The 125,653-nt window shown below is 32.3% G+C and overlaps 12 protein-coding genes, 1 long non-coding RNA gene, 1 other non-coding gene and 2 pseudogenes across 29 annotated transcripts; 9 read left to right on the plus strand and 7 right to left on the minus strand.

Moving 5' to 3' along the window:
- Positions 1-349: 349 nt before the first annotated feature.
- On the minus strand, positions 350-9,526 carry LOC124842079 (uncharacterized). Of its 5 annotated transcripts, none has more exons than XR_015786300.1 (8): positions 9,351-9,526; positions 8,910-9,013; positions 8,309-8,405; positions 8,085-8,193; positions 6,340-6,437; positions 6,203-6,251; positions 2,357-2,434; positions 350-1,396 (listed from the first exon to the last, which is right to left on the minus strand). It is a non-coding gene; the product is annotated as an uncharacterized LOC124842079 (long non-coding RNA). The 5 variants fall into 5 exon arrangements; XR_015786298.1 differs by having other exon boundaries at positions 1,521-2,434; XR_015786299.1 differs by having other exon boundaries at positions 350-2,434; positions 8,330-8,405.
- Positions 9,527-10,160: 634 nt separating this feature from the next.
- Positions 10,161-18,731, plus strand: LOC124842071 (COP9 signalosome complex subunit 7-like). 2 transcript variants are annotated; one of them, XM_047318480.2, is made up of 9 exons: positions 10,162-10,430; positions 10,933-11,008; positions 12,352-12,440; positions 14,507-14,596; positions 15,368-15,412; positions 15,527-15,597; positions 16,044-16,179; positions 17,730-17,788; positions 18,377-18,731. In XM_047318480.2, the coding sequence occupies exons 1-9, from the start codon at positions 10,275-10,277 to the stop codon at positions 18,396-18,398; spliced, it is 744 nt and encodes a 247-aa protein (XP_047174436.1). In that variant the 5' UTR covers positions 10,162-10,274; the 3' UTR covers positions 18,399-18,731. The 2 variants fall into 2 exon arrangements, with proteins under 2 accessions (XP_087969956.1, XP_047174436.1); XM_088113830.1 differs by lacking the exons at positions 17,730-17,788; positions 18,377-18,731 and adding an exon at positions 16,301-17,535 and having other exon boundaries at positions 10,161-10,430.
- Positions 18,732-24,809: 6,078 nt separating this feature from the next.
- Positions 24,810-26,747, minus strand: LOC148199202 (uncharacterized). The gene is made up of 5 exons (XM_088113814.1): positions 26,311-26,747; positions 26,111-26,237; positions 25,737-26,015; positions 25,546-25,650; positions 24,810-25,468 (listed from the first exon to the last, which is right to left on the minus strand). The coding sequence occupies exons 1-5, from the start codon at positions 26,745-26,747 to the stop codon at positions 24,953-24,955; spliced, it is 1,464 nt and encodes a 487-aa protein (XP_087969940.1). The 3' UTR covers positions 24,810-24,952.
- Positions 26,748-30,431: 3,684 nt separating this feature from the next.
- On the minus strand, positions 30,432-33,156 carry LOC148199203 (uncharacterized). The gene is made up of 2 exons (XM_088113813.1): positions 30,816-33,156; positions 30,432-30,738 (listed from the first exon to the last, which is right to left on the minus strand). Exons 1-2 carry the CDS (start codon positions 33,116-33,118, stop codon positions 30,432-30,434), a joined length of 2,610 nt encoding a protein of 869 aa, XP_087969939.1. The 5' UTR covers positions 33,119-33,156.
- Positions 33,157-50,341: 17,185 nt separating this feature from the next.
- On the plus strand, positions 50,342-50,839 carry LOC124848753 (ethylene-responsive transcription factor 1-like). Its single transcript, XM_047326523.2, has one exon. The coding sequence runs from the start codon at positions 50,342-50,344 to the stop codon at positions 50,837-50,839; it is 498 nt and encodes a 165-aa protein (XP_047182479.1).
- Positions 50,840-63,948: 13,109 nt separating this feature from the next.
- Positions 63,949-64,791, plus strand: LOC124822399 (ethylene-responsive transcription factor 1B-like). Its single transcript, XM_047294396.2, has one exon. The coding sequence runs from the start codon at positions 63,996-63,998 to the stop codon at positions 64,611-64,613; it is 618 nt and encodes a 205-aa protein (XP_047150352.2). The 5' UTR covers positions 63,949-63,995; the 3' UTR covers positions 64,614-64,791.
- Positions 64,792-71,479: 6,688 nt separating this feature from the next.
- Positions 71,480-73,464, minus strand: LOC148199204 (uncharacterized). The gene is made up of 4 exons (XM_088112596.1): positions 73,450-73,464; positions 71,902-72,140; positions 71,666-71,827; positions 71,480-71,588 (listed from the first exon to the last, which is right to left on the minus strand). Exons 1-4 carry the CDS (start codon positions 73,462-73,464, stop codon positions 71,480-71,482), a joined length of 525 nt encoding a protein of 174 aa, XP_087968722.1.
- A 4,158-nt stretch (positions 73,465-77,622) lies between these two features.
- On the plus strand, positions 77,623-78,524 carry LOC124839613 (uncharacterized). Its single transcript, XM_047315494.2, has one exon. It carries the CDS (start codon positions 77,796-77,798, stop codon positions 78,441-78,443), a length of 648 nt encoding a protein of 215 aa, XP_047171450.1. The 5' UTR covers positions 77,623-77,795; the 3' UTR covers positions 78,444-78,524.
- A 1,636-nt stretch (positions 78,525-80,160) lies between these two features.
- On the minus strand, positions 80,161-84,923 carry LOC124839610 (Pentatricopeptide repeat (PPR-like) superfamily protein). 4 transcript variants are annotated; one of them, XM_088114576.1, is made up of 3 exons: positions 82,540-84,923; positions 82,052-82,191; positions 80,161-81,893 (listed from the first exon to the last, which is right to left on the minus strand). In XM_088114576.1, the coding sequence occupies exon 1, from the start codon at positions 84,831-84,833 to the stop codon at positions 82,740-82,742; it is 2,094 nt and encodes a 697-aa protein (XP_087970702.1). In that variant the 5' UTR covers positions 84,834-84,923; the 3' UTR covers positions 80,161-81,893; positions 82,052-82,191; positions 82,540-82,739. The 4 variants fall into 4 exon arrangements, with proteins under 4 accessions (XP_087970702.1, XP_087970701.1, XP_087970700.1 ...); XM_088114575.1 differs by having other exon boundaries at positions 80,161-81,942; XM_088114574.1 differs by having other exon boundaries at positions 80,161-82,191.
- A 1,968-nt stretch (positions 84,924-86,891) lies between these two features.
- Positions 86,892-91,037, plus strand: LOC124839606 (ranBP2-type zinc finger protein At1g67325-like). 3 transcript variants are annotated; one of them, XM_088112097.1, is made up of 7 exons: positions 86,892-87,003; positions 87,139-87,184; positions 88,131-88,264; positions 88,547-88,748; positions 89,768-89,857; positions 90,299-90,405; positions 90,744-91,037. In XM_088112097.1, exons 1-7 carry the CDS (start codon positions 86,989-86,991, stop codon positions 90,876-90,878), a joined length of 729 nt encoding a protein of 242 aa, XP_087968223.1. In that variant the 5' UTR covers positions 86,892-86,988; the 3' UTR covers positions 90,879-91,037. The 3 variants fall into 3 exon arrangements, with proteins under 3 accessions (XP_087968223.1, XP_087968224.1, XP_047171438.1); XM_047315482.2 differs by having other exon boundaries at positions 86,893-87,003; positions 88,131-88,243; XM_088112098.1 differs by lacking the exon at positions 89,768-89,857.
- Positions 91,038-92,254: 1,217 nt separating this feature from the next.
- LOC124839611 (pentatricopeptide repeat-containing protein At2g44880 pseudogene) lies at positions 92,255-94,650 on the plus strand (annotated as a pseudogene).
- Positions 94,651-94,934: 284 nt separating this feature from the next.
- Positions 94,935-97,323, plus strand: LOC124839604 (uncharacterized). Of its 4 annotated transcripts, XM_047315478.2 has the most exons (5): positions 94,935-95,033; positions 95,143-95,323; positions 96,075-96,210; positions 96,307-96,357; positions 96,475-97,323. In XM_047315478.2, the coding sequence occupies exons 3-5, from the start codon at positions 96,173-96,175 to the stop codon at positions 97,124-97,126; spliced, it is 741 nt and encodes a 246-aa protein (XP_047171434.1). In that variant the 5' UTR covers positions 94,935-95,033; positions 95,143-95,323; positions 96,075-96,172; the 3' UTR covers positions 97,127-97,323. The 4 variants fall into 4 exon arrangements, with proteins under 4 accessions (XP_047171434.1, XP_047171435.1, XP_047171436.1 ...); XM_047315479.2 differs by lacking the exon at positions 96,307-96,357; XM_047315480.2 differs by lacking the exons at positions 96,075-96,210; positions 96,307-96,357.
- Positions 97,324-98,655: 1,332 nt separating this feature from the next.
- Positions 98,656-104,609, plus strand: LOC124839608 (uncharacterized; annotated as a pseudogene). Its single transcript, XR_015785897.1, has 5 exons — positions 98,656-98,683; positions 98,777-98,891; positions 99,390-99,450; positions 102,968-103,820; positions 104,217-104,609. The product of XR_015785897.1 is annotated as an uncharacterized LOC124839608 (transcript).
- On the minus strand, positions 102,436-102,517 carry TRNAS-UGA (transfer RNA serine (anticodon UGA)). The gene has a single exon. It is a non-coding gene; the product is annotated as a tRNA-Ser (tRNA).
- A 3,317-nt stretch (positions 104,610-107,926) lies between the features above and the next one.
- Positions 107,927-111,563, minus strand: LOC124839612 (uncharacterized). 2 transcript variants are annotated; one of them, XM_047315492.2, is made up of 6 exons: positions 111,322-111,563; positions 110,682-111,086; positions 109,932-110,242; positions 109,795-109,845; positions 109,153-109,568; positions 107,927-108,461 (listed from the first exon to the last, which is right to left on the minus strand). In XM_047315492.2, the coding sequence occupies exons 2-6, from the start codon at positions 111,065-111,067 to the stop codon at positions 108,225-108,227; spliced, it is 1,401 nt and encodes a 466-aa protein (XP_047171448.2). In that variant the 5' UTR covers positions 111,068-111,086; positions 111,322-111,563; the 3' UTR covers positions 107,927-108,224. The 2 variants fall into 2 exon arrangements, with proteins under 2 accessions (XP_047171448.2, XP_047171447.2); XM_047315491.2 differs by having other exon boundaries at positions 110,682-111,091; positions 111,322-111,562.
- Positions 111,564-122,432: 10,869 nt separating this feature from the next.
- On the plus strand, positions 122,433-123,245 carry LOC124839615 (V-type proton ATPase subunit G 1-like). The gene is made up of 4 exons (XM_047315497.2): positions 122,433-122,554; positions 122,692-122,792; positions 122,897-123,049; positions 123,129-123,245. Exons 1-3 carry the CDS (start codon positions 122,467-122,469, stop codon positions 123,038-123,040), a joined length of 333 nt encoding a protein of 110 aa, XP_047171453.1. The 5' UTR covers positions 122,433-122,466; the 3' UTR covers positions 123,041-123,049; positions 123,129-123,245.
- Positions 123,246-125,653: the final 2,408 nt, after the last annotated feature.

Here is a 125,653-nt window from a genome sequence, read left to right on the forward strand (position 1 = left end):
ATTATGATTCTCGATGGGTTGAATGTTAAGTAATAATTAATTTAGCTTCTGATAATATTGAAAAAAATAAAATAATATAAAATTATAACAATCAAGATATAAACAAGTTAATATAAATAACTAAATTATATTTCATAAAAAAATAGTAGTTATCAAAACAATTTATAACTGTATACACTTTTTATCTTTATTAAAAAAAATTTAAGAAACTTCAAAGGTTAAAAAAATATACTCCTTCAGAACCAGCTTTTCATTCTGGTTTTGGACTACCCCTTCTTTACTGAGAGTTTTGGAGTTAACATACTGATGATCAAAGTAGTTTAAGATTTTAAAAGCAATACAAAGCATAGAAAAAAATTGCTCAAAAGCAAAAACATTACACACTATTTTCGTATTTGTTCCACATGGACATCCCCACACAGGCCTAGAGTATGACTTTAACAGTTGGTGCTGTGTGGGCACCACCACGTTTTCTTTACTATACAGTTATCAGAAAATATAAAGTATATGTGTTTTGCATCAAATAAACAATATCTGAAGGGATCTATACAAAAATACTAATTACTCAAATAGTTGAATTCTGATACAATAACTAACAAGTTGATCAGAAAACCTTTTTGCCAGACAACATACCAGTGAGCTGGCACCTGCCACCGTGATACCTGGACTGTATTAAGAGTTACAGTCACCACAAGAGAAATATAATATAAATATATGTGTTGTATCCTCGTTTTTCATGAGGAAGGAAACCTACTTTTGTTGTCATTAACAAAACCAAAATTCCCAAATAGACCCTGCATCATGGATGAAAGGTGAAAGTCAGTCAATGCTTGTCCAGTGTAGCTCTAAAAAACTTAGAGTACCATATTATATTTTTAGTTTGGAATCATCTTCAGAAACAGAATTCAATTCCCACCCCAGCACATCCTTTTTTTCCAAATTAAAATTTTCTATTCACTCATCATCATCATCATCATAATCATCTTAATCTAAGACTGCTAGAAATGGTTCAGTAAAAGTGATTTGGTCTCTAATTTCAATCCAGGAGGGAAAGATATTACCCATGGTCCATTTGTTTCGGTATTGATTTAAATGACATGCTGCCCTATTACGTTTCCATACTAATATGCTCTATTATAAATTTACTATTTACTTTTCCTCTCTGATCAATGAATCTTAAAAAGAAGAAATAAAAACAAACAGTTCACTTTCCACTTAAAATGAGAGATGATTAACTCTGGCCTAGATTCCCCACTCAGGGCCCCAGTAATTGTGTGCAACAGAATTCATACATTTTTTATAGCAAACAATTATCAACAGAACATTTATAAAAAGCTGACTTTCCTGCATCATATACCACTCTTCAAATTCATCAAGCAATTCCATCCGTTCAATCCTAAACAGTAAAGTTCTAACACTTAGTATCTTTTTACAAAATTTACAAGAAAGAAACAGGCTACCAACCATAAAGTAGATAGAAAGAGGAGAGGTGATAGAAGATCAGGGAAAAACTGCCTTACATATGAAGATATGAACTTTAGTATCCTGCCGTTCCATCATATGGCAATCATAAGATATAGATAGAACATAGTACCTTGAACAGATTAAAATGCTGATAGGAATATAAAACCAGGCAAAAGAGAAGCCAAGAGATAGAAGAAAAATCAAATATTACTGAAGCTTATTTAGGCAGAGTTGATGAGGGACCACCACCCTCCCAACCAAAGAAATTTGGTTATTTTCATCATTATGTTTGTTCACCATGACTTTAAAAAAGATATTGCCCAATCCAAAGAATATTTTTGTTCTGAACAGTTTATCATTGTACTCTTAGTCTAGTCAGACACAACAGAAAGGACCATGATGACTACACAAGAATACCATAAATTTGTTTTACGAATGTTATTCTTTAACTTTTGAAGGCCGCAAGGCTATTATTGCTAAGATAACTCTACTGTTATTAATCAGTAATCTTTATCATTAAAACACCAGAAAACACTAACAATTGTAAATTTTATAGACAAACTTCCAGATCTAATTCATCCCAGGCAACAGACATCTGATACCGAGAAAAAATAAAATAGTATTACTTACGAAGTAGAATAAATACACACTAAGACTACATGATGAACCATTTCTGATATTGATAATCGTTATGATAGCAAGAGTTGCAAAAGTCTCAACCATTTCTAGTTTAGTCTAGTAAGTTCTAAGACTATTCATGCCTAGATGACCCATTTATCATCATTTAGACGTTTTTTCCAGAATTGTAAATTGAATAACCAATCAGATGCACTGTAATAAGTTTAAAAAATTAAAAAAAAGGACCCTTTCTAGAAAAATTTACATTGTATACCTGCCCCATCCTTGGTCTAGAAATTATTTTTCCTTTGCAAGTAACCTTGGTGTAGAATGCCCAAGCACAACCTCAACTCTGGTGCAAAACAAGAAAGTCAAGTCATATTACAGTATCATATGCATTGACGATCATACTATCTATGGAAATATCAACCAACGCATGAATGTATTTAGAACACACTTTTATGCACTTGAGATAGATATATATAATTCAAATAAACGGTTCATTTATCCACTCAGAAACCAACTTTTTTCCACAAATGCATGTATGTCTGTCCATTATAGGATAAGTAAGAGCAAAAGATTAAATCAAATTTAAACCAATAAAATATACAACGGCAGCAGTTATCATTTTACAGTCTGTTCTTACAGTAAAACGAGACATTTTTGTTGAAGCAATTCTTCTAGTCACATTGAAAAATTATGTCAAACATTTGTAGAAAGTATGCATAAATAATGTATTACATTCTTTCTTATCCATGAAAAGTACAATGTTTATTGACCAAAATATGCATAAATAATGTATTATCAACCCTCAACCTAAAACTCAAGGTATAGTGATGGTTATAAGCAAATAAATTCTCCACTCAAAAAGTTTATGAGCCTCACTTCGCATAATACAACACAACACATGTTGTATTCCCTTGTAGATGATTTTGTAACCAAGATTATCAAACTTGAGAGTCTATGTAGAGGAGTAAGAGTCTACATAACATGAAAAATAAGTATGATGCCATCCTAATTCAACATTTCAAAACGAGTTGAAAAATGCAGCAGCTTGAGCATCAACTTTTTCTTTATCCCCTTTTGTACAATTGATTTAAAGTAGGTTGAATGCCATCAGTAGATTTTCCTTTCCTTATTTTTGAACCTCTTACTACTAGTTTGAGTTCTTGAACAATGTTTATAGGCCAAAATATTCATAAATAATGTATTATCAACCCTCAACCTAAAACTCAAGGTATAGTGATGGTTATAAGCAAATAAATTCTCCACTCAAAAAGTTTATGAGGCTCACTTCACATGATGCGACACGGCACATGTTGTATTCCCTTGTAGATGATTTCGTAACCAAGATTATCAAACTTGAGAGTCTATGTAGACTCATGGGAGCGATATAGACTAGTAAGAGTCTGCATAACATGAAAAATAAGTATGATGCACATTGGAAGTCCCACATCGACTAGAGATAAGGCCAATTTAGAGTATATAAGTGGGTGCAAACCTCACCTTACAAGCCGGTTTTGTGGGGTTGAGTTAGGCTTAAAGTCCACTTCTTAAAATGGTATCAGAACTATGGTTAGAGTCTATCCTAGCGATACTTGTTGTTTGTTAAACATATTGTTCCACTTGCTATCAGGCCGCTATCGGACCACCCATTAATGTCTAGTCTCACGCTCGAGATGTATATACCTCGACGTGAGGGGGTATGTTGGAAGTCTTACATCGACTAGAGATAAGGCCAATTTAGAGTATATAAGTGGGTGCAAACCTCACCTTACAAGCCGGTTTTGTGGGGTTGAGTTAGGTTTAAAGTCCACTTCTTAACAATGCCATCCTAATTCAACATTTCAAAACATGTGTTGAAAAATGAAGCAGCTTCAGCATCAACTTTTTCTTTATCCCCTTTTGTACAATTGATTTAAAGTAGATTGAATGCCATCAGTAGATTTTCCTTTCCTTAATTTTTAACATCTTACTACTACTTTGAGTGGTATCCCTTTCAACTTACTCATCATCAAACCCTTCAATGTTATTCAACCTACTTTCTTCATTGATTTAGCTTTTGCCACAACTTTCATCATTACAATTTCAAGCTCTCGTGACACCAAGGCACAAGGTTCAAACTCATAATCAATACTGACAAGATGATGCTTGAATTTGAAAATTCCCCCACTGAATGTCTTTAAACAATAATTACATTAACATTTTTTCCATTGCCCAAAACATCTATTCCATGTTTTCTCTCATCCTATTTCCTACAACATATTTACTTCTAGGTCAAGGTGAGGTTGCATCAACATTGACATCAGAAGAATATAAACAAGTCCTACTTTCAGTCATTTTGAAATTTTTGCAACTAAGCACGAAATAAATAAAAAAACTTTAAGAACAAAACAGATCCAACATAAAGAAAAATAAGTAAAAACAGAGGAAAAAACAGTTAACTTAGTTGAATGTTAGTGTAACAAATTTCAAGGTAGCTGAATAATTATTGATGCAAAATCGAGAGAATTATTCAATGCAGCTGCATATTACCTTAACCCCCTATTTGCACTATGAACATAATTTCAGAAATGGTGCTCTAAGGGTAAAAGAAGGGCTGTATATATGCAGATGAGAAGATTGATCAAGGATGTTGCATAAAGGAAAAAAGTTAATTTGCAACTTATTGACTTTCATTATGCTAGAGGACTTCTTCTATGGAAAATACAAAATGATTGTAAGAAAGTTATGCTTCCTAGAGGATGGTGGGAGATCTTTGGAGATGAAACTCCAGAGTTGAAGAGATTTGTTGTTCTAGTTTTGTACTTGACTTGCAATTCTTTTGGGCTGATGGTGAGACATAGGGAGGACCGTTATTTAGTTTGGAGAAAGATATTGAAGCTACACTCAAGAAATATGAGAAAATGAGTGATAATTGAAGATGATGATAATGTTGAGGTTGAAGAAGTTGACGGTCAAGGTGATGGAGGAAATGTTGACAGCTGGATCAAGTTCGAGTGATCCAACTCCACATGCATTTGATCTTGATATCATTGTTTTTTAAGCCAATGCCGATGATGCACACTTATCATCAAAGGAAGAGCTTGATGGTGATGAAGATTATGATGATCTTGGAGATGATGTCATTAGAGGATTGGAGACAAAATCTTGAAGATGCTTTTTAACTTAGTTATTTAATAGTATGGTCGTGAGAATTTATGTTTTGCAACTATACAAACATATCTATTTGGTGTAGATTAAACTTATATAATAGTCATGTCTACTAAATTTTGTTACTAGAGTTATGGAACTATTTTTACTGCTTTGATTAATTATGGAGTTCAAATTTTGATTAATTATTGTAGTGAATTTATTTTTTGATATGATGTAGTGACTTACGAGGCTCCGAGTTGGGCCTCATATGACAACCGGGTGAGGTGGGAACAAGTTTCATCAATTAAGGATATAATAAGACAAAAAGTATCTTGGGGATATGAGAAAACTTTTCATATATTGAATTAGTCGAACCATTGAGATATGAGAAAACTTTACAGATACATTCACCCGCCCATACACACACAAATCGGATATTACTCATATCCAGTACCCAATAATTCAGGGATTTCCGTCAAAACGGAGATGGATTCGAAAAATACTCACGAGGACGGGTCTATTTGCCGTCCCTAGCTCTACGAGTCAAGTCTATAAAGCTCTCATGAGCCTATCTATTTAGATTTTCACGTCTGATAACCATGGTATAGATCATAAAACCCAAAACATTACATAAGTGCCATTGTTCGAATGGAAAGAATCCTGGGGATTAAAAGAAACACGTTCTAGAGAAACTAAAATCAAAATATTCAAATGAAAAGAAGATTCACTTAACATAGCATTATGGGCAAAAAATAGTATAATGAACAAAATAGGGACAGCAATTAGAAAAATAGACACGTCCAATTCATGGGTAATCAATCTGACATAAAATGCAAAGCACATATGGCTGTCTGTATGTGCGTATTTAAGTGAGACAAGAAATTCCACTTTTGAGATCAGACATTTCCAATGTATGGGTAATCTCAAACGAGCCAAATGAAATCTAAAAATCAGACATTATAAAACAATTCTTTTACAGACATACCTCTAAATTCCGTATCATTTGTTCTCCAAAAGCATCATCTGGGTGGGATCTGTTAGCAAAACGAATCATATAATGCCAAGAAGATCGTACTTCATTCATCTAAAAGAAGTAGGAACAGAAATTTTGAAGGCTCTAACCTACTCATACAAAAAAAATATTGCTGCAGAAAAAGTTTAGGAAGCCCAACCAACAATTGCACGAGTTGAATCAGGATCCAAGTTGATCAGAACACATTCTACAATTATAAAAGTTGGCAGACAGATAACAATATCAGAATGAATCAATTTATCATGCTTTGGTCAAGAAAGATACGAAGTTAATTTAAATTAAACCAAATATACATCCACCCTTATATACAGGGAGATGGGATCATCATTCTCAAAGAGTAACGATAATAGAGTTACTACTCATATTCACCTTCATTTTTTTGTGTGTGAGCACACATAAATATACAAAGACAAGGAAAATTAAGAATTCTTACGCTCAAACTTGGTTTATTCTGCTCATTTCCATTTGTTAAATGTCAAAACATGTGAAAGGGAATAAGTTATCACTTTCCAATAATAAAATTGAGATGTATTGTTTTCAAAGTGATTTTAAAACGTCAGTTCCATACTCTATTGTAAGCTGTGTAAATAAACACATATTGCTGTTGCTGTCCAATTATTAAATTCAGAATTATTGCCATTAATGAAAATTACAACACATGAAATTAACAAGAGAAGAACAGAAGAAGCACATGATAAAATATCACTAATGCCTTTAAAACCTTTTTTTGAATTAGAACTTCCAAAGGTGGCTGATACCTCCAAATAAATAAATTATTTATGAATGGTAATAGAATTTCAGAATTGTACAGAAGAGAATGAGAGATAGAAGGAGAGGTGACAGAATTGTAAACATCTTAACAAGAGGATAAAGCAAAGGAAAAAATGGCCTAAGGCTCTAATCAAGCCCCGAATCAAATTATTTTGCATTGATAGTACGCATGGGTAAAGAAGGAAACATTTTTCCTCACCAACAGGCAACGATAAACCTACAACAGTGTGAATAAAAATAATAAGAAAAATTTTGCAGAGAAGTTTCAGACAGTGCAACGGATTCACCTTAGGTGAAAAAGTATGAGTTTGTTCTACAATTAGTACAGTACCTATACAAGGACACAACAGAAAATATGTCCAAACTACCTTCGGTGCCATTAGAACAAACAGGAAAAACAAAGAGAATAACATCAGAGCCAGGAGAGAATACCAAAATCTTAGTCATAAAAGCTGGAATGGATGCTGGATATAATCTTACATAACTACATACCTAACAACAATACCCTTATGTCACTAATTCAAATTTTCCAGCACTAACTAGTCACAAATAAGAAGAGACAGGTCCAAAAGCCATAAATTTGTAAACAAGCAATTAGTAGCTCAGCAATACTAATCAACCACAATTCCACATTCATGCACTGATGCACCTAATCCATTGTCCACGTTCCTTAAAATTAAGTAATTAATGCACACAGTGTAGAGAGGAAGTTATATTCCACCTCCAAAAGAAAAAAAAAACTCAGCTAAAAACACATTCGTTGCTTGAGAACTTTCAAATTAGTCCTTGCTCCTAATCTCCTTGTCCCGTGTTGCACAAGGTATGATATTCTGTCTCTTAAAGATTAAGATTAGAAAGGCAGCAGGCCTTTAGCACAGGAGAACAAACAGGTACAAAAAGGAAAAGTGCACTCATAGCATGTTAGAACATAAAATAATTTTAACAAGACTTAAATGCAATTCACTCAATCCACATGTCTCCAAAACATAGCAAACCTATAATTTTAAAGGTACAAGCAAATTAGCTCTTAAACATAACTTGTGAAGTACTTAAAAGAACTCACAAGATGGCACGTGCAACTGAAAATATGTTGCATAAAAGCCTGCTCCGATTGATAATATCTGCTTCTTTACAGGGGCATCTTCATCTGATTTCTTCTCTACATCAAGAAACTGAAACAGAAGTTTCCAAATAACAGCCCAACGAGCAAAGTAATATAGTCACAAACAATACAAAAGCACCAACAAACTACTAAGTTGAAGAGCAGGAACTTAAACAATTCAATACCTTCAAGAACATAAGTCCCACCTCAATTAATAATTGGAGTTTCTCACAAATAAATGAATGTAGTCATCTTTCATGTATCCCTTTTTGCACACATAACCTACAGCCAGTTTATACAGATGAAATAGTTATCATACAATACTAATGGTTAACAACATTGCAATTCATTTAAAATCTGAATTCAATAGTGACCAAAAATGAGAAAAAAAAAAATTCAAGTATTAAAGTTATCTGAACCAATGTCACATGTCCATAGTACATGACTTTTACCATTAACGAACAGGAGGGTAAACATAATCAGATTGCTATTTGGGATCAACATTCATTTAGAATTGGATCAGTATGCATGAGCTCCAATCAATATTCGTATGAGGTGAAAAACAATTGGATAGTCAACCAAGAAAATAAATTTATCCAATCAATGTTTTTTCAAAAACATGTTTTAATTTCTGAGCATGGCATCATGGCATGTCGTGCATGAATAATCAACATTCTCTTTTACATACAATACAGAGTTACATTTCATCAGAAACCAAAAACATTTTATGCCTCTAAAGAACCATTCAGTAATAATGAGACAAGATTCAGCCAGATTAGTGCTTACGCTTATTCACATTAGAATCCTCCAAAGGAACCATCTAGATTAACCTTCTATAACATCCATCTTGCCAGGTCTGAATGCAACCTTAACACCTCTGACAAGCCAATCTAGAGAAAGCAAACAATGCCAAAAACCAAGAAGTAGAAGAAAATATTTACACACAACGAATTAAAATTTCAGAGAGAATAGATGATGGAAAACTCATTAGTTTTAGAATCTAACCACCGGCAAAAAAAAAAAAAAAGTGGGAAGGGTGGAGCAATTCTAATAAACCGACAAAAACGTAATAAAATATCATATTCGTATGTCATTTTTTCGCGGGAAAAACACGCTTAGAAAAACAAAACAGCTTCTAGATAAACCCGTTCCTAATTCACCAATTAAAAAGCCTGCATATGCATTGGTCTTAGGCAAAAAAAGAAAGAGAAAAGGAGATGGGCGAACAATGTGCTGCCGGAGGCGTCATCGTTGGTGGCTTGCACCGCTTCACTGTTGCTTTGTGAATCGTGCATCAAAGTTGATCGATCCTGTTAGGTTTCGGAATGCAAAGGGAATCACAACAACCCAACCGGATTCGGGCGCCGGGAGAAAAAAACCACGTTGGTTATGCAATTACAAAATAAATCAATAAAGCGCATTTTCCTTCTAAATCAATAAATATATAAATATTTATATGTATATAATTATGATAAATAGATATTTTAAATTTAAAATATATGTTCTAATTAAGATTATGTTGTGTTCAAATTATTAAAATTAAAATTCATAACATTACTCGACACAACGATAGATTAACAAGAGACGTTTTAAGATTATTTTAAATTTATAAAAATTAGTATAGATCGCATCTGTTTATTTTTAAATCGAGATGAATAAACTGTAACAATTTGGGATTGAATTTACTCTCGATGTAAATTCCAAGGACATTGTCAAACAAATTTATAGATCAATTTATTTTGACAGTCGTGTACAAATTTTGCTTTAATAAATAAGTAAAAGTTTGGTTTTAATTTTTCTAAATATATATATATATATCAGTATTCAGATAATACTATTATACTAGATTTTTTTTTTCTGATACGATTATACTAGACGGCTTTACATAAATAATTTTGACATAAAAAATACTTTATTTTAAAAAAATATTTATAGAAAAGTTTATCTTATCATACTCTTAAAACATTCAGTTATTTTAAAATACACATTTTAAGCAATTTTATACATTTTGAATATAAAAGTATTTTGAACTTCATTAAATACGTTTTGTTTTCACTTCCAGAGTTAAGAACGAGCAAACTCCTCGTTCTGCCATTACTCTTCGAAATTCAAATTCGAAACGGAAGCAAATCGAATTGATTTTGTAGGAAGATGGAGCAGATGCAATCGCAAGCTATGGAACACTTCGTGATTAAAACCATTTCTTCCTTCAGCGCTAACGTCCTAGCTTCCGTTCTTGTAGAAGCCACTTCTCACCGCAACCTCTTCATTTTCTCAGATTTTTTCTCCCTCTCATCTCTTCAGCAGGTTCTTCACTATTTTTCTCCGCACTGTTTGCTTCTAAAAGTGATAGTTTTCGATTTGTGAAGGGAACTGGAAAAGCAGGACTGACTTCATAATTCTCTGGTGTTTTTTATTGATTTAAGGCGATCGCGTTCACTGTGATTATGTTGCATTTTATGGCTAGTACTTTAAATAATAATAATACGAATAATTATTCTTGTTGTTATTATTATAAAGGCAGTATTTAGTTTAGGCGATTGCCATTTTTTGTGGTAATATGAAAATTTGTGAGATTAGCTCCAAATTGATCGTGTATTCCTGTTTTATGGCGAACATTTTTAATTACTATTATTATTATATAAATAAATGCATAATTTATTTTAGGGAATTTCTGTTGTCCATATTTTTTAGGTAATATGAAAATTGTGAGTAATATGAGAATGCTGTTTTCGCCATTTTTTTTCCCTGTGAAATAGTTCCTAGCTATATGTCCTGCTGTAATTTTTTCACTCGTGATTTCTTGCAGCTTAAAGCAACTGAGAACTGTGTTTATCTTGATATGCTTCAGTTGTTTGCATATGGAACATGGAGTGATTACAAGAGTAAGCCTATGGATTTACTCTTATATTATTTTTTTCCCTCCCTACATTTATGATGGGTATTTGCCTTCCTTCGTTGTTTGTTTTTCTTTTCCAACAGTAGTATGTTGTTGAGGTGTCAGATCAAATTGTAGCATCCATCCTTTACTATTTGATGAATCTTCATGGAGAATAATGAATTTTGGATTTATAATTCTTAATGTAAACACTGGACGTTGGCGACTTGAGATGGAAAGTTGGAACTTCTATGAGACTATATGAAAGGGTGATTGAAAAATAAAGAAAACAAACGACGACTCATATGTTGACAACCAATATTAGTGATATTACCACTTATTTAATTACTTGTCATTATTTTTAGACGTTTATTTCATTGTTTTAGAATTTCTCCTTTTTGTATTTTTACTTATAGTGTATTTGAAATTGTCCTACTTTCGGTTAGTTAATGTTTATACCCTTGCTATATTGGTAGTTCTTTTTGCCGTAAACAAATCTGCAGGACAATTTAGTTGTTAGTATACATTGCAGTTTTTTAAAGTCATTGCCATGTTTCTGGAATTGGCGTAGCACCATCAAATATGATGAGGTGGATTTTTTATTTTTTACGTATTGCCTTGAACTCCTATTCGTTAAAATCACTAGTTTCTTAAGTAATGCGTTCTAATAGGCTTAGTTAAGTTTTAAGTTCTAATTTTTTGGTAAATTTAGATATTTTTAATTGAGTCCCTTTTATTTATTGTATATTCAAAAGTTTTATATTTTTTAATTGAGTCCCTTTTATCTTGTCCCATTATCGTGCTATCTATTTCCTATAAGAAATGTGAGATTTTGTGATTAATAAAGCAAACAATATTGTGATTAGTGTAGACCGACAAAAGACTTTTATTGTTTTAATATTGTTTTATATTAATCACAAAAACCTCACATCTTTTAAAACATGGAAATAAGGAAATAAGATGACTTGACAAAATAACTAATTAATGAAAAAATTAAACAACAAAAACTCGATTAAAAAGCATAAAAATTTTGAGTACTCATTTGAAAAAATTTAATAAGTCATCTAAATAATATAATGTATGTGTGCTGCAACAGAAGCATATTTTTCATTTTGTGATTTGTCAGTCATAGCTCATTATTACTGTGCTAAGCTTGATGTACCCTGCATATAAGAAGCCTTTATACACGTCGTATTAGTTTCTACTTTGTGGTTTGCAAGGAAAACTCGTACATTTATCCTCATGTAATGATTTTTGTTATTTTGTTTTAGCATCTCTGTTTCCTTATTAACTTATAAGTAAATAAAAATAAAATAATAGTGTTTATTAAAATGTTTAAGTGGCTCGTAGATAATGCTGGTCGTCTTCCGCAATTGATGCCTGATCAGATCCTCAAGCTTAAGCAACTCACTGTTCTTACACTGGCTAGCACGTACGAGGTATTCTTTCTTTTGTTTCTGGATCTGTGGGATATACGAGGTATTACCTATTAAACCCACTGTTATTGGCTATCTTGTGTTACTATTTTTCTTTACATTGTTATTGGAGGTGATCACTTAACCATTATAATGTGAGAATGAGTGGTACGTGACCTACTCTACTCCAGATGACTTGCCTTATTGTTGTAAGTAATGTTATCAATGGAAGGTCACATATATATTTAGGTTAAGAAATGAATTATTTCTACTGTGTCTGCCTTGTGATTCTCCAGCCCCCACGCCTTCCCAGTAGTGACCTACTCTACTCCAGATGACTTGCCTTATTGTTGTAAGTAATGTTATCAATGGAAGGTCACATATATATTTAGGTTAAGAAATGAATTATTTCTACTGTGTCTGCCTTGTGATTCTCCAGCCCCCACGCCTTCCCAGTAGTGTGCTAGGTCCTGAATTTAGGTGCTTATGCACTGATGGTTATAATGGTTGTTTAGTTCCCATATCAATGTGGGGGACTTGATAATGCTGTCATGCTTTAATTTCTGTATTCTATTTGTTACGTTCTGGCAGACCTTTTTAATCTTCGTCATTCATTTTGATATATTGGATTTGCTAGACAATTGACCAATGTGCGTACAACACAGTTACTTGTAGTTCTTACATCTTGTGCTCTTTGCAATACTCGCCTATTTTAATGGTGCTCTCCAGTTACCCTTAGATCGTTATGTGGTTAGGTTTTGTGATAGATAAAGTAGGTCAAACTATGGTAAACAAGTTTAAAAAAAAGAAACGGGCTAAAATTCATATTCATTCTTGATGCTCCTATATTTAACAGGTGTTCAAATGGAGAATTTTACAATTTTAAAAGGTTAAAAAAGTTCTAACACATTATTTTTCAATTGGTTTCATTTCAAATTTATTGAGTTTTAATTTTATTTTTTGAATTAAGTATTTCAGTTTCTATCAAAAACAAAATTATCAAATTAAAAACCAAATAATACTAGTGACAAAAAATAATCATTATAAACTCCAACAGCAAAAATTTGGCTGACATCCAACAAAAAATAGCTTCACCAACACTGGTCAAGAAGATTCTATTAACAAATATCCTTTGCCTACATTATTGGAAGATAAATAATCTCAAGGTCAACAGCAAAAATAACCCCTAATAACGTTGACTAAAAACTTTGACTTGCATTAGCCAAAGGTGCTAAAAAAAGCCTTGGCTGACATCGACAGAAAAAATAATGCAGCCATTGTGGGTCAAGAAAACCCTGATGATGTTGGTCAAAAAATAATCAAGACCTACTTTTTAGTAAAGTTGATAAAATCCCAGTTAACTTTGATAAACTTTGATTGAAAATAATCCCAGTTAACATCAACCAAGACAATTATTTGGCCACACGAAAAATACTCTTGATGTTGACAAAGAAAACACTCACTAATGTTAGCTAGTAAATAATACTGAGCAAAAGAGTAACCTCGGCAATGGTGGCTGAAGAATATCCATGATCATGTTCAACATGAAATAAACACCCACCAAAAAAATATTTAAAAAATAGATGTCGAGGAATTAACCTTGACTAAGCTAACAGCATCTTGACTGAACTTAAGCTGACATGTACTAAGCTTCTTATAGCAAGGAAGACCCAACGGTCCTATAATATGTGCTACACTTGTACCATGCAGATTACTACTCAATTATCCCTTTAGCAAAGAGGGCTTTTGGGCATGTCTGTGTCCTTTGAGGGCTTGCTATCATTTTGTTCATGATTCGTCCATGGTGTTTTGCTGTAGGACTATTTGAGAAATCAGCTTTCTCTTCTTTGGAGGATATATTCTTTTTAGTTACACTTGGAGAATATCTTATCCTCCCTTTAGTCCTCTGTAAACTTATAAAAAATGGATCCAACTCTTGGAATCTATTTCTTGATTGTGTAGGATTGTTTAATCGAAGTCATCATTTTAAATTGTCATCTCTTTCTCATAGAACATGAGTAACTTTCTGACAACTTTTGCTTTTTTGACATTTGTAATCAAATTCTGTAAGTGTGTTTATTTTTCTTTAGGTACTACCGTATGACCAACTGATGCAGGAGTTAGATGTGACAAATGTTAGTGAACTTCAAGATTTTCTGATTGATGAATGCATGTACTCGGTAGGCATCATTCTCTTCAAGATAATATATTTCTGCTCAAACTCAAATGTGGTAATATTAAGGGGATGTGAATTTCCGCAATTAATATTAATATTTTTATGATTATTTATTCATTGCTATTATAATAAAATAATTCATTAGAAGAGGGAGAGGATTTCGGGGGTATAATAACATCAAATCTTTCTACTGGAAAAAGGAGAGAGTATAATACATCCACTACACTGTTATTTAATTCTTGTGCAAGAAAACATCAGCAAAAACCGTAGTAAGTTTCATAAATCACATACAATCTGTTAAAGGAACTAATGGAGACGTTTTGGTATTATTCTTTGCAAGATCTTTTTTGGTACATTTGTATAAGATCTTTGCATATAAAGGGAATAATTTATTTTAATATAAATCAGTGTTACAATCCAAGCAACAGCTACTAGGGGATCTGAGAACATTGTTGCAATGGTTATGTGATTGATCTATTTTATACTGTTAATGCATAGAGATACATTGCATCGAAATGGTCTTCCTTCCCCCCTTTTTTTTGTTTTATAATGTTCATTCAGTCCTCTGCTAATCCTTTAATTCTCTTCTGCTACAATGATAAATTGCATTATAAATGTGAAATAAATATATTCATCATTAATTATGTTACCTTTTTTTCTGCTAATTTTTAATATTATCTGTTGGCTTGTGCTATTTTCTTTTATAACATTTTCTGACTAGTCATTCAGCAGAAGATGTAAGATAGTCATTAATAAGCTTTATGGATTTCATCAGGGACTAGTAAGAGGAAAGCTGGATCATCTGCGACAATGCTTTGTGGTCCTAGCCAATCGTTATCTATTATTTTCTAAAAATTTCACTTTTGCTCCCTTGTGCCTTTTAATTTAACAAGTTCCCTATAGGAATTTAGTTGACTTTTTAGGACCATTTCAGGTCCAGTTTGCAGCATGTAGAGACTTGAGTCCTGCTAACCTTGGGAGTATGATACAGACACTCTCCAACTGGTGATGCATTTTTCTTAGAGTAGGAGATTGAATTTGATCATATGCCTGATTATTAGTAATTGAATTGCCTCATCTGATGGTAACCATGGTTAGTAAGACTTGATAGTGGTAATATCAATGCAAAGCTGTAATTTCACTGCCTTGTTATTTCGGAATATTGAATTTTTGGAGTCTGGCCTCTTTTGAAAATAGGCCGTATTATAGTTTTCTCAGCATTCAAGATATGTTGAAGTTAGTTTGAACTTCCAGTTATCAACATATCTCAAATTTTGTATTTTATAGAAAGCTTTTTGATTCTTAGGTTTTTACTTACCATTTTTGTTTGTCTTGTTCATGGTTCAGAACTTTTCAAAACGGTAATTATGTACGTTCTGCTAATGTTTAGAATGTGATAGACTTCCTCTCCTGAATACTACTGAAATATAATTTATGACTGGGAAACATAGGTTGTCTGCATCAGAAATTCTTCTTGTTGTACTTCAAGAGGAAATAATATTGACTGATGCTAGGGATGAAATTGAGAAACTGAAAAAGAAGTGTGTGGAACAGAATCTACAAGAAGTAAAGAATAATCTTGTAAAGGTCAGTTGAGTTTATTTTCATCCTTTCTTTTCTCAGCATCCTCCCCCTCCCTGATACAGATGAGAAAATGTCCAATAAATTATTCCTTACATGTAATTTTGATCTTGTATATAACTTGTAGGCCGTTCCCATAACTGATTATGTATCCTGTGGGAAGCAGGATAAGTTGTGTAAAGGATTTGTTCTGGATAACGTCCTTGCTTTAATTTAAAACTCAATTAGCAAACTTAGGGTCAAACCTAATACCCACAATTGCATTCTATAATTTTCTCCCATTTTTATTCTGGTGATTGCCTAGAAGTTTCATGTGAGATCATGATACATCTTTTTCTCATTATGGCTGATTGTAAGTACCTATTTTGGGCATTCATTGGTGGAATTCTGACAGAACTGGATCAGAATTAGTAAGAAAAACGGAAATCTAATTCAAATCAATCCTCACACTGTAGCTCAATAGTAGGTGGATTCATAAACGGAAATGGTTATGACAAATTGCTGAAAACAAATATATATAACTCAAGTATTTTCCTACTCTCATCTTCTATTACCAGTCTTTCTCTTTTTGATATAAACCTTCTGAATGGCTGATTTACTAACACGGTCTTTATGTTTGAATGGAACCAGTAAGTATCTGTTAAATATTACAAAAAATTTGTACAGAATTTTTTATCTAAGGAGAAAAACTCAATTTCTTTATTAACTGATAAAAAACAACTAATTGGTTTTGTTTATTGGATTTGATACTACTATTTCTCACTTTGGACAGGACTCTGTAAAAAATAATTTAGTAATCAAAATTGAACGCCCGGATTTGAGAAAAACGATATCGCTCTGCTGATTTAATTTAGTTTTATTAGGTTGGTCAGTCAGTTCCTTGAATCCCTCCACTGTATATTTTTTCTTTGCTGGATTAACCCCTCTAATGTATGCAGTTAGTTATATGGGATGGGGTAGTTTGGCTACTGGAAGATGTTTAAGAGGAAAAGCGTTTATTATTACGAGGGAGGGAAAAAAAATAGTCCCAGAAATATATTGCACTCTATATTTAAGATGATAACTGTCTGCATAAATATCATATCCAACCTGCCCTTCTATCTCTATATTGACTTTAAATTTTGAGGGCAATTGTGTTGGGCAAGGATTTTGCGTTATACTTGTAATGAATAGAAAAAAACATTAAGGATTTGGAATTTCATTTGATAATAATATAAAACCTTGTCTGCTAGACACACTGATAAGTTGCTGTCATAATTTATTGTGGGGATATATTGGTCGACATGTCTTTGTTACACTAAATGTATGAACCACAACTGCTTATCTGTTATAGCAGTTCAGTTTCCCTCTTGTGTATATATATATATAATATAATTATATATATAAATATATATATAATATATAATATATAATATATATATATATATATATATATATTATATATATATATATATAATATATATATATATGGGCTCTTGTAGCTCCCATTAAAAGTGCGTTTACAATATACAGATATTTTCTTTCTCGTATTTTCTTTCATTGTACACTGTAAACAGGCCGGTGTTGATATTTGGAACCAAGAGGATAATGAAGGTCGCTGCCGACAGCCGAAGAGGTATTCTTAGACAACTTTGCGTATACCAGAGTCAGAGTATTTAATAAATGGATAAAATATGTTTTGAGTTAAATTTGGTCTAAGTTTCCGAATTTTAAAAACAGCGATTTTGGTCCTCGTATATTTGATAATCTGTGAATTTCCTACCGTCCATATTTTAATGAACATAATGGATGAAGAACAAAATTCCCCTAAAAGGACCAAAATTATTACTTTTAACGTATAGAAACTTGGGTAAATTTGGATAAAAAATTGTACGACTCAAAAGTTGCACTTTGATTAAATGTATTAATTAAAAATTTGTTGTCTATAATCTAACTAGTCATGACATCACCCGACTGCAATACTAAAATATCATCGGTTTTCACTGGCATATCATCTTTAATCTCCACATACAATATTTTATTAGAAGTTACAGACCCTTTCTCCCCCTTCCCTTTGCTTTTGACCTGCAAAGGAAAGCTGGATATGAATGTTTTCTGTAGCATATATTTAAAGCTTGAATGTAATTGACCTGAGCATTTTTTTTTCTTAGATAAATAATTTTTTTCTCATATTGTATTACTATAAAGCTTGGGAAATTTGCAGGAAGCGGCATATAACGTTTTGAACATTGCAATGGTTGAAGACGTTAATTGGATTGGTGTTTTAGTAGCTTGCCTGACTTTTATTCTTGGCAAGGCTCAACTCACAGTATATCTTTTAGAGACAAGTATATCTCATCGATATTGAACTTGTCTATCACACCACAATAAGAGGCAAGAACAACGGAAAACCTGTTATTTCTGCAGTTTTTTTTTTTAAAACTTATTGAGCCATTATAGTTGTCATACAGATGTATGGTGGTGTGGCCTTTTATTTGTGTTTGTAAATGATACGTTGGTTTTGTTTGTACTGTGCCTCGTATGAACTAACTCGTTGTGTATGTGCATCATTTTCTTTAGTTTTTGTTCAAATACTAATTTTAGAGGATGGAAATGGGGGAAAATATGGAAAAATATGACCAATAAAAAAATGAAAAATAAAAGACCAAAACAAGAGAAATTTATTTTATTTTCCTTTTAAAAACTAACAAAGAGTATTGAGAATAGATTTAAAAAATATTTTTATCGAACACATTCTTTTTTGTTTTAGAAAATATAAACAATCAAACTAACAATCCCCGTGTTAAATTATCTTTTTACAATGATAAGGAAGGTTGATTTTCCAAAATTCATAGAAAAATGTATTTTGAATGGTACCAAAATACATAGGAACATTACAAAAAATGACAATATTTTCTTAAAAAATTAATGATTGATATATAATTTTGAGTTTTAAAAAAGACGTACTTAGTTTGTCTATTATTTAACCACATAACCTTTTATCCTTTTAAACCTATAATTATGAATATTTTGAATAAAATATATGGTATATATTTATTAAATAAAGTTGAATTGTTTAAATTGAGCCGAGTCTTGGCTCTCTCACGATAGAGTAATGCTTTTAAAACTTCTTAAATAGTCAACATATCTTAATTCATATTGAATAAGTAGTTTCATTTTCAATATTTTCATAAATATGTTTCTTATTAATAGTACTGTAATTTGGTCAACATGCGTGTTTCTTCTTTCTCACGTTTTCAGTCCACCGTCACCATGTTCCTTTAGTATTTTGTGGCAAGATTGTGCTGTGAGAACTTTGTTCCATGTTTCTCGGAGGGTCAACGACTGCCATGTGAATGAGAATGGAAATGGCAACCAGTAATTGTCACACACCAGTTTATTTCATTGAAAGACATTTTCATTTATCAATCCTTAAGAATATATAATTATATAATTTAGCAATTTCACTCCCTAAGTATCTGTTTAGACATAATCAAGACACTACTGAACTCATTTGCTTTTCACAAAGTCAGATTTATCTTTCATCAAAACAATAATAGTTATTGAAGATGACCAATATTACTATTAAATGATTTTAATTACATTCTATACATTTCAATTAATTAAGTTTTTCTTTAAAACAAATGTAAAATCAGTGTTTGAACTAAACTGTAAAAGAGAAAGAGAGAAACGATATCATGGATTAAGGATTAAAAGTGAAGAAAAAACATAAACTAATATATGTTTTTCTTTTCTGTTTTTGAAATATGGAGTAAATATTTTTTTTCCAATCCGTCAAATTTAAAGAAAAAACCGTTTTATTAGTAAAATCTGGTTTTAGTTCTTAAATTATAAATTTGAGGAACTAAAATAAGTTTTAATTCTTGACTTTAAAATAATTATTTCAATATCTATCAGAAGGACTACATCTTTTTTTAATTTTAAGAGATTAAAATTGAGTTTTTCTAAATTTGAACATCAAAAACATCAAAACTATAATCACTCTAAATTTCAAGAAATATATATATATATATATATATATATATATATATATATATATATACACACACACACACACATTTAAACCTTTAATATATAATAAAAACAACACCCAATGGTTTAATTAATGATAGGAGATCAAAAGAGTATAAATGAAGTAAATTATGCATAGTTTTTCCCTTGATTTTAGTTTTCTCGTGCAGAATGCAGAAACGTATCTAAAATAATTTGGTAGGAAGTTTAACTACTTTAAAAAACGTTGACCTTATTCAACTAATAAGGTACATACAAAGATATTTTTGACACTAAATTCAATAATAGAATAGTCAAAGATAAATGTGAACATGAATAATAATACAACCTTCATTTCATTTCATATAAGGTTTGAATGATTTCTGCTTAAGCGAGAATCGAGGAAGCATGAAACCATTTCTTTACAAATTCAAAAATACTGAAATCGTGTACGAAATTGACAATGTTAATATAATTTTTATTAAATTAAAATTGTGTTTACATTTCACGATTTTAATGTAAATCCTGCTTATATTATATTATTATTTATTATTTAGGTAGAAGTCGTGTAGTAAAAATACTACTTCTCTTTTCTCATCCCGCCTTTTTTTTCTTAACTTTTTTACCTTTTCCAAAATTTCCATATGTTTTTTATTTTAAATTATTTTAATAATTCAGCTCTTTTCGTAATTATTTTAAAACTTTGACAAACAATAATGTTTGTAATAACAGCAAATATAGTGTAGTTTAGATTTTTTTTTTTATTGCAATCAATGCTGATTCTCTATTAAAGGGTTTAATTATAATTATAAAATATAGAGATATTTCTTTCTATAATAATTGAAAATTGTCGATTCTCTATGTGAAGTTTTTTATTACTTTTTCTTTCGCCTTTGATTGGTTTCCCAACATAGGCTTTTCTAAGAAGCAATGGAGAATACTCAATTATTTATTATTTTCTAAAGTTAACTATAAATTACATTGGATAGAACTTAAGTATCCTGATGTATGGTGGGGCCATAACGTCTTGATCAAGAGTGCCTAAAAACGTGATTAAGTTTATCAAGCATGCATGTCTAATCATTTACCATATATATATATATATATTAAAAAATATAAATGTAAAATGTAAAATCTAAAAAATAGTTACAAATAAAAGTGTCTTTTACAAGTAAAACTTGAATATTTTATTATAAAAATACAAAATATATAAATAAAAAAAGTTCACTATTCAAATTTTATTTTATAATGAATATAATTTTTCTAAAATTATTTTTTTAAACTATATTTTTCTTTTTGTTTGACTTAAGATTTTTAAGAACTTAATCATCTTCCAATATCAAAGTTTGTCATAAAAAGTCTAGAAAAGAGGAGTCACTACTACAAAAATTGTGTATAACAGCACGCGTCCAACATCTCATAGTTGAATAATCAACGTTAACAATGATCGGTGTTATTATTGTAAATAAATTCTTTCACGTGTTTAGTGTAACAAGCAGACAGATTCCTGGGCATGTGGCTACTACATCATGTCATGGATGAAGACAATCCTCCGAACACGAATCACAACAGAATGGACTGAGGTAAAAATTTACATTTGAAATCTTACAAATACCAATAAACTTTTCACATTTGAATGAATTTAATAATAAAGTTTCCTTGATTTTGCAGTGGTTCAACAATACCACTTTATTGCCAGAGGCCGTAATAAGGAAGATAAGAGGGGAATAGACAAAATATTTGAATCAACATTTTAAATAGCTCTAGCTTTAGGTGTTTTTTGTTTTGATGATATCATATGTTTAGCTTTTAGTTTTACTTATAAATTGATAACAGCATGGTTTAAATAAACATTGATTGATGAATTTTGTGAATATATATGAATTTGAAAACTGGGTTCTTTTTGTTTTGATGATAGCATTTGCTTTAATCTTTTAGTTTTACTTTTGAATTGGTTATGATGAATTGACAATAGCATGATTTAAACCGTGAATTGATGAATTTTGTGAATATATAAATTGAAAAACTGGTTTCTATATTTCAAGTCTGATTAAATAAACAAAAACGAACCAAATTTTAAAAAAACACTAGCGTTGACGTCGAACTATACACTGCTCGACGTAAATATACATATATTAACGTCACATGTACACTGATTGACGTTAAAACATTTACAGTGGATTACCATATGCAATGCAACGCTGGTCGAGTTCTCTCTAGCTCAGCAACGGTAACATTGATGCCCATACAATTCGACGTCAACTTTACGTTAAGTACCCAAACAAAGGATGCCAAATATTTCTTTAAATATAACTATTTATTCACATATTAGACGTCGAACTCTTTATCACTTGACGTGTCCATAAACAACAAGTAATGTCGTTCTACATAATTCGACGTCAACTTTATGTCCAACCTTTTTCTATTAGACGTCAACTTTATGTCTCGTCCCCTTATAGTGGACGCCAAATCTTCCTTTAAATATAACTATTTATTTACATATTAGATGTGGTGCGCTTTACTACTCGACGTGTATATAAACAAGTAACGTCGGCCTATAATATTTGACGTCAAAGTTACGTCTACCGATATTACGTCGGTCACGAATTCGCCGTTAAAAGCCCAAAATATTTGACGTTGTATGTTAGTTTTGTACTAGTGAGCATAATTTTGTCTAATCATAATTATTATAATAATAAGTTTATGTTTTATTTTCTTGAGTCAAATTTAGAAGTTGAACATGCATAGAAGGGTGATGTACGCATGTGGTTCAATAAGACTAAAAGTGAATTTTTGTTTGTCTAGTAGGATTGTTATGATAGACCATTAATCTAAGTATTTTGTGTACATGTATAACATTTTTGTAAGAATGGAAGTTTTTTGAGCTCTGATAAAAAAAAAACCTCAGTCTATATATAAGAGAAATAAGTTTTCTCATACGCCTTTTAAGTTAGATGATTTATGTTGTAAGGATGATCTGGATATCATTTCTAATTTGAGAAATTGGTTATGTTAATGAATTTTAGAATCGTTAATTTTTGAGAATAAATAATTAGTTTGGTGCATGCTATGTGTCTTCATGAATTTTGTGTGAGAATTGATAAACTAAGATACATGATATTAGCCAAATTAGTTCAATTTACAGGTAAATGTATTATTTTTTACACGAGAATGAAGTAGAATTATACTAACAAGACAAATTGGTTTGATTGATATATTTCTTGAAATTTTGAATCATACAAATTTGTTTGACGAGTCATTCTCACACAAAATTTAAATTTTAAAAGTTCAATAAATTTAAAGAATATTGTTTGTTGGGATAAGCCTTTAAATAAGATTTTGGTGTTCTAATTTGTTATGTGAACCTGTCACTAGTAAAAAAAGGAGATTCTCGCACATTACGCTTCGGTTTCATCAAAATCGAAACGTATCAAAATGCGGTGGCATTCCTGTAATTCTAAACACACTATATGCCTCGGTTCTCAATCACTCGAGGCCTAAAAGCCATACTGCTTCGGTTCGTAGAACCACCCGAAGCATATAAGTTTTCAAAAATAACCAAACTCTGACCTTTCAGCTGACAACTTTTTGGAGAGAGAGATACTGCCTCGGTTATCACTCAGAACCGAGGCATATATGCTTGCTCTTCCTGCACTTCCTGCCACGTTGCCCTGATGCCACTGACAACTTTTTGGAGACAGAGATACTGCCTCGGTTAACACTCAGAATCGAGGCATATATGCCTGCTCTTCCTGCACTTCCTGTCACGTTGCCCTGCTGTCACTGACAACTTCAAAGATACTACCTCGGTTAGCACTCAAAACCAAGGCAGTATAGTCTGCTAAAAACTACTCCCTCTGAACATTCTACATTCTAGTACAATAAGATACTGCCTCGGGTGCTTGAAACCGAGACCATAGAGGCTTTTCCGCTTCGGATGGGCGGCTAACCGAGGCATATAGCTCAATTTAATTTGAAAAATTGAATTTACTAAAATTAATTTTGTGAAAAACTCATTATCTCATAGAAGATTGGTTGGACAGGCATAAGTCATATTCTTATATCACTACAAGAAAAATGGCATTTATATACGGCCGAAATCCGTATATAACACCGAAAATCCGTATAAAAAGTGGTGTTATATACGGATTATATACGGTCAAAAATCCGTATATAAAAAGGTCGTAGGTAAGATTACATACGGATAATCCGTATATAAATTATATACGGATAATCCGTATATAAATTATATACGGATAATCCGTATATAAATTATATACGGATAATCCGTATATAAATTATATACGGATAATCCGTATATAAATTATATACGGATAATCCGTATATAAATTATATACGGATTATCCGTATATAAATTATATACGGATAATCCGTATATAAATTATATACGGATATTCCGTATATAAATTATATACGGATATTCCGTATATAAATTATATACGGATATTCCGTATATAACTTATATACGGATAATCCGTATATAATTTACATACCGCTGACTTGAAAGCAGACCTGGTCATCCAACATCCAAAAAGAGACAATTTACAAGACCTGCCCATACCACACAGACAATTCACAAGACCTGGACATTATATCCATTCACAAATTTGATAAATAAATTAAGTGTTTAAAACCTACAAACATGCATTTCACATTAATAATAAGAAAGTTTACATAATTGTTAATCATAATAAGTTCAAATAACATGTTCAAAGTCATTGAGAGAATAAGTGTGAGTCATACACATGTCCTACTTCTAAAAACATAACTAGTAATCTCCATAAATAGTATCATCTTGTGGTTGATCTGTTGGTTGCTGTGGTTGATCTGTTGGTTGCTGTGGTTGCTGTGGTTGTTGTGGTTGTTGTGGTTGAACATTAGCTTGTGGCTGATTCTGGGATTGAAGAAATTGTTGTGCAATTACGGCTGCAGGAGGTGGAAGATACTGCATCATGACACCAATAAAGCCTTGCAATTGAGAGTTCATCTGTCGAAGTTGGTCATCATGGGTTGATACTCGTGTGTGGAGGTTAAGAATGTCCTCTGCAATCGGTTGCTGAGAAGAAGATGCCTGTGTCTGTTGTATGTAACTATCGACACAGTCATCTTGAGCACTGACATTTCCAATGCCGTATACGCGTCCCTTGTACCTTCCACCAGCAACATCCAACCAACATTGGTTCCTCAATCTTTCCTCATCTGCAGGGTCTAGGGGAGCACATGTTGAAGCCCCAACGGATGCTGTCTCAGATCTTATTTGAGAAAATCTGGCTTCAAACTCTTCCTGTTAAATGAATATCGTTAAATAGATAGACCTAAGAATTATATAACCTAATAAAGAATAAGTTAGTAGAAACTAACATGTGTCCGCCTAGACCTTTCATCGACAAATTCTCCTGTTGATGCTCGAATATGTGTCTGCTGAAATATTTCATCAACATGCACTGACCGACCAAGCTCCTGTGACTGCAAGCAAAGAAGATGTTAGTTGTTAACATCAAATATTTTTAAAGTTTATCCGTATAGAAATGTAAAAATAAATTTATATGTACCAGACGAATTGCATGCTCATGCACGCTAATGGATCCCCCAGTGTGCAAACAACCACCCTTGTCAGATGTCCTGTTCTTTTTGGCCGTTTCACATTTTTGTCTATAAAGTGGCATGTTCCACTTCTCCAAAAGACCATTCCAAACATTATCCCCCATCCAATCAGGTTTTTTTCCTTCTGTTCGAGCTTTTTTAAACATCTCAGATAATCTATGAGATGCTTTTGTGTGGAAATTTTTTTTCACCTTTTCTTCATGGTTAGACCTCCATGAAACCTTTCTCTGTTGACAAAAAAGATGAATATTGGATAAGATAATTGAGGACCTTAACATTTAAAATTAACTGTAGTACATAATGTAAATGAACACAAGTGTACCTTAAAACGCTCAAAGAAAACATCTCTTCGACTCTGAGGTATTTGTCCCCATGTCACCCATGGCTCGTCAAACTGTGCCTTGATGGTGGCTGTGATTGCTTTGGATGCTGTTTTTGTTGGATAAAACCTATACCAAAATAAAAGTCAAATATTAGAATAATACAGTATATGCTTGGAACATTAAATTGATGTTTTCTTACCCTCCTCCAATAGGTGTAATGATTGGACGATTGTTGGAAACATCTTCAAAGTCATTGGCTGCTGAACTTGAACGTGGAGGGTTATCCCCTATAGGAGATGGTGATGGCATATTTGTGGGAGTTGTTGGGTTAGAACCAACATGGGGGGAGGGTGATCTCCATTGATCAGCAGCAAATTGTTGTGAACTAGGTGTGACAGGAGGAACTTCCAACGAAGGTGGAATTGATGGTGGAGTAGGTGTCAAACCAGGAACTTGTAATGGTGGTGGAACAAATCTAGCAGTGGAGGTAGAGGTAGGTGTAGATGGCTGACTACTTGAAGCATTTACGTTATTGAAACGGTTTAACAACTTGACCATATAAGATTTCTTCTTGCCCTTCTCCTTATCTGATTTTGATGAAGGTGGAATAGGAGGGTCACAACCATCTGATGCCATATTCTTCAACAAAAAACAAAATTATGGGGTCAATTTATTTTTACAATTGAATGGAAAGGAAAAGTAAGAAAAGAACATTTTGTGTTATTATCATATTACCTATTAAATGTGCAGGGAAAATGTATTGAAATTGCAAAACCTATTATTGAAGCCTTGAAAAGGAAAGGTGCTTCTGCTATGGGATTTGTTGGTTTCTGTTGGGGTGGTAAGTGGCATATATGGGTTCTAATTATCTCAAGGTTGCTAATTCCTCATATACGGGTTCTCAAACCTTCTTCCTCCAAACATAGCAATTAGAATCCTTAATTTCCACCAAGTGACAACATCTGTTTCTCTCAAAATATTTAAGCAACTAATAGTTAATCCCTTCATAATCAATTTGATCTGCACTTCTTGTAATTAACTCAGTTTGTTCTTCAAATATTCCACTTTTTTGACTATTAAAGTTTGTTCTTTGAAGAATGATGCAGATAAACTGTACAAAAAGCTCACCAATCTTAAACAAAAGAATGATGCTCCTAAAAGGCATCAGCGAGATGGCTGTTTGGGAATTTGTGGCCGGAAAGTCCATATTGTAGATCACTATGAGAGGAGATTGGGTGATATAGAAGATAATGTGAGACTGGAACAGTCCTCTGTAGAAGCAAAGGTAAACTATCTTGTTCAGCCACTAAGAACCTACATTACTGGAATTCTGAGAAAATAATTATGTTTCCTCTTAAGTGTAAAGTTGTTTAATATCTGGTTTGGATTGTAAGGTGCCTGATAGCGAACTGAAATGCTTGGATTATCATTTGCATAAACTAGATTACTGTATTCCTATAGCTGCTTCACAGTCTCTTCCTGTTTACTGATATGGAAACTTGAGAGCAGAGGGAATATGTCTTTTCGCAATCTTCATTTATTGAAAAAATGTTCTATTTGGGTTATGGCTTTTCACCCACAACTTTTTCCCTTGCAGCAAAGTCAATTACTTAACTGTTGCAGATGGATGAAGCTTCTTTTCAAGCCTAGCTAGTTAGGGTAATGTGTTGAAGGACAGACATCATATGCAGAAGCTAATGTGTTGGTAATTTTGGCAGAGACTGATTGGGTTAAGAAGAAGATAAAAAATAATGAATTGTCTAGAATTGGTTCTGGGGAATGGGTATTTGGTTCAAATCCGAATACCAGTTTTCTATTGGAGTGTTGAAAGCAGAGTAATTATTAGAAACTTGCTGTCCCAGAAACTTATCTGTATAAAGAGTATTCTCTGCTGAAAAACTACAAATAACATCACACTTGCTTAATTACATTCTACTAATCATCACATGGATCTCAGTTCCAACTAATGTATAAACATACGAGACCTTCTCAAACACAGCCAAACACAAGTATTCATCTTTATCTGCAAGCATTATGCAGTTTTCTGGTTCATATATACAGGATATCATAATTTATGATTAATACATTATGAAAAACAAGTTTTTAAAAGAGTCATTCATACACAACTTACAAGTTTGGTACACAATGTTCAGCTGTTAAAGGGAATCTTAATCTTTTTAAAGTTAGATACCCTAGGAATTCATGCACCAGGTTCGTCTCACTAATTGGTTCTAAGATTGATCATTGGCTTAAAAGTCTGGTGAGATCATTTGATCATTTGGTTTTTAAAAGGGTCATTCAGCTGCAACTTACAAGCTTGCTATATAATCATAATGTTTGAGAATAAAAGATAGGGTATCTTTTTTAAAGTTAGTTCTGATAGAAATTCATGTACCAGGTTCATCTCAACAAAGTATTCTTTTCGTTGAGTTTGGTACAATTAATAATTAAGAGATGTATAGAAACTCATCTCAACCACAAAATTCACATTGTAACCCGTAATTAGTAGAGTTAACCCACATAGGCACAAAGCAATTTTGCTACTGATTCAGTGAAAGACCACATAAAGGTCTATATAAGCACTAGGTGTCTGATAGATAGCTTAAAGCAAAGCATATATTTTTTATTATTCTAACTTTTATGTCTTAAAACTAAAAATTTTAGTCAGCATAATAATGATGAGAAAGACAAATATAAAAAGAGAAAATATATATGGCCTAAAGACATTACAAAACCAAATAGTTCTTTTAAGCCCTTTGAAATCACCCACTGGATAGAGGTGCACAAATAAGTGAGCTCCACTGGATAAGTTCATTGAAAAGGTTGTTTTATATATTACATTCATTCCAAGTATTTATGTTCTTGAATACGTATTTACTGTTCTTGATAAAATTTAAGTGGATTAGAAGATGGATAGATAGATCTACAGTTTGGAAGCAGGAGGTGAATAATCCAATCTTTTATATTCTTGAAGATTAAAATATAAAAGATTTATTTGTAAAAATCATGTGATGTTTAAACCAGTAAAGATATTAGATTTTCATGAATAAAACAGTTAACTGAATTGTACTGAACTAAAAAATAGTTCAGACAGTTACTTTGAGATGTTTTTAAGTACATTACAGTTTTACAGTTTTCCTAAACTAGTTTATAGTTAACTATAAAATTTGACAATACAATGTAGTACAGTGTGCTTTGCCCACCCCTAATCAAAATAACACGGAAATTGAAATTACATAAATTAATTCATCACTTGTTCTTTCTCCCCTCTACAAGTATGGGTTTATGATCACCCATGGGTACACCAACACATCGTAACTCTATTCACTGCTAGAACTGTGAAATGAATCTTCATCCTCATCTTCACTTTGTCCCTCTTCACTGCATTCTTCTTCCGATTCACTTGTTTCTTCATCCATATAGCGTTGAACTGATTGTACATTGTTGGGGTCCACTTCTTCAAGACCGGCTTCTATATCTTGCAATCGGATAACTTCTTCAACTTGAATGATGTCATTAACATGTGACATTTCCTCCACTTGGTATGGCTCAATGGCATCTACCTCATTAGAGTCTATACGACCTCTAGGTTTGGTCTTTATTGCAACACACCAACCCCGTTTGTCGGTGCGCGATGCAGGATATGGTACATAATACACTTGTTCTACATTATGTGCAATTATAAAAGGATCAAACAAGATATATCTTTTATCCATTCGAATATCCACAGTGCCATACTTTGAATCCACTCTTGTCCCTATTCTTGATGGATCAAACCAATCACAATAAAATAATACAACCTTCTTTTCAATGGTTGAGGTATTATACTCGAGCTCATATATGTGCTTAATGACACCATAGAAATCATCTTCACCCCCTTCTGTAAGGCCTTTAACATGAACCCCACTATTTATAGTCTTCTTGCCCTGGCTCCATGCATGGGTATGAAATTTATATCCATTGACAAAGTAGGTATGCCATTCCTTCACACATCTTAAAGGACCAAGTGATAAATCTCTAAGATGTTGGTTTCTGACACTTAAAGGATCGTTATGAACCTACAAAAATATATGAACCTATTCAATATAATTAAAAATGAGGAGATATGTGAATAACAAATTTATGTCGAAGAATTTGATAAGTTGTACTTGATCCCTGAACCACAATGGGAAATTTGCATGTATATGTGTCGAACTGTTTGACTCTGAAAGTTGATAGGTATGTAAGAATGATCTGTCCATAGGTATGAGAATATTCAGTCAATATCAATTTAATATGATGAAAACAAAATCCATAGACAAATGCAATTTATTTGGAGCCTTACTGAAGATAAGGTTGAACTTCATCGCAATTGATCAAGAGATGAACATGAGCTGATCTCAATTCTTCGTCACTTAGCCAATGAGTTGATTCCCTCCCGGAATGACGACCACCTTCGTCAAACACTGATAATGTTGTCCTTTCAACTTCAGTGTCTACTTCATTTCTCATGCTTTGTGGTGTTAACATAAAGTTCTTGAAGTAGTGTGAACAAAAATGAGTTGTTTCTTTGTGCAAATATGATGCCACTATTGATCCTTCAACCCTAGCTTTATTCTTAACTGAACGTTTAGCATATCCCATAAACCTACAATTTAAGAAAGTGGTATGTTAGTTTCAATATGTGTTGCATCTAAATTCAACTGTTGAATGAGATATTGTCACCTTTCAAATGGGTACATCCACCTATATTGGACCGGTCCACCAAGTCTTGCCTCATATGGAAGATGTACAGGGAGATGTTCCATACAATCAAAGAATGAGGGGGGGAATATTCTCTCCATCTTGCAAATAATCATTGGAATGTTTTCTTCCATCTTCCGAAGGTCGACCTCATTCAATGTTGTACAACATAAATCTCTAAAGAAATGACTTACTTCTGTAATGGGATTGAGAACATGAGTCGGTAAAGAACTAAACGCTATAGGAAGTAAGCATTCCATAAACACATGGCAGTCATGACTTTTCATCCCAATGACCTTTCCCCTATTCACATCAACACACCTTGACAAGTTAGAAGAATATCCGTCAGGCATCCTAAGATCTTTCAACCACTGACAGACCTGTTTTGATTGGTCTACTGAAAGTGTATAATTAGCTTTTGGCTTGTACATCTTTCCATTTGTATGAGTTTTGAGCTCCAAGTCTTTTCGTTTACAATACAAGCCTAAATCCATTCGAGCCTTTTCATTGTCTTTTGACTTTCCACTGACATTCATCACAGTATTAAAAATGTTGTCAAAAAAATTCTTCTCAATATGCATGAAATCAAGATTATGCCTTAACAAATTATCCTTCCAATATGGTAGATCCCAAAAGATGTTTTTTTTCGTCCAATTATGCCACTCACCGTATCCATCTATTCTTGGCGCACCATTTTCAGTTACTTTAGGATAACCATTAACTCTATTCCAAACTTCTGTTCCCGTCAAATATGGTGGCGCGTCTTCCATGTCCACTTCCCCCTTTTTGAAAGCATTCTTATTTCTCCTAAAGGCATGGTCATTTGGTAAAAACCTCCGATGGGAGTCAAACCACGAATTTTTTCGCCCATTATATAATCTAAAAGCCTTTGAATGCTCCATGCAATGTGGACAAGCCAATTTACCATGGGTGCTCCATCCAGACAGCATACCATAAGCAGGAAAATCATTAATTGTCCACATTAGCATCGCCCTCATGATAAAGTTTTGTCGCCTTGAAATATCGTATGTGATGACACCACTCCACAACTTTTTCAAGTCATCTATCAAGGGCTCTAGGTATACATCAATGCGTACTTTTGGATTGAATGGCCCCGGAATAAGACAAGTCAAAAACATGTAGGGTTTAGACATGCACATTTCTGGAGGTAGGTTGTACGGCGTGACAATTACTGGCCAACACGAATATGGTATAGATGACGCCTGCACATATGGATTAAAACCATCGGAGCATAAACCAAGTCGAACGTTGCGTGGCTCAATGGAAAAATCACGATGTACTCTATCAAAGTGCCTCCACGCCTCTCCATCACACGGATGACGCAAAACACCATTTGACGACCTGTTGTGATGGTGCCATGTCATTTCTGTTGCAGTTTCTTTTGAGGCATACATTCTTTGAAGTCTTGGAATTATTGGCAAATAGAACATGGATTTAACGGGAACTTTTTTTTTTGAACTTGCTCCTGTCTTGTGTTGTTGATACCTTGGCTTCCCACAAAATTTGCATTCAACTAACGCTCCATCCATCTTACCATATTCATTATCATAGAATAGCATGCAACCATCCACACAACAATCAATCCTCTGCGATTGTAATCCCAGCTTCGACACTATCTTTTTTGCATCGTAGTAAGTTTTTGGTAAACCACATTTGTGTGGTGTTACATCCAAAAGCATTTTTGCAAAAAAATCTATGCATTGGTTAGGAATATTCCAATTGGACTTGCAAGCTAAAAGCCTCACACACATTGATAATTTGGAGTCTGATGCTCCTTCATACAAAGGCGTATTTGCCTCCAACAAAAGGTTATAAAACCTTTGAGTTTCTTCATTTGGAGCCTCTTCTATGTTAGAAGAATTTGATGCTTGCAAGGGTTGTCTTTGTATGAGAGCATCATGGACCATGTCTTCCATCGTCATAACTTGTTCATTTGGTTCACCTTCTGTCTCCACACCCCTGAAAGTCACATCATTATCTAAATCAGCTTCTTGCATGGTTTCCCCGTGATCCTCCCAAATGAAATAATTAGGCTTGAAACCGTTTTTATACAGGTGAACCTTCACAACTCTTTCGTTCAAAATCTTTGTACAATCGCACTTTGAACATGGACATCGAAGCCCCCCATCTCTTTGATAACGGTCTTGTTCACAAGCTTTAATTATAAACTCTTCAACACCCAATACAAATGACTCTTTCAACGCACCTCTTCCTCTATAACACCTATCGTACATCCATGAACGATTTGGTGGAACTTGATCCATGTTCTGTATACATATCAATTAACGACAAATTAGCCATTACTTAATACAAGGCTAAATTAATTATGTATTACAAGTTTTCCTTCAAGGAAAAGTAATAAGAAAGTTCAACACTAAAAAATCAGTAATTGAATTTCCATCACTGCTCCTTGGAAGGTAATGTTAGGTAAGTACTTAGTCATGTTAGTTTAAAAGGTTTGGCATATTACATGGGGTATAGATGTTCATGCTTTATGAAAAGTGATGTTGTTATAATGAGTACACATGATTTGATAATTTGGGGTGTTGTTTGTGTATGAAAAAGTGTCATGGATACACTTTAAAACCATGTATATTGTGGATATCTTGTTTTTAGCCTCTTGCATTAAGTATACAATGGTGGGGCACTTATCTATACTCTTTGACCAAGAGTGCGGGTAAGAGAGTATTGAGTATTCTCTTCCATTGTTTAAAGAGAAAAGAACGAGTTTTAAGTATGAGAGGAGTGGAAGTGAGGTTTGAGTGAGTTGGGGTACATGGGTTGATACAAATAATGATGAAAGTAGACCTTTTTGGTGTCAATGCTGTGGAAAAAGATCATGAAAGAATAATGATCTCTGGCATCCTTGCACATACATTTCTGAAATTCAGAAATCAATAAAATGCGTTCGATATTTATCAGAAAATAACCATAGCTGAATAACATCCTATTCAATATATGGGAAAGGAGGAGAACGTATTCCAATTTAAAAGGAGAAAATTTATTCGGGAAAACACAATAACAAGTGACTTTTTGCTAACAAAACATGCCTAAATCTTTAGAAACACCTAGCATCAGTGACTGTTGACTAGAGGGGGAATGGACAGAATTGGGTGGCTGCTGTAGTGATGCAGAAGAAATACCACTGAGACTAGTGGACTGGACCCCAAGTCCAATACCAGATTGAGAAGAAACAGATGAGCCATGAGAGTTAAACTGCATACATTACACTACGTCATATAAAATACATTTTTCTGATGTAAGAAACTATGTCATACAAGGAGTTATAGGTTATATATTATCATTTAACAGAAAAATAAGTTTTAGTCACATTAAATTATTCATAAATAAAAGTACATATGGAAGGAAAATTGAAAATGAAAACATAAAGCTTCAAGAAAAACACCATTAACAACACTTTAAAATGAGAACTAACAGTATGCCATATTTACTTACTGATACTTATAACACATATTAAGAAAACAGAAAAAAAAAAGAACTTTGTATTGAATATCCGAGTTTACAAGTGATGAGCTTCTGTTGACAGCAAATGCATATAGACTACAGAGGCTCATTTAAATGATGAAATCAATTATAACAGCTGACTAACAAGCATCCAGTGACGCTGTACAACTTTCTCCATCACTTTGTACTGAAACAGATTTAAAAATAAGTGTCCAATTTAGCTTGGAATATTAAGAGGACCAATGCTTATGTAGTAAAGAACCACATTAAAAATCAAGAAAAAAGTAACACTAGAAGAACATGCATGTTTAGGCTGGATAGCTCAATTTTTGTGGACCGTAATGAATCTTCTAGAAAAAAAAAACAAGCAAAGAAAAGACAAATTTGATAAACAACTACCTGTTGCAAAAGGGGGTTTTGCTGCTGGGCAGAAAACTGCTTATGGTTTCCCCCAACAAGAGAAGGCATATTACTTTTGCAGATTTAATAAAACAGTACATTCAAAGCTGGCTGGTTCAAATAAAGACTCAAAGAATGCCTAAACACTAGATCTAACTACAGGATATCAGCTAGAAGATTTAAAGTGACCTAAAACCACACAAAGACAGCAAGCACGGTGCAAACACTTTATTTAAAACTGTGACAGTTTTGAAATCCAGAATTTAATCAACTCAACCATTCATTTTTCAATTCTGTGATTGATTGGAGTTGCTATCCCTTGAGACATGCTTAAAATCATAAAAGAAACTTGTCTCAAGCTTTATACACAACAAAACTGAGCAGAAACAGTATTGACCAAAGCAGACCAGAAATTGAATTGGAGAATTGTGAAACAAAGACAAGACAAGCTACTGAAAGTAGGGAACTCAGGTATGCATTTTGCATTTTAGTGATTAACAAGAGTTGCTACTACTTGAAACATGTATAACAATAGTAAACACACTTGTACCAAGATTCAAAACTACAAAATCTGACCAACAACAGTGAGCACAACTTGAAACCAGTGAAGAATATTGATGCAGATTTTTGAAATCATAGTGTGAGGAATTCAACCAGTCATTTTGGTTTTCTGAGATTAATATGAGTTTGCAATCAGTTTAAACACATTTAGACTCATAAAGCAGATTTGGTCAAAGCTTGAAACACCAGAAAACTGGACCAAAGCAGATTATAACAACTCAATGCAGAAAGTACAGTTTATGGACAGTTTGCTACTGGAACCAAAATGTGCAATGCTACTTGACTCAACTGATCAAAGCTGGACATGATGCCGTTTCTTTATATGATCAATCAGAGACCTAGCAACTGCTTAAGGCACAACCAAACCGAAAAAGAAAAAAAAATACAGCTGAACAGAATCAAAATATTAATGACAGAATAACACTGCAACACTTTTGCACATGACTGGACAAAACTGAAATTGATTTATAAAGCTGAATTTGAACTCAAACAAACAAAGTGCACCGATTAAAATGATGAAGAAACATTAAGGAACAACTGAATGAACACAAACTGCAAGCTCAAGTACGAATTAAGCCAAACAGAATTGAAAAAAAATATTTGAATTGGTTAAGATGTAGGTTACCATTTTAGGTTACAGATGAATACAACACAAAACAACTATTCTATCAAGGATACAAAAGGAAAATGTGATAGGTTTGGAATTGGTTATAAGAGGAGGGATAAGAGGTATAACTGAATATGTCTGACGATAATTCTAGCATTAGCAAAACCAATGGTGGGAGAAGAGAGCGTGATCAGGGGGAAACAGCGTCTTCCTCAAGATGGAGGAAATTAGACATTTCTGTTTTTGCCGGAGAGGAGGCTTATGGATTCGATTAAAGGTGTGATTGAGGAAGAGAGGATGCAGGCTGTCTTGATTGCTTTGGAAGGTAAAGATTTGAATTGCTTTCTAACACCATAGGTAGCTAAACTACAAGAAAAAATATGGCAGAAGGCATGATAGCCAACAACAGACAAAAAGAATAATAAAGATATCTATAAAAGCTAAATATAGATAATAGAATAAAAGTATTATATGTAAATACATGTAATCCATGTCTTTGTTAGACATATGATACACTATAGGTAATTTATTATGTGTTCAATTCTTCCAATACAGATATGCTGCACCAGACCAATACATCATGACCACACAAACTCTTTCACTACCTTCAGTTCCAGTTGCAACTGCACTTTCCCCAGTCTTATGGCAACTTAAATATTTCTTGTCAACTATTACCACATATAGCTCCCTTTATCATGTAATGATGTTGGCTTTTTGGTTCGTAATATGGTTTCATGATTTAAACACTTGAATTCGTCACACAAATTCGACATCTATAGTGCTGGTTTAATCTTTCTATAATTGGTAATTATCTAATGGTGACAAATTCTTCTCCTATAATTGGAACTAATCAGTGTATGTATAGGATATTTGATAGGTCCTCTTTAACTGTGTAATTTCTAAAGGGTTGTAAATATAATTGGGATAAGAATCAAGGTTAAAATGTAAGGTCTGGGGCAATCAACAAACAAGAGCTAACATTTTTTTATAAACACCAGAACAACACATAAATTTATTACTGAAAAATGAACATAATATTACAAGATCTTACAACATAATATATCTTAAATTATAAAAACATGCAATACAGTCCTTTTCTGTATTCAGAAAGATGATTATGAGAGATAAGTTACTAAAACACAACCGTCATTGACATACAAGATTGAGTAATACCTGTAGGAGTATCGAATACAGCTAACAATCTCCTGCCAAGATCTTCAGCTAAGTTTAGTACTTAAAACTTGGTTTGAAGAGGCTGGACAAACATGAATTTCAGAAAATATGTCAATAAAAATCTTCCACAGGTGCACACATCCTAACAGTAAGAAAGAAGTTTATGTTTGTATCCAAACTAGTAGAAAACAAATACTTCTACATGTAATCATAAATAAAAAGATCAATCATTTCAAACATTAATCAAATTATCCGAAAAATCATTCTTAATTCACATTACAAGACTTTTATCTTCATGTATTATCCGAAAAATCATTCTTAGTTCACATTGTTAACCTCCTTCACCACCAAACATACTAAATTTCAACATTTGTCTTACTTTCATAATTTATCTCTACAATTAGACAGATTTGTTCTTTCACTGTTGGTTAGTAAACATTCTTCATGCTCTATTCTATCTCACTTGTATGTATATATATAACTTTATAAAATTATAATTTCACTTAATATTAGTAAGAAAAGGAACCCTGACAGCAAATATCAGTTCCTTATGATATGGAGGTCTGGACAACCTCAAAGACTTCCAAAGGGAAAACATGAAAACTATCACAAATATGGGTCACCTTTCTCATTTCTAATGTGACCCCTAGCTCTCATGTACCTACCTAAAACCATTGCTTAAGCCCAATTCATATACTACATCAAAAGAGGATACTTGTTGGACATAGCAGATGTCATAACTGAGGAGATTTAAAAGTTTCATGTTCTGAACCTAATGGCTTGGCCTGGAGACACACCCTTTCAAATGGGGGAATCTAGTGTAGTTATAGTGGACGACTCTTGTTTACAAATATAAACTATTTTGATTAATAGCTTGTGGTACATGCATGGATGTTGTTTTTTACAACTCATAATAACTTTGTTGTGTTGTTCTAACTTCTAATTCAGAAACAACAGCCTATTCACAGTACAGAGAAGAGCATATGGAGAATTATATGGTATTTGGTGAGTCATGGAACCTGATGAATATCCAATATTCGGTCCCAGCTCAACATTCAATAGGAACACCTGTTCCCATTCTTTCCCTCTACACCAAATGTAATGACAATGTACTTCCCATCTCCTTTGCTGTTACATACACCTTACTTACAGAGATCTCTCAAGCTTGAGAGCAATTTATCTTCAATTGGATTAAAAGGTTTTCCCAAAAACAAGGACGATACTATTCTATAGCAGAATCCTATATATATGCTGATATTTTGGATCTGCAGTTAGAACTTAGACCAAAACTTGGATACTTAATGGGAAATCACCATAATTGATATGGAAACAATTGTATTCGCCATGGCCAGTTTTCAGAAAGGCTCTCTTACAGCTATGCAGTAATGTGCTTGCCATCATTATGCTATCAGATAAAGGAGGAGAATATCTGCTCAAACTTCTCTTCATCATATCTATTTCCCCTTCAAATAAAATATTTTCTCTAATTTAAACAAAATATGACATAATGCAGAATACTTGGCTTGGTCATGGATTTCATTTCTTGGCCAGGAGAAACATTCTGCTAGTAGTACTAGTTGATCATTAGATTCATTATGGTCCTGGCTAGTTTTCTTTTATTTATTATTCAAATAAATAAATGAATAAAGGGACATCAGCCAAGTTGTATTCCATTCAGAAATTAGAAGTTAACTGATAGAACTGATATTAGAACAGAACAGAAAGATATTCTTTTATTGCTATCTGTACTCTAATCCCGTACCACCGTAGTAGGGAATAGAAACAAGGAACAAGATGAGTTTTGCACAACAATCAACTGAGGTTATTTGAGAAAACCCCACTCTCCACAATCCTTCTCGCTAAACCCATAAAACTGTCCACTCTCCTCATTAATAAGACTATTTATAATAGTTTGTTACACCTATTTAATTACAACTGTACCAACTACCTTGTCTTTTCCTTCTATTGTAAACTATATTGAACCTATCATTAACTAATCCCGACTTATAGCTTACTTCAAACAAGCATGTGTGAGTGGCAACATAAAGAAATGTTTCTCAAGATTATAAATAAAGTGCCAAATCAATACACCTGAACAATATAGGGTCAAAGAACAAAATTGTATGCTTGGTGTACGTTTGTATGCATATAACAAGCAAAGAAACAGAATCTCACATAAATTGTGAATATAATAGCAATGGCCATTATGGTCATCCCCAAGTGATCAGAAAAATCATTTATTAGTTTTCTGGCAACATAGACACAGAAAACTGCAACAGGAGCAGCAATAAGAAAAATTGTCAGGGTCAACGATCTTGCATAGTCTTCTGAACCAGAGGACTTCTTTGACTTTAAGATGGATGCATTATCTTGAGGAATCATTACTCAGGCTCTTTTCTTTGCTTTCAGATATCATATAATACATTGTATTAATTTTTATTTATTTATTTTTTATAGTTTGATGGGATGAGAGAAAAAGAAGATAAAGATGGGAACTAAACACACCAACGTATCTTTATCTTAACACTACTTTAACTGTAATAACTATCTCCATTATACCTAACTCATCATTTTCAATCCAAATCCATATCACTTCCTGTTTACCTCTTTTCTACCAATATTTTCCTTCCCACTACTTCTCATTCTAAACCTAACCAATAAATCAATTCAACTCCTCTTTTGTAACATCTTTACTCTCACTCTATATATATATATATATATATATCTCTCTCTCTCTCTCTATATATATATATATATATATATATATATATACATTGATATGTTTATTTAATTTGTTTACTTTCTTTAGGAAGTATAAAGGGAAAATGTAGAGGGATGAGTTTTTATACAGAGGTGCTCTCTCGTTTTCTCTTGGTAGAAATAGGTTTCAATGTGACTATGGGAAATGAGGGAAGTTGAAATAGTAAACTGGGTGAAATCTCTATAGAAAGTTATGATTTCTACTGTCATAAGCCACAAGTTAGAGAGTTGTTACCTTCTGAAAAGTGGTTCTTCAGTATGAAAGTTGAGTGCTCCAAGTTTTAGCTAGTTGTGCATTTCTTTACCAGTCAGTTTATATATTTTAGTAGTTTTTAATATTCATGCCTTCTAGTTTCTTAACACTACTATGAGAATACCTTTTGGAATATCAGAGGAGCAGTTGGAGCGGTCTTCTAATATTTCCTATATGGGTGTTGGATTTAAAAAAGAGGTTATGTCATATTTCTTAACAAACCTGCACTTAAAAAACCTATATATTAAACTTGCAACCAGAGGTAACACCGCAATATCTCCTATCACGTTAAACAAACCTGCACTTAACCAATTCCAAGCGCATTGAACTACTTACCTTGGTTACTAAATATCATTTCTTAACCAAAATGTCAGTTAATGGTGTGGTTTTCTGGATTATAAACTATATCAGGTGAAATTCTCCAGCAATCATACTACATTGCACCTTAATCAATCAATTAATTGAATGTTCCTAGAGAACCTATCAAACTCTTCCTATTCTGCTTGAAACCCCTATTAGGACCAATTTCACAACGTCACATACAAATATTGCTAAACATAACTAAAACCTTATTCTAATCAAAGTACATGTTAATTTGCATTCATCATATTAGAAAGAATCATTCACCCATTATATAATCATAACACCATATTTCACAGAATCAAAGATAATGTTTAGCGTCACTTACTTTGGCTCTTGTGGGTATCTTTTATCTACACCACCAGAATTCTCCTAACCTTGAGATTGATCCAGCAGCTTCCTCTATTGTTCTATTAAAATGCTCCCAGGAAGTTCAAATGAACTTTATACAATTTAATGCTAAACTGCATAAGAAGTAAAGTAAGGACCTTAAACATAAAACAGGGGGAAACAACACAACAAAACTCAGGAGTAAACATACCTTGCTTCAGTACCTAGCTCTTTTGCTTCACTGTACAACACTTTAAGCCTTCCCAATGAGGTACCCCACACTTCTCAACCACTTCAGCTCCTGTATCAAAGTCAAAATAAAATTTTCAATAACGAAGCAAACCATTTTCAGTGACTAGTTTTCGTCAAGACCCATTTTCAATAACAACCAATAAAACGAAACCAAAATATAAGCAATTCAAACTTACTAAATGAAGAAGGCAATAGCAGCTCGATCTTATCTCTTCCACTTCGAAGACCCCATCACCTAGGGTTTCTAAATTCGCGATTTCAAACCTCGAAACAACAACGACCAAAAATAGGACAATGTAACAACACCGAGAGAAAAGATAACTCAAATAAACCTCAAATCTAAACGATTCAAACTTACCAGGACCAAAACGCAACTACAACTCCAGCTTATCTCTACCACTTCGAAGAAACCAACCTAGGGTTTCCAAAGTCGCAATTTCAAACCTCCAAAGAACAAAAAGAGAAAACGAAAACAAAAATAATCCTCAAAGCTTCGATTACTCACCGTGTTCGACAAATGCAATCCGAATCTACGAGCAGTGACGTCGAGTGCGGGTTTCACTGAACAACAGCCTCCCTGCAGGCGAGGTGGACTCACAGCGGAGAAGAGAGTGCAGTGAAGAAGTGGACTGCAGCTTCGACAAGAGGGAGAAGAGGCAGAACTGGACTGAAGCTTCGAGGATAGAAGAGGGAGAAGAAATGTTTTTTTCAGAGTGTGGGAAATTTTGGAGCTTTCACTTTCATTTTTACTTCGTTTACTATTACGTACGCCAATTACATACGGATCTTCCGTATAAAATTTTTTTTTTAATTATATACGGATGTGTCCGTATATAATGCATTTCCCCATATCCGTATGTAAAATCCGTATATAATACGTTTTTTACATACGGATTTAATCCGTATATAATGATCCGCGGGTAACTAGCTATTTTCTTGTAGTGTATAATGAAATTGATTTTATGAAATATTTTTGTAACTATTTGTTGAGCAATCCAAAATTGACTTATTATTTGGTTAGGTGAATTTTAAGTGTTTAATTCGTTGAATGAACTAGATGCTCACAAAGTCAACTAAATATTTTAAATGAACGGAAATTATTTTATAAACTTTAAATATATAGACTTTTAAATATTAAAATTGATTTATCTTTATATTGTTTTGTTATATTTAATTAATATATTGTATTTGAATATTATAATAATATAGACGAAACTTTTATTGTGATTCATTAATATGATATATGTGAGACCAAATGGAATAAGTACCTATAATCTATTCTGAATATCAATTAAGATGAGTAAACTTAGGAGTAACATCCATGCTTCTTAGTGTAATACTGAATCGAAATCAGGAAGTGACACTCATAAATGTGATTATTTTTAGACATAAATAGATGAATTTGGTTGACCTGTTTTTTTTTTTAATAATGAATAAAATTAAATGTGAATGAATGGATAGATGATGGATAAACATAAAAATCATAATTCGTCAGCTTGTTTTATTTTATAAATATAATTAATATTAATTACATTGGAACATTTAATTAAGAATAAATACTCTAAGTATAATTGTTAGATTTATAGGAGAAAAAAATATAGTATTACCGGCTACCAATAATTTTGAAATGTCGGTTACTAAATCATGAGAAAAGTTCAACTAATGATTAGAAATTTTGAATAAGAAAATATGTAAAGATAAAAATACAAAAAATAAATTAAATTGCAAAATATAAAATTAATATTTTTAAAATATTGAAGTAAATTAAATTTATAAAAAAGAAATGCAAGGAATTCCTTACAGATTTATCCTAAATTTAATATATCCAATAAAAACGAGTTTAAACAGATTTTATTGTATGTATAAGTGAATATTTTCATTGGTTATCAAGAACAAATTTTAATGCATGCGATACCCCGCTAGTCAAAATGCATGCGTGTTTATTTTATGTTTTATATGTTGAATATGTTGTCATCATGTAATCACAATGCATGCGTGTTTATTTTATGTTCTATATGTTCACCCTGTTGTCATGTAATCATGTTTAAAATATGATGTAAGATAAATTTATTGTATTATTTAAATTATTTTAATTTTAAAGAAATTTTTTCTATTGATTAAATATGATATGGATAGTATTTTCTTAAAAATTAGATGTATGATGAACAAGAGTTAGAATGTATATATATTCATCATGTTCTCATCTCATTACTTATTCTTAAAAGCATTTATTTATTTTTTCTTAAATTACTAAAACAATTATAATTCTCTCAACTCTTTCAAACTTAATTATACATTTTTTTTTAATAATTATGTTTAAATGATGTATAGCGTTTGATGAAACACTAAATTTCAAGTTTATTAAATAAATAAGAAATTATAACACATATTTGATTTAATTATTCAAATTTCTTCATATATTTTTTTTATATACAAAATCTTAAATATTTTTATTTTTAAGATGATTTTAATGTAAATGTTAATAAATAAATTTATGTTTAATAAATAAATAAAGTCTGTAGTTAGACTTTTCTGTAAACGGTGTGATATGAAGTGACTTAAAAGTTGTTATCTTATGTCATTTTATTAAGTTGTTACAATATTTTATTTTATTATTTTAAAATGTAATTATTTATAATATTATAATTTATGATTTTATAATTTTATAATTTTAAAATTTATAATTTTATAAAAAATTATAAAATTAACAAACAAATTTAACAGTAAAGATTCAATTAAAAAAATATATTTATTTATTTAATATACGACATTAAAAACTTAATTGAAAGTTCTCCAATTCTTTAAGAATTTAAAACAAGATTAAGCCTAAAATTTTCAACCTCCCTTTGTTAAAGAATTTAAGGTTAAGGATATTTTAACAATTTTCATTCTCAAAACTCACTGATCGCCTCCCCATTTCTCTCAACCCTTTCTCTTCTCTCTTTCTCACTCCAACATTTTGTCTGTCATCCTATGGCAGCCCCAACTGAAAAAAAATCAGAAACACTGACGGTTAAACAATCTTACAAAAAATGATTTTATGAGTTTTCATTTTATAATTGTTGTCTTATCTAATTTTATCCAATCTTCACAAGCACAAAGAAATTGGTAATTTACCTGGAAAAAATCAGAAATACTCGGTTGTTAAACAATTTCTTACAAAAAAAATGATTTTATAATGAGTTTTCATTTTATAATTTTTGTCTTATCTAATTTTATCTAATTTTCACAATAACATCAAAGGAATTTGTAATTGGCCTGGAAAAAATCAGAAACAATCGTTGTTAAACAATTTCTTACAAAAAATAATTTTATAATGAGTTTTTATTTTATAATTTTTGTCGTATATAATTTTCACCAGACATCCCAAAGAATTGGTAATTGGCCTGGAAGGTTTGTTTAGAGATGATTATTCAACATATGCAGATGAGGAAATTAGAGAGGTTAGTGAAGATGGTGAAATTGAAAAGATGTTGAATGAACCTTTGTCTAAAGGCAAATTGTTTAACTGCAATTGTTTCTGATTTTTTCAATTGGAGCTACAGTAGGGATGACAGAGAAAATGTTAGAGTGAAAGAAATGAAAAAAAAAAAGGTTGAGAGGAATGAGAATGAAAGAAAAAAGGTGAGCAAGGATTTCTGGACTTTTTTTTATAACGAAAATTATTAAAATACCCTTAACCTTAATACTTATAATCCATGATATATAAGTGTATTTTTATCTACTAAACCCGATAAACATTTCTAAAATGTACCAACTGAAAGAAACACAAGCGTACGCATATTAACAAACCCATAAATATATATACACATACACATACTGTACACATACGTACGTACATATACGTACATATATATATATATATATTATAAAAGAAGTTTATCAATACTTTGACAATAAGTATAATAACTTTAAAAAAACTTAATTAAAATAAATTCTAAATAGTTATAATAGGTTTTCATATAATATCAATAATAAAGTTTTAACATTTAACATTTTGAAAAGTGAATTCAGATATATAATACTTTAAATTAAATAACAAGGTAATTTAATTTCACACTCCAAAATTTTGAATTCACTCTTAGCATACTCAACCTGAATCGAGGTATATATTTACTTTAACTTTAAAAACAAATAAATTTGGTATAAATCTAATTTTGATTTAAATAGAAAACTTATTTTTTTATCAAGTACACTTGAATATATTTTTAATCACTGTAAAAAAATTAATTTCGATTTGTATATAAAAATTCTTTTTCTTTCTGTCTTTTTAAAATAAAAAATTACTCAAGTTAATCTTTGGTATTACATTACACTCATTATGTGTTGAATAAAAAGGTCAAAATGATGATATTAATTTAGTGTTATAATATTATAACATCTCAAGTTTTAAAATAGTTATCAAGATTCATAAAATAATTATTCATATTTACTTATTTTAAAATAAATATTAGAGTTTTAGAATTTGGGATGGATGAAAATAAAATATTAAAGAAGTTAAATATATGGTTGTCGATTGGAGAAAACTTACAGTTTTCCTTTAATTAATAGAGAAAACTTTGAAGATTTGATGTGTTGGTCTTCTGTCAACATTTCCTCTTGTTATGATTGCAGATGGAAAATACATGTATTAATGGTGGAAAGTCTAAGAAAATTGATTTTTTAATGATATTTCAATTTATGTTCTTCAGTTTTCTGAGTTTCTTCTTTAAACTTCAAAATTTTTAAAATATTATTTTAATTCTTTTACCTAATATTTAATTTGATAGATCACGTTGATACGTTGGATTCTCCTCAAATTTTTTTTCAAATGTATTCCAGATTTAATCAATTTGGATTGAAATTTAGAAAAACGAATTGTCAAAACTTTCGGCTTAACAAGGACATACTTCACATGCTACAAACAAACTCTATCACTAGCTTATTAGTTATTAGAATATTATTAACAGATTGATTGGATAAAAAATCTTTAGATATAACTTAGTTTTATAAAAATGTGAAGTTTTATCATAAAACATGGTACTGGAATAGATTTCTTTTTTTTTAAATAAATTTTATAAATTTGTGAACGTAATTCAAAATAGGAAATTTCACATTTTATTTTAAAAAACTTAAAATTGAAAATTCTCCTTATTATCTTTCTTTCATATTTAAGTTTTATTTTGTTATATTGTCTCTCTTGTTTAATTCCAACATTACAAAATTAATATTAGTTAAAATATCATTGATTGGTCTTAGTTGAAGTATATAGTCAATTTTATGATAATTTGATATTTTGTTGATTTGATTTTAATTTTTATATTATTAAATCAATCTCAATTTTAAGTAGGAATATGATGATAAAATAGATTATGATATGTGAGTCTAATAATATTTGGTGATGGATCGAATTAGAGTTTTTAATTTGCTTGTCTTGATCTGTTTCACATTAGTTGATAGATAAAACAAGTTGATCCACAAGTGTGCTTCTTTTTAAAATAAAAAATTAAAATAAAAAATAATGCGAGAGATTGATTTTTCTATAATATATTTTGGTCCAAAGAATGAAAATATGTAATAATATTATAATTTGAATTATTAACACTTATAAATAAAATTTTAATTATTAATTATAATAGAATAATTTAAATTATAAATGTAATAATTATTTTAAATTATAATACATTAATTAATTAAAAAATTACAATATTTATATGATTTTAATAATATATATATATATATATATATATATATATATATATATTAATTTTAAAATAATAGTTGTTACGTATGTCTCGTCAAGAATAATTCTAACATATTTTAATATAACGAGCCAAATTGATCTATTTTGTAATCCCTAATTAGATATTAATAACTCAAATTAGTGTTTTTACAACTTAGAACTCCAAAAAGTTCCCCCAAATAGAAACTCAAACTTCTATAAAAACAAATAAATCATTTTTTATACGTAAAATGATATCAAGTTCTAAATTCTACATGAATTCTCATTATCTAGTCTTTAGTGTCTACTTTATTACCTTTAGTTCCTACTAAATGGATCGTTGTTTTCACCATGAGAACATGAATTATTTCCCTTCTTGTAGTTTTTGTCTTCCCATGTGACTAATCAACATTAGCATAAAAAAATATAAAGAATAAAAATTATATTAACCCCTCAATACACACTAAAAAAATAAAATAAGAGTAGACAATCATTTTATGCAATCATTCACCCAATATTATAGTTAATAATTATTTGACTCACTTAACAAATTAAGCATATGTTGGAATTTGCTTAGACAAAGTTCTACTCATTTAGCCAAAGGTATCAACACAATAAGTGAATGTGAATTTGTCCAATGAAAATTCTACTCGAATGATCATTAAGTGATGTTATAGAGTTTTTTCTATATGAGCATAAAACTCATCTAACGACTCCAAACATTAGGATAGACTCACCCAATGAGACTTGACTTGTTTAGTGACCAATCCTTTTTTAGCTATCAAATTTTTCACAAAAAAACTAATTTCATATAAGAGATTGGTTCGCCTAATAAACCAAAACACTGAGAGTCTTATTTAAAGACCTACCCTACCAAGTTTTAGCTCGCTAAACGAGTTTTGGCTCACATAATAAGTCTGCATAGATCAAAATCCAACAACAATTATCAATTCATTAATTTAGTTTAGATTGAGTTTTCTACTATTTTTTAATACTTAGCATATCATTTTTAGTTTTAAAATAACATTGGATTGAACCAATTTGACTAAATTGATATGTTATAATAATTCAATAGGGCACTAACACAACCTTCAAATAATATTTTTCATTCAATTTTCAAAATCTTATTCATTTCTCATTCAAAACAATATCACCTAGTACCAAAAAATAACAAAATACGTTCAACATATACATAAGTTCAATAATATAAAGAACTTGTACAAAAATCAAACTCATTTTCAACAATTTCATCAAAATCAACTACTCAAAACATACACATAATACTCTCATCAAAATATCAAGTATAGTGACCACATAATCCTAAATCATCTAATTTGAAATGCTTATCACAAAAATTTTTAGTTTTTCTTAAGCTAAGTTTATTGACTTTATCCTAGGATGCAATACTTGTACACAAAAAAATTCATATCAACGTATGAATATACCTTAAGAGTGATTCATCTTAAACCGTATTAAGTCACATGCATGCAACCTAGTATTTATGTATATATGTACAACTTTTGGAAACTTACCCAAATAAAAAAAGGTAAAGATAAAGTTATTATGATGAAAATTATGTTATATTAGAATTACATATCTTAAGATTTTTATGATATATTTTTAATTTTAAAAGAGATGAAAAACTTCGTTAATATCTTAAAAAGAATCTGGAGACCAAAAAATAGTTTTAAAAAAATAATGATTTTCATACTTAAATAATTAATTGTTTTTTATTTATATACTCAATATTCTAATAATAAAATATTAAACTTTATTTATGAAAAAAAATTATTCTTATTTATTTTCTAAATCTTTGCACAAAATATACATGTAAGTGAGTAAAATATATTTAAATATTAAGTTATATGACAAACTTATTTGATTTTGTAATAATTATTTTAAAATTATTTTCTAATATATATTTTTAATTATTTGATAATATAAAAATATTATAATTGATAACGTATCAGATTAAAGTCAAAAGGTTATCTTCGACATCGTATTAGACACAATTGTCAAAAGATGAATAGTATGGATAAATAACACCGAAATAATTCACCGCATTAGTCAACGTTTTGCTTCCTAACCACTATTTTACCGATTAACAGTTTGTTTTATTTTTGTATAGTTTGGTGGTCATCTCACCGAGATTTTAACTTTAATTATATATAGTTTTAGTTCCTTTTTACTCTATTAATCGATTTACAACCGGTTTATTTTACTCAATATGAAATTTATAACATTAGCCCATTTAAATTATTATTTTAACGCAACTTATTTAATCACAAAACTAATTAAGTAAAGACTATTAATTAGCATAGTGTAAAAATTTAGAAAATAATATTTTATAAGTGATGATAGTTTAAAAATAATGAGACTATCCCAACTGTGTTATAAACGAATTTCATTATTTTAAAAGGTATTATCCCTATAGAAAAATAATTTTGTTATAATAATCAAGTTTCACTATTTTTAAACTATCACCACATCTAAAAATCATTTTATGAGGTTTTATATTTAAAACATTACACAGTCAGATTATATTAAAAATAATTAAATCCAACTTTTAATAAGATTAATCAATAATGAAATTATTTTGTCATGATCATTAAACTACAAAAGGTATGAAAATAAAATGATATAATTATCTTAATTAGTTTTGGAATTATTTACATTATTATATCTTCAACTAAAATCAATATATAACATCATTTTTTTATGTCGTTTGATTAAAATAATTATATTTATTTATTTCAAAATTTTAGATCAAAATATCAAAATTTGAATTAAAATGGAAAGAAAGAATCTTATAGTTGATAAACTTTGAGATTATTTTTTATTGTAAAAACCTCTAGTAATATACATAGACATTACGGTAATCTTAGTTTTTTTTCTCAAGGTTATTGATTACTATATTCTAAAAGCTGTACTGTCTCTTCCCTTTGTCAAAAAAAGTGGGTAAACTTTCTCGTTAACGGAAGAAGAAAAAAAAACACGAAAAATGAAATAAATAAATATTAAACTATTTTTATCAATAAAATATGTCTTAAATATTGTATCGACATTTCTATATATTTACGTTATATCGATAACATTAAATAAATAACTAATTCTAACTTAAAGTTATGCGTCAATGTTTACCTTTTTATTATAATAAATAAATAGTTAAATAATAAATTAAAACAAAAGTAAAATATTGATAATTAATAAATATATTTTACTTTTTTTTTATATTTTAGTATAACTTTTACCTTCTTTTATTTTCTTATTCATTGTGCAGATCTTTCTTTACCCTCTTACGTAGATGAATTCAATTCATCTACAACTAATTCAAATCCAAAGAAACTTTCAAGTGATAAAGTTATTAAAAGACGTAAACATTAAGGAAATGCAGTGAACATGTCCCATTATTTGAAACTCGTTTTTTTGTCTAATAAACATGAATTCACACACAGACATGTTTTTTTTTTCTTTTGTTTCAGATTGATCACTTCCATCACGGGTCAACAGATGATAAAATAATTAAAAATGGTCGGAAACAGCACCATAGCTGGTACATATATATACACAATACATGCACGAATATGTAGTAATAACATCAACAGCAATCTATCTCCAAATCTAAGATGGATACTTACAACGGCATAAATGCTACTTCAGAATTTGACATGACATTTTCGGACACTATTGAACATTACATGGTTCACGATGGTTTGAACGACAACAACAATGTGTTTGTCTCGAATGAGGATTGGTTCTCGGAGAAAGTTGATAAAGCAGAAGAGGTAGTTCGGAGAGGGACGAGGTACAAAGGAGTGCGGCGTAGGGCACATGGAAAGTTTGCTGCAGAGATAAAAGATCCAAACAAAAGTAATAGGGTTTGGCTTGGGACTTATGACACTGAAGAAGAAGCTGCTTTGGCTTATGACAATGCAGCTTTCAAGATTAGAGGCTCCAAAGCCAAGCTGAACTTTCCTCACCTCATTCCACCGTTGGATGAACCAACCACCACCATCGATCAATCTCCTTCTTCTTCATCATCCACGTCTCAGGATCCTTCCAAGAAAAGGAAGGGTCTGGCTGGTTTGCTCAATAAATTAGCACATGAAAAAAACAGAATTTGATCGTGTTTCATTTTCGTCTATGAAAAAATAAATCTCATTTTATCTTGTTTGATAGATTGATAGTGTAATGAGCATGATATTTTAATATAACTTTTTGACGTTATTATTTTATTATTTTATTGATTCGTATATTTGAAATTTATCACGAGAATATAATTTGTTATAAAAAAGTTATAAAAAAAACTGTTAAAAATATTTTTTTTTATAGTGTAATATGATACATTGTGGTAGTATGTAGAATGTTTAGTATCCGGCAGCTAGCATAGTGGATCTGAGTGAAAATGTTGCAGAGTGAGACATGTCACTGTGTGGTTAAAGTTCTGATTGCCTTTTCTTGAAAATTAATCACCTTTTCACATTATCTAATTAATAATTTAAAGAGATGTTGCTTTTTCTTACACAATTAATCCCAAACTAAAACTCTAGACATAATTTTTAATTCATTTTTTTTAATTTATGAGTTTCCAAATATATAACTAACAATTATATATAATAAGAAATATAAAATATAGACACGGTAAGAAAAAATATTATTACCTATTGCAAAAATCTGTAAATAAGTTACAAATTTTGTAAGTAAAGTAGTTTTAACTTATATAGATTGCTGTAGCAAAAAATTCTTAGGTAAATCAATCATAGTTAACATTGTCTATGGATTTGTCCGTAGGTAGTTTGTTACTTTTGATAATAGTAATTTTTTCTGCAATGTTTATGCAATTTTGGACATCGAAATTTATAATGAAAATTCATAATATATAGACTTTATATAATATCTAATAATCAATCATTAAAGTAAATAATTTAAACATATAAGATTCATAAATAGTTGTTGATAAATAAGATTTGTATAATAATATTACATCATATGTTGCATGTTGGATTGTTTATACTACTAACTAAGCTCCCATGTTGCCTGTCGAGCTTCTATATTGTCGGTTGAGCTTCCATGTTGTGTGTCGGTTGGTTATATTATCAACCAAACTTTTATACTACTTGTCGAGCTTTCATGCTACTTGTTGGAGTGGTTATAATGCTACTCAAACTTCTTTGCTAATTGTCGAATTATCATATTGTTATTTGTGATGCTTGTCGAACTATATGCTAAGATGTCAAGCTTCTGTAACTACTATAATATCAAGCTTCTAACTTGGAACAAGTTCAATTTTTCAGAGTTCTAACTTAGAACAAGTTCGACCTCTCTCCCAAACACAAAAACACTCGTCTTATTGTATTGACAAACCAATGATTGAAAGCTAATTAAAGGATTATTATTTACAAATTACAAAAATTAGATGGAAGAATATTGCTACCAGCCAATGCCAACAAAACCGTTATTCATATACTATGGTATGCTTTAACTATATCAATGATTGAACAACTAACTTAGTTTTTCATTCAATAAAGAAGTATAAAATAATCATCCAAGTTTTTTTAGGTGTTGTGTTTATATGCATCCACATTGAAGCAAAGTAAATTTGAGTAAGATGGCTCAAACCATTGCCTCTGTTTATGGGTATGGAGAATAGACTAAAAACAGTAACTCGAACATTACAACCAAAATTTTTTTTCTTGTTCACCTACTAAAATATGAACTAAAATTTAATATCTGAAAACATATATATGGTACCTAATTGAAAGATCCGATTTTTGTGCATTATATTCCAACTGCATTACAATTAAGAGGTAGGCAAAAACATCATACTAAGTAGGCAAAACAATCCTACTCCCATAATATGCAAATACAAAGCAAGGCACAAGGTAAAATTAATCGATCACTTAGTTGTAATATATATCTATCCATTTTTGGTCCTTTGTTCACTACCTCTTGAAGAACCTTATAAACACTACTTTTGAATGCATATGTTATTCTCCACATAAAAAATGCCATAAATGACCTCACCGTTTCAAGTGTTACCCTTCCCGTGACATCAAGCCACCCAACATCTTGAGGCCCCCAAATTTACGCCTCTAGCAAAGTGGTAAAACAAACAAAAAATCACTTCTCTTCACATAGTTTTGTTTCCTAACCCATTTCAACCTCCTCCCCTCATTCTTATCAAGATTTTTAAACAAAATGAATAACTTTTCCTTGTAGCTAAGCAGAGACAAATAAAAAACATTGAAATAACAAAACACACCTCTGTAGTAAGAAAAAAGATTTACAATTGTAGAAATTTTGGGATTTAGGAATGAACAAAGAAGATTGCTTACCAGTGGAATGAAGAACGAACAAACTCTAAAAGAACGAATAGTGAGTGAACATGAGAAAAACAAACTTCTTCTTCTTTGTGAGTCAGCACACGACAACAATGGTGGACAGGAAAGAGAGAGTAAGGTTGAACAAAGAAAATTAGAAAACTTACGAAGAACGAAAATGAACCGCGAGCGAGAGTGACTAAGGACGAAAAATGAATGAGTGTAATAGTGAACAAAAATGTTCTTCTCTAAAATTGCAAGAGTGGATAAATATATTTTGAGTTTTAATTTTTAATAATTAATTATTTCTAAATATATAAAATCAGGTAAATTTATTTACTTATTAAAGATCATATATCATTACCCACGAATAATATCTTTCAGAAAAATATTTATTTTAACACGTCAAAACTACATATAAATTTTATATACGAAAAATTGATAATTCTTTTTTTCACATTACCTACAAAAACAAATTGTGTGTAACTCAATTTTTTATAACCATAGATAAAATCTATATGTAATAACTAATTTATCTACGAATCTAAATTTGTTTATAACTATATATATATATATATATATATATATATATATATATATATATATGAAAAATCACAAGACATATAATTATATACTTCTCTTTTATCTTATAATTGCATATTACATGGATTACAATTATACGTTAGTATATTTATTCTAATTTTAACATAAAATACATCATAATATTAACAATTTTATAAATACGTACAAACCCAACATTCTATATGCTACCCAAAATACAGCATACTTGTTATTAATAAAACACATAGAATTAATCTAGTATTAATTCTAAACATTTTTCATCTATTATATATATATAATTTATTTATTACCTCAAAAATATATGAATTTCATAGTAGAAAATTACTTAAGCAACACTGTCAGTTTCCACTAAAACACACCAAAAACCTCAAGTAGTGGGATCCATGTGCCAAGAAGAGAGTGAGCGTCTCAGTTAGTGGAAAACATGTGGCTGCAGGAGAGTGACCGTTCGCTTTGGGTGATGGCAATATTTAAGGCCAAATTTCAAATGCCGAGTCACTTCTCTGCATGCCTTTCTTCTTCTCCAAACTGCTGAAAACATTTTCTCCTCCTTCTCTCTAAAATCTCCACCTTCTCTCTAAGAAAACCTCAGCTTTTTCTTCTTCCGATCACCTCTCAAGCACCGTGTGAACGCTCCCGGCGACAAGAGCTTTCGTTTAAACCGATCAGTTTATGATTCTGAGCCGGTGAGTTTCTTTCTCTCTAGTACGTTCGTTTAGTCTCGCATGCAACCCTCTATTTCTGGTCACCTGAGTAATAGTATAATTCTGAGTGTTTCTGATTTCTGTTTGGTTCAGTACTCCTAAAACGTGACTGTCGAACGTTAAGTCTTTGGTAGTGGAGAGCTCTATTCTGCCTCGTTGAGCGTTCGGTTACGTATAGAGGTAAGGGAAGCTTATATAATTTGATTAAATTCTTGTTTGAACGTTGGTATGTTTGCATGAAACGTTGTTTGATTTTTTGATGAGTATGAGATATGCGTGTACTGCTTGTTTGGACGTGTGGATGGATTAATGATACATGTGGTGAATTGAGTTGAGATAGGGCTTGATCGTCAACTGTAGTATTCTGAGTAAATGTGATAATTTGGTCGAGCGTCCGTCGATAGTAGGTTCTTCTTATACAAGGAATTTCGTTAATAAAGATAGTGTTATAATATTAGATACGTATGAATGAGCGTTCGGCCTAAGTGTAGTCCTTCTTTAGGTTTCATAAACAGTTTAGTTAATGTATTATATATTACTTAAGGTCGTAGACGTTATCGTTCTCTTTCATTAAGAATAAGTGGTGGCTCAATTGTGTGTGTGTGTGTGTGTGTATATATATATATATATATATATATATATATATATATATATATATATATATATATATATATATATATTCTTGGACCAAGCGTTCAGTCTCAGTAGCGCTCGTTCCTGATAACCACTTCGTCTTGGACCAGCGCTCGTTCAATAGTGTTCGGTTCTACAAGGCTCGGTCTTAAACCAAATGCTGGTTCTCGTTTTCTATAATATATCATTACCGTTTTTAGAATAAGAGTCTTCATTCAAACTCGATAGCGTTCGTTATTTGCATGCATTGATGTATGAATGATGATTTGGGTGTTGTTGGTTAAATTATGAATGTTGTATGTTGTTATTGAACAAATTAAATTACATAAGCTTACCCTGTTTATCATTTTTGTCTATGTGTTGTGCGTCTTGTCGTTGTCTTGTTGCAATGATCATCCGTGTGGATGTGAGCAGAAGGAGAAGAGTTGCTGGAAGAAGTATTGGAAGATGCATTTGAAGTGAAGACCGAACCTTAGGAACGTTCGGTCTGTTATTAGCTTTACCTTTTGTAAGACCGTTCGATATAAGTTATTTTATACACCGTTCGGTCTAATAGTAGCTAGCGAGTGGTTTTTTTTAAATCGCCTGTTATTATGTAAGGCCGTTCGGCCATAATAGTATCTCGTTCTGTGTAGAACTGATCTGTAGTATTATTAATATGTGGTGATTCTCGTATATGGTTTTACACTGTATTTTTTGGATGTTACATTTAAACATAATCTCAATTTGAACAAAATTTAATAACGAAAAGGAAACTAATTTCTGTTAGAACTTTTAGCCAAACAAAAAAAAATTTATCTTTAAGTTGAGAATATATATAAAAGAGAAAAGGTTGTTCTGTAGTTAAAAAGAAATGTAAGTTGAGATTTTTTAGATATTGTAAAGAAATAGCTTGCATGAAGAAGTTTGCTAAATAGTTGGCTCTGTTGGGCCATGAGTGCATAGCTATTTCGGCCTATTGGATTCTCTCTACGTAGAACTACTTTTTGTTTTTTTTTTTTTTGTAAGACAATTGCTTCTTCTACTACCATGAATTCTTTCCACACTCTTCATTACAATTGAAGGGCCATGACTTGTTAAAGTATTTATAGTTTTTTTAAACCTTTAAACTGAAATATATTTCAAAATTTTGAAATACAAGTTCCAAAAAAATATTATAAAAGCATTCTGAAATAAGGATTCTGAAATGAATTTCTACATAGGCAATTCAAATTAATTCTCAACTATTATTTTGAAATATTTTATAATAAAACTCATCATTAATTATATCCAGAAACTTTTTAGTGAATGAACTTTCACAGAAAAGAAATGGAAATAAAAAATGGCGTGGCATGGGAAGGCACAGATAATACCGACACAGTGCATTGCAATTTTCATAGTACGGTGTGGTTCTCCTTGTTCAATACAATGGTTGTAGTATAAAGTTTTTTCAAAATTCTTATGAAGCCAAAACCACCAATTGTTTGGAAGAACATTCCCAAAACTAAAATAAAAATTTCCATAAAAATTTTGGTTTACTATTTTAGAATCATTATAAGAAAAATATTTCGCAAATATTCCTGAAAATAAAAATCATGTAAAGAGAAATCGTATTATTGGAGTGTTTTGGAAAGAATAATCTATATTTCACAATCTTCCTTTCCAAAAGTATTTTTTTCGAAATATTTTTAGAATGTGTTATCAAAGATATTTTCAATACATTTTAGACTATATGTTTTGAAAAATGTAAAAATTTTAAAATATCATTTTCAAGAATGTAGTGGTATAAAAATTATGGAGGTACAATAATCAAAATTTTACTTGAATCATTTCGAAATTCAAACGAATAGTATGAAATGATTCAACAATTTGACGTTAAATTTGTGCTGCATTTCATGTATAAAGAAAAAATACTAGACGTATTTAGCGTTGTGAAATTGGTTCATTGCAGAACTTATTATCGGAATTTTACACTTTATTAACATTTGGGCTTTGCTATTGACACCACAATTTACTATTTAATTCTCTTGAATCACTCTAGCTCAAATTCATCCTTAAAAGTGAACAAAACATAATAGAAAAGAACAAATAATAAGCAAATGTGGGAGACAATAGTAGATGAAAATGAAATGTCCTGGAGAATAGATTGGCTTAAATGGAAGAAATCTCAAATTGAAACGTTCTCAGAAAACATTTCTAGGATTGTAAGGGGAATGAATGATTTTTGGATGGAATAATGATGAATATAAGGTTTAAACAGTTAAATTAGCATATAAAAAGTTATAGGGTGAATGCATTGCAGACCAACAACACTTGTTTTTTTATTTCCTCTAGAGAGTAAAGGTCATCTTTATGTGAAGTTTTGTATATGAAAGATTATTTCAAAAGGAATATCCAGAAACGTAAACTTAAGACATAAAATATCATGTTCAACAACGACAATTGTGTTACGTGCAGTGAGCATGCAAAAAGCATAAGTCATCTATTTCTACAAAGTTGCTACATAGTATGGAATATGTGTAAAATATGGACAAGGATTTTGGGAGTAAGTCATAATTAGGTTCCAACACATTGTGAACATTTCCACCTTTTGACCCTCAAACACAGAGGAAATATGCTATTAAATGGATTGTTGTAGTGTGGAGTCTTTGGAATCATGGAATTATATTATATTTAGGAATGCATTACCAAATCCAATTATTTTTTAGTATGGTCCAAGTGACACTAGTACAGATTAATGAATAGGCACCAGTTATTTTCAATCATCAACATCGGTTTTCAAACCGAGGCGTACTTAGGCGGGATAAAAAGTATACGCCTCGGTTCTCTTTACTCGAAACGGTATCTAGGATTCAACTCGGTTAAATGAACCGAGGCAATATCAGTATCAGTTCTTTCAGTGGTCATACGGTATCCTCATCGTTTCGCTCAGGTAGGGTTCTCTTTCGGGGGAGACTCATTGATCTTGCAAGAAGCAGAAATGGTTGGAGACATGAAATTCTTTGAGTCCTTTGAACAAACAGCTGGTGATCGAACCTTCATAGGTTTCAAAATTTGATCTTTTCCATTTTTTTTATCATCCAAGTAGTCTAGAAAAATCTGCAGAACACCAACAAAGCCTCTTCCAGAAAAATCTGCAAAATAAGTAGAGATTGGAAATGGGAAGACCATGGCGACGGGATGTGAGCCTCCATGTGCGAACACTGAACGGGAAGCCCTAAATCAAAATCGCGCCTCCACCTGCAACCACAATCAGATCTGCAGAAACCAGATTTAACACCATATAACCATCATGCAGGGATCCAATTTAGAAATCGCGCCTCCGGAAGCAACGCGAACTGCATCAACCCTAATCGCACACGGGGGCGGCATGCTTTAGGGATTCTGGTGACGGTGGCGTGATTAAGGGTTTTTGTTGCAGAGTTGCAGGTCCGATGATGGTGATGGAAGAAGGTTGAAACGCGGTGGCTGGCGCCACGGTGGAGAAGAGGGGTTTCTGTTTCTGGATCTGTTTGAGTTTCCCTCTTTGCAGGTGATGGTTGCGCGTGACTTGGAATGGTTGCGCGTTCTCCGGTTGACGGCCATGGATGTGCTCATGGCGGAAAAGATGAAGATGGTGGTCGCGGCGTCCATGGAGTTTGGACGAGAACGAAGGCGCTGTGGTGGCGGCTTGCGGGTTTGCGCGTGGTGGCAGCTTGCGGGTTTGCGCATGGTGGCCAACGGCATGGTTGAACGGCGGTGCTTGCGGCGATGGCTGGTGGTGGCGGCGGCCTGGTGCTGGAGTTTGGGGGAGAGTGGAGTTTGGGGGAAAGGAGAAATCGTGAGGTGGAGGGTGAGAATCGCGAGAGTGCGAGGTGCGAGAGGCGAAGTTTGGTTTTTAACCTAAGGATACTACCTCAGTTATATTTAAAACCGGTGCCTAAACCCCAAATCGGGGTGTGAATATGCCTCGGTTGGCCTTCTACTCGAGGCAGTAGCATCTATATGCCTCGGTTATATATGAACCGATGCCTATAACCACTCAATAATTACTGAAATGCCACTGCACTTTTATACGCTTCGGTTTCAGAAGAACCGAGGCATATATAGCGCGTTAAAAAAGCTTTTTTTTACTAGTGTGAGAGTATAGGCATGGTTGAAACATAAAAATACAAATGTAAGTTTTTTGTATTTTGATTGATGTTTTTGTCCCATACACGGTTTAAAATTCATAATGTAAATCTTCCTTGTATTAAATATATACATATGATATTGTATTTATAATAGAAGAAATATGGGCTAATCCCAAAATATTAATAAGGAATAATAATAAACTAATTAAAGATAAAAGATCAATATAAGATATCTAATAATCTAATGTATCTGACACTCCCCCTCAAGTTGGTATGTACAAATCTTATGTATCAAGCTTGTTACAAATATAATAAATTCTTAGTCTCCGTAAAGACTTAGTGAAAATATTTACTAACTAGTCACTTGAATTTATGAACTCAGTCTTGATGTCTTTAGATACAATCTTCTCTCGAATAAAATGACAATCAATCTCAATGTGTTTGGTCCTCTCATAAAAAACAAGATTATAACTAATATTAAGAGCAACCTCATTGTCACATATAAGAGGACATGCAATTAATGAGATAACGTGTACTAAGAATAACATCACCCCAAAAATATTGAAGAATGTTACCATGAATTAAAAGATTGTGAGTTGTTTCAATAAGATGTCTATTTTCGTGTTCAACCACCTCATTTTGTTGAGGTGTATAAACACATGAAGTTTGATGGAGAATATCATCAGAAACCATAAATTGTTTAAAAGAATGGGAATAATATTCACATGTATTATCACTTCTCAAAGTTTGAAAAAAACACCAAATTGAGTTTTAATTTCATTATAAAAGCTTTGAAAAATATAAAATAAATCAGAATGATTTTTCATTAAAAATAGCCAAATGCATATGGAATAAACATCAATGAAAGTAACAAAATATTCAAAACCTAAATTAGATTTAACACGATTAGGTCCTCAAATGTCATAATGAACTAAGACGAAAGGAGACGAAGTACGTTCTGAGACACTACAAAAAAAAGGAACTATGAAAACGTTTTCCTAATTGACTAGACTCACAAATCAAATTGGACAACTTAGATAAGTTAGAAACAAGCTGCTACAATTTGGTAAGACTAAGATTACCTAACTGAGAATGAAGAAGAGATGAAGACTCCATAATTATGCCAACACATGTAAAAGGACGAAGATGATAAAAACTATAAGACTCATATCGGGTTTCAATCATCTGTTTCAAATTCCAGTCCTCTAAATAAATAGAATCTTTGTGAAAAAGGAACATAATAAAAAAAAACAAGTTAGATTAATAAATAATAAGTTAAAAGAAAGCCAAGATCATTTGATATCATGTTCAGTATAGCAAAAATTAAGTATAAGATTAATCTTCCTTTTATTAAATATACATATATTATATTTATGATAGAAGAAATATAGATTAAACTCACACTATAAATAAAAAATATAACAAACAAACTAAAAGTAAAATATATTTAACACATATGATAGTTAAGCATCACATACTTAATAAGGATGGGATAGTAAAAAAAAGAATGGAGTTTATCCAATTGTAAGGAATTTATTACCACAGGAGGTTTAACATCAGAGAGTATATTGGAGAGGAACAGGACACTTGTCAGAGAATAATGGTATTTGTAAAGGGTTATTAATATATATTTTATGAAAAAAAAAACTAAATTACGGTAGCTTATTAATATTATAGAACTTTCAAAACTGAATAAATATAATTATTCGAGTGGTTGTAATATCTCCAAAACCAACACTTGAAAATACATAATATGTATATCGTTTGTATATATATGAATAAAATTTTATGAAATATTTTTATATTTTCGCTTTCCGTGTGTGTATATATATATAACGAATATATTAAAAAGAGATCAACCGATAGAAAATTTAAAAGAAAAAAAATAATTTAAAAGAAAAAGGTAACAGAATATTGTTGATTATCTTTTAACAATTATTCAGACAAAATTTAAGTAGTATTCATCCAGAAAAAAGGACAAACTTTAGGTAGTTCTAGGATAGTGATTGCCATGTGGGTTGGCATAAGTTTGTGTCATCACTTGCTTGAAGTTGTTATTCCCTTAATTTCTTATATAATCATGATTACATTTTTTAATTTATTTATCAATATGATTACGTTTTTGTGTTTGTCATATTCGTAACATTTTTAAACAAATCTAATAATATATATTTCTAATGTGTATTTGGTTACGCGCGTGACGTATGGAGCCTGATAAGGGCAACGTTTCATCACTCAACCCCATGCCTGTTTAATATTTTAACTTTTTTTAAAATATAATTAACAGCTTAATCCTCCGCATAAAATTTTCATTATATAAGAGAGAATCTTGCAGAGTGGAATACAGGCTAACCTTTCCAACGTTAATATTTTTAAAAGTTGACACGTATGTCATTGTCATTTTAAATAAATAGATAACTTTTTTTTTAATTCCAACATAGACGATAAAACAAACTAAAAGTAAAATAAGTCTATTAAGCAATATCTATTACTTAAAAAAACACAAAATTCCATTTGAAGCATACTTTAGTAGCAGTTAAAAGTGTTTAATAGATGACATTTTAAAATGTGTCTATGAATACACACATTATAGAAAAACCATATGTACCAGGATCATTTTTAATGGAAAGCGTAAAATATATAAATTTATTGAATTTATTCTACTTTTGTAATAATTTATTTTCTCAGCACTTAGTTACTCATATTTTAATGATATTTATTGCCATACATTTTTACAAAATAACTAATAATATTTTTAATTATTAAATTTTAGAAAAAAAAAGATACATAAAATTCTAGATTTAACTGAAATCACAAATTTAGAACACACGAAGACCAAAAAAGTGAAAATGAAAATGAGAAGTAAAAGTTAAAAAGGACTGAATTTATAATTTATTTAAATGGTATATGATTACAGTAGTTTATGCGTTTAATGATTAAAAGTAATAATACGCACATTAATGACTTAAAGAATTTTTTAAAAAAGCCAATTAAACAAAAATAAACGTTTGTTAACTCTTACAATAAAGAAATAGTGTCAGAAAGAAACCCTGTCGTTCCCTTCCATTTTATCATTGTCGTTGGTTCTCCTAACATTTTCATTTTCATTGCCTATATAACTTCTTAGGCCTCTGGCCAATCATGATCTCCACCACACACACCTGTTAGAAAACTCTATGGATAAGTATGGTCACTAATAATAGAGAAGAGGCATATTATTAAATAATGACTTATTAAGCTAACGAATCTTAATATGGAAAAAGGGTAATTTTATCGAATATTGTAAAAAAAAAAATTGAAATCATTTAGTAAGCTTCCCTGTCAAAGAAAAACAAAATCTTTCAAACTATAATGATATTTTTGAAATTTGTTGCATAACTATAGATTTTGATTTTAAAATAACTGAATTTATATTAGTATAGATTTTGGTTTTTTAAGAATAGAAAGAACCAAAGTTTATAATCATCTCAAAATTTTAAAAATGTCATTAGATTTTAAGTTTACAAAGAATCAAAAGTTTATTTGTTTTCCAGACTTAATTTTTCAAATATTTAAAATTCCAATAAAAACATTTGTTTCATTATTTTTCTCATAAATCTTTTTTTTTTTATAACTGGAGACCTGAATGTCGCTGCCATTTCTTCATTGCCATTGCAAACGTCAACGTTGTTTAATTTCTCTGTTGCCATTGCACTAAAGAGGTTCCATTTTTACCACCTTGTAGTTCTTTCGATTCTTCCTTACTTTGTTCCATTTCTACCGTTAGCTCATTCGTTCTTTCTTTCTTTTCCTGCTTTTTTTTTTTCGTATTTCATTAAAGCTAGTTATGTCCTAACACATACATTTTTGTGTTGTTATTTGTGTCCACGTTTTGTATTAAGGTGGCATTATTGTAGTATATTTTTCCTTGCTTCCAATACTGTGTTTTGCATTGTTGCAATATTTAGTTTCTGTACTTTTAGGTTCTTAAATTTTTTTATATATTGTTAATATATTTTTTATATGTTTAATATATTTGGTTTGTCTTTGGATGTTTGTGGTTATTTTATTTTTTGTCTAAGTCCATAACTTAACTAAATGAAAAACAAAATAAAATTATTTTAAAAAAAAAAATTCTAGAATAGATTTTAGTTATATCAAAAGAACAAAATATATAGTAAAGAATAGATTTCGATTGACTAAGAAACCGAAATATATAATCGAATAAATTTCGGTTGTTTCATAATCGAAATCTATTTTTCGTTTCAAGTTTTATTTTTTTATTTCCAATACTTTTTTAATTGTTTTTTATTTTCTTCGGATTGATGCTAAAACTCTTTGCTTTGCTGCACTAGAGTGTATACAATTGTGATGTTATAAAATGAAATAAAATATATTCATTGTTTTTGCTTTTACAAAAAGTGGAGAAGAGAAAAGTAAGCATAGATATAATTTTAACAGGCTTGAGGCTCTTACACTGATTAAGACAAATAAAATTGAAGATATAGTTAAAGAAAAGCCACTTTGATGTATAAAATTGCCATTCAAATATTTGTGTATAACTTATACATAGTATTATAAGGTGGTGCTTGGTTAGTTAGATTAGATGAGATGTGACTCATAATATACAAATTAATTAAATAATTCAATATTTAACCAAAAACTTATTGCCAAAGGTTACAACAAGAATTCAAATAGAGTTTGCTGTGAGAGTAGCATTATTTAAAGTGAAGAAAAAGGTGACGACAAAAATTGCCACTTCAAAGTTCAAAGTTCAACAAGTGCCATGCCAAAATCCATGGAAGCTTCAAAGAAGCAACCATTCCAACAATATTTTAAAAATACCTGCACGTTGTGCCACAGTAGTTAGCAGAAAAATACAATTGTTTAAACAAATTCGATGCTATAAATGATGCTCTGAACCATACAGTTGAAGCCACACAAAGCGCAAATTTAGCTGAGAATCGAAACATGACTTCAGCCACCGCAGATTCGGACTTTGAGTTCTTGGAATCCGTTCGACAATACCTACTGGGACACGATTCCATCAATCTCATGCCTGCAACCCACCAAGTTGCTTCTCATGATCCACTTTCAAACCCTAAACGTGATGGTGATTTGGAGAACATTGTTTTCCGCAGTGAGGATGCAACTGCTGTGGTGGCGCGTCATGTCCACGCCCCACAGGCGTGGAAGCATTACCGAGGCGTGAGGCGCAGGCCGTGGGGGAAGTTTGCGGCGGAGATAAGGGATCCAAAGAAGAACGGAACTAGGGTTTGGCTTGGAACTTTTGACACTGAGGAGAAAGCAGCTCTGGCTTACGACAAAGCTGCTTTCAAGATGCGTGGGCAAAAAGCTAAGCTGAATTTTCCTCATCTTATAGATTCTGATAATTTTGAAACATTGTCGGAACCTGTGATGGAAACAACTTGTAAGAGGAAGTTGTCGCAAAGTTTTGAACCATCTTCACCGTCATCCTCGTGTTCAGAAGATAGCTCAGAGTCACAAGGGACGAAGAGGAGGAAGAACCTCACTCATCTATTGAATAAGTTAGCCAAGAACAGAAGCCAAGCCAAGCTGGCATGTTGATCTGTTGTACAATTTCATTCAAAGATTGTATTGTAATGCAATCTGGTGTTCATACGATTTAATTTTGTTTACCATTTCACAATTGCCGATTTGATTATTTTCATATAGTTAGTGATACTCAAAATCGGATGTTTGACAATATAAACAAGAATTATTGATCATAAAACCAATAAAAGGAGTTGACATACTTTTCACTTTTAACATGCACTGTAGGCGATCATTAGTAGTAAAATAGAAAAGTAAATATTATATTATATATGTATTGAAACTAAAATTTATATGGGAAGTAAGGAAAATTTTAATTCGACTTTATAATATATAAAAAGAGTATAAATTTTATCTTATAAATTAATTTTATGCTTAATTAATTGTTTTTGTAAGCTTAGAAGCTTGATTTGAGTTTGAAAGGGAATCGGGGGAAGAGGTAAGCGGAAAATACAGGTCCAGTATTGTGGTTCTACAATAAGATGAAAGATTCTTAATCTATTCTGGAAGTTGATAATTATGAATCCATTAGAATGTTTGAACTATATGTGAGTGTTCAATTTGTGTAAGAGGAAAACGATTTTTTATGTACGAATGAGATATTGATTGGGATGAAGTAGCTTGTTTAGTATATGTAGATGTGTTTTGTGAGAATTGAGATATTTATCGATCTCATGTTTAAAATAAAAACATTTTGTTTTTGGTAACAATATTAACGAGAAAGAAAAGGAAAGTAGAGGGGTAGAAGAAGATGACTAGCGAGAAAATAAAGGGAAAATGTCCAACGGAAATATCTTTGAATTTTTTTTATCATGAATTAATGGTATGTGGATTATTTAGAAAAACTTCTCGTAAACTTTTTCCTTTAAAAGTAAATATATTAAATAAAAATAATTGGATTGTCTTAACTTATACATAAAAATATAATTTACATAACAAAATTAAAAACTTAACATTTTGACATTAATGTTTGACATTAATGTGAGGTTGAGTAGAAACTTTTAAGTTTATATGGTTACTACAAAGAATATGGTGAACAATCAAGTACAAAAAAAAACGTTAACAACCCGATAAAACCAATGGTGATGATGAGAGGATACAAAGACAAATGGACAAAATGAAAAGAAAGTACAAGGAAAAAAATAAGAACGTTGAGAGTCGAGAATGAGATCATTCGGCAAGAGAAGGATGACAAAGGGTCTTGTGTCGTCCACCTCAACCCTCCTAGGACCAACTAAGCAACCTTGGAGAAATTAGACTGGACAGTCTAAGCTAGCAGCTTCGTTGCAAGCAAGGACCATGCGAGAATCGTAGAAACCCTTCTGTCCATTAATTGGACGATGCTAATGTTTGAGAAGTATGATGGATATAAAACCCTAGACAAGAACATCTAGACCTTCATGAACCAGATGACGTTGTACACCACGAGTGACACAATATGGTGGCAGGTTTTCTCCACCTCATTGAAGGGGGAAGCCTTGGCCTGGTTTTCTACATTTCTAGCCAACCCTATAGGCTGCTTTGAAACCATCAGAACGAAATTTAAAGCTCAGTTCACATCGATTTGACCACACCAATGATGTTGATTGCTCTCGTCAATGTCATATAGGAGAAAGAACAATCGCTTTAGGCCTCTAAGGAGAGGTTTGGGAAGGTGTCTCTACACATCCAAAACCTTATCCTAGATATGGCCATGCACCACATTTATAATAGTGCTACAACAAAGGATGTTTGCCAATATCCTGTGCATGAGTTCTGTTGAGAGCATGGATGAGCTCAGGCAGAGAGTCTCCTAGTTCATGCAAGTAGAAGACATGAGGGAATTCTATAAATAGATGGGTGCGGAGAAGAATGTGACAAACAAGAAATCATCTTATACGGGAAGGAAAGATCGAAAGGCCCAATTTTGGTAACTACTTAATGTATGGAACATACATGATGCTACCAGTTGAAGTGGGAGATCCTTCTCTAAGGAGGCAAATTCAAGAATTGGATGTCAACGTCAAACATCTCATAATTGAACTTGACACTACAACCAAGCAAAGGGAGAATGCAACCGTCTAAAATAATGCTTGTAAAAGGATGGTCACACAAAGGTTCAAAACTAAAGTTAGGCCGAAGAGCTTCGTTGAAGGAGACTTGGTATGGAAAATGACAAATGACGCAAGGAAGAAGTCTATGCATGGGAAGCTCGCGTCAAACTGGGATGAAATGTTCAAGATAGTAGAAGACATGAAGAAAACCACTTACCGACTTTAAAACTTGAGCAAAAAAGTTGTGCCAAACACTTAGAACGCCACACAAGTTTTACATTAGCTTATTCAAATGTATTCACCGAACAACATGTGAATAAGTAAGACAAGGAATTCCAAGCCATAATTGTTCATTTTCTTCTTCTTGCTTGACGATAATTCTATTGGTTTGTTGAGGAAGAGTTCATCCAACCAACCCTTACTGAACCAATTACATGGTCGATTAAGGAAGAGTTCACTTGTTGAACCCCTATCACACATTTTAGCCCATCAGTTAAGGAAGAGTTATACTTGAACCCCTTCAATAGAGAACTCATAAACGGTTAAGGAAGAGTTCCACCCGAATCCCTACCGTTTAACAAATAATCGGTTAAGAAAATTGAGCGTTCACCATTAAAAATGGTTTAAATTAATCTAATCAATGACATTAACAGTTAAGAACGAGCTCATCAAAGTGAACCCTTATCAAACGATCATCCATAAATGGCCTAAAAATCACTTAGAAAATTTGCAAATCGATATTAATTCGAAATGGTCGATTAAGAACGAGTTCCAAAAGAACCATTATCGAGCATTTATGGAAAAACATGTTAAGATACAATGTTAAGTTACAATAGACCGATCAAAAGGAAAACCAACACACAAAAATAAACACAAGTGTGGAAGAAAAGACTCTTTCTATTAATTCAATTAAAAAAGGGGGAAAATATAATATAAAAAGGTCGATCCGGTAGCTATCGGTTTACAAAAAACTATGTTTATACATATCACATCAGATTGATCCTAAAAAAAATAACAAATAATACAAATTTGGCACTGTAGAGGATAGAGGATGTCTACTGTGGTTTTCTTCCAATCAATTGGGTGAAGAAGGACTTGATCTTCGACAGCGTCCTCCTTAACATCTTAGTGACTTTGTCGTCTAGGATATCCTAGACATCCATCAGTTGGCCATTGCAGAGGGTCTTCTGAATGTTTAATCGACCCTTATGAATGGTGATGCATAAAAGAAGGTCTCTTGGTCCAGGACCTTCTGGAATCTAGCTTCATGTTGGGTCATGACTTGCTCCTCAATCTTTCATCACACATTTTCCAAATGTTTTTTGTAACCCCACAATTAAAAAAATTAAGTGATTTACTATTTCATCATTAATTTCATACATACACATGTTTTACACCCCACATCCACACCTCTCTTTATTGAATTATCTTTTGTGGTCACCTTATTTAAAATTACTCTCTAGTTAATAAGACCTTGGTTTTTGAGAAAGTACTTAACAAGGATCCTTCCTCATTTTCAATTCCATTATAACAATCTATATTCTTATTTTACCATATACACTTTTAAACTCTCATGACCATTGATCCTCTCAATCCCTATATAATGTGTTTTTCTATAACTGACTCATAAACGTATTCACCAACACTTTCTATCATTCTAACCACTTATCTTCCTAAAACTTGATTTTCTTTCCATTTTCTCTACCCACTTTATTTTATATTAAATCTAAAATTCTATTTTTATATCCTAATTCTTATACAAAATTCAATTAGATCTCTAATTTTTACTTGGTTCAATTTAATCCTTTAGTTTTTAAAAATATCTAATTAAATTCTTTTCATTAGATTGACACTGTATTTACGTTAAAATTTATATATCAAATAAATAACTCCATCTAAATAGCCTAAATATTCAAATTAATTTTATTTTTCAGATTGTGTGGTTTGATATATAAATTCTAACATAAAATTAACATCAATCTAACATAAAGAACTTAATTGAATAATTTTTAAAATTTAAAATACTAAATTGAATTAAATAAAAATTATAAATCTAATTGGTTTTTTTATGAGAATAGAAGAATAAAAATATAATTTTAACATATATATTAGTTACATTCATGTCCTCGTCACATATTTTGAAAGTAATATATCTCTTTCCATAGACTTAATTCCTCCTTATCAAATCTTCACTTCAATTTTTCTAATAGAGCTTTGTTATAAGATTTCAAGTCCTTAACCCCGAACTCGCTCTCCATTTTTTGTTTTACAAATAGATTGCCACCTAACCGACCTTCATAATCTCCTTCTCACAAAAAATCCCTTTGTTTTTTTTTCTAATCATTCTTCCCAAAATCATATGCTTTTTAAATATTGATAAATAGTATAAAAGAATGACTGGGAGTATAGATTTGAGTAGGGTGACTTTACCTCAAAAGATATGTCTCCCTTTCCATACAATTAACCTTTGTTATGACACGAAACTAAAATTCCTTTTTTCTATGATTTCCTCTTACTAGATCGCTTAAGTATTTAAGTGTGATATCTTCGTGATTCCACAATTTAACACCATAAAAACCTTTCTAGCATTGTCTAAACTCTTACCTTTTTGAAAATTCACCTTGAACATCGATGCATATTATATAAGTATTCTAAATTTGAATAAATGTGTTTTTAGATTGGTATTGGGATGTACTTTTGTTGTTAAACCTAAACCATTTTAATTGGAGCTTCCCAACCACTCCCACGTAGCTTTGCATAACCACAAAAGAGCAACCTTTATCTCCCATTTCCTACTTTCAACTTACTAGGTTTTCTTTATTCATTAAAGATTCAATGTTTTCTAGGTTTGGTTCATGTGGGAGTAGGTGTTGGGATTTCTTAATAGAGCTACCAATTGCTCCAACTTATAATATTAAGGTGCGAATATTTTTTAAAGTTTCTTATTCAAAATAAAAGCTGAAGAACTAAAGAAGTGTTTTGGGTATTTGAAATCTTTTACATTCAAGTAATATATACATATTATAATAATATAAATTACGTTTTTTTACTCTAGACCTCATTATGGATGTGATTTTTTTTAAAAAAAATATCATTTACTGAGTATCCTAACATGCTACAAGTTTAATTTGTTATAGAATACTTGAAATGTTTCGTTTGTTATATATTTTTCTAAACATGATTAACGAGGATAATCAAATTAAAATGGTTGATGAATCAATTTGGGTGGAGTAAAAACGCAACCTCTGGAATGTTTATCATATATGATTCATATATCTTATAATCAAATGCCAAATGCTAACCAATTATATTTAGGTAAATTTAAATTTGGACTGAAATCTTTATATGTATATCTAGAAGATATTACTTATCCTAATAAATGAAATCAATTAACAGTACAATGAAAAGAAAATCCATAAAATTACAGTCCTTTCTCTAAAAATATGAAAACCCAATACCCATTAAGTTTAGTCTATCCGAGGCTATTCTTTATTTTAAGATAGCTACAATACAAACAATATTCATCTTAAGTTTTAAGTAGTTTTAAAACCCAATTCAAATTCCGTAAAATTTGTATTCAATTATAAATTATAAAGTTATCTTATTTTCAATTAATATGAAATTTTTAATATATTTTTCTTATGCTAAGACATATATACACTAGTACAAGCAGGAGAAAAGACAGCGGTTGTTTTTCATTATAGGCACCGGTTCTCGAACAGAGGCATATGCAGACGAGGCAAAAAGTGTACCACTTTTGGCCTCGGTTTGAACCGAGGCATAAAGAGAGGTGATTTGGCATCGGTTCATCTACAACCGAGGCCGTATGTTCACCTACTGCTTCGGTTGTGGTCTGAACCGAGGCAGTAGAGGTCTTTTTCTTCACTCTACTGCCTCGGTTGTACTCTGAACCGAGGCAGTAGAGTTCTTTTTTTTTTTTTTTACGCAGTACTTTCGGCCTCGGTTGTGGTTATAACCGAGGCATAAATGGCTTTTCTACCTCGGTTGTGACACCAACCGAGGCATATATCACTGTTTTTTTTTTTAAAATGAGGTCTGTTTCTGCGACATTCCCAACAACAGAAACAGACCTGCATATATATTTACAGCCAGAACAGTCGAGAATAATCCAGAAACGTATATTTTGAATGAAAATTATAATAAAACATAAATACATTCAATTGAATCATAAATCAACTTCTTATAAGCATAAATCAATCAAATTATAATCCTAAATCAAGTTTGAAGCATAAATAAAACTGAATGTACAATGTTAAACTAATAATAATGTAGAAAAACATCAAACAACTTAGAAACATAAACTTAGAACTTAGTATATCTTAATATCTAGTATATACTATTATATAAATGAATTACATATTTAGCCAGTGCTTTCCTCACAAGTTGAAGTGACTTCTCCGGAATTGGAGCAGTCCTATTGAATTTCTGCATAAAATACAATGATTTAACTTAGTGTATTTGAAATCTAAACTATAGGGAAAATAAAATTGAAACCTAAATAATACCGTTTCCCATCCACTGGTGTAATGTGCACGAATAATGGTCATCATCCAAAACATGACGTAGTAACCACATTCATATGACCCCGTTTGTATATTACACTACAATATATCATCATAATTATAAAATGTTAAGTAACATCAATTGAATGGAACCAAATGTAAATGAGTATGGACTAAAATACCAAACCTTAAGGGCAACCCATGCAAGCTTTTTAGCTGTAGCAGTAGATCTCCCAGATAACATCATATGTGTTGCAAGGGAACTATTAAAAGCAATTCCTTTAGCATACATTTATATATAAAAAAAGTAGAAACATTGAGATTCTTACCAATCTACTACATGTCTAAGAGAGCTGGGAGGAGACTTCTGCAATGAACAAAACCAGACAGCAGTGTTCTCCGGTATGGAGATCACAAGTAGCTGCCAATGACACCTGAAATTGGTAATAACTTATGAATCATATACCAAAATTAATAAATGAATGTGTTGAAGTTAACAAACTTCACTTACCCATGTATATAAGGGAGAAAATATATCTCCTTCCCCATTCCAAAACAGGTGCTGATGTATGTCTGGATATCATCAAATTTATTTCTTTCATGAGTCATAGAGGGGTCAATGAACCCATATACATCGTTGAACCCCTTCTTGTTACTAACATCAGACATATACCTAAAATGAAGAAATAATATGATATAAGTAAGTTGATAAAATAGAATTGTATAAAAAAGTTTTCATAAACTTACATCATCCACAGCTGAATGAGTGTAATATTAATTTCTTCTCTACCCGACGCAAGCTCCCTAACATCTTGATGATGCAAGTACAATGGGATCTGAGTTTCTCTTCCAAATGTAGTAGAATCCCAGTGTACATTCATCGGCACATTTGAAATGATTTTAGCGAGCTCGTCTAACGCACCAAGAGGGTCATCCTCAGATAAATGAGTCTTCTTCGGTGGAGGACTTCCCTCTTTACCTATCTGCTGTTAAATGCAAAAATGGTTATGTTATAACGTCAATTAGAAGTAAATATTAAAATTGAGAAGTATATAGTACAAGTGTTTACCGGGGGATTAGATACATCACCAACCAAATGTCTAGGCCAGGCGACAAAGGACTTAAATGCTTCTTCCACAGTGAAGAACTCATCTGTAGGCACAGGAAGAACGGCATCCGCTATGACAACTTCATCCACCGTGACCTTGACCTCATCTTCTGAAAGTTGTACACCATGCACTAAAGTGGCTGTCTCATAAATATCTTCTACAATTTTAATTTATGGAAAAGCTAATTTTAATTTATGGAAAAACTAATTTGATTTTTCTTTCTTTTTTTTTCTGTCCTAAAAATCTTTATATTGAAGATTTTCCAAGCAAACCCAATATCTTAGTTATTTGCAGACCACACTTCAGTTTACTTTATGCTATCATTGCTCTGTCAAACGTTGGGTTCTAAGAATTCTCCCTTCCTTTCTAACAATTACAGTTAAGGTTGTGATTTTGATATATTTTGTGTTATGATACTGTGCTGTCTTTGGATTTCCATAACCAGTGGCTGGAACCACGGATGTTAGTGCAGCTACCTTTCTATTTTTATGATTATTTGATAACGAAAGACTTAACTTGCAAAGTTCATTCTTTGAACGTGACCAAGTGGTGGAGAATATAATAAAATATTTTAATTTACATATTATTATCTCATAGACTTAGTAGACATAATGCATATAATTTAATCTGATATAAATGATAATACTAGACTACTGCGTGTATAAATAGTATGTATTATTGAACATGCATTCCTAATATGATTATGAGATTCAGTAATATAGCAAGAGAATGCTCTTCTCTTTGTAATCTGTATTTTTTAATTTTCTTTTGTTGCGTCTTTTCTTATGTGTTATTCCAGACAGCTATAGTCGACTCCTTCCTAGATAGGTCCTAATGGTTGATGGGTTATACCCAGTGACCTGGTGACTTTTTTACTTCTTGTCAAAAGATCAAAACAAGTTCATTTTCTATTTTCTTTATTATGGGGATTTAAATTTTAAATTTTATATGGTGTCTTTATGTCTGAATAAGGATTTAGTGTGTGACTTTTTTATCTGACGTATACTCAACATAGAAGAATCAAAGGATTACCCAGATGGTGAGGCACTCATTTTTGGATGTCCACAGAATTAGAAGAATTATTATGCATTTAGTGTTATTAATTCCTTCCTCGAGTCTCCTTCAATATCGTAAACAAAGAGGTTGTTCTACTGCCATTGATAAGACTACCCACATCCCATGATACCTTCTTGTATCTCATTTCCCTCCTTTTTATGCTTTTAATCTTAATGATTTTCAGGTTCTAAGTGCCACCTAATGATGTTCTGCAATCACCTCCAACCTCAAATGTACGCATATATTACTGTAATTGGTTGAAACTTCTATTTAACACATTAACCAACTAATAGCACTCAATAGTTCACTTCATAATATTGATCCAGGTCCCAATTATACTATCTAGTGTGTCTGGTACGATGCTGATCCAATAACATTATAGCATACTAAGACCTAAGATAATATGGAGAAAGTCATGCCATCTAACACTACCTTAAGTAGTAAAACCAGAAGCAGAAAACATAGACAGGGTCTTCTTGCAGCTGTTATGGGAAGAAGATTGTAAAAGGGAAAATATTTGATGAGAAAGGCATGATGGCATACAAGAAAGAGTTTCAGATGTGGGGGAAATCTATTCTGCTCAATGGAAGGGAGGAAAGGTCATGATGGAAAGTGAATGCTTTGCTCGCACCATGTTGAAACTATATCTTCCAATGATTATTAATTGATCAGATTGGTACAATGCTAATAATAATATAGGCCATCCACCAATATGATCCAACCAATACAAGCTTAGACCAATAACACTACCAAGCTTTGTAAATATAAGTAAAAATAAAGGTAATGTTTTTGGTGAACTTAAATATAAGTAAATTTCAACGACCTCAATCCTATTTGATGCTAATTTTTCAAAAACACCCTCAGTTATAAACCTAAGCACTATCCCCACTAAATATTAGAAGGTCATTTAGTAAAAGTACCTTTTTATTGTATAGATACAAGAATAATAAATGAACCTAACTATTATTCTTAATTAGTGTGAAAGTAATTAATTTTTCTTATGTTCGAGTCCAAAGGTAGTACTCATAGTATAACATAAAGTTATGTAACTTGCACACATTATTATTCCCCAGCTAAGTTTTTTGTAAGTTATTTTATATATTGTCATTCATATAAGAACTTACACCGATTAAGTTCTGCAACAGAATCCTAGCAGTGATCATATTGAACAGGCCACCCACCCAAAAACAAGCTCTACCAATGAAGACAGAAATTCGTGTCAGATCACATTTGGTAGTTATTGCCTATGGCAACAAGAACATAGACAAGAAATGAAAGAGACTCTGATTAAGAAATTGAAAGACCAACTATTTGTGACTAGAGCTTATTATCCTAGCATTGCAAAACTCCCAGCAAAAGATAAATTGTCTCGCCAACTGAAACAGAATATACAAGAGATGGAGCACATGCTTAGTGAATCTACCTCAGATGCTGATCTTCCACCAGTGTAAGCTGATATATTCGTATTATTTATCCTTTGGCCAAAAGTTTACTTGTCTGAGTTGCGTTCTGTTTGAACTGTTATTGGAATTTCATAGTTGCAATTAGGAAAAATCTCATCCTCAATCAAGTAGTCTTATAAAAAATAATTAATTTCTGTTTTGATATCTGCTTGCTGATCAGGTTTTCGGTAGTTTTTTAATCCAGATTTTCACATTTCTAGACAATCCTTAAAGTAGTTCTACATGAGCTTGATCCAACAAAATTAAAAAAATCAATTCAACCAATACATACAATTTGATTCTCCTCCAGAAACAACAATTATTATCAGAGCAAGAAACAACAATTATTATCAGTAAAAACACAATCAACTAACCTCAATGTAGACAGGAAGAATGAAACAGCGTTGGAGGCAGTACCGGCGGAGGCAGCAGTGGCGGAGGAAGCACCGGCAGGCGAGAGCACTGGCAGCAGCAGTGGCGGAGACCGGCGCCGTACCAATGGAAGCAGCAGTGGCGGAGGAAACACCGGCAGGTCAACGGTGGCGCGTAGGTGAAGGGCAGAGGCGCGGCCAACGAGGACGAGCAGCACTGAATGCACGAGCACTGGCAGCAGTAGTGGCGGAGGTACACCGGCGAGGCACCAAGGCGAAGGGAGGCGAGTCAAGGAGAGCCAATGGAAGTTCTGCGGCGAGGAAAGTGAAGAAAAAACAGGTACGAGAAAGAAGAAGAAGCTGTCGGGATTGGAAAATATGAATTTGGGATACTACCTCGGTTCCCTCTAGACCCGAAGTCATCTACCCATATTGCCTCGGTTAAAAGTATCTACGGTGTAGAATATGTGAGGCATCGACCTCGGTTCTGTTCTTAACCGAAGCCCTACACGTTCCAGCAGTTAGGCGCGAAGCTGCAGTTGGACAGGAGCAGGTGGTTATGGCCTCGGTTTCAAAGCCAACCGAGGCAATAAGGTACACGTTCCAGCGGTTGAACAGGCGCGTGCAGGAGCAGGTGGTTATGGCCTCGGCTTGCAAGCCAACCGAAGCAGTAAGGTACCCTTTAGGCACCGGTTTCAAATTAACCGATGCAATAGGTGCTGTTTAGGCTTCGGGTTCTTGGCGAACCGAAGCAGTAGCTAGTGGTCAGACTTTTTTGTCAGTGTGCAGTCTAATCAGACTAGGCTTATAGGCTTCGGTTGTGAATTGGACCGAGGCAGTAGCTTGTATAGGCCACGGGTTTCGGGGAACCGATGCAATAAGTGTGTTCTAAAACGGTTTGGATAAGGACTGACGTATATAACGTTATACGCTTCGGTTTTCGTATAACCGAGGCGTATAATGGGCGTCAAAATCCAAACTTTTTACTAGTGATAGAACCTACAATTATAAATAAAGTAAGTGATTTGATCGTAGACTAATAATAGGTAATACCATAATTTAACAAATAACAATTTTTTTTAAAATAGATTTTAAATAACTGCAATATCATTTTAAAAAAAATAAATTTTAAATCTAACTCAATCTTATAATTCTCAGTTATTATATGTTTGTACTAAATATACCTTATCTCCGATCCTAAAAAGATTTATTTAAATATGATATGTCCACGTTTCTTGGTTTATGATGGATATAAAAAATTAATAAAATATAAACTAATAATAAAGTACAAACAATATAGATTTGATTGAAATGAGACTGAGAACTGGACCCAGCTTTTTGCTAGTTTCCCCCAAAATACGAGAAGAGGGCCCAATTTCGCACGCTCATTTTTTAATTATAACTACTTTAAGTTAATTTTAAAGGTTGTTGGAGGGCATGAAATATGTTGACCTATAATGTAAATTTCATACTTATCTGTCCATTTTTCTATTAGGTGTTGCAGTCATCATTGGCTTGTGTGTGTCTATATATATATATATATATATATATATATATATATATATATATATATATATATATATATATATATATATATATATATATATATATATATATATATATATATATTATTTGATTATTTCTATTTCAAGTTTTATCAAATTAAAATATAATAATGGGATTTGAGATTAAATCTTGATATCAAGGTTTTAAAATAATATAACTTACATTTATATAATTTGAATTCAGTGCATAATTAAAAGCAGTAACTCTTGAAAAAAAAATGAAATGCACTTATATTTCTTGCAGTACTATTAACATATGCGAAATTGATTCATTCCGTAAACTCTTATATATCTTTACCTTAATTTTCATATTTTTTAATATTTGAAGACTTCAAAAATATACAAAAAGTTAATTAAATTACCTGCGTACAATAATGTATACTAACTATTACTTCAATAAATAACTTTTAATTACACAACTTCTCATTGCCAGTTGGGCCGAATTTTTTAAAAAATAAATTATTGGCCACAAACTTTTATGTATTTATTTTATCTAATTTGCAGTAATAATTTAATTATTAATCAATAAACTCACATTGTACATGAAGTTATTATCATGGTTAATACCTGAGCTAGGTTACAAAAATAATATAATTTTATCATTTCTTAGTACAAGAATTAAAGTACCATTGTTCATATAAAAAATAGATTAAATTATAGGAGTGATATTCTTTCGCATAGTTCACACTACACTTTTTTTTACTAAACTAAAATCATTTATAAGGTATCTTTATCTATATATAATAACGACACATGCCAAAAGAAACTAAAGGTTTATTGTTTTTTTTTTAAGTATAGATTAAAATTTCCTCTCACCACATATATATGAAAAAAAAAAGAGTAATAATAACAAGAATCACATGGTGGCCTTGAGATTAATTTATTGAAGAAAATAAAAAAATGGCACGTGAGCAAAACCTAATGAAGTTTCATAGAAAGAATCTCCAAAAGAAGGTTGGAGGAAATAACCCTTCATTCTCACTGTTCCATAAACAGAAAAAAATTGCTATATATATCAGATACAGTGCCACAGTTGAGTGTTCAGTGCTCAAGTTCTTTCTCTACCACCAAACTTCATTTCCTTTTCGATAACAAATCATGTCATCCACCACAACGGATTCAGACTCTGCATTTTTGGAACAAATTCAGCACTATCTCCTTCACAATGATTCAACCATTGTAACACCATCTCAAGCTTTTCCTTACCCTAGCCATGCCACTTGTTCGGATGCAAGTGTCGATTTTTCGCACCCCACTGAAGCGCGTGATGAGAACGCGCCACCCAAGTGGAGGCGTTACAGGGGTGTGAGGCGACGGCCGTGGGGAAAGTTCGCAGCCGAGATAAGGGACCCAAAGAAAAACGGTGCTAGGGTTTGGCTGGGAACTTACGTGACTGAAGAGGAAGCTGCTTTGGCTTATGACAAAGCTGCCTTCAAAATGCGAGGCCGAAAAGCTAAACTGAATTTTCCTCATCTCATTGACTCTGATGTGTCATCGGAGCCACCAAGTTCGGCGGCTTTGAAGCGGAGCTTGCCAGAATCTTGTCCACCGCCTCCACCATCATCATCATCAATGGATGATAGTAGTTGTAAGTCACAAGGGTCAAAGAGGAGAAAGAACTTACTAAATAACTTAGCCAAGAATGGAAGAAGCCAAGCCAAGGTGGTGGAAATGGCTTTAGAGGCAAATGTGGTTCAACAATGGGTGAATGATTTCAGTGATTGCACTCAAATCTGGTGTTCCTAGTGTTACTCTTGTTCTCTCTTTTTCTTCTTTTTCTAGTTTCAAATTCTTGATGTTTGTAAACAATTATGAAATAGTCATATATATGAGCATATAAATTAAACGTTGAGAATGTTGAAAATTTTCCATTATTATAGAACTTTTGGACTGATTTATTGGTTGAAAAATTTACTTTGTTTGACTTGTGATTATTTCAAACTTATCTGTTTTAAGATTTTGCCAAAGTATAAAATACACTCAACATATGAAATTAAAAACAAGAGATAAACGAAAATTATCATAAAAGGAAGTATATATTTACTTAAAGAATAACCTCGAAATTTATGCATCCGCGTGTAACCATCGTGTCATATATATAAGTGTAGATTAGTGAGCAAATTAATAATTAATTTAGTGTAAAGAAACTGTGATTTGAATGGATTCCCTCTTAGAAAAGTGTGGGAAAGGGTATGGGTATGTGGTGTTGGTGGGTTTAAAATTATGTCATTGCCCTGTGTTATCAATGATTATTATACTATTATATTAATAACACGTGAACATATTTTTCTAATCAAGTTTAAAGCTCCATTAATTTATTATTGCTTATGCGCATCATAATCTGCATTATAAGATTTGATTCCTTAAGTTATCGAGGAAACTAGTGCAACGTGGTAATAATAGAATCTATGAGGTTCTCAGCCAAGAAAAAACTGTTGTCAGGATAATGTTTCTTAATATTCATAAACATAAATGAGAGCTAAAGTTATCATTTATGAAGAAGTGAAATTAAAATATATTTTGTAAATGAAATTTTTTAAGATAAAGTGAGGAAAGCTATGCCATAATGATAGGATATAATAATTCCCACAACAATAAAGATGCTCTTGATTAGTAATTTTTAAGTCTATAATTATGAGAGGTTACATAATAGATTGGATGAAATTAATATAAACTTACTTTTAAATTGGAAGAGGGAATGTTATACCAAATACAATTCCAACTATTTTTAATAAGATTAAATATCAGTATACCATTTTTAAAAATAAAGAAATCAATATCATGTGCATGAGCTTATTCTCGAGCCCAAGAATGCATTTCTTGTTTCATATCATGTGCAATGTTTCATCAAGGTTTTATATCAATTGTTTTATCGTCAATTGAATAATAAAATATGACAGTTTTTAGTTGACAAAAATTAATAACAATTATTTTGATTAATATGCAAGTCAAGTAATTTCAATTTCAAAACAAGGGATTGTGGGATATTGATGAAACTATCTTTGGTAAGTATGCAAGAGGAAGGAATTTCTACATTCAATTCTGATTTTGGCCTTTGATAAAAAAAATTAAAAAATAAAAAAAAAACACTTCCAACATGAGACATTTCAAGAGCTGTCTGTCACCTCTATTCTCATAATTCCCTTCATAGTATTTGATATTCTACATTAAACGAAACGACCAACTCCAAAAGTGTAAGATAAGTATAAAATATTGACAACTGATAAGGTATTCATATGATAAACTTTATTACTCTTTCTTTCTTTATGAACTGATTTTTTTTGACAGAATTATATACATACTCACCCTAACAAAATAAAATTTAAACACAACCCTTATTTACGTGGTGCATATTTATTTTTTCATCATCAATAAAAAATAGCTATAATATAGGGAGCATTTGCATACTCCAACGCTTTTACAAACCTAATTATATATAGAACTAAGACTACTAAAATGAATATGGAAGCAAAGATAGTGTGTAATCTCATTCGAGAAAAATAAAACAAAAAGCTTATAGCAATTTTATCATTAGTACACACTTCCCGTGTCATAACATGTTTGAATACAATCCATGCTAACCTCCTCGTGTCGTCCTTGAAGCCACTTGAAGTCATGTAAATGTTTGACTAGGTACTGTGATCTTCAGTTGTAGCATACCAAACCACCTGCATGGTCCTACACACCTGTTTTTGAGCTCGCCAGTGTATGTTGGTCCATATTGGGTTAGGCAAAGCTCTTGGATTATCACTGCATGAGCTATCTCTGAGTCTTTCTTATGTGCCCTTTCTCAAGCTACTATACCTTATAAAATAGCCCTAAGGACCCCCCAAAAGCCGATTGAGTGCAGAATAGTGTAACACGATAAATAAGATCTTTTGGAGATTGCAGCTCAGTGTAACTTTAGGTTTGAGAACAATTATTTCGTAATAATTAATTATTTTGTTGTAAGGTTACTTCTACAACAATTTCAAAGAGTAATTCTTCCTTTACAGTATGGTTAACTAAACATGGATAATTTGGAAAGGGACTAGTGAATATGCTTAAATTTTATAAGTTAACATATAGAATATGTATGTACAATGTGAGTGCTTTTATCAAATTGAGCGTTGAACTTGGATGTTAAGAAAAGTAATTATGCTAAACTTGCACCTTTTTTTTTATTTAGCGATTGTGTTAACCTCAATCACTCACGGGCTTTTGGAATCAAAGAACTTTTTCTAATATAGAAACAAGAGAGCATAAAGATTGCTATTTAGCAAGAAATAAGAAGAAATATTAAAGAAGTAATGAAAAAATTAGGGGTGAGGACCCTATTAAAGGGTTCTAGTTTTAAGCATCATTGACTTATACAAAGTAATGCAGAAACTAATGATTTCACGCATAGAATAAAAGTTGGGCACTTAGAATACAGACATTAAGTATTATTTGTGACCTTACCAAGCTCACAAGAAAGTTTTATGGCATTATTATATTAAACTAGATGTATGACAATGTAAAAAAGATATGGAAGGGTTGCAAAGGATATGGTGCTAAATCTATTGAGAAGAGAAAACAGATAAGTTAGTTTGAGTTTTGAACATGTGCTAAAAAAGATATACTTTTTACTTTACAAAAAAAGGGGTTAAGAAGCATGAATACTAAAAGAAATTATTAAAAAGACATCCGATAAATAATAGCACTAACAATTTGGTTTTAGATTCTTTGAAAAAAAAAATTGGTTTTAAATAAAGTTCAATGGCATCCTTGTAATCAACCCTACCTTGTAGCAGTAGAACGGAGCTATTGTTGTTTGCTAAAATCAGTAAGCATGACAAAATAACTTTATATTTTCTTTCTTCATCACTCTCGCCCATATTTGTGTATCCTGGATTCGTCGCAAGAATGGACACAACTCCAACTTAAAGAAAATGTGGGTTTTTTTTCCTCTTCTTTGTTGAATAAAATTTAATTCATCAAAACATAAAGATACAATGTTTTGTATGCTAGCACAAACAAAAGCAGAAAAGTAAAAAAAATAAAATAAAAGAACAACAATCCTGAATGAAGGTTGTAAACACTGTAAAGGCAATGCTGCAAATAATAGAGAGAAAAATACATGGAACGAGGGTGCATGAAAATAGATATGATAGAGTACAACCATATGCTTACTCTTCACATTTGACGTCACGGGAGATCAGCAACATCATCCTTTACCTGAACAAATCAGATAGCACTTTGTTTAACATCTTTGCATGTTGAACACCTGTCAGCAGCAAATACTGTGTTGTCTTGAGACTCTTGACAACAATGGCATAACACCAGCATGCAAGTTCTAATGAGCTATCATCAATTGTGGTGTAGTATCAGATTACCTTTCAATTTAGCTGGCAAAGATTATCAGAACAATCATGGCATGATAACTCTCCATCTTTTAGCTGCTGTATATGCTACAGTAGAATTTTTTCTATCATTTAATCAATTTTAGCAGAGAATTGTCTCTGAATTGGAAAACCTGCAGTGAAGTTGAACGAAATATGATCTTATATAGATAGAAAGTGAGAAGTCTTTGGTGCCATGCAAGCAAGCTGTGAAAGAGATAGCCATTTCCCGATAATCCAATTGAGATATCCATTTCCCTAAAATAAAGAACGGATGCACAGTTGACCAGCCAAAAGAAAAACATGTATAACGTTATTTTGCTAGAGTATCTGTTATTCTTGCTCCACTTATGCAAAAACAAGAAAAGGAATGGAAAACCGAATGACAGACTACAAGGGAATGATAAAATAAATAAACCTTAATTTTTGAAATGAAGGTCTGCAGATTTGAAACTTTCTATAGGTAAATGTAAGGTGGTTACCTGCCGAATCACATAATCGATGCCCTTCATGACTCCATATGTTCATAAAACACGGTAACCCAATGCAGAAGTCAGCACCTAGATGACACAAATCTCACTTCTCCAACAAGTATACTTCCCAAATACTTCATCAAAACCCAACTAGTTATTGGTCCAGATGTAAGCAGGCTTACAAAGCGTCAAAGCACGTCCTAAATGTGTTATTTAGTCACTTTGATTGCTAAATGGTTTTCCTTGTATAATCTCGAAGACAAATCAGAAACAAGAGCATAATTACTGCTTTCATAGCATGCAGTCATGAATGCTGCTAATGTTACACGATTGGCATGAGGATCCATGTCTAGTAACTTGTGAAAGAACAGGGCTGCCATTCCCACTTTTTTCTCACTACATAGCTTCCTGACCAGAGTGTTAACTGTCCGGATCCAGGGTTTCTTTTCTAGCCTTTCAAGAACAAGCATAGCAGAGCAACTGTCCTCTATTTTGCAATATTCATGAGCCAAAGTTACTCGAGTAACTTCACATGGAGTAAGTCCCTTCTCTATCATGGCATCATACAATCCACGAGCCTCATCCAACTTTGACTGTTTGTACAGCCCACTTATAAGGGCACCATAAGTAATAGAATCCGGAGCACAACCATGGTTACTCATCCTGTGGAAAAACTTAAAAGCCAAACTCAAATCGCCTACTTTAGAGTAACCACATATCATTGACGTATAGGTTTGGTTTGTAGGAACAAGTCCAAATCTCAAAACTTCTTCAAAAAACATCTCACTTTCTTTCATTCTTTTTTCCCTACAAAATACTGCAATCAACGTAGTGTATGAATGAATGTCAGGTTGAATACCGCTCTTGAGCATCTTATTGAACAACACTAACGCTTGCTTAATTTCCCCCTGTTTGCAATGTTCAGACATGAGAATAGTATAAGTAAATTTATCAGCTTCCAACCCATTACGAAACCCACTCTTAAGCACATTGTAAGCGTCTTGCACCCTTCCCTTTTTACAAAGTCCATCAATAACGGCATTGTACGTACACACATTGGAACTAAAACCTTCCTCATTCATCACATTCATCAACTCATACGCCCTTTCAAAATTCCCCGCTTTGCAGTGCCCATCAACAAGAGTCGTGTATGTGTTTGTGTTCGGCGCCAATCCCTGCTCCTTCATCCGTCTCAGCAGCATCTCAGCCCGATTAATTTTCCCATCCCTGCAATACCCACTAATCATGGCAGTATAAGTAAGCACATTCGGCTTGTGATTCTCGCTTCGAACAAGCTTGAGAAACAGTCTAAACGCCTTCTCAGTCCAACCTTTCTTGCACAGGCCATTAATCAAAGCCGTGTGCGTGTACACATTCGGCTTCCAACCCTGCCCAACCATCTCCTCCAACATCTCAAACGCCTGTTTCACGCTACCCCTCTTGCACAACCCGTCAATCATACAAGTGAAATTAATCAAATTAGGCCTCAAACCCATCTCACTCAACCTACGAAAATACCACAATGCCCTGGTCACAAAACCCTTATCACAGAACTCCCTCACTACCAACGTAAACGTCCTACTGTCAACTACAAACCCTCTCTCAATCATGGCTCTCAACCACCTATCCGCCTCCAAAACATTACCCATTCTACAATAACCGACAACCATGGCCGTGTAACTAACACAATTCGGCTGCACCCCTCTCGCGCACATTTCATCAAACACGTTCTCTGCATACTCAACCAAACCCATTTCTATCACAATCATAATTACCCAGTTCAGCATTTTCGTACTGGGAACCAATCCCTGGTTGTGCATTTCGATGACCATTTCCACGGCCTCTTTGACCCTCCCGATTTCGGCGAAACTCTTCACCATACATTGCAACACGTCACTGGCCAACTCGAAATTTCTGTTTCCAATGAGAGACGTTGCGCACGCAATGTAGAGGCGCGTGAAATGGCGGAACTTGTTGGAAGTAATGACCCAGTTGAAGAAACGGTGGGCCACCACCGAACCGCCATCGGAGGCGAGCGAAGCGACGATGGTGACAACTTGGTCGTGGGTTAGGGAATTGGGATCGACGTCGAGGTACAGAGGGGAGAATCTCCTGTGGGTGTGGTGGTCTTCGAAATAATCGTATACCAGTGAGCACACTTGTTTTACCGTGGACTGCGCACATGATGATAACGACGACGACGACGATGATGTGTTGGTCAGTGATCTTGTGCAGGAGATGAAGGCGAAGGCGAGTGTGTGAGGAGATGCACGAATTCTTCTGCGAATCACAGAAGAAAACATGAAAAAAGTGTTACTGCAACACTGCAAGCCTTCCGAAGTTGCACCGTTCCTCTTTCAATTCATGTGTTCTTTATTCCTAAAAATAAAGCTATAAAAAAACACAAAAATAAACAAAGACATATAATTAATATAAGAGCATTCAACTCAATTAAACTCATGAATTACTATTTAACAATAAATTCTCACTTATGCAATCAAACCTTACTTATAATGCATATACTGTTATAAGTCACATTCGTGAAATGTGCAAATGGATTAAGGAGAAAAATTCATATCATTATTTTTCATTATACAACAAAATAACCACTAAACACTACAAAACTAAACGATTATCTACTGTATATTAACATTGCACACTCAAAACTAGTCAAATAATATATAAACCTTTCACCAATATCTGTAAAAAAGCTAGTCACATATTTTTTATATATAGATTTAATTTAGTTGTTTTGTTTTTATTTTTAAAACTAATAAAAATATAAAATAATAGCTCCATAATTTTTTTGGTACGAAAATGAGCTCCAATTTGAATGGCGTCGAATTTGATTTTGGTGTCTCGATTATGTTAAAAATAATGAGTTAAAAAAATTCTTTTGGTTTTTAAATACAAATTTTGAAAGACTAAAATGTTTTCTCAAGTCATTATTTACTTAAACAAACTATAAAATTATAGCTTTTAAATTATAAGGTATGGGTTTTTTATTTAAGACTTAATACCTCTTTTGGTCCCTCTTTATAAGGGAAATGTTCATGTCTATCCTACCTTTTTTTAAAAAGTTCAATGTGGTCCCAACTTGTGAAAAAAGTGTCCAATTTAATCCTTTTTGGTTACCGCGTCAAAATTTTAACAGTGCAACTGCCACCCTAGACAAAAGTTAATGACGTGTACAGTTTCTCTGACTGCGTGGCAACCCTAATTCCCAAATCCTAGCTTCCTTGTGTCGCCAATTCCCCAATTTTGATTGCAGACACTTACCTTCGTCCCTCCCATCCTGCGAGGGGCTAGCCGAATCGTAACCCATGCTGTCGGACTAGAGCTATACGAATTATAGCCCAATTCAGCACGAACTCATCACAGCAGCTCCAAAACACAATTCCAGCAAAATCAATTTCAATTATTGCCTTCTTCTAGTGCTTATGTGCCTCGAAAACCCTATTTAAACTTCACTAACCCTATTCCACTCTGCAATTTTTCCCTTCGTCCTCTAAAGAAAACAAAGCCCGCAAATTAGGTTTCCTCGTCATGGACCAGATTAAATTCAGAAGAACAGAATACTGCCCTGGCCTGTTGGTGAACGGACGAAGGGTTCCGGCGAATCAGCCTTTAGAGTGTATCCGAAATTTCCTAATTGAGTTGCAGCTTCTTGTTATCAGAAACATCCAAATGAAAGCCCTTTATTCCGAATTGAGTTGCATGTTGTTGATGCCGCAAGCTGTGTTATTTATTTTGAAAGTGATACCACGAGGGTGATACCCAATTTGGATTTCCAATTCCTTCAAAATGCTTATCCCCAAATCGCGATTTCTGCAACCCAAATCCTAACTCAGAATTTTTTAATCACTGCCACGTAAACTTTATGAAAAACACTGTCACTACTGCCACGTTATGAAGCTAAACAGCCACGTTGCACATATCACTCAACGCTCTCAGCTGGATCGTTAAATATTTAACGCCGTGACCAAAAAGGATTTAATTGGACACTTTTTTCACAAGTTGGGACACATTGAACTTTTTTAAAAAAGTAGGACGAACTTCAACATTTTCCTTATAAAGAGGGACCAAAAGAGGTATTAAGCCTTTATTTAAAAAGCCAAAATCGAATTCAACCAAAATTTCAAATAGTAAAATCATAATAAATATATTTATTTTTAATAAAAATGTATATAATACCAAGAAGTGCCATTCATAATAAATAGTCTGAAAATATTTTTAAATTGATAAAAAATATTTTTAAATGCATTTTCATGTATATAAGTTTTTTTCAAATAATCTTTGTAGAACACAGTATTCTACGCATAATACAATGACACTTAACATAATAATTATCGTATAATAACAAAAATATTTTGTTTATTTATAAGAAACCGTTCAGTCTTCTTCTCTCGTATTGTCTGTCTCTGTTCTCTGACAATTTCTTAGTCTTTCTATGTTCCAATGTCTTCTACAAAGGTGGGTTTGCTTAAATTCCTAAACAGTGTTATTTATTTACCCGATTCACACTAAACCTTTTTGTTTTTTTTTTTTCTGTTTTTTTTTTCTGTTTTTTTTATCACTATCTGGTATTGTGTATCCTTGCTCTCTCAGGAGGATAACCGAGGTTCCTTTAGCTCAAAAAGAATTCGCAACGACGGTAAAAACCTAATCTTTGTAGTCTCACACTACAAGTAGTTTCTTTTTCTTTATTGATGTATTTTTTTTTATCTGGGTTGCAATAATGTTATGGTTTTGGTATTGTTTTTTGGCTATGTGAAAAAGAATTTGATCTACCCTTTTGTAGTCTGGGCCATATGGGTTTTAATCTATGGGTGAATATGTGTTTTTAATTAGGCATGCAATGTGATTAAACATGCCAGTGTATTTAGAGCTGTCTGTGGTTCTGAAAATAAGTGTATTTAGAGCTGTTTGTGGCTATAAGGTTGACACTTGAGGGTGGAAGTGTATAAGTTGAATTTAACTTACGAAAACTTTAAATCATTTTACCTCTTTGTCTTCTTCTTTTATGAATTCCTATTGAAAAATTGTATTCTTCTATAGAGATTCACTATCATAGGCTGTCTCAGAAAAGTTGTGCTTCTTATCATGTTATTCGTTTAGAGGTTGAGGGTAGTCAAGAGAAAACTAACCTGTGACCCTGTTGTTTTATTGATTGGGAGAGAAGCTGTTTATGTTTGAGGAATTTTTTTTGACGGGAGAGGTAAAAAAGGGAGAAACAAAATTCTCTTCCAAACAATATATAACGGGAAAACATTTGCAATAAGAGGGCTTGCATTTTTATTCGATGGTGTTTAAAGATTGCAATAACAATTACAATTTACAACTATAAACCAGTTTATGTGATTTGTTTTTGGTTTAAACCATGAAATCCATGTTCATCCATGCTAGTTAATTTGTTGCCATGGAGTGGACAGAGGATAGGAGAGACCTTATTTTTAGCTTATCTGTAGTGCATTAGAACTGCTTCTTTACGTAGATAACCTGATGCATGAGCCTACCTGTTTATCTTAATGCAGTGCTATAGTATATAAATTTTTAGAGGTTATGATGTTAATTGGTTGATTTTTCTTTTATGGAATCAGCTTCGCGAAAAGATGGAGACTGGACCTGTCCTAATTGTGGGAACTTAAACTTTTCTTTTAGAACTGTTTGCAATCAGGGACGTTGTGGTGCTCCAAGACCACCCCTAACTCCGGTGAGTGCAGGCTTGTTTAAGGTTGTCTTCATGTTCTCCCATTTTGTTCAATGGCTTATTTTATTTGAAAAACTATCCAATGAGCAAACTTGTGTGCACTAGGTGTGTATGTGTGTACAAATTGACCCCAGGGGCCAAAATATAAAAAATAAAAACTTATTATATCTACCAGGCTTATTCTTGGTTATAATTAACTGATACTAAGTGAACAAAGTGACTTAAAACCTTTTATACTTTCTTTTTTGTTTATTATTGCCCGGTAAATTTAATTTTGATTAATGTTTTAATTGATTGGATGTGCAGCCTGCCCTAATTACAAGTCCATATAGAAACAATCATCCCTTCTACTATGGTGGATTTGCCATTCCTTCCCCATCATACAGAATGCCTGGGCAGTTTGGATCCTTGATACCACATCTTGGTATGAAGTATGATTATGGTCTGTATGCTACGCCTGGTGCACCATATGGTCCATTGCCCATGTTCCCACCTGGAAGCTTTGGAGGTACACTTCCTATAATTGTATCAGCTATTTCTTTTCAAGCAATGGATTTGTTTCTTATTGAGAACTTTGTTTGTGGACAACTTTGTTCCTTTATAGAGAACATTGCTTTATTATATGACAAAATTAGTTGAAATACTAAAGTTTAGTTTAATGTAATCAATGTTTAGAATTCTAGAAGAATGGAATACTGAGTAAGTAAGTTAATTGGTAGTAGATATTGATCCTCAAAAGATGAGGGAGACAATAATTATGTGATAACAAAGAAAAACTGTTAATGTTTCAGTAAGCAATAATAAACATTTAGCAATAATAAACATTTGCAAATTGAGGCAAGCTTCCATGAAATAATTACTTATTCTATGTTCCAGTTTAGATACACACATCTTACTTGTGGCACCGATTGTAGTTGATTACGAAATCTTGTAATTTCATACCTGCATTTTATATGGAAAGTGGAAACCTTAAAATTGCCAATTCATATTGAAGCGTGTTGTTGCATCATTCTTAGTGTATATTGAATTTTTTGTCATACTTAAGCACATTTAATTGAAATCAATATCAATACTATGATATGAAGCACTAAACACTGTAAGAAATGAAGCAGCTATGTATAGCCCACAAATTTTGATGTGATATTGTGATAGGTAGAATGAGTAATTTGAATACTAAAATTATAATTAGTTTGAATGTTTAACTCTGTTAAAGTGCTGACTAAAATTGTTTACAACATTCTTATGTAATCATATTCAAGATTTTTATTTTATTCTCTCATACTTTAAAATGCCAATGCTTAGGACGTGACTATGTTTTGATTACTCATTCAAGATTACTTATTCATTCTCTAATTTTTATTTTATCATCTTAAATTGGTTGATAATATTATCGAGTTTTGAAATGTAGGATGTGTTTTGGTTCTAGTTCAAATCACAAAAATATCTGGTTCATTTTGGTTTTTAGTTCATTATGCATCAATGTCTTTTGTTTTGCAACTCTAGTTAGTCAAATTACAAATGAATCAGGTATTGATGGCTATGGATATGGCTTTCAAAGTCCTCAATGGGCTGAATGTTTAGTAGCTGATCATTTTGCATCTCGAAAACGCCGAGGAGGTATTTTCAGGATCTATTACTACTTGATCATATTTATATACAATATTTGTGATGTCCTTGTTTTCCAACATTGAATTATTTGTTTAATCTATGAATACTTTAAAACTCTCAATGTTTTTTGAACAATATTTACTAATTTTCTGGTTTGTGAAAAGTTGCAATCGGTGATTCTTGTTAACTTAGCTTATCATGGGGTCTTTGTTTTCATCCTGTTTCATGTGTCAATTCATCTCAAGACTTATACGTGATTGTTTATATAGAGTTTGGCCTTTTGGTCCATACTAAACTGACAACTTTGATGATCTAATCTCTGTCATAACGCCTCTGACACAATTGAGCAGCTGAGGCAATCAGAGGATGTTTTATTTTGCATTTGTATGAAGTTTGTCCTAAGATTACATCTTAACAGTCTTAAAATGAAAAAAAAAAATGTCTTTACAGGGCCAGATGGTTTATCTGAAGGGGACTGGATTTGTCCAAATTGTGAGAATGTTAACTTTGCCTTTAGAACCACTTGCAACATCAAACATTGTGGAGCTGCCAGACCCGTAAGTGTTTTTCATCTGTTGCAATTCTCTGATAATCACCTTGTTGCATGAATCATGAATGGATATTGCACATACAGTTCTTTTTTTTTTTAGATCAAGCTTTGATCTGCACTGCATTTACAAGCTTGAATACTTGTAATGGAACTGTTATATGGATAAACCATATCAAAACATGATTTCTAATAGTAATGTTTTCCCCTTCCAGTTTTACTTGTTAGTTTTGGTGAATTTTCTGCTGAACTCCTTAATTTTAACTCTGTAAACAGTCTTTATTATATGTCACTTTGTCACGATGGATTTTAACATTACATGCTGGTCTATTTCATGTTTTGTTGAAGAGCTCAAACAAACCAAGTTCAACAGTTATTCCTGAAGGTAGTTGGACTTGTGAAAAGTGCGGTAACCTCAACTATCCATTTCGAAATGTATGCAACCGCAAAGACTGTAGAACTGATAAAAAGGTTTCTGTCTAGAGTCATCATGTAAATAGAGATTTCAGTGCATTTGTCTCCTTTTGTAAAGAACAGTTACTTTTGAATGAAGATGAAGTTGGATAGCACTAGCTTTATAAGGGATGATTTCCGTACAGATAATTTTGCCTTGATTATTGATTACAATTCTTTTTCTGTTCATTTAATATGATAGTTTAGGATACCAGAAGAGGTAGCATATGATGGCATGAAAATAATATTAGGGTTCTAAAAATTTTGTCTTTAATTGAATTCAGTAACGTTTTCTGGTCTTTTACAGAATTTGGTTCTGGTTAGAAACTTATGTTTTAATCTTAAAGTAATTTGTTTATGTTAATAAAATAACATTTTATTAGTATTGTGGTTGCATTCCATCCTCATAGGATCCGTGAATAAATCACATATTTGAAAGTGGAATTAACCTAAAACAACAATAATCCATCCTGGTTTTTAAAAACATAAAAACTATGTTGTACTTTAACTCGTTTCAATACAAGGAAACTACCTAAGAAGTAAAAGATGCACGTTTCATTACAATTTCCAATGTCATTTTCAACAATCTTTTTACCATTTTAAGATTGATTTTAACATTACAATAAAACTTTTAAATAATGATGAGTGACTAAAAATATGTTTAAAAACCAATTTAGAAATTAATTTTATAATTAAAGACCAATCATTTTAGTAGTCAAAATTTTAATAACTAATATTAATGACAAGAAAACAATTTATAATAAAAATTATTTTAATTACCAATTTAAAAATTAATTATAATTTTTTAAAACTATTTTAATTATCAATAACTAATTTTTAATTTATAAATTGATCATTATAATAATTACTTATTTTTTATAATTGAAATGCATTAGTATTCAAAATAATTTCTTGTAGGATAAGACTTCATAAGTGTAAGATAAATGTCTTCAAACTTAGCCCAAAATTTCATTTTCAATTATCTAAAATTTCAAATTTGATAGAAGAAATATAAAACTGAAATTTTAACCAACACAGAAAAGTGGTCTAAGACTTTCGATTAACCATTAACATAGATGAAAAGTGTAACACAAATTAATCCCGGATGAAAAGGTATATAACTTTTTTATATTTCCATTCCTCCTTCCTAATTAATAAGCTCTATAATATAAAGAATCAACCAACAGAATATTTTCATTAAAAGTTATAGAAATATTGCATCAAAATTCGGATTAAGGTGTTAGTAATATTTTATTTTGATTGAACTATTTTGGTTTATTATTATTTTTAATTACACAAATTCAGGTTTTCAAGTTTTAAGATTGTTTTGATCTTTTTAGATGAGTATTCATAGCCAAACATTGATTATTAGCATATGATGACATTTCATAGTGACATAATTTTAACATATAAAAGGCTTAATATTTGTTTTTAACATGCAAAATGGAAGAGTCGAGGAAGAAGAAGAAGGAAGAGTAATGGTAGAGGAATTCCAACCTCAACAAAGAATCGTATGGAGCAACGCGGAGAGAAGATGCTTACACTTTCTTCAAAGCAAGACAACACTTTCTTCAAAGCAAGACAACACTTTCTTCAAAGCAAGACAAAGAGCGTTATCACTCTTCAAATCCATGTATTCATGCTCCGACACTCTTTCCACGACAACCTCAACCTCCTCACTGCTTTCATCACCACATGCGCCTCCCTTGCCGCCATCTCTCCTACGCGCCATCACCCGCTCGTACAACTCGCGCGCAGCTTATTCGACCTCGTCCGCACCCACGACACCTTCCTCTGCAACTCCATGATCGCTACTCACTTCGCGGGTCGCCAGTTTTCCGAGCCCTTTACTCTCTTCCGAGACCTTCGCCGCAAAACACCGCCTTTTACGCCTGATGTGTACACCTTCACCGCGCTCGTGAAGGGTTGCTCGGCTCGTGTGGCCAGGCGCGAGGGTCCGCAGCTTCACGGGTTGGTTTTAAGAAACGGGCTTTGCTTTGATTTGTACGTGTCTACTGCTTTGGTGGATATGTACGTGAAGTTTGGGATTTTAGATAGTGCCAAGAAAGTGTTTGATGAAATGTCTGTAAAAAGCAGGGTTTCGTGGACCGCAGTTATTGTGGGGTATGCGAGGTGTGGGGATATGGGTGAGGCTAGGAGGCTTTTCGATGAGATGGGAGATCGGGACGTTGTTTCTTTCAATGCAATGATTGATGGGTATGTAAAGATGGGATGTATGGGTTTGGCGAGGGAGTTGTTTGATGAGATGGAGGAGAGGAACGTGGTTTCTTGGACTAGTATGATTTCTGGGTATTGTGGTAATGGTGATGTTGAAAATGCTAGGTTGATGTTTGACGTTATGTCGAATAAGAATTTGTTCACTTGGAATGCCATGATTGGAGGCTATTGCCAGAATAGAAGGCCTCGTGAAGCGTTGGAGTTGTTTAGTGAGATGCAGACGGGTTGGTGGAGCCAAATGATGTAATTGTTCTGTGTGTTCTTCCCGCTGTGGCTGATTTGGGTGCTTTGGATTTGGGGGGTTGGATTCACAGGTTTGCCCAAAGGAAGAAGTTTGATAGGACTGCTCGTGTTTGGCACTGCTTTGATTGATATGTATGCAAAATGTGGAGAAATTATGAAAGCGAAATTGGTTTTTGAGGAGATGACCGAGAGGGAAACGGCTTCGTGGAATGCTTTGATAAATGGCTTTGCAGTCAATGGCTGTGCCAAGGAAGCATTGGAGGAGTTTGCAAGGATGATGGGAGAAGGGTTTGGACCAAATGAGGTAACTATGATTAGTGTACTATCTGCCTGCAACCATTGTGGTTTGGTGGAGGAAGGAAGAATATGGTTCAAAGAAATGGAGAGATTTGGAATTGTGCCTGAGATTGAGCATTATGGTTGTGTGGTTGAGCTTCTAGGAAGAGCTGGATGCTTGGATGAGGCTGAAAAATTAATTCAAACCATGCCTTATGATGCTAACGGGATAATACTGAGTTCTTTTCTCTTTGCTTGTGTTTACTTCAATGATGTATCGAGGGCAGAGAGAGTGCTTAAAGAGGTGGTGAAAATGGAGGAGGATGTTGCGGGAAACTATGTGATGTTGAGAAACATGTATGCTACAGAGCAAAGGTGGATAGATGTGGAGGGTGTTAAACAAGTGAAGAAGAAAAGAGGAACAAGTAAAGAGGTTGCTTGTAGTGTTATTGAGGTGGATGTAAGCTTTAGAGAGTTTGTGGCTGGTGATTACTGACATTCACATTTGGAGGCTATTCCGTTAACCTTGGCGCAGTTAAGCAAGCACATGAAAGTTGAAATAGTCTGTTGACAATGGAAACACAGAAAGCTGAAAGGAGAGGTCAAAAGGAAGTAAATGAAAACTGAAAGAGACACAATATGTGTATTTCTGTCCTTTCATAATTTGTTCTCCATTTAGAATCAGGCTGCTGACTCAAGTAAATGGTGTTCTGCAAGGAATTACTGAAGACAACCCGAAAGATATTAGGGAAACTTATTATATAAAGGGTTTAAAGGAAGGATGTTAGATTTATGAATCATAAAAATTAATAATTAATAATAAATAATAAACTCTTAACCTGAACAGTTTCTAATTTTCTTTAGAACATAAAAGCAGAAGATATCTAAATGATAAGCATTAGCGACCACTGATTAATTACGTTAAACTAGTATTTGATTTTTCTTCTATAGAATATCTTAAATTTTTTTTTCTCTTGATGGGATGAAAAGAGAAAGAAATAAAAATGATGAACGTGTTAATATGAACTGTAACCTTTTTACTTAATTTTTTTTAATTATTTTATTTAAGTTTTAATATTTTAATTTGATTTCTCAACAAATTAAAATATTATTTATGAATATAATTGACTCTCAATATCTCTGGATGGTGAGATGATAGACACATGAGATTCAAAATGTGATGCAGTGTGGAGGTTCAAATCTTCTTGAAATCATTATATTGAGACCTCTTAACCTAACCAACCTATATATATATATATATATATATATATATATATATATATATATATATATATATATATATATATATATATATATATTTATTTATTTATTTAAGAGAGGTTATACTAACCTCCAGAAGAAACATGCGGCAGAGGAAGATTTCTATCCTGAGAAGTACTTGGTGTCATTTCCCGCCAATTAGAACAGGTAGTGTTTTTTAATTTTTTTTCCCTCCATTTCTTTTTCACCTTCCCTCTTTAATCTTTTATGACCTTTCGTACATTTGTATTTCTTCCTTCATGTCTTCTTCTCTTAGAATTGGTGCCCTAGAAAATCAACTTTTCCAGAACTCTAGTGCTTCTTGCCTTCGATAGTGTGTCTTCCTCCTTCCGGTGTGCCGTGCGTCTTCCAGGACTACGGTTGCCTTTTCGTTCCACCGATTCGGTATCCGTAGTCTTTGCTCAAGGATCCAACACCAGAGGTTTGGTGTCTCTTCGGTTAGTCTATTCTTCCTTCTCTCTCATTACTTCCGCAAGTATGTGAAAATGCGTAAACAAATTTCAAAATCAGTGTGGTGTATTAGGTTAAAAAATTGTATTTTATTTCAGGTTTTTGGAATTGATCCTTGAACTGCTATATTCTGTTTTTTGTTTTAGAAAAATAATTCATGAATTGCAGAAAACCTTGAACTGAAAGGCACGACTTTCGCATCTGATTTTGGCAATTGATGACCCAAAACATGAGAAATCGCACATTATTATTTTCTACTTGAAACTCCTTAATAGGGTTATAACGCCTCAATTGAATGAAATCTGAAATTTTAAATGTGTAACTACTGGATATTGGGTGAAGCAATGGGAAGGTAATGAATAGAGACATTTTCTTAGTTTTGTGTAGTTTGTATTTAGGTGATTTTATTTGATAGGTACGTTGGAATGGTGTGGAAATTGAAATAGGGGATGGACAAAGAGAGCAGCGATTGAGAATAAAATAAAAAAAATTAAAATGTTATTAGTATCCTAAAACATAACATTTTTTCCTATCCTTTACCATCCATGACAAGGATATGAGCAACACTAACACAGTAAGTACTTAATTCAAAGTTTTAAGAGGTTCAACTATTTTTCACAAACAAAATATCTACTGATGTTAAGTGTGGTATTCTAGTGTAATCAGTGATTCATCAAAACTTTCCAACTGTGAATGTGATAGAGCATGAAAAGTTCTAACGATTCCAAGGGGTAGCAGGAAAGGCATAGAGGGAGAATAATATGTAGATACAATGCTTTAGTAACCAAAGGGACTGAGAGTATGCAGGTCTACTAAGGCAGCAAGTATGGTATAGCATGAGAAAATTCTCATCAATATCTTCACTTCCATTAAGGTAAATTTACTCTGTTTGTGAGTATAAAGAATGAAGAGTATCTGCTATACTGTAGAATATGTGTGTTAGCTCATTAAATCAACTTTCTGCATTTAGATACACCAGAGTTTCAGTTGATCAAACAACATCGCATCTTCAGACCAGAAAGTATATCTTTGTTGTTTCCTTTGAACATCTTGTAAATTCGAAAAATGAAACTTTCACTTTTATATTATTATTCAATAATGTACTACGTCCTGAACTATATTTAATTCATTTCATTAGACACTACGATCTCATGGAGGAATTATGGGGTCGAGCAACAGGTGGTAGTGTGTGCGCAACACGTCAAGAACAACGTCAACACCAGCAACAAAAGTTAGAGGTTGATCTTAATTATCAAATGGAGTACATACCAGAGTCACCTTTCTATGAAAGAGGTACTTATTCGACTTCACTATCACCATCAGGTATGGATGAGCATAGTCCTGGGCCTACTCAACCTGTGACATCTATTCCATCGTGTGAGACTTCGACATCACGAGGCTCAAAACGAAAAGCACCAATGGTTGATTTGATGGACTCCCAGTTCGAGAAGCTCATTACAAAACTAGACGAGTTAATGAATGTTCTGAGATCGAGTAACTCTCATTTTGAAAAAATATTATCCATAATGGAACGACTGGGAAGTGCCATTGAGGAGCAAAATGATATTATTGAGAAGCAAAATTATATTATGCGTCGCAGGTCAACTTTCCAATACTCAGAAAGTGACGTATGGGAGATGCTAGCTGGCATGAACATACAAGAAGAATCTATTATGGAACATTATTATGATTTTCTCTGCACAAATCCTGTCTATACCAAACGGCTGATGGGTTTGCCTCCAAATCTTCGTTGGAATAAGCTAATTGAGATGATGATGGGGAGTGTTTGACCCTTTTGTTTATAATTCATTACTATGTTTGTTTTATTCATGTATGAAACACTTTTATCGCTTACTATGTTAATGACTTTAATTACACCATATTTGCATAATCTTTTCATATTTAATTTCTTCTTTCATCTTAATATATTGGAGTATAAATTTTTAAGTTATTAACGGTATAAATATTTAAAATAATAATTTATTCATACAGTGTTACGACTTTTTCTGTTAACTTCTATCTCATACAAGATGTATTGTGAGAATAATAATATAAATGAATGGTTTTATTTTGATTGATCATGAATCATATTTTCTATTAACTTCTACCTCATACAAGATGTATTGTGGGAATAATAGTATAAATGAATGATTTTATTTTGATTGATCATTGATTATATTTATCTTGTAATGTATATATTTGTCTTATATTATGTCATATTTTGAGTTAACTTTATTAATTATATGATAAAAATTCTTTAATTTTTTTGAGTTTTAATATTGAAGAGCAAAATATTTAATTTTTTATACCAAATATATTGTATTCTTTATTTAATTCAATTAATATTTTATTAAAATTTTATTCATAACAAAAATTTTAAAATAATTTTAGCTCGTTTAAATATCATTTTATATTATTTTTAATATTAAGTCCAATTTGATAATCTTATTTTTTAATCTATTAAAATATTTTTTTAATTTATCAGTTAAGTTCATTACAAACTTTTCTTCTAAATTTTTTAAAAGAAATAACACAAACTTCACTTTAAATATATGCATTTGATATCCCTAAAATCAATCCTTACAAAAAAAACACACTTTAAAGTGATTGAGGGTGACATCTTACCGAAACATCAGTTTTTAAGAAGAATTAATTATAAATCCGATTGATTAAAGACAAAATATAATTACTTTTAATATACATTAATTGCTTAAAAGATCGAATTTTTATTGATTTTAGTATTAGTTAACTTCTCAGTTTAACCTTTGGATGTTCAAAATATCAGCTATACAGTTAACTTCGACCCATAATGGAAACAGTTTATAAAGATACATGTAATTGAGAGTGGTTTCAACTTCCTCATGTTTTGTATAACGTTTTTTTTCAATCAAAGATATATATATTTATATAACTACCACTTTAAAGAATTTACTTCCTTTCAATTTTGCCATTTTTAGAAAATATGTTCCTTGCTATGTGAGTGGCAAATAAGTTGAAGTGTAATATTCTTTTATGAAACTTTTCACTATTGATTCTTCAACGTAAAATCAAAACATGAATGCAGATGGATTAATATTATAATCTGCATTATTTAAACAAGTTATATTCTGCTTTAAGCATGGTGGAAAGCTATTCCAAGCCAAGAATCACACAATAATAAACAAACAATTCATAATATATTATTAGCTTTGAAGTTTACAGGGAAAGTCATACTTTGCTTTCACAACAAAGTTAAGAGATACCATTAACCCACACCACCATTTTATAAGTTAATCTTTGTTTACAGCTTTTTTCTTAATTCTCAACAACAATAACAATTATGGCGATGAGCTTCATGACAGGAAAAGGTTCTTCATTCATTTTTTCCCTTTCATATATATATATATATAGTAATACTCGTCATATACTGATAAATGCTGCATTTTTATTTTGCATCTCAGGTCTATCAACCACCCAGTTGTTGAACTTGGTGGTGAATACACTGTATGATAAATTTGTTGAGAAGGATATCAAAGGATTTGATGGATTCAATGTTGGTATTCTTGATACCTTCAAGTAAGCAGTTCAATTCCAATGATAATGCTATCTTCTATAATAGTTTGTTTCCTTGGAATGATATGAAGATGATGAAAAATAGTTTTTACATAAACATTTATAGAAAGAAAAAAAAACAGAAATTGACCAACTTTTTCCATGAATTGAGAATAGTCAATATATGAATTAAATTAATTTTTTTTTGACAAAATTAAAACTATTTAGCTTATTTAAAATTAAACTTGCACGAGCTATTTTGTTTTTATTCTAAGTGTTTAGAAAGAAATGTATTTTGGAAGGGATATAGAAGTTATCATCTGCATAACGTCTTGTATCTATAATTGCGAAATTATTTTCAATTGATTTTTTCATTGAGAAACATATACAAAGGTGACTAAAATTTCAGGACGAAAAATGAAAATATCATCACATTTGTTAAGCATTCTTGTTCTACATTCTGTGGAAATTAAAGGTTGTTGATATTAATTATCTCATATTTTGGTAATAAATTCAATGCAGCACTATCAACATGGCCTTACCCGGCAAGCATTTTGTTGCACCTTCATATAAGGATGTAAAGGTTGGTTATTTCCTTTGCATGCACGTCTTTATATTCTAAGCCAAGACATATACTTTAACTTTGCTCTAATTAACCTATAATATAAACAACTTATCTCAAGACAAAATCAAAATTAACTTTGCTCTCCAAGATCATGTAAACACGTAGAGTTTTGAAAGAAAAATTAATTTCTCCATATAAGATGTCAGGATTAAGAATGACAACAGGTCGGATCGGACACGGATAGTGTTTATCCGCTACTCGACTCACACAAAAAAGTTCACCCGCTATATATACATATCCAGATATTTTAAAATTTGTGGATACAATGGGATACCAACAAATATTTAGAAAAATATATTTTTTTAAATTTTTAAATAAAATTATAAAAAATATATATATAATATAATATAAATTAAGTTAAATATCAAATAAATTTTAATTTTAATTAAATTTAACATGATAAAATATAAATTAATTTTAATTTTAATTAAATTTAACTTAATAATTTGGGAGTAGCATATACCTGTGAGTACAAATATATATATATATATATATATATATATATATATATATATATAATATTCATATCTGATCCATTTATAAGTGGATATTAAAATAATTGCAACCGCGAGTAATAAATACCCACAAGTACCAACTATTTGTCGCATATTTTATCTGCAGGTACCAATGGACACAAATTTTTTTACCATCCCTAATCAGGACCAATAGAGATAGAAAAACTAAACCTTTAGATGTTACATCTTCAAAGTATAACATGAAACATATTAGATTATGAACATCGAACTATAATACAATTATATATTAAGTTCATGGAAAATATATATCTTGAAATAATGATTGTTGACTTAATTTGTTAATTAATGAACACATTTACATTTAAAAAATAAGGTGTTATCTTTTTGTTCCATCAAGATTTGATATGTTATTGTAATGGTTTAAGCCACAATAAGTCAAATATCCAATATAAAAGAACATTATGGGGACAATGTATCTAACTTTGATTTAGATAGAATGCATACTTAAATAGTTTCATAGTAATTTATAATTGGGTTAAATATGTTTTTAGTCCCTAAACTATCAAGCAAATTTGTTTTTAGTCCCTCTTTCAAATTAAGGTACATTTTAGTCATCCTCCTTAAGGAAAGCTTAATTTTTGGTCCTCCAAAACTAACAATGTTAAAAACCAGCTGATATGGCTAACGGTGGTGTGCCACGTCATTTTTTTGCCTGACACAAGTTAATCTTTCTCAGCTCCTCTCCCTCCCTCTCCTTCCGACTCTACCACAACCACCTCCGACGCCACCTCGAACACCTCTGGCGCCACCACCAACTGCGAAACCCTCATGTGCAACCACCCTCCACCACGCTCACCTCCATGGACACCGTCAAAACCTCCATCTCCAGTGCCCAGAAATCCTCCAAATCGCGTATTAGTTCATCTCCTTCCACCACCACAAAGACCCAAATAAGAAAACTAAAATCACTCAAACCTTCATCGCGATCTCTTCCATCATTAACCCAATTCGCACAAGAATTGCAAACCTGCAAACATAAACTGGATCGAACCATCATACTCATTGTGCATCATCAACATAGAAACAAAACCACTGAAATCGCCAATCAACCCTTCTCTCTATCGCGAAACCCATGGAACAACAATCGTGAATCGCATTAGCCATCGCATACCACTGTGTCTTCTCCTCCTTCGTCAATCGCACCAACCTGCATCAAAAATCAAAACCAGAAAACCCAACCACAAACTTCGCATAGCCATGGAAAACCCAGAAACCACCCATCACAAAGCCTTCCTCGCATAATCTTGAAATCCACCGGCGACGCCTTGGGCCAAGTCGAAGGACCATCGTGGCAGCCGGCTCAGTTAGGAGAGTGAAGGTCACACGTCTTTAATGTCACCAGCGGCGTCTTCGGCTAGCGGTGGTTGGGGTGCCAAGGCGTTAGGGCTCACGATCGGGAGAGGTCAGTCCGCCGGGAAGGGTGCGGGTTCTTCCATTGGAGGCACCGGCGGCGGCTGGCCTCGACGGTGGCCGGGAGAACGCATCCCGTTGAGTGAGGGTGTTTTCCTCTCGCGCACAAGAAGACATAAAAGGAGGGCTTTCGCGATCACTGGCAATGAGTCTGTCGACGAGCGGCGTCGCCAGAGACGCCTTTGGCTGACCAGAGGGGGGTGCTGGCTCGATGGGTGCTGACTCGGTGGGTGCTGCTGGTCTCACAGAGAAAGAAGAGGGTGTTTTGCCCAGGGAAAAAGAAAGGCAACTAACGTCAAGGAGAAGCTAACGTTTGCATTGAAAAAATCCAACGTGGTAAGAAAAGATGTCATCACACGTGGCCAGACGTTAGACACATCAGCTTTTTTTTAACGCCGTTGATTTTGGAGGACCAAAAATTAAGTTTTTCTTAAGGAGGAGGACTAAAATGTACCTTACTTTGAAAGAGGGACTAAAATCAAATTCGCTTAATAGTTTAGGAACTAAAAACATATTTAACCCTTTATAATATTAGATTCCTTTTCACAATGGTTTTACAAACCAATATATGCCATGGTGGTAGATTACAAAATCTTTTTACATTGGTTACTAGCTACCAAAACCAATATAAAGAGTATCTTCAACATTTTTACTGTAATGTTTGTCTTCCTTTAAGCACCTACCAGAGTATCTCTCTAGTTTTGAAAAACATGTCTTATATGTAAAATATAATCAGGATTGATTATTTTACATTAATTGTAGAGCCATATTTGTTACTAACTAGGACAAAAAAGGTGTCAATGGGTATAACTATTTTTAGATTTAATGTAAGGTGTCATTTTGTGAAATATAAAGGATAGCATACAAATAAATCGAATGAAAATCTGAATATTTTTTCGAAAAATATATGAATAAAAGTTTATATTCATTAAATGTAATAAAACACGTTAATTTTAATAAAATTTTATGTTTTTATTATAAACAAAAAACAACTTGGCGTCGACAGCAGGGTTCGAACCTGCGCGGGCGAAGCCCAACAGATTTCAAGTCTGTCTCCTTAACCACTCGGACATATCGACCATTTGGTGAAACGGAAAGCTTACTTTGCTAAATAAAACAAAACTTTAGAAAGCTTATGTATACCATACCTTATTTATCTTTTTGTCTATGCTTATAAATTGTCAAAGGTCATTTTAACATAGAGAACGTATGCAGAAAAAAAGGGATTTTTCTCTATGCATTCTATTAACATTAAAGAATATATTTATAATTGAGTATAATACAGTGAATTATCTTCTTAACCACCAAAGTTGATGTTAAGCATATTTAAGAAATGGAAGGATAGATTTACTTTTTTTTTTTCATTTTTAATATTTTTATCCATTATATTTATTTTATATAAAACAACTCTTGAATATAAAATATACAAATTATTATAATGAAACTAACACATGATATATAACACATGCATTTTATTTAAACTTTGGCATAAGTTAAACTTTTTAGCTGCTCATAAACTTTTTTTTTAGGAATTGTTCGAACAATGGAAAGAAATTGATACAGAAGAGAAGAGAAAGAAGTTCATTAAGTTCATCATCGAGAAAGTGAATATAAACAAAGTAGACGAGTCTATGTTAATCACCGCAATAATGGCACCACCAGCAGCCATGATGGCTAAAAAAACAGGACAAATAGTGCCTCAACTTGCACTCATGAATGCAATACCTGATGTTGTATTTGTGCCCTCAGCTACAATTTTGGCTCTAATTGCTGTCAAGATCATAAGATTAACCTTCATTAGAAAGACAACATCCAAGGATACAGTCTCGTATATTACTGAGATAGAGGAAAAACCTCAAATTAAAACTAAACAACAACCTCAAATTCCAACTACACCTGAAACTGAAGTAGAAGAGCCTCAAACTGAACAACAACCTCAAACTCCAACTACACCTAAAACTGAAGTAGAAGAACCTCAAACTGAACAACAACCTCAAACTCCAACTGCACCTGAAACTGAAGTAGAAGAACCTCAAACTGAACAGCCTCAAACTCCAACTACATCTGAAACTAAAGTAGAAGAACATGAAATTGAATCTGAACAAGAATCTCAAACTCCAACTAGACCTAAAATTGAAAGTATACAAGAACCTCTAACTATAACTACATTTGAAACTAAAATAGAAGAAGAGTCTCAAACTACAGCTACACCTGAAACTTTGAAAGAAGAACCTCAAAGTGGAACTGAAATAAAAAAGGAACTTCAATCTCAAACTACAAATGTGCCAGAAACTGCAATACAAGGACCTCAAATTCCAATCCAACAAAAACCACACTTTATAACTGGTCATGTCCACAAAGACAACACCACTTGTTTCTTATGTAATGAATACCACATTTATTGAGTAACATTCAAATATCTTTTCTTCCATAAACACAAATAAGTTATTTAGTATTAAAATTTCATATTATAAGATAGGGAGAGAGTTTTTTTTTATAGATTTATAGTTAGTTCTTCATAATTGTTTTAATGTTTAAGTTTATTTTTTTTAGTGTTGTTATCATATGTTAAAGCTAATTTAGAAATTTTGGTCATTTAAATGATAATTTGTTCCAAATTAAAGTTGAGTTGATTTCTTTTATCTAAGTTTTTGATAGTTATTAAATTGTGTGAATGTGTGGTTTAGTTTACATTGCAATCTCTATGGTCTTTTGATAGTATTGTTTATCATTATGTAGATTAATAAGTTGTGAACTGAATATATGATTGTTGTTTAGGTGAGGAGCTAATTGCGAGGATGAAGGAAGAAACGAAGGACTAATGCTATATCACTGAAGAGGATTAATGTCAGTAATGAAAATGAAGTTGGAAACCTTGTTTGGATACATAATTTAATGGTGCTTGAAACAAGGTAAAAAGTTGTGCCCTGGACAATGCTTGAGCATATGATTTGTAATTGTATGGCATTTGGTTAGCAAGAATACTAATATACCGTGAAAGAGTAATAGGTCAGAACAACATAGGAATGAAGGTAGCCTAGCACTCTTTTTTGCAAAGGGTAATCATAGGCATCATATAAACATTAATGAAGATAGTTTTTTCTTCCTTCTCTTTTCATGAATAGCTAAATTTATATAATTTAGTTTAAATAGATAATTATATGATGTACAAAAATGGTAAATGTAATTAGTGTGCTTGTATTTTGATACTTCTCAATGATAATTATGTCTTATCACTTTAGCCTCTATATGTGATATTTTTTTAGTTTCTTTAATATATGAATTTTGACCTTTATTGTACAAGAAATTGTCACTATAGTTATATTTTAACGTGACTCAAAGTTTTAGAAACTTAAAAATGAAGGTTTTTATTTAAAATTAATTTTTCAAGTTTTTAATATAAAATTATCTATTAAATTATCATAATTAATTTTATTTAACTTTTGTTTTTCAATTCCAACTCCTGTTTATAACTTATTAATACAAATTGCATTTTCATTATTTATCAAAAGGTTAAATAAATAGTTATGCAATTCAATCCGTACAAAAAATTCAGTTGTTATAAAAATATATATTTAGAAAAACTCTCAAGACCCATAAATTAAAAAATAGTGAAAAACAAAACAGACAAAAAAAAACATGTCTCTAATCCTAATACAAATTCAACAATGTAATACAAATAGAAACAAAAATATATTAACTAGAATTGAAGATAAAAATATTGATAGACACAAACAACATGAAATTAAAAAAAAAAATTTTGTCAAAACTCTCAAATAAAGAGCTCTATACTAAGATAAAACAATAAGAGACAATAAATAAAATCAATAATCAGTAAATGAGAAGTTACATACAAATAAAATCAAAATTGATTATAAGAGAATAAAGATAATTAATTATTCTCTTTTTCCTAAATTACAAAGTTATAATTTATTAAAAAATATGTTTTAATTTATTAAATGTCATTTTTAGTATCAATAAAAATTAAGAGATAATGATAATAATTTAATTAAATTTATTTTCAAACATAAAATTATAATTAATTGTATAGAGGCACATTAATACTGAAAAAAAAATTGGGGCATTTTGTTTCTTAAACATAATTTTATAATTAAGTTAATAGAGATATATTAGTATTTGAAAAAATTGAGACTTTTTTTTTCTTGAACATAATTTTATAATTAATTTAACAAAAAAATATTAATACTAAAAAAATTGAGAGCTTTTTTTAAGACCTGAAACAAGTATTTTACTTGCTTCACTTTTAAGGAGACTCTGGTTGTAATTCAGTGTTTATAAATGTAAAAAAATTAAAAAAATATATTTTAGTAATCCTCTTTAAAACTTTTATAATTATTATTATTATTTAGGTCCCAAAAACATTATCCTAAGTCAATATATTAAGAGTATATTCAGTTTGCTTATTGTTGGTCAAAAAGAAATATTATTTCACAGTAGATTCTATAAAAATAAATTGTTTAAAACTATAAAAAAAAAACATTTCTTCAGTTCTAAACCAGTTATGTTTGTGAGATTCATATCAAAATAATGATTTTTTTTTATAAATAACTCTCTTAAAAGTATTTTAAGAGAGAAAATAAATTAAATTTAGATATGTAGATTAAGTTTAGAAATAAAATAATAATAAATAATTTAAATATAAGAACTAAAATAACATCATGTTTACATTACCAAAGTTATTCTTAGTTATCAATTACTTTCCTGGTTCCAAAATAATTGTATTTTATGATTATGACAATAATGAAAAAATATTTAATTAATATAAATTTAATAGGAAAAATACCTCAAGCTTTTCAACTATTCTTGCATTCTTTTTCAATAATTATGTAATAGTTAATTTTATAAGAAGAAATAGCAATTTTAAAACAAATTAAAAAAGTAAAAAAAATCTATTTATTATTTTAGTGGAATAAAATTAATTTTTAAAATAAGTCCAATTTTATATTGCAAATTTGAAGTGAGAATTATATGTAATTGTAGTAGTGTCAACTAAAGAAATAATATTTTAGTGATGTGGGCTAAAAGAATATATTTTCTTTCAAATTTAAATATGTGAAGAACTGAAAGGATGCACTCTTCATTAATCTGCTGGTTTAATGTGTAATAGAAGAAGACAAGTCAAACCCTTCATGAAAGAAGATGTCTCTGTTTTAGAATTGTAATGTGACTCTTTAAGAATAGTGCAGAGCATTTCATATATCTAAGGTTACCAATGTAATTCATATTGAATTATGCACAAGATGAAACTGATTCCAAAGCATAAAATACATAATGAATGGATATATAGCACTTATGCCCCTCAAGAAGAAGTTTTGTCTATGTTAAGTGAAAATTTTCAATCCTATTTTGTAGATTTATATAATCTCTGTACCTTTTATTTTCTTTCCTGTCTTTTTTTAATCCAATGCTACTATGACTCATCTTTTTATTCCTTTATGTACATAGGATGAATAATTGGATTTCTAAGTAATGAATGAATTGGTTGAAAAAAAAAATGAAAAGTTTACACCTTTTAACAGACTTCTATCAATTAAAATTTAGGTTTAATCCTTTACTACATCCCTATTTATGTACGAATTTCTCAATTGGGTCCTCGTTTTTTAAAGTGTATCAAAATGGTCCCTAATTTTGAAAATTGATATCAATTGAGTCCTTTCCGTTAAGTTAGCTGGACGGCGTTAAAAAAATTGATGAGTGGGATGCTGAGATGACGAACGAGCGCTCGTCCACCAGCGAACGAACGCTCGTCGACCACCGAACGAACGGTCGTCCAGTGTGGAACGAACGGTTGTCCAGCAGTAAGAGGTTGACAAGCGTTCGTTCTCTGGTGGACGAGCGTTCGTTCGCTGGTGGACGAGCGCTCGTTCGTCATCTCAGCATCCACTCATCAATTTTTTTAACGCCGTCCAGCCAACTTAACGGAAAGGACTCAATTGATATCAATTTTCAAAATTAGGGACCATTATAATACACTTTAAAAAACGAGGACCTAATTGAGAAATTCGTACATAAATAGGGATGTAGTAAAGGATTAAACCTAAAATTTATTATTTTAAATTATAAAAATGAAAGAGGTTCATTAAGGTATGTCATTATTATCTTTTTTATATTTTAAATAAAATAAAAAAGTACTCCTTACATTTTTCAAAAAATAACTGGTAAATCATCTTCAGAATAGATCATACTAATCTAATGCTGTGTTTATGTTGTTTAGTATCTTCGGCCACATCAACAACCAATGTGCAATTTACACACTCAGTAGAAAAATTTATTTAATTTACACAAAGTCTTAATACAATAACAATTCAGCATGTTTTATCTTTAAATACGCTTGGATAATTAACTTGTATAGAATCATCACTTAAAAAAACACATGAAAAAAATTAAAGAAACTGAGGAGAAAAAGAATAGAAAGAACACAATCACCTGTGTCAACAACATAACAGCATATGTAGTGACTCATCGGATACAAAAGGGAGAAAAGACTATTACTGATTCAATAATGCCCAAGCAAATCAAGAAAAAATTGCCCAAATCAACAATTCTCCGATAATTATAAACACAAGCTTTCTTTGTACACAGAGCATGCTACCTTTTTACGTCATGTACAATTGAACTCATTTGTTGATGTAAGAACTCATTTTGATGTGAGAAAACTTACATCCGACAAAACTACCATTTACAGGTTATGATTGATAAGTTCTGAGCTCCTGTAGTTGTCTAAAGAAACAAATAATCAGTTCATTTAGATTCAACTTAAGCCGACTATCTCCGCTTCCAACCCTTTGAACCAATTTTCCTTCTGCCCCTCCTTTTGCTCCTGCGAAGATTTGAGTTCGATGCAGAACCAACTTGCAAAGCAGAGACCGCATTCTCAGGGGACATGGATTTATGCTCTTCAACCGATTCCTTGGTTTTCTCCATAAATTGATTTCTACCACTCTCAAAATCATGCAACTCTTCTTTAGCTGCCTGATTTTGTATAAGAATTCCATACTCGGTCTGCATGCAAAGGATATTTGACAAAGTTATAATTCAAATTTACAATGTCTATTATGATCCTTAAACATACAGATAGATATGGAACAAAGTTTACAATTCAAATATAACCTCAGCAGATAGATTGTTTGGTCCATGACTAATATTATTGTAATCAGCTCAAAATTTCAAGTCACGGTACATATAAAAGAACACAGTAAAGAGACAAAACAAAGTACTCGCAAGAAGCACTTCCAAACGAGGGATGATAACCCGTCATCACATGGCAACTAGGGCTAGGGGATATGCCAATTTTTAGAAACCTAAAATATGAGAGGGCATGTCAAGAGTTATTATTACATTAAAATATTTTACTATACAGAGGCATAAGAAAAATTTAAATTCAAGTCTCAAGGACATTCATCTAAACATTATGTACATCTCAATTTTCTAGGTGAACTACATAAGAAGAAATGGGAACAAAGATAAAGGACTACAGAAGTTCAATGGCATCTAAGTTCTTCTGAACAACTTCTGTCCTGTAACAGAAACTAAACAAAACCAGCAGCCTGGTGTAAGCATTGGGCAACTCACTTGCCACAACAACAAACAATGCCCTATATCAAGCATAACCACAAATTAATGCAAGCAAAATAGAAAACACAATAACATACAAGTTGAAATTACATTTGCCTAGGGAAAAAACAAAACTTACATTATCCGGGAGAAACTCATGCTGGGGCATATTGGTGGTTTCAATAAAGGGAGTTGTCATGGCCCGGGTTGGTAATGTATTTTGATTCAAAAATAGATCTTCTTTGTTTAACTCAGATTTATACGGTGATGAAGCACGAACAAATCTAACAGGAAATGTGTTGTCATTACAAATTAAAGAACTAGAATTATGACCAGAATGATGAAGTCCATCAGATGGTCCAGTCATGCCCAACTGAGTTACAGAACAGAATTTTCCTGGATTTTCTCTAACAACATTATCAATTCGAGTTTTCAATTTCCCAACATGTGACTGTAGCTCTTCAATCCTTTTAATGACATCAATGATAGTTTTATCATTATCTTCCAGATCAGCAGTAGACAATGTATCATTAAACTTGAACTCCTCAGTAAAATCTGCATTATAAAACGAAACAGAATTAAAATTTCAGTCATAAAAAGTGGAAACAAATAACAGTTGATTAAAATCTGTTCCACAAAATGGTCATACTCATGCCAATGGATACACGTAAAAAATCCTTTGTATGTAATTCTTTGTACATTCACAATTTAATGACATGAATTTTTTTCATTAAAACAAATGAATAGCAAATACAGCATTTATGTAATTAATGTCACTCACTCAAGGTATCACCACAAGAATCTTCCACACAAGTGCCCTGGTTTTTGTTCTCTGGAAATTGACAGAAAAGGGAGAAAAAGATTAGGAAGAGCATCGCATTAGCAAAAAATACAACAACTAACCGAGAAATGCCATACCATAGTAAGAGAATATACTGTGCTTAGAGATGTATGATGATAAATTATGTTCTTCAGTTTTGTTCCTTTTCTTTCTCTTCATAACTTTATTTCTGCCAATGCCATCGTATATAGGTACTGACTTCACATTAAGATCATCAATAGTGAACTTTGAAAACTCGAGCTGCTTTCTATGATCATATGCTGCAAGCTCTTTATCATATTTCAGTGCCAGAGTGTTAAGTTTCTTCACTTGCAATTCTAGCCACTTACAGCGCCACTTAACAGGGTGAATGAAGCTCCTCCAATGCCACGTTCTCGCTTTGTTCTTTCTGAAAGGATTAATATAGTAAATTGTTAAACACAAGCAATAAATATTCTAATTTCTAATCAAACACAGAGCAGCCAAAGCATAAGTAATGCTGAAACAAAAATAAGACACATCACAACTTTAGTCATGTCAACAAAAAAAAAATAACGTCAAGTTGTTTATTTTAAGCAGACTATATCACATAGTACTAGTATAAAAAAGGGAAATAAAAGCAGATGATACTTCTTTAATATCTACCCACAAAATAACCTTGAAAAGAATCTTTTATTAGGTCAAAGGGACAGAAATCGATAGCAAAAACTATTGGTTGGTAATATTGTAATGCAAATTCCTTCTATGCATGGTTAGTTTTTTTCCCCTTCTTTTTGTATGTTCAAATATGTTTCATTGTTTTTGTCAGACACGACAATAATATACTGGAAACTGAGTCAGAAACATACCTAGATAAAGAAGTCTTACTTTGATCACCATCACACATTGGCAGCGATTCTATTTCCGTGTTGGTGAACGCCGAGCACGAGGCATCATCTGTACCAGAATCTGTATCACCAAAAGAACTGGAACTGGAACATTCAGAATCAGTGGCTTCGTCACAAGCATCTTCCACTGCCTTGCCACCAAAAGTTCCGCTTCCACTCCCAACTATATTAACCTGCACATCCTCCTCGCTTGCACCGGACTTAGGAATATTCTCAATGATCTGGCAGCTAGAACGAGGCTGCTGAATCACCTTTTGCTCTTTTGATTCTGAAAATGCCGAGAAAGGAACTTTTCCATTCTCCATTTTCAGAGCATCTTCTTCTGGCCTCGCATTGCAAGTACTCATTTTTTCCAAATCATTCAACCTTCCCTATTCAGAGATGAGAGAAAAACCCAGACCACAATGTCAAGATTGGAACCGGAAGCATGTTAAATCCCCCACCCAATTTCAATAAACTCACTCCACAAACCCCTACTAAGAAATTGAACGCCCCCAGTTGTGAAAATATAAAAAATCTTGAAAGAAAACACGGAAAGCATATACAAAAGTAGTGAAATTCAATCTTTATAGAACTAGGTTAATAGAAGAACGAGTCTTACCTGAAAAGGGGTTGTTAGGATCCACGAAAAATTAACGCACCGAGCAAAGAATCGATAATCACACCAGAAAGACAGTGACAGAAAAAAAGACTTACAACAGAAGAGAGATGAATTTTGGTTGGTGGATTAGAATTGGGATTTTGGAAGAAAGCTTATTTATTTGGTGGTGCAGAACACACAATCCAAATGGAACATGTTCTGCGTTTGTTAAGCTTTTGCATATGTATATGAATTTTATTTTCTTTCTGCGTTTCTCTGCTATAATATTAATATCCTCTCTAATTATTTATCTATTATATATAAGAATAGCATTATTAGTCGTGTTTGACCGTTATTAATTTCTATTAGATATTTTATGATTCTGATATTAAATGATTGATATATAAAAGTTTATATATTATTATATATAAAAGTAAACATCAAACTCCTTTAATAATAAAATGTTTGTTATATTATGATTTGTAAATCTTCTAAACGTAATTTTGAATTATATTTACATACACATATAACTTAAATATACACAATAATTTTAAATTTTTGGGAAATATTTTTTTGTACTAATATTATTTTCTTATTTTAACATTACTTGTACAATTTTATTTTCAAGATAAATAAATTTTATGGACTTTTAAAATAAATAAATAAATAATTTTCACATCAACAATTAGGTTCAGGAATGGAGTAATACATTTTGTTTGCATGATGAATGAGTGATCATTAATCATAAATTTTGTTGTAATTAACAAATTAAAAGATAAGTATGTTTTTCTAATAAATAAGAAAATAGTTTATTTAGGTGGTGATATGATTTAAGTTTTTATTTTATTTTACTGTTTTTATTGTTTTTGAATGTGAGATACTTTTTTTACCTTTTGTTACCCTTGTTTACCGTGTGAAAATTTGATAACAATTTCAATATTTTTAAAAAGTGGCAAAAGTATTAGTAAATATAAAGTTAATCTTAAGTTATCTTTTAAGAGATACGAAATTAATTTTTAATAAATTATTTTTATAAAAATTATATAAAAAGAGTTAATCAAATTAAATAGTAAATGTAATAAAAGATGACAAAGATAAATAAAATAAACAATAAATTAGATAAAAAAATTTAAATAAATAAATAAATAAAATTGAAAAAGATAAAAAATTTATAAAAAATAATAAAGAAAACATGTTATCTAAATATTATTATTCAATTTATTATTATCTTTAATTTTATTAATCAATTAAAATCTTGATTAATTTGTTGTTGTTTTCACTCTTAATCAAAGTACATTATCTGTGATATCCCAAATATATAGCAGATATATATGCAAAGACATCACCAATTTATAATATTAAAAAGCAGTTAAGAGATGTACTTAAAGTATTATAGGATTACAGTCTTCCAGAATTTACTAAGAAATTGAAACTTCAAGCACTAGAGTATTCCAAAATATGTCTAGAATTTGAAACATAAAACATAACAAGGTTCTTCAAAATGACATAAGAGAACTAAGAATTCCTAGTGAGTCTAAGCTGCAGCAACATCTTCATTTCTCTCCAATGTTGCCTCCAAAGAAACACCATCTTCCTCTGCTCACATCCAAGTGGATGATCATTGCAAAAGAAAACACATACAACAAGCACACAAACAAGCAAGGGTGAGCTAATTATATAAAAGCATGGATCATATAAAGCACATAACATACAAGAGTTAACTTAAATCAAAGCAATTTAAGGCATACATCCTAGCATGTTATCTTCTAGACTTGACTCGTCCGGACTTTAGAATGATAGTCGAGCTGTGGAGGGTCCTGCACTCGTGGTGACTTATGAAACTTGGGTTCCCCACCCTGCCACACTCACGAGGTTAGCCTGTTCTGGGCCTTGAGGCATACTGGAAGCGCCCAAGACTAAGACCTCCTGCTACTCCTCACCACATGGATTAATCCCTCTACTTGAATATGATTAGCCATTGGAGTTTCAGAATGACCCCCAAGACTGAGCTCCTACTTTCATTCTAAAACACTAAGGATCTCACCCAGAGATCCTACACAGATGGAACTTGATTTACAACTTGGATCATACTTTTATCACTTTGTAATCATATACTTTCTGCCACAATCAACATATACACAATCTCAACAATATACATTACTCACCACTCACAAATTATAAAAATAACATCTCCATAATTGAATCTAAGTTAATCAATACCAAGAACCAAACAGCTCCAACTAACCCATAACAGCTCATAGAATGTATCAATTTATACATACCTACAAGTAATATAATTATTGATTAACACTCACGTTTCAATATAAGAAACAACTATCCTTACTTTATTTTATATATATATATATATATATATATATATATATATATATATATATATATATATATATATATATATATATATATTATATATATATATATGGATCCTTACTTTAAATTCCAAACACACAGTGACTGATTTCCTAAAATTATAATTGACTAGAAATTAACACATGATAATTTTATGCATCTACAATCAACTTGTTTTATTTTATTTTCATCCTAGTAGAGATCTTTCTTTACCCCAATTGGTCACCGGAGAGGACCTAGATGTTTGAACGCATCAAACTCACCTTCGACGCCAGCACATATGACTAGTCACAACTGACTATACCAGGCCAGGGCTGCTCTATGATCAAGGATGTGCCAACTCAGGTTTTTAAGGTTCTCTATCCTACCAACAAAGAAAGACTCTCAACAATTAACAATTTATTTATTTAAATTATCTACCATGTTCTCTTATGCTCTAAATCTGAAATGCCTAATTTTAATATTTTCACTTCCTCTCACAGCAACCTCAAACAGTACCTGTACATCTATTTAATATCCATATACATGCTATTACAGAACCCTTACTCCAGACCTTTCAACAAGATCAATTTCAGCCAACAAACTCATTCAAAACAGATTAAATTCATCACATCACAACATGCACAATTTCACAGTTTCAGTTATAACACCCAATATAATAAAAGTTATAAAACAGGTTCACAAGAGCACACCAGTTCAACATTCATATGCATATATTTTTATAAAATAAATTCATACAAAAATAATTAGCTCCCCTTACCTGGAAAGCTTAACAGTACCACTCTATCAACACAAAATTGATCAATCTGTTCTTTTAATTTCAAATGGTATCTTCCATTCTCATAAATAAGTTTCAAGTGAAAATTAAGATATCATTCAAATATATCACTTAATATAAAAGGAGTTAAATTCATCAATCTTTGAGATCAACTACCAACAATTTTTCTTTTACAATTACATCTCATAACTAGTCACACAAACATAAATCCATACAAATAATCAATCAAGCTAGTTCAAACCACACATCTTATTCAAATTAGGCATATCCTAAATTCACTCCAATTACACACAATTAAATTATAAATAATTAATTTAACTTTGCAAAAAAATATGCATATCAACAATTTTATCATGCCTTACTAATCTTTAATTGAACATATATTCCTTAGAGACCCCAAACACCCACATGCAAAATTAAATTACCCTACATGCAACATGTTGGGTCTATGGAGGAGGAGATTCATTGGGGAGTGCACCAATGAGATTTGAGCCTAATCACATAAGGGGTTGACAATACTCTCTACCCAAAACCTTAAGGCAATGGGTTACACACTAGTGCATAATTGGCTTTTAACGTCACCCCATAGACGTCGGACCACAAAATAACCAACGTAAATTATTGACCGGTGGTATTTTCGTAAATAAGTTGGGCATATAGACGTCGGTTAGGAGGGGTCCCGACATCTATAATATTATAGACGTCGGGGCCCCCCTACCCGACGTCTATATGTCTGACAGGTAGGTGAAAAGTCATTTTCTTTCCGCCAAATAGACGTCAGATCCCGCTAGTTCGACGTCTATATACGATTATAAACGTCGGTCCCCCTGTAACAAACGTCTATATGGCTGACAAAATGTGAAAATTCATTTTTTTCTGGCCATTTAGACGTCGGATCTCGCCACATCCGACTTCTATATACACCGCGAATATTAATTTTTAAATCGAATGGACGTCATAGTAGTGAGGTCCCCGACGTCTAGTCGAGAATAGACGTCGGGCACTAGGGCACCGATGTCTAGATTCCTGTTAAATCAGAAATCGCGAACTCGCAGTTACTCATACTTCATCGTTTTTCTCCTCGCCTTTTCTCTCCGCGGCATTGCATTTCTGGGTGCGTTTTATCTCTTTTGAACCGTTTAAACTTACTTTTACTCCGATTAAATTAGTCTTTGATTGATTATCTTCCATTTGAACCGATTAAAATGAATTTTTGTTGTGTTTTGGTGTAGTTTTTCTCGTGTCTTTGGGTAACGTAGTAGCACATTCTCCCTTTGCTAGTTTTCTCATAAGAAAAGCTTGCGTCTTTTGGATGTCTTATAGCGTTTCAACCCAAAACCGAACCTGGGTCCTTGCCCAATTCTCAAGTCACCGTATTCGTTTTCATTACCGGTTGGAATGGAACTAGGCAAGGACCCAGATTCGGTTTTCGGTTGAAATGCTATAAGAGGTCCAAAAGACGCAACCTTTTCTATGACGAAACTAGCAAAGGAAGAAGGTGCTACTACGCTACCCAAAGACACGAGCTGCAGTAGACGTCGATTAATGTCATGTCCGACGTCTATAGTGCCCTTAGACGTCGATTAAAGGCATTAACCGACGTCTATAGTGCCTTTAGACGTCGGTTAATGTCATGTCTGACGTCTATAGTGCCCTTAGACGTCGGTTTTGGTGTAATCTAACGTCTCTTATAAGAGTCTGACGTCCCCATTAACGTCACCTGTAAAGACGTCGGATTGAGATCTGACGTTAAAAGCCCAAAATAACATATGTCTAAAGCCCTTTCTGCGCTAGTGACACTTATATGCTGCTCCACTTTCTCATTTCTATTCAACGTGAGACTTAGACTCACACTTGATTCTCAACAATTCTCCCCCTCAAGGGTGAGTTCCTTCCACATGAGTACACTCCTCCTCTAGCGGAAACATTTGAGTACCCTTTTGGTATCGTCGTTCATCTTAACGAGACACGCTTACTTGGAACCATTTGTTAGGAAGACTTTCGACATAGGGATCATTGTACTCATATGAGCCTAACTTGGCTCTGATACCACTTGTTGGATCTACGGAGGAGGAGGTTCACTGAGGAGATATCACACCAATGAGATATGAGTCTAACCACATAAGATATTAATATCACTCTCTACCCAAAACCTTAAGGTAATTGGTTAATGGGTCTTCACCTTTATATGTTGATCCACTTTTTCATTTTTACCTTATATGGGACTTAGACTTACACTTGGATTCTCAAGACATCAAAAATCTCAAACTGACTCTAAAATAGGTAAAAGGAGAACTTAATTATTCAATAATTGGATCAGACAGAAATGTGGCTCTTATCAACAGGAGTCCTACGATGCTCTCCAATTTTTTTCAAATAGATTATAGAGTGTGAAAAAATTTAAAAGATACACAATACAGAAGGAGATTCTATTTTTCTAGAATAATAATAGTTTTTATATAAATAAACACTTATTAAATATTTTCTATTTATATTAAAGCTTTTTAATAAAAAAATATTAAGATATTAAGATATCTTCTAAAAGCTTTATCTCATTTACCAAAACTTAAGTTATTTTAATTATAATAATATTTTTTCAAATTAATGAGATTATCTCGTTTTTTTAATTGTAATAGTGGTTGCTTCATTGAATTTGATTCATTAATATATATATATATGGGAAACAAAATCGTAAAAAAAAATCTCGTATTTTAATTAATTCACACTTGTTTCAAATCATGGAGTTTTTTTTTGTTATTTGCATTGGACTAACAATTCACTACTTTTAAAAAATGGAATGCAGCATTTGAATTAAATGTTTTTAAATACCCACTGAATTAATAGGTTGCTAGTTCACTCACTTAACAATTCTTCTTTCCTCTCAGCTAGGCAATGATCCTATTTTTATAGAGCCTAGCATTAAACTAGATGGATTGGCTAGCTTTGATGGTTGTGATGACAGGTTCACGAGATGGGTGATATGGTGTGATGGTCAAGTTGTCCGAACTGGCCAAATTGCTTAGGGTGGACGGGCTGATGGGATGACTTAGATGGATCAGTTAACCGACCTGGTCAAGGTGGTCAAGATAGATTGGATGGACTAGTTGGTCGAGCTGGCTTAATGATCGTGAAGACGGACTGATGTAATGGTTGATCTAGCGTGATGCTCGGGTTTGTTGAGCTGATCAAACTGACTAGGTTGATCAGGATGGGCAGACTGGGTGAATGGTAAGATGGATTGATTGACCAATTGGCCTGGCTGTCCAGGATAAACTAGATGGGTTAGTTGGCCAGGATGACCAAGTTGTTTTGATGGTCGTACTAACGGCTGACAAGATGGTCGATATGTCGTGATGGTCGTGTTGGTCGAGCTGGTTGAGCTATCTAGGTTAGCTAAGATGAAGGGGATGGACGGGCTAGATGAATGGTCGGGATGGATCGGCTGACCAATCTTGCATGGGTTTTTGGGATATACTAGATGGACTAGCTGGCCGGGATGGGCGTGTTGGCTTGATGGTCATGTTGGCGGGCGGTCGAGTTGACCGAGCTAGTTGAGTTGATCAGGTTCATCGGGATGGGTGGGTTGAGTGAATGATTGGGATGGACTAACTGACCGATCTGGCCTAGGTGCCTATGATGGTCGGACTACGAGTTAATGAAATGACTAATCTAACGTGATGTTCGGGTTGCCCAAACTAATCAAACTGGTCGAGACGAACGTAATGACTGGAATGATGAGCTAACCGACCGAACCTGGTCCATTTGTCATCCTTAAGAAAAAATTTGTGCAATAGACTAATACAAAAATAAAAGAACTAGTTCTTCTATTAAAATACAACTATATGCAATAATTTATTTTATATATTATTAGTAAAACACATGGATGTGTATTTATTTTTTTAATAATAAAAAATAATAAAATTATTATTATAAAAATAACTTTTTTTATTTATTTTTTGGATAATAATTATTTATTTAATTTTAAAAAATTATTAAATTAAAAAAAAACGGTTAAATTTAGATAAAATAATCAAATTAAAAAAAATGTGACACCAAAAAAAATATTCTTATATAATAGTATAAATTATTTTAAAATATTTTTTCATTAAAAATTCATAACAATTTTTTGGTTTCTTTTTAAGTAATTTATTTTTAGAAAAATCTATATTTCACATTTAATTATTTTTAAATTCTTAATTTATAATTATTTCTAAATATAATACTGTATAATTAAAATCATATTAACTACAAACTTTTCACTTAATTGTTCTCAATAGAAAAAACTTGCCTTTCAACACAATTTATTTTATTTTCCTCTTCCACAAATCATTCCCTTATTCAAATAAAGTCTGATAGAATTTTTCGAATTACACAATCATAATTTAAAATGAATATTGATTTTTTCTTCTTAATAAGACAATAATCAACCTCATAATCTAATATTAGTGAAAACACACATAACTTTTTTATAATACCAAAAAATAATAAAATTATAATCATAAAAATAAATATAAATAATTAATTTTTATTTATTTTGTAACATCCCAGATTATATAAAAGCATATAATATAGTGAGTCCACATTTATATAAAAGAGGGCAGTTAGAGTAGACTGTAAATAAGGTAGTTAAGCTTACAGTCATCCCAGAATGTGACATAATTTAAAACTTAAACGCAAATAGAGTATTTCAAAAGGATAGGAATCACAGGGAAATCCTCAACAACTAAACAGTAATTCAAAATACAGAAATACTAAGAGAATCCTAAGGAGACTAAGCAGCAACATCGTCTTCCTCCAAAGCCTGCTCCAGAGGCACCTCATCCGCCTATGCTCACATCCAAGTGGATGATCATTGCAAAAGAAAATCATACCCAAGCAAACACAAACACACAAGCAAGGGTGAGCTAGATATAAAAATCATGTTATAGCAGTCACAGGCAATATGCAAGCAAAGACAAATACAGTACCCTACACCCACATGACTTGTTGCACTTAAACTTGACTCGTCCGGACTTAGAATGATTGTCGAGCTATGGAGGGTGTGCACTCGTGGTGGCCTCTACTGCTTTGCAAAGCCATTGCCAATGGGTTTCACCCTACCATACTCACGAGGTTAGTCCGTTATCACTCACCTTGGGCCATACTGGAAGCACCCAAGACTATGACCTCCTACTACTACTCACGACATGATTCAATCCTCTCTACTTGAGAATGATTGACCATTGTACTTTTAGGATAACCCCTAAGACTGAGCTACCATGCAAATCATTCTAAACACTAAGGGCACCACCATGAATCTTCTCCTTGAAGATCATGGAATTACGTCCAATAATATAGGGCACCACCATGTAACCTCCCTTTGAGATCCATGGAATTACGTCCAATAACATAAGGCACCACCATGTAACCTCCTTTGAGATCCATGGAATTACGTCTATCAACCATATTGTCACTTTGAAACTTAACTCTAGACATGAACAACAAAATATCATAATATTATCACATTGAATCCAAACATATAACCTCACCGATCATACAATATCATATATACTTTTACATCATTCTAATAATCAAAACACAGGTTATCATAAAACAGGAATAAAAACAAATAAAAACAGGTTATGGGCAAGTCGCTCAGCGCACCAAACTCGTTGTGCGAATAACAAAAACAGTGGGTTTTACTCACTCACATTCGCTCAACGCACCAAGCCTGTGCACTATGCTAAACTCCATTCGCACAACGCACCAAGTCTGTGCGCTATGCTAAACTGAAAATTCGGCTACACATTATCAAACCCTAAACCCTCGCATAGCGCCCCAAATTCACTATTCGAATTAAAATAGTATTTTCCCAGGCAACCACCAGTCGCACAACGACTAGATTCGTTATGCAAATCACCATACAGAGAGCAGCACCCTCCAGTCATTCGCACAGCGCACCAGCTTGCACAGCGAATGACCCAAATAGTGAGCACTTTCTACAGGGATTTGCTATGCGAGACAATTCGCATAGCGACTCTGCATCATCTGCAGAACGCAAATTATGCAGAATTATGCACTCACACACCCCCTTACCATTTATAGGCCTTTCCTCCAGTTTCTAACACCTCTAATTCAAGTTTTAGACCTAATTAAACTTATCTAATTGATTATAAACGTTCCTACTACAATTGTAAAGTGATTTAGACTCAAATTCTACTCTAAAACACCAAAATCAACAACTTAGGGACCCAAATCCAATTCCACTACTTGTAACTTGTTTTAGACCAGTTTGAGGTTCCTAACAAGTCAAAATTGACCTATCTGAGCTACCCAAACAGCCCAAACCCACACAAGATCTCCCATGCCCAAAATCGCTACCTCACTACCTCTAATTTGCCCCAAAACACTACAGTTTCACTTGACCCCGTATCTAATCACCTTCATAACATCTCTACCTCGCCAATGAACCCAATCACAGCAATACGTTTTCCCCAGATCAATTTACAACAGCAATGTACAGTTCCACGTTTACTCATACAGATGCATACAAAACAAGGTCACTCTAAACACAAACTTGTTCATCAAACAGCAGAATATTACAGATTTCAGCACATGCATTGTTCATACAACCCATAGAAAAGTATCTAGCTCCCCTTACCTTGGAGTTGAGCAGTACAACCCACTAGAATGCTCTAACAGTGCCTCACATAGCAAGGACCCGACCAAACCCTACAAGACACCACATTGGTGACAGAAACAGCTCTTAAAGCTATAATGAACAGAGGAAATGGAAGGGAACATTTCTAGCTAAATGCAACCAGCAAAGATGCATGCCCTAGGTTCCAAAATCACGGAGGAGAAAGGAAAACGAATTACCCGCTAAAGAAGGAAAATCTAATTGGATGGTTGCGAAGCTCACTGCGCTGCGGTCACTTGAGCACCACCTAATCCAACATGCAATGGCTGAATGTGAGGGAATGGTAGAGAGAAGGCAGAGCAAGGTTAGGCAAAATAAGAGTTCTAGAGAGAGAAGAGAAAGTTGGCTAATGAACTCAGATTTTGAAAGGTCCCTTCTAAGGTCATGATATCCTTAGTTTTACGGGTCTGGCCGCCTCAACCTAAGGTCCAATAACCCTACATTTTCAGACCCTTACATATTTAATTTTAAAAAATGATTAAATTAAAAAAAATTACTTAAAGAATTAAATTCAAAAAAATATAAATTATACAATAGTATATATGTACACTCTAATAATAATAGTAGTAATAAATATAACAAATAATATTATATACAGTAAACAAATATAAGAATATTAAATTATAAATGCAAGAGAGTGGCCCTCTTTTACAAGAACCTTAAAATCGAAATTCTTTTATTAATAGTTAATGTACATTTTTGTTAATCTTATTAAGAGAACCCAATGTATGTGACAACCAGCATTATATGCTAAGTTCTTTTCAAATGATTACTTATCTTGTTATTAATTTTATGATCTCACTTTAATTTAAGATCAGTGTCACCTGAATCATATTCAAATTGACAATATTAATTTTTTAAAAGCATTAGTTTATTCATTTAGAAAAAGACTAAGATAAGAAAATATATATATTAGATTGAGGAGATTATGCCTCCAAAAATTAATATACTAGTCATATTAGAGTATTTTTCCAAATTTACCAATTAAAAGTTAATTTTAGTCTATTATTTTAATTTTTGTTTCCTTACAACAGACAGTTTTTCAGTTGAACAACACAAACTGCGCAGTCTGACTTGGTACATAGAAAAAAAAATACTCCCATTGATTTCGGAGAGCTATGAGAACAATAATCTCCCAATCAAATCACATCAAAGTTCTCTCTCACATACCAAGCTTTTCGAACAGTTTCCTTTGTTCAGGTAAGAAATTGAGGTGATGTTTCTTCCAACATTTTCTGATTTTATATGCAATAGTTTGATTTCGACAATGATCAAATTATCGAAGTTGATGTTCAGTTATAACAGGTTCTGTGATTGATAATTTTGTCGATACAGAGCTATCATGGATCCCTTCAAAGGACAAGGAGGCATTCAGATGCTGCTAACCGCTGAACAAGAAGCACAACACATTATTTCTAATGCAAGAAATTGTAAGACCTCAACCCTCTCAGACAATGTTGTGATCAAGGTTTTAGAAAAACTCTGTAACCACAATTTTATAATTTGTCTACAAACTTATCTCCATTTAATCTGAATGAATGGATGAATGTTGCGTTCAATTGTTCAGTAAGAACCCAAAGGTTGAAGCAGGCAAAGGAAGAGGCTGAGAAAGAGGCTGCACAATACAGATCTCACATGGAAGATGAGTATCAAAATTCAATTTCAGAGGTAAAAACTGATGTTTAATGTATTATTATAGGTCAAACAAAATTCAAATATGTTATGTTTTGATTAGATTAAGAATGTTTTGGTTTTGGGGTGAGTTTGCTTAGACCACAGGGACTTCTGGATCTAATGTGAAAAGGCTTGAGGAGGACACAGAGGCTAAGATTAAACATTTAAAGAAATCAACTTCAGATGTCTCATCAAAAGTGGTTGAAATGCTGCTCAAGTGTGTCACAAATATCAAAATATAATGACCAAAGGTTAGATTTCACAGATTCTTATATCATCTCTTTCATTTGATATCACTCTATTTATTATGGCTTCTTTCTTATGGTTCAGTAATTGCTGAAGATGCAAACACAAAGGGTCATCATCAATAAAATGAACTGACAAAGCTATCAAGATTCATGTTCAAGTGATCAGAAGCAATTTTTTTCTCTCTCTCATTTGATATAATTAAATGCTTTAGTGACATCATTATATTGTTAATTACATTTTCTTTAATTACATTTCTCTCTTTTTTAATTTTTAACTTATGAGAACGTTATTATTTTTTTTATCTGTCTTTGACAATATTTATAAAGAAGTTTGTTCTAATAATGTATAAAGCATCATGCTATTTTAATAACGTAGTAATAGTAATTTTTACTACTCATTAACTAAATATTTGAAATATTTGATACATAGGAATTAGTACGTAGGATGCTATCCCTCACAAATGAAGTGAATAAGATATGGGTTTTTGCACCAAACTAGGCATATTTGCCTTCAATATTACCGAAATGGACAAATTTTGACCCAAAGTGAAGTCGTGGGGGGCCCAAACGACTTCAATTGAAGAAGTCGTGCCCCCCCTGCACGACTTCACACTGTTCATGTGTTCAGTGTTGAAGTCGTGCAGCCCAAAAACGACTTCTGAGTGTTGTAATCGATTACAATGCACTGGTAATCGATTACAGATTGTTGAAATCGTGACCCCCCTACACGACTTCAATTGAGTAGGCAAAAAACGTACTGGTAATCGATTACGGCACTTGTGTAATCGATTACCAGTGTGTTTTTGGTTGGTTTTTGAAAATGATTTTGCAATTAACATATTTTATGTATTGGTTGTGTTATACGAGAAGAGAAAATAAATATTAATAACAAATAATAATAGTAATATAAAAAAAATCGATTCGATTACAATTGTGTAAGATTACAATTTCCCCTATGATGACCTTCGTTGCGGCAATAAGAGCATTTTTTTGGCTTATCTGGATTGGATTGATCCATTTCATTATGAAGCCTATTTGTAGATGGTCTTCCAGATGTCTTGCGTCACATTTTAGGATCTGGTATGAAGTTTGGACCTGTATACGTAGACCAATAATCTTGATTTTGGATTGGGTAAAATTGTACTTCGTATGCCTTGAAAATGTTGTTAAGACTGTACACTGGATCGATTACTTGGGTTAGTAGGATAAGCGAAAATGCACAAACAGCAATGACATGATGACATGGGAGACGAGTAGCCTGGAAGTGACCACAATCACACCACCATTCATTTAGGCTGACCTTATAGGAAAGTGGAACAGGGCGGTAGTGGTGAGGTGTTGAAATTTCCTGAACATCAAATTCAGAATTTTCACGGTTGTAGCGATGAACATGACAAAATGCGGATTGTTGTTGGTTTTTCCTAATGATGTCGGCGATTTGTTCAAGATATTGGTGTCCTGCTTGTAGCATACAGTTCGCCTTTAATCCCCGTTCAACAAACCATGATTGTGTCCTTTCAAATGTTGTTCTGATGAGAGCACATATTGGTAATGAACGTGCTCCCTTTAAAATGGAGTTGGTGCACTCAGCAAGATTAGTGGTCATATGTCCATATCTTTTCCCTCCATCAAAAGCCTGAGACCATTTTTGTAACGGGATTTTATCTATCCAATCAACTTGTTGTGGGTATTGGTTTCTGAGTGCAGCAAGTTTTGCCGTCACAATTGGTTGCTTAACCTCGTAAGCTATAATGATGTAATGAATAAATAAATTAAAGAATAATGTTAACAAAATTATAAAAGTAAAAGTGTATTAAGAATGTTTGTAGTAGTACCTAAATTGATGAATTGTTTTTTGAGGTCGTGATTTTTGAATTTGTTGTTGAAGTTGGATGCTAGATGACGTATGCATTAAACAGAGTTCAAACCATCTTGTTTCCAACCAACTTCTTCGGATCTTAAGGCCGATAGGATGCCCTTTCCTCTGTCAGTGATGATGCAAATATTTTGTTGGTGGCAAACATGTTCTCGAAGTAGTTGAAAGAACCATATCAAGGCCTCCTTTGTCTCACCTTCTACAATGGCAAAGGCCAATGGAAAAAGATTTCTATTGCCTTACGATTTTGTCTTATGATTTTGTCTTACGATTTTGTCTTATGATTTACATAAATTAAAAAACTCTTCCAATACATAACAATACATCACAATGTAATCAACAACAATCTGTGCTTACACTAATTCATATCAATACACTTAATTAACTTCCACATTTTCAAAAACCTACCAAAAACACACTGGTAATCGATTACAACAACCTTGTAATCGCTTACCAGAGTGGTTCTTGCACAAATAACACAATGGTAATCGATTACAGAAGTGTCGTAATCGATTACCAGTACGTATTTGGCCTACTGAATTGAAGTCGTGCAGGGGTGTCACGATAACCACACTTTGTAATCGATTACCATTACAATGTAATCGATTACAGCACTCAGAAGTCGTTTTTGGGGTGCACGACTTCAACACTGTACAAATGCACAGTGTGAAGTCGTGCAGGGGGGCACGACTTCTTCAATTGAAGTTGTTTGGACCCCCCACGACTTCCCC

Source organism: Vigna umbellata, chromosome 4 (assembly GCF_029865625.1).
Source record: "Vigna umbellata cultivar VRB3 chromosome 4, Vumbellata_1.0, whole genome shotgun sequence".
Taxonomy (NCBI): Eukaryota; Viridiplantae; Streptophyta; class Magnoliopsida; order Fabales; family Fabaceae; genus Vigna; species Vigna umbellata.

Excerpts from the sequence above, each read along its gene's own strand:
- LOC148199203 (XM_088113813.1), bottom strand. The coding sequence starts at position 33,118 with ATGGATCAAGTTCCACCAAATCGTTCATGGATGTACGATAGGTGTTAT. Across the intron at positions 30,739-30,815 it reads TGGATGTACCCATTTGAAAG|GTTTATGGGATATGCTAAAC; the intron begins GTGACAATATCT and ends CTTAAATTGTAG.
- LOC124839612 (XM_047315492.2), bottom strand. The coding sequence starts at position 111,067 with ATGAGTACTTGCAATGCGAGGCCAGAAGAAGATGCTCTGAAAATGGAG. Across the intron at positions 109,569-109,794 it reads TTCTTGTGGTGATACCTTGA|ATTTTACTGAGGAGTTCAAG; the intron begins GTGAGTGACATT and ends TTTATAATGCAG. Across the intron at positions 108,462-109,152 it reads ATGAGTTTCTCCCGGATAAT|ACCGAGTATGGAATTCTTAT; the intron begins GTAAGTTTTGTT and ends CTTTGCATGCAG.
- LOC148199204 (XM_088112596.1), bottom strand. Across the intron at positions 71,828-71,901 it reads CTCATTCAGCTGTGGATGAT|GTATATGTCTGATGTTAGTA; the intron begins GTAAGTTTATGA and ends TCTTCATTTTAG. Across the intron at positions 71,589-71,665 it reads TTTCTCCCTTATATACATGG|GTGTCATTGGCAGCTACTTG; the intron begins GTAAGTGAAGTT and ends TACCAATTTCAG.
- LOC148199202 (XM_088113814.1), bottom strand. The coding sequence starts at position 26,747 with ATGGCATCAGATGGTTGTGACCCTCCTATTCCACCTTCATCAAAATCA. Across the intron at positions 25,651-25,736 it reads ATGAGCATGCAATTCGTCTG|TCACAGGAGCTTGGTCGGTC; the intron begins GTACATATAAAT and ends CTTTGCTTGCAG. Across the intron at positions 25,469-25,545 it reads AAAGGTCTAGGCGGACACAT|GAAGAGTTTGAAGCCAGATT; the intron begins GTTAGTTTCTAC and ends TTCATTTAACAG.
- LOC124839604 (XM_047315478.2), top strand. The coding sequence starts at position 96,173 with ATGAGAAAATTCTCATCAATATCTTCACTTCCATTAAG. Across the intron at positions 96,211-96,306 it reads ATATCTTCACTTCCATTAAG|ATACACCAGAGTTTCAGTTG; the intron begins GTAAATTTACTC and ends TTCTGCATTTAG. Across the intron at positions 96,358-96,474 it reads TCGCATCTTCAGACCAGAAA|ACACTACGATCTCATGGAGG; the intron begins GTATATCTTTGT and ends TCATTTCATTAG.
- LOC124842071 (XM_088113830.1), top strand. The coding sequence starts at position 10,275 with ATGGAGCAGATGCAATCGCAAGCTATGGAACACTTCGTGATTAAAACC. Across the intron at positions 11,009-12,351 it reads AACATGGAGTGATTACAAGA|ATAATGCTGGTCGTCTTCCG; the intron begins GTAAGCCTATGG and ends AGTGGCTCGTAG. Across the intron at positions 12,441-14,506 it reads CACTGGCTAGCACGTACGAG|GTACTACCGTATGACCAACT; the intron begins GTATTCTTTCTT and ends ATTTTTCTTTAG.
- LOC124839613 (XM_047315494.2), top strand. The coding sequence starts at position 77,796 with ATGTCATCCACCACAACGGATTCAGACTCTGCATTTTTGGAACAAATT.
- LOC124839606 (XM_088112097.1), top strand. Across the intron at positions 88,265-88,546 it reads TGAGTGCAGGCTTGTTTAAG|CCTGCCCTAATTACAAGTCC; the intron begins GTTGTCTTCATG and ends TTGGATGTGCAG. Across the intron at positions 88,749-89,767 it reads CCCACCTGGAAGCTTTGGAG|GTATTGATGGCTATGGATAT; the intron begins GTACACTTCCTA and ends CAAATGAATCAG.
- LOC124822399 (XM_047294396.2), top strand. The coding sequence starts at position 63,996 with ATGACTTCAGCCACCGCAGATTCGGACTTTGAGTTCTTGGAATCCGTT.
- LOC124839615 (XM_047315497.2), top strand. The coding sequence starts at position 122,467 with ATGGATCCCTTCAAAGGACAAGGAGGCATTCAGATGCTGCTAACCGCT. Across the intron at positions 122,555-122,691 it reads TATTTCTAATGCAAGAAATT|TAAGAACCCAAAGGTTGAAG; the intron begins GTAAGACCTCAA and ends TCAATTGTTCAG. Across the intron at positions 122,793-122,896 it reads ATCAAAATTCAATTTCAGAG|ACCACAGGGACTTCTGGATC; the intron begins GTAAAAACTGAT and ends GAGTTTGCTTAG.
- LOC124848753 (XM_047326523.2), top strand. The coding sequence starts at position 50,342 with ATGGATACTTACAACGGCATAAATGCTACTTCAGAATTTGACATGACA.
- LOC124839610 (XM_088114576.1), bottom strand. The coding sequence starts at position 84,833 with ATGTTTTCTTCTGTGATTCGCAGAAGAATTCGTGCATCTCCTCACACA.